At 44.9% G+C, this 142,564-nt stretch overlaps 3 protein-coding genes across 19 annotated transcripts; all 3 read left to right on the top strand.

The window, feature by feature from the left end:
* Window positions 1-5,223: 5,223 nt before the first annotated feature.
* Window positions 5,224-84,469, top strand: STIL (STIL centriolar assembly protein). 5 transcript variants are annotated; one of them, XM_064589185.1, is made up of 17 exons: window positions 5,224-5,580; window positions 7,403-7,488; window positions 11,085-11,192; window positions 13,188-13,300; window positions 13,614-13,801; window positions 14,775-15,022; window positions 18,607-18,690; window positions 20,363-20,449; window positions 27,112-27,262; window positions 29,744-29,853; window positions 36,632-36,734; window positions 38,088-39,026; window positions 45,828-45,993; window positions 49,063-49,291; window positions 65,856-66,069; window positions 67,511-67,761; window positions 81,182-84,469. In XM_064589185.1, exons 2-17 carry the CDS (start codon window positions 7,445-7,447, stop codon window positions 81,966-81,968), a joined length of 3,822 nt encoding a protein of 1,273 aa, XP_064445255.1. In that variant the 5' UTR covers window positions 5,224-5,580; window positions 7,403-7,444; the 3' UTR covers window positions 81,969-84,469. The 5 variants fall into 5 exon arrangements, with proteins under 5 accessions (XP_064445255.1, XP_064445252.1, XP_064445251.1 ...); XM_064589182.1 differs by having other exon boundaries at window positions 5,224-5,563; window positions 36,632-36,746; XM_064589181.1 differs by having other exon boundaries at window positions 5,225-5,580; window positions 36,632-36,746.
* Window positions 84,470-97,456: 12,987 nt separating this feature from the next.
* On the top strand, window positions 97,457-112,914 carry TAL1 (TAL bHLH transcription factor 1, erythroid differentiation factor). 12 transcript variants are annotated; one of them, XM_054512877.2, is made up of 7 exons: window positions 97,866-98,700; window positions 99,255-99,368; window positions 99,856-99,993; window positions 100,268-100,423; window positions 103,841-104,275; window positions 105,749-105,843; window positions 109,664-112,914. In XM_054512877.2, the coding sequence occupies exons 5-7, from the start codon at window positions 103,842-103,844 to the stop codon at window positions 110,116-110,118; spliced, it is 984 nt and encodes a 327-aa protein (XP_054368852.1). In that variant the 5' UTR covers window positions 97,866-98,700; window positions 99,255-99,368; window positions 99,856-99,993; window positions 100,268-100,423; window position 103,841; the 3' UTR covers window positions 110,119-112,914. The 12 variants fall into 12 exon arrangements, with proteins under 12 accessions (XP_045753702.1, XP_064445259.1, XP_064445261.1 ...); XM_054512879.2 differs by lacking the exon at window positions 99,856-99,993; XM_054512878.2 differs by lacking the exon at window positions 99,255-99,368.
* A 17,304-nt stretch (window positions 112,915-130,218) lies between these two features.
* PDZK1IP1 (PDZK1 interacting protein 1) lies at window positions 130,219-136,552 on the top strand. 2 transcript variants are annotated; one of them, XM_064589192.1, is made up of 5 exons: window positions 130,318-130,408; window positions 130,622-130,798; window positions 133,615-133,723; window positions 135,404-135,499; window positions 136,127-136,552. In XM_064589192.1, exons 2-5 carry the CDS (start codon window positions 130,732-130,734, stop codon window positions 136,197-136,199), a joined length of 345 nt encoding a protein of 114 aa, XP_064445262.1. In that variant the 5' UTR covers window positions 130,318-130,408; window positions 130,622-130,731; the 3' UTR covers window positions 136,200-136,552. The 2 variants fall into 2 exon arrangements, with proteins under 2 accessions (XP_045753707.1, XP_064445262.1); XM_045897751.3 differs by having other exon boundaries at window positions 130,219-130,798.
* Window positions 136,553-142,564: the final 6,012 nt, after the last annotated feature.

Below are 142,564 nucleotides of genomic sequence, written 5' to 3' on the forward strand. Positions count from 1 at the left end.
CACATCAGGGTTTATGACACTAAACATTTACCCAGGGTAATCAAAGACTATGTCATGTGGACAGGGACTGAAAGGCAATAAGGAAAAATGAGAACAACCAATGTGTTAAGATGTAGAATTTTGGGTGAACTTTTCCCTTTACAATTTTTTTCTTGTTATAGCATTGTTTGTGCAACAAACTCGTGCATTTTTTAAAAGTGTACCCTAGAAATGATTCTCTGTGAAGCAAATTAAAGCACTTGCAAATTTGAAAAGTAGGGCTGGTAGCTTTTCTCTGTAGGGACCCATAACCAGAGCAATTCCATAGTGTCCTGAAATGACACAAATTTTATAAAATGGAGATCAAAGACGAGATCAATAGAATAGTATATATGCAGTCTATTTAAATTGCCTGCAATCTAAAAATAATTCATATTTGCTTTGGATAATTACCTCTTGTTACTCCAACTTTAAAATTGTGCCTTCCCTCCATCAACAGATGAATGGATAAAGAAGATGTGGTATATATATACAATGGAATATTATACAGCCATCAAAAGGAATGAGATCTTGCCATTTGCAACGACGTGGTTGGAACTGGAGGGTATTATGTTGAGTGAAATAAGTCAAACAGAGAAAGATATGTATCATATGATCTCACTGATATGAGGAATTCTTAATTGTAGGAAACAAACTGAGGGTTGCTGGAGTGGGGGGTGGGGTGGGAGGGATGGGGTGACTGGGTGATAGACACTGGGGAGGGTATGTGCTCTGGTAAGCGCTGTGAATTGTGCAAGACTGTTGAATCTCAGATCTGTACCTCTGAAACAAATAATGCAATATATGTTAAGGAAAAAAAAGAAGAAGGTAGCGGGAGGGGAAGAATGAAGCGGGGGAAATCGGAGGGGTAGACGAACCATGAGAGACGATGGACTCTGAAAAACAAACAGGGTTCTGGAGGGAAGGGGGGTGGGAGGATGGGTTAGCCTGGTGGTCGGTATTGAGGAGGGCACATTCTGCATGGAGCACTGGGTGTTATGCACAAACAATGAATCATGGAACACTTCATCTAAAACTAATGATGTAATGTATGGGGATTAACATAAGAATAAAAAATAAAAAAAAAAATTGTGCCTTCCTTGTTCTGTTTGTCATATCCTTCCAGTTCCCTATGCCATCAAGCACAAAGCTTAGTGTATAGTAGGTCCTTGGTATAGTATTTGTAGATTTTATTTCACTAAGCTTATTCTCTAATTTAACAAATCACTTCCCGTAATCTCTATGAATGTGTTGTTCATTTATTAACACGTCAATTGTCAATACGCCTGGACAAATAATAATATATGGGTACTCTTTTAATTAACTTTAATTAACTTTCACACTCATTAACTCTTTTCTATAATAATGTACAATATGCAAATGTGGAAAATCAATCTTAGAGAGATTAAATGGCAGAATTGAGGCCAGATCCCCAAAGCCAGTGCTTGTTATATTATAACATAATTCAAAAAATGTTCTCAGTATCTAGGGAATTAGGCCCTTTAGGCACCTCTCAGCTGTTCTAAATATGAGGCTGAGTCATTCCAATCCTAAAATGAAGTCAATAATTACCTTTCTGTTCATTTAATTTGAAAAGTATCTATATTATGCATATTATTAAATGTATATCCTGCTTAGGAATCCAGTGGTAATAAAATGTTTAATTGAAGTCTTACTGGTATTTGAGTTCTTATTAAGCAAAAAGAAGACATTTTATTTTATTGTTCTTGCCCAAAAAGTTAGCGTATGTTTCAACTCTCCACTTCCCCCTTCCTTTTTTCTTTTTAGTAGACTTTATTCTTATAGAACAGTTTTGGATTTACAGAAAAATTAAGAACCTAGTACAGATTTCTCATATACCCCCCACAGAGTTTCCCTCTATTATTAACATCTTATATTTAGTATGGTACATTTGTTACAATTAATTAACCAATATTGGTACATTATTATTAATTAAGGTCCATTGTTTAGATTTTCTTAGTTTGTTTTTTGTCTTTGTTTCTGTTTGAGAGAGAGAGAGAGCACACGTGCATGGGGTTGAGGAGGAGGGGAAGAGGGAGAGGGTGAGAGATAATCTTAAGCAAGGTCCACTGACATGGGGCTTGATCTCATGACTTGAGCTGAAATCAAGAGTTGGACCCTTAACTGACCCTTAACCCACCAAGGCGCCCCTAGATTTTATTTTTTAACCTAGTGTCATTTTTCTATTCCATGATTTCATCCATTATGCTACATTATACCTAGTTGTCATCTCTCTTTAAGCTCCTCTTGGCTAGTTTCTCAGACTTTCCTTGTTTTTGATAACCTTGACAGTTTTTTTTTAATACAGGCCAGGTATTATAGGATTCCCCACTATTAGAATTTGTCCAGTGTTTTTCTCAAGATAAGACTGGGTCTATAGTTTACTGAAAAGAAGACCACAAAGGTAAAGTGCCATTTTCAACGCGGCATATCCAGTGTACATACTATCAACATGACTTATGACTGTTAATGTTGGTCTTGATCACCTGGCTGAAGTAGCTTTGGTCAAGTTTCTCCAGTGTAAAATTACTCTTTCCTCCCCTCCTTTCCATACTGTACACTATGCCTAGCCCATACTTAAGGAGTAGGGAGTTATGTGTTATGCTCATCCTTTCCTTTTGTCTAATATCTTACATTTCTCTTTCGGATATCTTAAAGTAGTTCTAAAGAAAACCACAGATCATGAGGGTCTCAAAGTCCCTTTCTTTTACATCCTAAATTCAATCTCTAATCAAATCCTGTTGATTTTACCTTCAAAATATATCTAGAATCCAACCACCTCTCACCACCTCCTTTGCTACTGCTCTTGTTCAAGCTACCGTCAGTGTCTTCCCTAGGTCATTGCAGTAGCTTGCAGTAGCTTTCTAACTGGTCTCCTTGCTTCCCCTGCCCCCTATAGTTTATTCTCAAAGTAGCAACCACAGTAGTCCTAAAACCTAAAGTCAGATCATGTCAGCCCCCTGTTTAAAATATTCCAGTGGTTGGGGCACCTGTCTTGCTCCTTTGATAGAGCATGTGACTCTTAATCTCAGGGATTTCAGTTCAAGCCCCACATTGGGCATGGAGCCTACTTTGAAAAAATAATAATACAATAATAAAAAATATATATTCTGGTGGCTTCCTATCTAACTCAAAAGTGCAGGCAAATTCTTATCATGGCCTCTAAAGCCCTGTGTGGTCTACTAATACCTCCTGCCCCTTCAACCCTTAATATTCTTCTCCTCACTCACTGTGCTAAGGACATACTGGTATCCTTGGTCTTCCTTGAAGACGCCAGGGAGCTCCCTCCCCAGGTCCTTTGCACTTAATGCAACTCATGACAGCCATCCAGGTGTGTCACTTGGATCTTTCTCCAGAAAGATCATGCCAATCAGATGCAAAGCATACACTTGGCTAGCAGCCTCTTGCTGTGGCCTTCTGGATCTGCTTTAGCTTGGTGCTTTCTTTTTCTTAGAAGCCCCAGGCAATGCCTAAGCACAGCAAGGATTCTAGCCATTTCTGTCTAATGTGGGACTCTTCTAATGGGCAATTGTTGTTCCAGAGCTCCCTACTGGGTTGGCCAACACTTTGTCAGACATGCATCACTGTCTGAGGCTCTTCCTACTCTCACACCAGAGCTGAGGAACCCACCATCATTTCCTTTAAAATGTGTGCCCTAGGGGCGCCTGGGTGGCTCAGTCATTAAGCGTCTGCCTTCAGCTCGGGTCATGATCCCAGATTCCTGGGATTGAGCCCCGCATCGGGCTCCCTGCTCGGCGGGATGCCTGCTTCTCCCTCTCCCACTCCTCCTGCTTCTCCCTCTCCCACTCCTCCTGCTTGTGTTCCCTCTCTCGCTGTCTCTCTCTGTCAAATAAATAAAATCTTTAAAAAAAAAATGTGTGCCCTAGAGTCTAAGAATTTTTTCAGGAAAGCAGAGAAGCAAATGACAGTCTATAGAGCATATATCTCTTGGCTAGTTCTTTTCTTTATTATTATTATTATTATTTATTTATTTATTTATTTATTTATTTATTTATTTATTTGAGAGAGAGAGAGAAAAAGCACTTGTACACCACCAAAGCAGGGGAAGAGGCAGAGGGAGAAGAGAATCTCAAGCAGACTCCCTGCTGAGGGCAGAGCCCCATCCTGGGATGATCTCAGGACCCCAGATCATGACCTGAGCAGAAATCTGGAGTCAGTTGCTCAACCGACTGAGCCACCCAGCACCCCTCTCTTGGCTAGTTAGATACATTTTTCACGATAGTGTTTTAGGGATGCCTGGCTGGCTAAGTCGGTTAAGCGTCTGCCTTCAGCTCAGGTCATGATCCCAGGATGCTGGGATCCAGTCCCCCCATCTGGCTCCTTGCTCAGGCAGGGAGCCTGCTTCTCCCTCTGCCTGCCACTCCCCCTGCTTGTGCTTGCGCTAACAAATAAAGAAATAAAATCTTAAAAAAAAAATAGTGTTTTAACTCCTTCAAAAGAGTGGATGCTTATTCAGAACAATACAACCTACAGATGCATCGCACACTTTGACACTCCCATATTGCTCAGGAAACTAACGTTAAGTGAAATGCAGAGGAAAGTTAAGTGGTATTTTAAATCCTCACTCCGCACTGTGATGTTTTTTACATTTCTTCCCTTGTTGAATAGGGATAATAATACCCACTCTGTTGCAGGACAATCATATAAAATAATGATGGAGAAGGCTCAATTACCAACATTAGCTGTAGAGACTAAGAATACATGGTTTGTAAATTTAAATCACGTTCTTTTCTACTCAACGGTTTTGTTGTTACTGAGAGGAGAGAAGTCTTCTTAGTTAAGAAACTAGAAGAAATCTAACTTCCCTCTCTTTTGTTCATTTAAGTAAAACTTTTCGTCCGCTTCTTATCGCCTGTAGACAATCAGGACAGTAGGCACTTCCGGCTTCCTCTGCCACCCCGCAACCTGCGGCTTGGGCTTTTCATTGCGCATGCGCAAGGTCCGCCCCACCCCGGAACTTAACCGTTGACCAAAATGTAGTGTTTAAATCCTCCGCAATCTGATCCTGGAGAGCCTGTGGCGCACTCATTTCTCCAATGAGGCTTGGGATTGGTCAAGCGCCGGATTGGTGCGGAGAGCTGATTGGCTGGTGTGGCGGCCCGTCGCGGCGACCGGTGCGTGTTGCCTCTAGCACCGCCCCTGCCCCTGACGGGTCGATTTTCTGACCAGTCAGTAGGCGCGGCGCGGACTTCGGTTTAGCGAGCCTGTGTTTGCCGCCTCGGTTCCCGCGACCCCAACGTCCCGGAGGCGGGGCAGAAGCGGCGGAGGCGCTCCTTGGAGCCGACCGCTGTTCCGGCTCAACAAACAGACCCCGCTGGGCGGAGGTTGCGGTGAGTGGGGCTTTGTGTCCTGGATTCTCCCGAAGGGCAGCAGCGAAGCTCGGAGGAGGACGGTGGGCAACATTCAGGCCCCTGTGTTGGGTTCAGCCCTCTTGGAGCCTGGGACCGATGACGTGAATGGGAACTAGTGGGAGAAATAAATCAAGCGGACCACGAATTCCTAGGTATCGTTTGTCGTTAGGTATGTGAAAGAGATTTGCCGTCGATAACGTGCCATTTAAAGGTGTTTTTACTGTGGAAGTTTGACGGATGAAGTGTGCTCGTTCCTGCATTCCTCACGTTCAGCTCATATGGCTACGTAGTTAAGGGGTCAGTTAATGTTTGAAGTCTGTGGTCTACTGGGAATAGTGTGTAAACAATACAGTGTGAAAATGCTGTGTGTGAACGCAGGCGGTGGTCACATCGCTATGGTGTCCAGGAGGTGGTTTTACAGAGCAGGTGACATTCGATTTGGACTGTGAAGGATGATGGAGATTTACCATGGCATTCCAGGTTAAGGGAACAGGCTGTGCAAAGATGCTCAAACTCGGGGAACTGTAAATAGTTCAGTTTGGTTGGAATGTAGGATAAAGGATGAGGTTGGAATAATAAGGTGGGGCCAGACTGTGAAGGTGCTTTATTCTGTATATAAAGAAGAGGCATCACCTTTTTAAGCAGGGGGAATAATTTGGTCAGATAAGCACAAATACCCTTCTAGGAGCACTCTGGGGACTTTTCAGTAAATCTGGTGGGAATTAATGAAGTCCGGAACTAAGGTCGTAGAGATGTTAAGACAGAATTTATATGGGGAAACGGGGAGGAAGGGGTGGTAAGGATAACTTCAGGGTTTCCATTTTGATAAAGGATGATGCCATTATCTGAGGAGAATATGTTTTGCTAGGTATAGGTGGTGTGTGGTTTCAGTTTCACTGGCTTTAATTGCTTGCGTGATGCTGTCAGAATAAACTCATGTATTTTAAAATGAGAAATAGATCAACATTATCTCTTTACCCTAATACATAAAGGAAGAAGAGACAAATATGGAGCTTTAAGACTCTTGTTTAATGAAGAAAAATGGCATTTAATGTACTTCCTAGAGTTACAATTATCGATCTGAATACTGTTATCGTGATGTAAAAGGGCTTTCAAGTTTAAAGACTTCATTCCATAAATGATGCATGAAGTCCAGATATCTCCAAGAGGGACTTTTTAGTCAACCTTATAAGAGCACCTTAAACAAGATTTTCTTCTAGTAAATAATTTCAGCCTCTGGCTTTCTCTGAAAAATCTCTTCTGCACCTGCATTAATAATTCTTTCCTCTCTTATCTTGCTTCAGACAATTCCTTCTTACTAGAATTGAGGTAGAATGTACAGGGCCTAAAGAACTCTAAGACCTAATAAGAGTATAGGAAATACTGAACTGTAAAGAAAGGACTATGAGCTCTGTATTTTGCTTTGATAATATTTAGATGGAGATATCCAGTGGGCAATTAGAAATACAGGTTTGAAACTCAGAAGAGAGGTGGAAGCTGAGATTTTGCTATGTACAGATGGGTGTGGAAACAATGGGAGTGGCTGAGAAGTCCCCAAAGAGGGCATGTGCAGCCAAAAAAAGACCACTGATTCTGTAGGGAAACAAGTCCGTTTGTGGGGATGCAGTATTTGTCTTCCATCTCCAGAAGATTTAAGGTTTGATAACCTTGTTACAGAACCAATAAATATCTAGTTCATTGTTCCTATGTACTATTTTGTGGTTTTCTGAATATTATGAGGCTTTTGGTCAAATTTTCATATATTAAATACTTCCTGCTGCCTAGATTAATATTAACATTAATTTATAGGCAGAATGATTATAAAGTATGAAAATGATCAGAATCCACAAGCATTTTATCTTACTAATCTATAGATGAAGGTACTTCATATAAGTAACCTAATTTTGTCTGCACTGTTAATATGTGGTTAAATCATGTTTCTCATTTTTTGTTTTTATCATTCATTAGTAACCTTCACTTTACTTTTTTAGGAACTGAGCATTTGAAACTGAATACATAATTCACCAACTATCATGGAGCCTACATATTCTCTTACAGGGCCCCAGATGAATACCAGGTATAGAAACATTTTTACAAAATGTTTTTTTCACTGCTTTTCATAACTTGGGAAGATAGGTTGGAATAGAAAAAAACAAAACACAAAACTTTCAAATCAGGAACATCTGGGTCCACATCCCAGCTCTACCACTTGGTAGGTGGGTGACCTTGATCAAGTTAATTAACTTCTCTAAGCCCCAGTTTCCTCATCTGTAAATGGGGGATAGTAATCTCTATGTAACAGAAGATTATTGTGAAGGATTAAATAAGATTACCAAGGTAAAGGGTCTGGCACATAGTAGGCACTTGGTAAATATTAGTTTCATTCCCACCTTCGCTTTTTTGGTTTCACAGAGCATCTTTGTTGATGGGAAATAGAACCTGAGCTCTCTTTTTTTTTTTTTTTTTAAGATTTTATTTATTTATTTGACAGAGAGACACAGCGAGAGGGGGAACACAAGCAGGGGGAGTGGGAGAGGGAGAAGCAGGGTTCCCATGGAGCAGGGAGCCCGATGCGGGGCTGGATCCCAGGACCCTGGGATCATGACCTGAGCCGAAGGCAGATGCTTAATGACTGAGCCACCCATGCGCCCCAGAACCTGAGCTTTTGAGGCTAAAAATCATACATATTTATTTACATCCTAGACAAGTGAGGGAAAGTGGCTGGGTTCCTTCCCTTGTCTAAACCCTAATCCTTGATGGGAAAAATTTCACATTGAATATACCAAGTTTCTTTAAATGTCCCTAAGCCTTTTCCCACTCATGTGGAATAGGAAGGAGGAGCTTGCCACCTGTCCCCTAATTTTCTGTCTGTCAATACTGTGGGGATAAGGCAGGTTGGCTTGTGTTGGCTGTTTGGATCATTTATCGTTCTTTTTTTTCCCTCTAGGGAGGGACAATTAATGCTGATATGTGATTTTTCTTTTCTTTTTATATCCATGAGTTACCTTCGTTCTCTGTACTTTTCTTTTGTGCCAGATGTTTTTGATGAAGACAATGGGAAACATGACCCAAAGAGGCTATCATATTCCTTTTGCTTAATTTTGGCCCTTCTGTTTTATCCTACTGCCACCTCTTATTCTTTGAAAATTTGTCAACTTCTGTTCTTTGAAAGAACTTAGTGCAACAAGTCAATACACTCTCTTTTCTATTTTATTTTTAGGCCAAAATCATTCCTTACATTCTAGGTAAGATAATATACTCATGTAATTTAAATAGATTATTCCTGATATATTCAACTTAGTTTTTTTACTTATTTAATGACCTCTGGTTTTCTTTCTTTTCTTTTTTAAGATTTTATTTATTTATTTGAGAGAGAGAGTACAAGCAGGAGAGAGGCAGAGGGAGAGGGAAAAACAGACTCCCAACTGAGCAGGGAGCCCGACATGGGGCTCTATCCCAGCACCCTGGGATCATGACCTGAGCTGAAGGCAGACACTTAACCAACTGAGCCACCCAGGTGCCCCGACCTCTGGTTTTCAGTAATCTCTGGGCTAGAAGAGTAACAGTTCTGAATTATTTAGGGGTTGCAGACCCCTTTGAATATCTGATAGCATGAATCCCCTATATAAGATAAAACACTTATATACATACATGTAAAATTTTGTGCCACATTTCAGGATGTTTGTGTTTACCCTGCCTCTAAAGTCTACTGTATACCTTAGACTAAGAAAAGGACTAATAGCAGCATTTATTGAAATCTTGTTATGTGCCAGGTGCTGTGCTAAGCACCTTACATGCATTATTCTTCTTTAATCCTTATAACAAACCTATGAGGTGTAGGTACTATTATTATCATCCCCACCTTTTTTTTTTTTTTAAATGAGGAAACGGTAGTGTAGAGAGATTAACCAATCCAGAGTTATATAGTTGGTAAGTGGTGTAGGCAGGATTGAAACCTGCCACCACTGTCACCTGATGTGACTTCTGCTTTAAACCTTTTACGTATATGGACTCATTTAATATTCAGTGTAACTACCAGGAGATATAGGTATTATCCTGTTTAACAGATGAGGAAACTGAGGCACAGAGACATTAAATAACATGAGTGAGGTCATACAGCTAACAAATTTTGAAGCGAGTTTTCAGACCTAAACAATTGATTTCAAGATATTTTGCTTTACCCACCACATTATACTGCCTCTCACCAACTGATAAATAATAAATATATTAAATATAGAAGCATAGATTAAACTGATAATTTGTTACTTACTAGCTTTGTGACCTTGAACAGATTTCTCAATCTCACACTATATCCTCATTTCAAAAATGGGAGATTAAAGATCCTTCTTATAGATATTATGAGCTCAAATTAAACGTGGATTTGAAAGCACACAGCTAGGAATAGTGGTGGAGCCAGGATTGGAACCCAGGTTCTAAAGCACTAAACCATTCAGCTTCTGGAAGTATAAGCTTTGAAATCAGTCACACTTAGGTTCAGATCCCACCTTTGCTACTTAATTGTTGTATAAAGTTAGGAAAGTTACAGTTTGTTATCTATAAAATGGATAATAAAATGTTTCTGGAACAATTTTAGTGAGAAATATTATGTATGTAAAGTGCCTACTGGGATTCCTGGTACATAGTAGGTGATCAGTAAACTGGGGCTAGTCTTGTAGTTGAGAAGCTTCATTAGATGATACGTGAAAGTAAGACCTAGAACGAGGTATTCTTAATACATGATATACATATTCTTTCAGTGCAACTATTTAATAGTTTACTACCATGCAAATGCATTGGTGTAGTTAGCTCACTGTCAGAGCTTTCTTGCTTTAATTACATGGGACTTTGGCTGATATCTTTTCCCCAGTCCTTTCTCTCTGTTGTTTTTTTTCTTGCCATGGTTTTCTCATGTTCCTCACATAAAATAAAAACTTTATGATGGTGTTCTGTATGACTTAGCATTGAAACCTTGTTTTACACTGTCTCTAGGATCTTTGCTTAAGGAATTACTTATAATGCTGTCCTTTTGATGCTTCAATAACAATTAAACTGAAGTGATAGGACCCAAGATACTAAGTTTAGAAACACTGAAAAATAAAGACTATATTAAGTTTTTGTGCTTTTCATAATTTTATTGGGTATTATCTAGAAATTAGCTCAGAGGGACAGAATTTTAAATTTAAATATAATTTCATGGTTTATACTTATTTCTCTGTTACTTAAAATGAGGATATTATAGGATTGATACTCCCGATTCTTATTTATTTATTTATTTATTTATTTTCTTTTTTCTTTTTATATTAAGTAGGCTCCATGCCCAGTGTGGGGCTTGAACTCACAACCATGCGATCAGGGGTCACGTGCTCTACCAACTGAGCCAGCCAGGTGCCCCTTCCCCTTCTTTTTAAGAGACATGTGTGTATATGAATTTATGTATGCATAGGAAAAAAAGGATAGGAAAAAACAATACCTAAATTTTGAGTGCTTATTTTCTTGATAGTAAAGTTACAAGGATTTTTCTTTTTTTTTTTTACTTTTTAAAAATATTTTTAAGCTCTCTTAAAATTAACATTAGTTTGCAAAGCCCCATCATTTAATGTTAAACTGCTTCTTATAAAATTTCTGCTAAGTTTGCTTTTCATTGTGCTTTGATTTAAAAAAATTTTTTTAAAGGTTTCCTTCAAGCAGGATGGTACCTTTCTACTTTCCTCCATCAAAATGTGCACTTTGGAACCCAATCGCAATTGGAGATTTCATCTACTTACATCTCAATTACTACAGGTATAAGATGTTTCTCTTTTCAAATCAAACCAGTATAAACAGGAGTCAAAAGGATGTATGAGGCAAAGTTGATTACTATTGACTAATTCCTTTTTTTTTTTAACTTTTCCATTCAGAAACTCCCCTCAAACTATCCGTTTTGCTGCTTCTTAAATCTATTTCTTGTGCTTTTGAGAAGTAATCTTAATTTTGCACTTAAAATGTTCTGCAAATCTAAAGTTCTAAGTATTATAGGAGTTCAAGAGACAAGATATAATAAAAACTGAAACGGTTTTTCATCATGCTTTAGCATGCTGTCTTTGTAAAACATTGAGAAGATTGAACTTATTTTGAGTGGATAGATCATGTTAGAAGGAATATAAAATATGGTTATGGGCAGGATCTTGAAAGACATAAATACTTAGGCTTAAAGAAATAGAAAATAGAGATTCACTGTGATTTGTGTATAAGGGAGTTATTTGTTGAAAGGAGAATTCTAAGAAGGGTGGGTCATAGTGGGGAGAACCTGGAGTTATCTTAGCTGTGAGGTGGTTTTCTGTAATCTAAGTAACATCAATTTATGCCCTAGTGGTTTGTTTAAGGTGCTATAACTGGAGTCAGACTGCCTGGAGGGTCAAATCCTGAACCTACCACTTCTTATTTATGCAGCCTCAGTAAAGTAGGCAAGGATCAGTTTCTTTATTTAGAAAATGGGAATAATGATACCTGTTTCATAGCACTAATGAGACCGGCTCTGTAAAGCAGCAGTTGGCATGGTGCCTGGAACATAGGAAGTAGTCAATAAATGGTTGCTCTTATAAGGGCTTAGAGCAATGTAGCTGTATTAAGATCAAAAGGAAAGAATGAAACAAGGTATTTTGAAAAAATAGCGTATAGCGTATAGCGTTTGATGATGGATTCAGTCGGACTAAAGGAGAGATAGAAGTCAAAAAGTATTTTAAGTTCTAAACCAGTTGGCAGAGAAGGATAGTATCATTGACAAAAAACAGCCTTGTGGGGGTGCCTGGGTGGCTCAGTTGGTTAAGCATCTGCCTTCAGCTCTGGTCATGATCTCAGGGTCCTGGGATGGAGCCACGCATTGGGCTTCTTCCTGCCCAGCAGGGAGTCTCCTTCTTCCTCTCTCTGCTCATACTCTCTGTCTCTCTCAAATAAATAAAATCTTAAAAAAGAAAAAAACAGTCTTGTGGAAGTTCAATTAAATATTTCTTAGACTTGTCCATTCTTTTCTCGATGGCTCTTGACCTTTTATATTTTCTGTTGTTATCTTTCTGTGCTACAGTGTGAGTAATTTTTTCTTCAACTCTACTAATTTTCTCTTTAGGTGTACTTAGTTGCCATCTAACCTGGATGTTTAGGTTTTTTAAATGTGGAAGTATTCCATATATATGAAAGATTGTTTATAATATATATGCAGAGTTTATAGGATAATAAAAATTCATGTACCTGTCCCTGGTTCATTATATTGAGTTTTGAATTGATTATATTTTTATTTCTGCAAGTTCTTTGCGGTTCTTTTTCAAATCTGCCTCATCTTTTTTTTGATAGTATCTACTTCCTTTCTCATATTTTGGAGTCCCTTTTGTGTATCTTTACACATTTTAATCATAGTTTTATATATTCTACATTCAATAATACTAGTATCTGAAGTCCATAGACCATCTGTAAACAAAGAGATGTGGTATTTCAATCAATTCTTATTTATAGAAACAGGAGGCTGGCCTCATAGTTTCTTGAACCTTGCTCTGGTTCGTAAAGTTAAGCAAATGCTCAGAGAACAACTATAAAGTCAGTGTCTACTTACTGCAATTCTGGTTTCCAGGAAGCTCTCCCTACCCACCACCACCGCCTGCCCATCTTTGACCCTAGGATTTCTCAACAATGATTTTTCTGTACATGTTAAAAGATGTGTGTTATATTTTAGGCAGCATTTCATGGCAGGAGGGTTTTTTAGGATATCAGACCCACCATATTCATAAAAGACTTGTTATTTTTCAGAAATCCAAAGCTTGTGGTAACTGAAAGGACCATCCGACTTGCCTGTCGTCATGCTAAGCAGAATAAAAAAAACCTGCCATGCTTTTTACTTGGGTCTCTTGTAGTAGATGAAGGTAATATACTTTAAAAAAATATTTTTATAACTATAATAGAATTTGTGTTTCGAATTCAGCCAATTATTGTAATGTTCTTTGTGCTAACGTTCTTTGCAATATACCAAGGTTATAAAGGTAAGTAAAACTTGACACTACTGATCACAGACTTCACAGGTCAGGTGGAAGAATATATATGCAAGCCATTTTTTAAAATAAGAGCTTAGTGTACTATTAATATGAACAAAATACTTTGTTATAATTGTAGGCTTGCTTGGTTGATTTCAAATTTTTATTGTCATGCTATATAATAACTGCTATTTTTGTTCTTCAGATGAAGAAAGTATGACATTGACAATAGATCGTTTTGATCCTGGTAGAGGAGTACCTGAATGCTTAGAAAGAACCCCTACTGCTTTTCTTCCTGGGGACTTTGTGATTCCATGCAAAATTCATACTCATGGACTTTGTTCAAAAGAAATAATAGTTCATGATGCAGATGACTTCAGTTCAGCTTTTAAGGTGAGATTTATTGATAACTTGGTTATTCTTAATTGAACACATGTATCAAATTATGTGTACTGTGTTGTATTTCAATAAACCCATGTTTAACAAGTATTCATAATAATTTCTGATTGAATGATTGTTGCTAAAATACAATTAAATGTGGTTTCTGAAGGCAGAAATTCTAGAGAGGTAATATGGGTAGCATTCCAGAAGGGGAGGCAGTATGACCAAGATACCCAAGTAAAAGATGTGCTCAGGGTGATATTAAGGGTGTAGATTTTTGCTGCATTTGTGAGCAATCAGATTGGACTATTAGTTTGGCCAATTGTAGAGAGCCTTGTCTGCCAGGCTAAGGAATTTGAACTTTGTCATACGGGCTATGTAGAGTCACTGAAAGTTTCTGAAAAGAGGAAACACTATTAAATCAAGGATAGTTAATCTGATAGGGCAGCCTGACTGAAGTCAGAGAGAGTAGGTAGGCCAAGTCTGTAGTCAGGTGTGTATTAGAGAAGGTGTATTAGCCTGGAGTAGAGTGGTGGCGGAATGTCTAGGAAGGGCGCAGTGGGCCTGAGCAACTACGCAGGAAGAACCAATTTGACAATTTGTGGCAATAGGAAAATAATTAAAGAAGAATGGACTTTAGATTTTCTTAGTTGAGTTGGAGTTTAGATCTGTTTTTTTCATGTGATAAATGTTTATAGAAGTGACATTCTCTAGTAAGAATTTGAAATGCTGCTGGGACATCTAAGTTGGCAATATATAGTGGAGCTTGGTACAATAAATCTCACTTGCTTTGACATAATTATTCATGTAACTTTTTGGTCACATGGAAAAAAATGAGAGAATTGAAATGTTACAAATCAGAAATTGTTTAATTTTGTTAGATCAAGGTATATATATGTATATGTATACATGTACCAGTATGAAGTAAAACGTTTAGAGATACAGATTTCAAAGTTACAATAGTTGTATAATTTTGATTCCGCAGGCTCTGCAGCATCATGTGTGTAGCAAAGATTTCTTGGACTGTGGTAAACTGCTTTCCCTAAGAGCTCATATCACTTCCAGGGAAAGTTTGGACATTGTGGATTTGGATTTGCATTGGGCAGCAGTAACTCTGGCAAATACCTTTAAGTGCAGACCTGTGAAGCCCATCCCCATTATTCCAACAGCTCTGGCAAGAAACTTGAGTAGTAATCTGAGTATTTCTCAAGTTCAAGGTACCTATAAATATGGGTAAGTAAGAGATAAATTAATTTTAAATATTGGTCACATTAGTATATTTTCATGGTATCCACATCATATGAAATATTTGTGCATTCAGCTTATATGCCAGAGGTCTGTGGTGGCTAGATAAATAACCAAGGAAGGTAAAAAATGAAGTTGTTAAATTTTACTGAATATGGTTCAGAGTTGTGCCTATCACCCCAAGAAAAATTAATGGTAAAATTTATATTAAAAATTGGTTGTATTTTGTGATTTGAAATTAGGAGACATTATCCTCTATGTCATTTTGCACTTTGTATCTTGCCTAGGTTTGGGTCATTGTCTTTTTGTCTCTTTTTTTTTTTTCAGACTGTAATCTGACTCTGAGCCTAACAGAGGCTGAAAATTTTTTTTATTACTTGCAGTTTTAACTGAATAATGAGCATTGCAGAGAGAGAAAGGAGAGAGCTAAATAAAAATTTGTAGTACTCTTGCTTATCAAATTGTCAACCACTTGAGGGTGGAGTTTCCCCACATAGCTGGAGCAGCATCCTCTCCAGCTTTCTATCACCACTCTTAGTTTCTTAGGAAATGTAAACCAAATTGCATGCTTTCTGACCCTCAGCAGGGCTACTTCCCTGATTCCTCAACCACTTTCTTTATCTATTGTCTACTGAGCTAGGTTAGACTATGTAAGCACCCTCTGCTTTAAAGTCTAAGCAATTCACTTCTGGCTTCCTTTCCCACTGACTCCACCCTGGTTCCTGTTAGGTCTCTAGAGCTGAAAATGTTTGCCAAGATACACTGAACTGCAAGTCCAGTCCTCTAAAAATGCCTCTTCAAAAGAGGAAAAGAAAAAGAGACGGTTTTCCTTTCAGAGGGTCCCTGGAATAGCGAGAAAAGTCCTATTTTTGAGTCCCACATGCTGACCAGAGCAACTTTCTGTTTGGAGTGGTACAAAGGAAAAAGTGTGTATGTTCCAGTATCATGGTATGGTCTACAGTGATCAAGTGTTTGGATTAAGTGAAACATTTAATTCTCTAGGAGTAATAAGTGCTTCTCAATTGGTACATGGGAACTTTGTTAAGATTAACCAAAAAATTAGGTTTTCTTAGCGCCCATGCCCATCTACTGGTGAAGCGTGAATTTATCTTTCTTTGAATTTTCCTTTTATGACCCCTTTTCATGCTAGTAGTAACCTAGGATGTTCAGTATTCTAATTACCTATCTTCCTTGCCCCTTCTTACCTAGAATTATTTAATTTGTGACATTTGTCCTTTTCCTTGACCACATTCATTTATTTACCCTGATACTTGTTAGGATCCATTTTAGAATAGGTATTGTGTTAGACATTGGAATTAAATAGATAAAAACCATATTTATTGTCCATTAAATATATTAATGTGTAAACATGATGCAGATAAATATAATGGGAGTTTTTATACAGTGCAGGGAAAGCAGGAAGGTGTGTCCATATTGCCTGGGAAAATCATGGAAAGCCTGTTAGTTCTTTTAAAGAATAGGAATTTATCAGATGGTCAAGGCAGAAGAGCTTTCAGAGCAGGTGTTAAGTGTCATTTTTTTTTAAGTTGTTTTCTTTTTTTTTTCCTTAATCTTAAGTAATCTCCACACCCAACGTGGGACTCTAACTCAACCTTAAGATCAAGAGTCGAGTGCTCTTCTGACTGAGCCAGGCAGGTGCCCCAAATGTCATTTTTTTTTTTAAGATTTTTTTAAAAAAGATTTTATTTATTTATTTGAGATAGAGAGTGAGTGAGAGCGAGACCATGAGCCGGGAGACAGAGGGAGAGGGAGAAGCAGGCTCCCCACCGAGCAGGGAGCCCGACACGGGGCTTGATTCCAGGACCCTGGGATCATGACCCGAGCTGAAAGCAGACGCTTAACCAACTGAGCCACTCACGCGCCCAACTATTATTTATATTATTTATAAGTAATCTCTATACCCAACATGGGCTTGAACCCACAACCCTGAGATCAAGAGTTGCACGCTCTATCAACTGAGCCAGCCAGGCGGCCCTAGGTATTATTGATCCATAAATCTCCCTGCCAACTCAGGCTTAATCATCTTGTCACATGGCCTGATAAATTCATTATCTCTGTGTTTTAGGGTTATCATAGCAATAAAATATATCCTCATTGGTACTGTTAAAACTTTATATCACTAATAGCATCATTTTTATTTTTGTGTTTTAAAGCCATAATGATGAAATTAACTTTTTTTTTTAATTTGAGAGAGTGAGTGAGAGTGCAGGGGTTGGGGGAGGTGGGAGTGTGAGGAGCAGAGGGAGAGGGAGGGAGAGAATCTTAAACAGGCTCCACGCCCAGTGCAGAGCCTGATGTGGGGCTTAGTCTCACAGCCCTGAGATCATGACCTGAGCTGATATCAAGAGTCCAACACTTAACTGACTGAGCCATCCAGGCACCCCAACTCTTGACAATTCTATAATTATTTATATTCTTAAAACTTACCGTCAATGATAGGGGCATCTGGCTGGCTCAGTCAATGGAGCATGTGACTCTTGATCTTGGGGTCTTGAGTTGAAGCCCCACACTAGATGTAGAGATTACTTAAAAAAAATAAGCTTAAAAAAAAACTTACTGTCAATAATACATGTAATAACAAAGTTTAAATGTGGTATAATGTCCTTTTAGGAAAAGGTGAATTTTGGGGTCTATCATAATGGTTCCAACGTTCTTTGATAGTGGTTGGAAGAATATAGTGCATGGAAGATTGAATATACCTCACATAATTCAGCTTTGTTAGTGAGAAGTCACATCTGTTGCAGTCTTGTCAAGTCACCTGGATGCTTGAACACTTCTTTTTTTTTTTTTTTTTTAAGATTTTATTTATTTATTTGACAGGGAGAGACACAGCGAGAGAGGGAACACAAGCAGGGGGAGTGGGAGAGGGAGAAGCAGGCTCCACGCAGAGCAGGGAGCCCGATGCGGGACTCGATCCCAGGACCCTGGGATCATGACCTGAGTCGAAGGCAGTCGCTTAACCGACTGAGCCACCCAGGCGCCCGGATGCTTGAACACTTCTAGTAACAGGAAGTTCACTTCTCCGTGGGAAACCTTTTTGAATCTGAAATAGCCTTGATTTTAATATTCCTGATTAAAATAAGTGGACACTTTTAGAGCAAAACTTTTTAAAAAGGTTTGTGATCTTCAATGACCATTTTAATAGAAATTTTAAGATATTAAATCTCTTCAGTCTCTTCTTCTTACTGGATTTTTTTTTTTTTTAAAGATTTTATTTATTTATTTGAGAGGGAGAGAATGAGAGACAGAGAGCACGAGAGGGAAGAGGGCAGAGGGAGAAGCAGACCCCCTGCTTCCCGATGCGGGTTTGATCCCGGGACTCCAGGATCATGACCTGAGCCGAAGGCAGTCGCTTAACCAACTGAGCCACCCAGGCGCCCTGGATTTTTGTTTTTACATTTTGAACTATTTCCTTTCTTTGTGTGTATGAGAGAAAACATTCATTTGAATCATCTTCCCTGCCTAAAATATGCTTCTTCAAGCATTCAGATTATCTCTTTTAGGTAAAAAGTACATACTCTATGTTTTTTACATGAAGGTCTTCTGTTTAGATATCTTACCATGGATGAAACACGCAAATTGTTACTTTTGCTGGAATCGGATCCCAAGGTTTGTTCTCTACCATTAGTGGGAATGTAAGTATTATATTATATATGAAAACCTTTTCAGCCACATAAGTATTCAAATGTATGTAATAAGCATGTTAATTAGTTGTACTATGAATATATACTTAATACTTAAATCACCTTATAAAGCCACAAACGCCAGTGATTCTTTTTTTTTATTCTTATGTTAATCCCCATACATTACATCATTAGTTTTAGATGTAGTGTTCCATGATTCATTGTTTGTGCATAACACCCAGTGCTCCATGCAGAATGTGCCCTCCTCAATACCCATTACCAGGCTAACCCATCCTCCCACCCCCCTCCCCTCTAGAACCCTCAGTTTGTTTTTCAGAGTCCATCGTCTCTCATGGTTCATCTAAGGCCAGTGATTCTTAAGCTTTCTTCTTTTCTTTTTTTTTTTTTTTAAGATTTTATTTATTTATTTGACAGAGAGAGACACAGCGAGAGAGGGAACATAAGCAGGGGGAGTGGGAGAGGGAGAAGCAGGCTTCCCGCCTTGCAGGGAGCCCAATGCATGGCTCGATCCCAGGACCCTGGGACCATGACCTGAGCCGAAGGCAGATGCTTAACGACTGAGCCACCCAGGCGCCCCTTAAGCTTTCTTATTTTCATAGTAGAATCAGTTAAAACCAGATTTTGCCCAATCTTAGGAAGAACTCCAATAAATAAAACATACAAAGTTGAATTCTTCTGGTTAAAGTTGAATCCTTAGAGCCCTGTTTCTTTAACCTTCATCACTACCCCCTGTCCTTAAAGCATCTTGTAGAACACAGGGCTTAGAATAACACTTTAAAATACACTGCCAGGCAGTTTTGCAGAAATTCCCTTTGGTGTTAAGGGCTTTGTCTTTAGAGTTCGTGGTTAATGACATTTAGACAGATTATTCAGTCAGAAATTTATGTTTTTTGAGTATTTATTGAGTGCTTACCCTATGTATAGTACTGTATTTGGTACTGTTAGGATCTAAAGCTCTCCAAGGAATTTATAATCAAGGTGAGGCAATAAATTATATGTATATTCACAAATAGAAAAATAATAAGGAAGTATGTGATTTATTATGAAATGAGCAATATAGACAGTGAGCGTTATTAGTATTCATTAGAGGGATAATAGGGGACATTTCCTTAAAGAAGGCAAACTTAAGCTGGACCTTGAAGAGTTTGGATAATAGAAGGGAGGGGACTGGTGGTATGTGCAGTTAAACAATGCACAAATGTTCTGCAGACCACAAAATCTTACAGTCTGTTTCCTATGGTCCTAGTATTGGCTATCGGTCATACCAAGTGAATTCCTATTAAGAGCCTTGGATGTTTTGGGCTACTGTCTCAATAACTATAGTTTTAGGCTACGTTAGCATTCTCCCCTAATTTAGCCCATTCTTCCTAGTCCAGGCTAGTTGATTCTAATTGATTCCTGCTTTCATCTCTATTGTTAACCATTTTGTCTCCCACCATTTTCTTGTCCTCTCAAGTGGAAGAGGACAAAAAATATATCTATATTGCTTTTAATTATTAGCATGGTCTAGTGTTCATAGATTTCTTATTTACGAGCTGTTCAATGTATTGCTGGTGAACACCAAGAATCTCTGGTATATTCCCTTGAGAAGAATGTAATCTGAACCACATTAAGTATTAATTTGTAAGTGACTATAGCTTTTAATTTGTATTTTTTCTTTTAGTTGGCTATCTGGAATTATACATATCTATAGTCCTCAGGTATGGGCTTGCTGCTTACGATACATGTTCAGTTCTTCTATTCAAGAAAGGCAAGTGATATTTTGTATTTTATTTTGATCTTCTCCCTGTTCATGTTTTATTGGTCTTGTTTAAAATTCATGCAATGCCTTAAGCTTTTATAGTTTACAGACCAGAAGAATAAGCACACTAAGAAAAACAAATCTTACATTAACTAGGAATAAAACCAGATAAAAAAGGTGAAGTTGCAGTATACTTGGAAATGTGAAGGAATTCACTTGTCTAACCATAGTACTATAACACAGAAGATACACTTTTTAGGTGTGGTGGAAAAAACCTGGAGATCATCTACTGTAGCATCCTATTTTATAAATAAAGGGATTAATTTTCAGTGCAGTGATCGAAAATGAGTTTGAATTTGTTGCCTTATGTGTGTTTTATTAAGTTACACAGTTACCTGTACTGTAAGGAATATTTGAGATGAGATATTTAATTTTCTTTCTGGAACTGAAGCACAAGCATTGGAACTAGCAAAGAAACTTTATAACCTCAACTCATTTAATTTTGTTATTTTGTATGTGATACCACCATTTGCCTCTTAGCTTTTTCATCTATTAAAATTTCCAGGTCTGTTTGTGTCAACCTTGGGTAGCTATAATATACTTTTTTTTAAAAAGATTTTATTTATTTATTTGACACAGAAAGAGAGCGCATGCACACCAGCTGGGGGAGAGGCAGACAGAGGGAGAGGGAGAAGCAGACTCCCTGCCGAGCAGGGAGCCTGATGCGGGGCTCAGTCCCAGGACTGTGGGATCATGACCTAAGCCAAAGGCAGTCGCCCAACTGACTGAGCCACCCAGGTGCCCCTGTAATACACTTTTTAAAAAAACTTTGTTGAAAGGGCAGTACAAGTCCATGGCAATAAATCAAACATATGTAAAGATACACAATAAAGGAATAAGTTTATCTTTTATCCCATATCCCTAGACCCTATCCCCAGAGACAATCACTACTTTTTTTTTTTAAGATTTTATTTATTCATTTGAGACACAGAGATACAGAGAGAGAGAGCGAGAAAGCATGAGCAGGGAGAGAGGCAGAGGGAGAGGAAGAAGCAGGCTCCTCGCTGAGCCAGGAGCCTGATGTGGGGCTCGATCCCAGGACCCTGGGATCATGACCTGAGCTGAAGGCAGACGCTTAACCATCTGAGCCACCCAGGTGCCCCGAGACAATCACTATTAAATGTTAAATAGTATCTGTGCTTCTTTCCTAAAATACCACTGCATAGACATCCTCTAAATCCTGTGTATCATCCTCTCCTATCACAAATAGGAGCATGCTGTTCTTTTCTGCATGTTGCTTTTTTTCTCTGTATCATTTTACCTTAGAGGTCATTACATCTTGGCACATACAAATTTAGTCACATATTTGACAGTTGAATAGAAAGTAGTAGGTATTGGGACGCCTGGGTGGCTCCGTTGGTTAAGCATCTGCCTTGGGCTCAGGTCATGATCCCAGGGTCCTGGGGATCGAGTCCTGCATAGAGCTCCCTTCTCAGCGGAGAGCCTGCTTCTCCCTCTACCTGCCACTCCCCCAGCTTGTGCTTTCTTTCTCTGTCTCTCTGAAAAATAAATAAATAAAATCTTAAAAAAAAAAAAAAGAAAAGAAAAGAAAATAATATGTATTATATTTTAAAAACTAGTCCTTTTGCCTTTGCAGACAGTTTTGTGTATGCATCTTTGTATACACACACATATGTACATATACTAGTATATTTGTAGAATAAATTCCTAAAAGTGGCTTTTCTAGGTCAAAGAGTATGTAATTAAATATTTTTTTCTTTTGTAATTTTACATTTTTGTAGATACTGCCCTTCAAAGACTGCCAGTTTATAATCATTCCAACATTGTTTGAGAATGCCTATTTCCTCCATCCCCTCACTAACACTATGGACCAAAATATTTATTGAGCACCTACTGTGTACCAAGCACTGTGCATGATATTGAGGATAAGCAGTAAACAAAGACCCTGCAGAGATAGGCACTAAACAGAATAAGTAAAATAAGTAGTATTTTATAAGGTGATGAGTGCTGTGGAGAAAAATAAGCAAGGGAGGTAGATATTGTGTGTCTGGATGGTAGTGATAGGTAAAGAGATGAAATTTTATATTTTTTTAAGATTTTTATTTATTTTTATTTTTTAAGACTTTATTTATTTGACAGAGAGAGACACAGAGAGAGAGGGAACACAAAAAGGAGGAGTGGGAGAGGGAGAAGCAGGCTTCCCACCGAGCAGGGAGCCTGATGCGGGGCTCGATCCCAGGACGCTGGGATCATGACCTGAGCCAAAGGCAGATGCTTAACGACTGAGCCACCCAGGCGCCCCTTTTTTAAGATTTTTAAAAAATTTTAAAGTAATCTCTACACCCAATGTGGGGCTAAAACTCACAACCCCGAGATCAAGAGTCTCATGCTCTACTGAAAAGAGTTGAAATTTTAAATAGGGTGGTCAGGGAGGCAAAGTCTTGAGGTGAGAAAGTAAGCCATGTGGTCGCCTGGGGCAGCGTGCCAGACAGAGGATACATTAAGTGCAAAGACTGTGGTTGAAAGATCACTTTGCATCTTCAAGAGAAAGAAAGGAGGCCAGTATGCCTGAGAGGAAGGAGGGAAGGGGAAAGTAGCAAACTTCAGAGAGGTAACTTTTGATCTTTACAAATCTGATGGATGAAAAATGGTCTTTTGTGATGTTTTATAACCTCTTCTGGGATCTTCGCATTCATGTCTCTGGCCCTTCTCTTGGATTATGCATCTTTTTCACATTGCTTTTATAAGATCTCTATTTCTCTTTCTCACTCACTCCCTCTATATATATGATATGTAAAACACAGAAATGTACATTTATAAAAATGTGTGTGTGTGTATGGCAAAGGTTATATAAATATAAAAATGTATGTGTATGTGTATATGGCAAAGATTTTTTTCCCCCAGATTGCGATTTCATTTAACTTTGGTTAATGATATTTTTCTCAGGCTTAACTTTTAGGTCTAATTTGTCAATCTTCTTTTTCAATCTTAGAAAGGAATTGCCCACTCTAGGAGTATTTATTGAAATAAAAAATCTCTTGTGTTTTTTTCAGGTGCTTTTTGCAGTTCTACTTTTTACATTTTGTTTCAACTTCTCAATCTAATTAGTTTTATTTGCAATAAAACAAATACTCATTTTAGTATATTAGTACAACTAAGTTTTATTATCAGTGACTGGTCTTTTAACTACTTATTGACAGTAAATGCTAGGTAAAATTAGTTTCGAAGCTCTCTCTGTTAGTCTGTGTTTAGTCTGAAGCATTAGGCAATTTCTTTGATACCTGAACTCTTTAATTACAGCCCTATGAACCAGAGAGAATTAGCACTGCTTAGCATAGCTTAGGTTGATACTTTACAACATTCTGAACAGTGGTCTTGTCTGACCCAAGAGAGAGGAATTGAGCAGAATAGACAGACATTCTGCCTCCACAGGACTTTGTTTTATTAATGTTGTTATTAATGTTGTAAGGTAGCCCCAAATTATTTTTCGTTCAGTGTTTTACAAAGGAGAGACAATTACTAAAAATATTTTTATTTATTTAAAGATTTTACTTGTTTATTAGAGAGTATGTGCACGTGCATGTGTTGGGGGAGGAGCAGAGGGAGAGGGAGAAAAGAGAGCCTCAAGAAGGCTCTGTGCTGGGCCCTGAGCCCAAGACAGGGCTCCATCTCACAACCCCAAGATCACGACCTGAACCAAAATCAAGAGTTGGATGCTCAACCGACTGAGCCCCCCAGGTGCTCCTTTATTTAAAAAAAATTTGTTTTTCTTTTTTTTTTTTTTTTTTTTAAGATTTTATTTATTTGACAGAGAAAGACACAGCGAGAGAGGGAACACAAACGGGGAGTGGGAGAGGGAGAAGCAGACTCCCTGCCGAGCAGGGAGCCCGATGCGGGACTCGATCCAGGGACTCCAGGATCATGACCTGAGCCGAAGGCAGTCGCTTAACCAACTGAGCCACCCAGGCGCCCAAAAATTTGTTTTTCTTAAAGTATTTTTAAATACAGGTTCCCTGCCACCACCCCCCCACCCCATCTGAAAGAGCAGAGCGCTCCTATGAAACTTTTCAGAAGCTGAAATGACATAAAGCACAGAAGCAACTACCATTAATTTATATGGAAAATTTTTTGAGTGTTCCCAAACTGAGAAAATGACCTCTCTTAGGCTTTTCTGATACCTTAGAACATGTCTTGCTAATGGATGCACAAAATAAATTGAGATAAAACACAATACTCACAGACACAGTTCAAAGCTATGGCTGCTTGATGCTGAGATGCTGAGTGTAGTTCCCGAGGAAGGAGCCTGGCAGGGCTACTCTCGCTTTTGGTGCATGCTACCCCGATAATGGCTCCTGCAACACAAATGCTGAACATTATTTTCAGTTTTGCCTTTTTTTGTAAAAGCAAAAATCTTCTTTGGATTTCTTTCAGTTAGTGAAAACAGGTTCTAACATAGGTCTTCTGTAAAAGTGAAGTGGCCTAATGTGAACTTTTGAAAAGGGGATATCTGTTGTTGGTTTTAGTATGTGTTTTAAGGATTCTTGATGACTTTACAAATATTTGTGGAGCCACTCACTGAATAATAAAATGAATGTTTTTATCCATGCTTATGATATTGAAATATTGTAAATAATTAAATTACCCACTTTTAGAAGTCTAGGTGAATAATGGCACATCTGTAAATTGTAATACTGGGTAGTCACTAAAAAAGAATAAAGAGGTCTGAGGTATAATATAGAATAGTGACATGGGAAGAAATCCAAGACAGTCAAATCAAAAATAGCAATTACTAATACAGTTGACCTTTGAACAATGTAGATGGTGAGGTGCTCAGTCAGAAATATAGGGGCGCCTGACTGGCTCAGTCGGGAGAGCATGTGACTCTTGATCTCTGGGTCATAAGTTCAAGCCCCACGTTGGGCGTAGCATTTACTTAAAAAAACCATGAGAGGCTGCCTGGGTGGCTCAGTCGTTAAGCGTCTGCCTTCAGCTCAGGTCATGATCCCAGTGTCCTGGGATCAAGCCCCGCATCGGGCTCCCTGCTCTGCGGGAAGCCTGCTTCTCCCTCTCCCACTCCCCCTGCTTGTGTTCCCTCTCTCGCTGTGTCTCTCTCTGTCAAATAAATTAAAAAAAAAAACAAAACAAAAACATGAGAGACTATGGACTCTGAGAAACAAACTGAGGGTTTTTGAGGGGAGGGGGTGGGGGGATGGGTTAGCCTGGTGATGGGTATTAAGGAGGGCACGTATTGCATGGAGCACTGGGTGTTATACGCAAACATTGAACCATGGAACACTACATCAAAAACTAGTGATATACTGTATGGTGACTAACGTAACATAATAAAATAAAATTAAAACAAAAACAAAAAAAACCTACTGCATATAACTTGATTCCCCAAAAACTTACACTAATGGTGTACTGTTGACCAGAAACCTTATAGATAACCTGGTTAGTTAACACGTATTTTGTATGTTATATGTATTATATACTTTAAATATTCTCACAATATTACGAGTATTCTTCAATAAAGCAAGCTGGAGAAAAAAATGTTATTAAAATCATAAAGAAGAGGGGCTCCTGAGTGGCTCAGTTGTTAAGCGTCTGCCTTTGGCTCAGGTCATGGTCCCAGGGTCCTGGGATGGAGCCCCGTATCAGGCTTCCTGCTTGGCGGGAGGCCTGCTTCTCCCTCTCCCCCTGATTGTGTTCCCTCTCTAGCTGTCTCTCTCTCTGTTAAATAAAACCTTAAAAAAAAAAACTAAAAAAAATTAAGTAATATCATAAAGAAGAATAAATATAGTACTGTGCTGTATTTATTGACAAAAATTCATGTGTAAGTGGACCTGCACACTTCAAACCCATGTTGTTCAAGGGTCAACTGTACTATGTATGGTATGGCCTCATTTTTGTTAGATTGTATAAAATGTTTTTGTATGCCGAGGAGAAAATTATGGAGTTACATATACTAAACCAGAGAGTGGGGTGGTTTTCATTTTGTTTTCTATATCCCTGTTTTTTTGTTTTTTTGTTTTTTTAAGATTTTATTTATTTATTTGAGAGAGCATGAGAGGGGAGAAGCTCAGAGGGAGAAGCAGACTCCCCACTGAGCGGGGAGCCCGATGTGGGACTCGATCCTGGGACTCCAGGATCACAACCTGAGCTGAAGGCAGTTGCTTAACCAACTGAGCCACCCAGGCACCCTATATATCCCTGTTTTGCTTGAAGTTTTTATAAGGAATATGTATTTCATAATAAAATGTATTTTAAAAATTAAAAATCAGTAACACTGAAAAGTAAGCACATTTGCTCCCTAGTTTTTTCTTTTTTTAAGACTTTATATTTTTTTGAGAGAGAGAGAGACAGAGTGCATTGGGTGGGGGAGCAGAGGGAGAAGGAGAGGGACAAGCAACCCCCCACCAAGCACAGAGCTTGATGCAGGCAGGCCTGATCCCAAGACCCTGAGATCACGACCTGAGCCAAAGTCAGATGCTCAACCGACTGAGCCACCCAGGCACCTGCTCCCCAATTTGATTCCCCAAATTAGACTGCTTAGGTAGTTTATTAACTAGATTGAGAGATTTATGTAGAGTTGTTAGAATATGCTCTTACTATCCTCAGTAAATTTTAATTAAATGGCATTTTTTGTTCAGGGTTTTTTCAGAATCTGGAAATTTCATTATAGTTCTCTATTCTGTGACACATAAGGATCCTGAATTTTATGAATGCCTCCCCTGTGATGGCAGGTCATCTGACCTTCAGTTCCAGCTACTAACCAGCAAGGAAACATTACATCTTTTCAAAGTAAGTGATTTGATTACCTAGCACATTAATGACTGTTTAGGGTTGCATGTTGGCAGTTTAAACCCAATGGTCTTTACCCCTTAAAGCAATAACTCAAACTATTAGGTTTTGTTTTTAATTATTATTGAATATTAACTTTATTCATTTGTGGTTAATGTTGTTTTGTAAATTTTAGATCATGTCTCCAGAACAAATAAAACAGGATCAGAGCTTTTCCACAGAATAACTTACCCATGTTGTTCTAAAGCCTTTGAAGAATATTAAGAATTTATATGTTTATATCATTTTATGATATTGAGAGTTAATTTGTGAACTTAGCATTCTGTTTGCCGTTATTATTTATTTATTTTAAGATTTTATTTATTTATTTGACAGAGAGACACAGCGAGAGAGGGAACACAAGCAGCGGGAGTGGGAGAGGGAGAAGCAGGCTTCCCGCAGAGCAGGGAGCCCGATGCGGGGCTCGATGCGGGGCTCGATGCGGGGCTCGATGCGGGGCTCGATGCGGGGCTCGATGCGGCGCTCGATGCGGGCCTCGATGCGGGCTCGATCCCAGGACCCTGGGATCATGACCCCAGCCCAAGGCAGAGGCTTAACGACTGAGCCATCCAAGTGCCCCTTATCTTGTGTTTTGATGGAGATTTCCTTGATCACCAGGAGCTAAACAAACAAACAAACAAACATACCTCCTAGAGGGTCTTTGCAGATGGACTTTGTGCTTAGCCAGAGTAGAGCCAGACTAGCGCCCCTGCCCTGTTATTTTTTAAATGTGTAGATATATGGGCGCCTGGGTGGCTCAGTTGGTTAAGCGACTGCCTTCGGCTCAGGTCATGATCCTGGAGTCCCGGGATCGAGTCCCGCATCGGGCTCCCTGCTCGGCAGGGGGTCTGCTTCTCCCTCTGACCCTCTTCCCGCTCGTGCTCTCTGTCTCTCATTCTCTCTCTCTCAAATAAATAAATAAAATCTTTAAAAAAAAATAAAATAAAAAAAAATAAAAAAAAATAAAAAATAAAAAATAAAAAAAAAAAAATAAAAATAAAAATAAATGTGTAGATATAAAAGTGATTTCTCACATTTGAAAGTCAGTGTTTATGTATAATCTTAGGAATCAGAATAGATTATTGCTGTATCTCTTAAAACACATAAAAATACATAGGTAATGGTCACAGAAAAAGTAAATATTTGAAACCCTAAGTGTCATTATGTAAAAACATTCAGAGACTACTTTTCAGTAACATGATTGATTGTCCTATGTCTCAGACTAATAATAAAAAATTCTCAAGGTGCCTGGATGGCTCATTTGGAAGAGTATGAGATTCTTGATCTCGGGGTTGTGAGCTCAAGTCCCATGTTGGTTGTAGAGCTTACTTAAAGAAATAAAACTTTAAAAAGAAATTCTGTATTTTAATTATAAATATAATTATCTTAATTAAGGTCTAATAATTTATTTCCATTTTAGAGACATATATCACTCTTTAGATCACATCCTCAGTTCACAGTTATTATTTTCACTGAATCCCTGGTTATTGAGTGAGTTATATAATACAGGTAATTAAGTTTTCACTTTCGTTTATATGGCAGGGAAATGGACAGTTTAAAAAAGGTTACATAAAAATAGAACTAACATATGTTTAAGCAATTCCACTTCTGGATATTTATCCAAAGGAAACGAAAACACAGACGTGAAAAGATATTTGTATCCCCATGTTGACTGCAGCACTGTTTACGATAGCCAAGACATGGAAGCAACCCAAGTATCCATTGATGGGTGAATGGATAAAGAAAGTGTGGTGTATGTGTGTATATATAATATATATATATGTGTGTGTATATATATACACAGTGGAATGTTACTCAGTTATAAAAAAGAAGAAATCCTGTCATTTGTGACAGCATGGATGGACCTTGAGGGCCTTATGCTAAGCAAAAGCAGTCAGAGAAGGCCAAATATCATCTGATTTTACTTATGGGTGAAATCTAAAAAAAAACCAATCAAACTGAACTCATAGATACAGAAAATAGATTGGTGGATACAGAAAACAGATTGATGGAGGGTTGTGGGTGGGCAGGATGGGTGAAGGGAGTCAAAAGGTACAAACTGTCAGTTATAAAATAAATAAGACATGAGGATGTAATGTATAGCACGGTGACTATAATTAATAATATCTTTGAGAGTTGCTAAGACAGTAGATCTTAAAAGTTCTCAACATGAGGAAAAATATAACTCTGTATGGTGATGGATGTTAACTAGACTTACTGTGGTGAGCATTTTGCAGTATATACAAATATTGAATCATTATGCTGCACACCTGAAACTAATATAATGTTATATCTCAATTTTAAAAATGATTTTTTAAAAAAGGTTACAGTAATAGAAATGTCTCCCTTCTCCCAGTGTTTCAGAGCCACTTTTCATCTAAATAGAATTCTCTTGTGTTTTTATTTAAGTCAGCTCTCAAAGTACAACCTACTTTATTTCAGAACGTTGAACCTTCTGATAAGAATTCAATCCATTTTGAACTGACTGCTGAAAGCCAAAATGCAGAAACAGAGTTTTTCAACAAGGTTTCCAAGAATCTTTCAATTAAAAGGTAAAAGATATTTTTGTTATCATGTATACTTTTTAAATTATATTCACTAGTTTTTGATGAGTAATAAAGTAACTCCCCAATCTGATGAAACGGATTATATATCTTAGCTACCATAAGATGTCCTTGCTTTATTGATTTTTTTTTTTTTTTAAAGATTTTATTTATTTATTTGACAGAGAGAGACACAGTGAGAGAGGGAACACAAGCAGGGGGAGTGGGGGAGGGAGAAGCAGGCTTCCCGCCGAGCAGGGAGCCTGATGTGGGACTCGATCCCAGGACCCTGGGATCATGACCTGAGCCAAAGGCAGACACTTAACGACTGAGCCACCCAGGCGCCCGATGTCCTTGCTTTAAATGCATTACTTCGGGCGCCTGGGTGGCTCAGTTGGTTAAGCGACTGCCTTCAGCTCAGGTCATGATCCCAGGGTCCTGGGATCGAGTCCCGCATCGGGCTCCCTGCTCTGCGGGGAGCCTGCTTCTTCCTCTCCCACTCCCCCTGCTTGTGTTCCCTCTCTCGCTGTGTCTCTCTCTGTCAAATAAATAAATAAAATCTTTAAAAAAAAAAATGCATTACTTCATACTCAGATGTTGGATGATATATATATATTTTTTAAGATCTTATTTGTCAAGAGGGGCGCCTGGGTGGCTCAGTCGTTAAGCGGCTGCCTTTGGCTCAGGTCATGATCCCAGGGTCCTGGGATCGAGCCCCGCATTGGGCTCTCTGCTCTGCAGGAAGCCTACTTCTCCCTCTCCCATTCCCCCTGCTTGTGTTCCCTCTCTCACTGTGTCTCTCTGTCAAATAAATAAATAAAATCTTTAAAAAAAAAAAAAAAAGATCTTATTTGTCAGAGAGAGAGAGTGCACAAGCAGGGGGAGCAGCAGGCAAAGGGAGAAGCAGACTCCCCGTTGAGCAGGGAGCCTGATATGGGACTCTATCCCAGGACCCTGGGATCATATCCTGAGCTGAAGGCAGACTCTTAACTGACTGAGCCATCCAGGCGTCCAGTTGGATGATAATTTTAATGAAGTGACAACTTTAATATGGTTGTCATTTGAGTTGCTTTATTACATAGGAGGGAAAAGTGTCAAGAAATTATCTTGTTTAGGAAGAAGCATCTTGTTTTTTAGTTTGCCTTCAATTTGTTCTTCTCATCCTTGTAGTTTTGAACCTGGGCCTATCAGAGAAACTATTGTAAAATATAACTTCTCTACCTAAAAAAGAAAATGCACTTGGGGAATATTAATTGAATAGTGGCTGTGGCTTTTTGGGTCTGTATATACCTTTTTTGGTAAAAAAGATATTCCTTTATAGTAGGGTTCTCCAGAGAAACAGAAACAGCAAGATGGAGAGAGAGAGAGGGAGAGAAAGATTTGTTTTATGGAATTGGTTCATGCAATTGTAGAGGCTGAGAAGAGTTGCAGTTAGAGTCCAAAGGTGATTTGCAAGCAGAATTCCCTCTTCTTGGAGGTGGTAATGCTTTGTTCTATTAAGGCCTTCAGCTGATTGGATAAGGCCCATCCACATTGTGGAGGATAATTTGCTTTACTCACAGTCTACTGATTTTGATGTTAATCTCATCTAAAAATACCTTCACAGAGAGGCGCCTGGGTGGCTCAGTCAGTTAAGCGTCTGACTCTTGATTTTGGCTCAGGTCCTGGGCTCAGGATTGTGAGATTGAGCACAGCATCAGGCTCCACACTGAGCATGGAGCCTGCTTAAGATTCTGTCTCTCACTCTGCCCCATTCCCCACCCTCTCCCCCCGACCCCCAAAAAATATCTTAACCAAAACCTCTAGAATAATGATTGACCAAATATCTGGTTACCATGGCCTAGCCAAGTTGATACATAAAATTAGCCCTTCAGATCCCTATTCCAGCTTTCTCATTTATTCTACTATATGCCAGATAGTATGTTAAAAGCTGGGGATATGATGGTATTAAAAACAGTTGCAAAAAAAAAAAAAAAACAAAAAACAGTTGCAGACATGATTTCTTCCCTCATAGAATTTATAGTCCAGTGATGAAGTGTTGAATGTTCTCCATATTATTGGGGAGGTCCACTAATTTAAGTTAGTAATTTGCCAAATATTTAATAACCTCATTTAAAAGTTACTTTGGGGTGCTGGTGTATTCTTTGATGCTGTAGGTCTGAAACTATTGTTTTTATAGTAAACTCTGCACCCTACATGGGGCTCAAATTCAGGACTCTGAGATCAAGAGTTGTATGCTCTACTGACTGAGCCAGCCAGGTGCCCCTAAAACTATTTTGATTTTAACTTGCTCTAGCAGTTAATTTGTCATTTTCTCAACTTTTTTTTTTTTAAGATTTTATTTATTTATTTGCCAGAGAGAGACACACAGAGAGAGGGAACACAAGCAGGGGGAGTGGGAGAGGGAGAAGCAGACTTCCTGCGGAGCAGGGAGCCCAATGCGGGGCTTGATCCCGGGACGCTGGGATCATGACCTGAGCCGAAGGCAGACACTTAATGACTGAGCCACCCAGGCGCCCCCTCAACTTTTTGTCTATAACCTTAACCTGTCTATGGGCCCCTTTAATACTATCTGTTTAGTATGTTGCATGAGAAACAGGAGGTATAAGGTTCATTGTAGATTATTGCAATTATTAAGAAAATGGCTTGACTTTTTTTATAGCATTCATTCATCTGTCCTTAACACTTGATTCTATAGGTGGAAATTAACTATGATACAATTTTAAAATAAATCTCAACTATACCAACTGTTTATAGTCTAGGGCATAACATAATAGTTGAGAGCTCAGTTTATGGTATAAGACATCTGCATTCAAGTCCTGGTTCTAAACGTCATTATTCCATCTGTAAAATGGGAACTATGACTGAATCTGTATTAGTTTCTTTTTTTTTTTTTCCTCTAAAGATTTTATTTATTTTTTCATGAGAGACAGAGAGAGAGAGAGAGGCAGAGGGAGAAGCAGGCTCCCAAGGAGCAGGGAGCCCCATGCGGGACTCGATCCCAGGACCCTGAGACCATGACCTGAGCCGAAGGCAGACGCTTAACCATCGGAGCCACCCAGGCGCCCTGTATTAGTTTCTTATTGTTGCTCTGACAAATTACCACAAACTTGTTGACTTAGAAACAATACAAATATATTGTCTTCCAGTTTTGGACATCAGAAGTCTGAAATGGTCTTTGAGGCTAAAATCAAAGTGATGATAGGGCTGCATTCCTTCTGGAAGCTTTAGTGTGGAATCCATTTTATTCCCTTTTCCAGGGTCTAGAGGCCATGTTCATTCCTTTTCTGGTGGCCTCTCCCTCTATCTTCAAAGCTAGCTTCTGACTTCTGCTTCTATCCTCAAGCAGACCTCTCTGACTCTGACCTTTTTTTTTCTTTTTAAGATTTTATTTATTTATTTGACAGAGAGAGACACAGCGAGAGAGGGAACACAAGCAGGGGGAGTGGGAGAGGGAGAAGCAGGCTTCCCGTGGAGCAGGGAACCCGATGCGGGGCTCGATCCCAGGACGCTGGGATCATGACCTGAGCTGAAGGCAGACACTTAACAACTGAGCCACCCAGGCGCCCCTTGCCTACATCTTATAAAGGCCCTTGTGATTACATTGAGCCTACCTGGATAATCTAGGATAATCTCCACATCTCAAGATCCTTAACTTAATCACATCTGCACACTCCCTTTTACCAAATGCAGTAAACATAGTCACAGGTTCTGAGGATTAGAAAGATACTAGAGGTATACTGTCTCCATCTTTGGAAATTTTAAGTTATCCTTGATATAGGTTAGATCACTGGAAAACTATATTCTTACAGCTTTTCAGGAACACCTTCACTGTTTTTTTAAGTCTTTATTCAAGATTTTATTGAATATTTATGGAAGAAAAAGCCAGATTAAGGAGACATTGTAACTTCTTTTTTTTTTTTTTTAAGATTTTTTTTATTTATTTGAGACAGAGAGAATGAGAGACAGAGAGCATGAGAGGGAGGAGGGTCAGAGGGAGAAGCAGACTCCCTGCCGAGCAGGGAGCCCGATGCGGGACTCGATCCCGGGACTCCAGGATCATGACCTGAGCCGAAGGTAGTTGCTTAACCAACTGAGCCACCCAGGTGCCCTCTTTTTTTTTTTTTTTTTTAAGATTTTATTTATTTTTGATTGAGAGAGAGTGTGTACAAGCAGGGGAAGCAGCAGGCGGAGGGAGAGGGAGAAGCAGGCTCCCCGCTGAACCGAGAGCCTGATGTGGAGCTTGATCTGAGGACCCTGGGATCATGACCCAAACTGAAGGCAGATGTCCAACCATCTGAGCCACCCAGGCACCCCAATTTCTTTAACATTATTTTTGAAAACTTTGCCAATTTTCAACTCTGATCAAAGATTTAGTAACAGTCACTTTTATTTTAGTAAAATGTTTGTCTCACTTAAAGAACTGATGTTATAATTATACAACATAAAGTTTTTTTCTTTTTGCTTTGGCTACTACAAAAACTCAGGAATGAATTCTATTGCTCAATGTCAGAAATTTTATGTGTGTTTATATATGTTTGTGTTATCATAAGTAAGCATGTAGCAAATATTAATTCCTGGGCCTCCTGTGTGGCTCAGTTGGTTAAGCGTCTGCCTTTGGCTTAGGTCATGATCCTGGGGTCCTGGGATCAGGTCCCACATTGCGCTCCTTGCTCACTGGGGAGTCTGCTTCTCCCTCACCCTCTGCTTCTCCCCCTGCTTATGCGCTCTTCCTCTCTCTCTGTCTCTCAAATAAATAAAATCGTTAAAAAGAAAAATTCTTTGCCACAAACTTGGGTTCAAAAAATGGAACTTTTTTTCTTTTTAAAAGTAATTGAACTTAGGGGCGCCTGGGTGGCTCAGTTGGTTAGGCAACTGCCTTCGGCTCAGGTCATGATCCTGGAGTCCCGGGATCGAGTCCCGCGTCGGGCTCCCTGCTCGGCGGGCTCCCTGCTCAGCGGGGAGTCTGCTTCTCCCTCTGACCCTCCTCCCTCTCATGCTCTCATGCTCTCATGCTCTCTGTCTCTCATTCTCTCTGTCTCAAGTAAATAAATAAAATCTTAAAAAAAAAAAAAGTAATTGAACTTAATTTCTAATTTGACTGCCCAGTTGTTATAGAAACCAAATTTCAGTCAATTCAAGATCTGTTTATCTTCTTTTCTGTGAAGTTACATGCAGTTTGGAGGAATTAATGCTGTGCTAGTAGTAGCGATGTGGGATGACATGATTATGATCCAGCCAAGCTGCTATCTGCTCAGGTGTTTTCATTTGCATCTGGTCTTTGGCAGTAGATTTGTGTGGGCCTCTGCTCTGACCTCCTTCCTCTAGTCAGGTCACTGGTTCTCTGTCATGTCCATGCTGCACTGAGGCACAGGGGGTATCATAATGTTTTCCATGTCACTCTTGGGTGCTGGGGCTGAGTGCAGACTCTGATGCTTAAACACACCATGCAGACGTTCTGATTGTTTCCTTGCAGCACCGTAGCTCGGAAAGAACTCTGTGAGTGTTTGCTCCTCAGACCCATCAGGGTTTAGGATAAAGGTCTCTCAGACCTTCCAAATCTACCTGGGGGTTTCTTTTGTGCTCCCTGCCAGGGAGACAGGATGTCGGACCCTTTCTTAGGGATTCCGTCAGTGTCTACACTCTTTTAGCTTCCTTCTGGCTTTTCTTTTCTCTTCCCTGAAGTCATCCTATTGAGACTTTATCTAGGATGCAAAAAAACCTGATACATACAGTCTTCCAAATTTTAGTCTTAAACTCTCAGCTTTTGAAACTCCGTACCAGCACTCAAAATTTTTCTCTGTTCTATTGGGGCAGGCCCCTGTGATACAATGACTACAACTGATTCAGTAGGAGGAGGTACCTCAGTTAATGTCTCAGTTTCCCATCACAGATATAAGTGTATCAGAAAATGTAGTAGTTCCTTATCAAGTTCCCTTTTTAACACGGTGAGTGAGTGTATAATGCAGTGAGTGTACAGCATTATCACCAGTTTATAATTTTTTTATGGCAAGTACTATGCCTTATTTATAACTATGTTCCTCAAAGTGGTTAATCAGAAGATGCTCAGTAACTGTTGATATTTTGTGACTTTAAAAATAACTGGGTCGAGGGGCACCTGGGTGGCTCAGATGGTTAAGCGTCTGCCTTTGGCTCAGGTCATGATCCCAGGGTCCTGGGATCGAGCCCCACATTGGGCTCCTGGCTCAGCGGGGAGTCTGCTTCTTCCTCTTCCTCTGCTTCTCCCACTGCTCATGCTCTTTCTCTCTATATATCTCTGTGTCTCAAATGAATAAATAAAATCTTTAAAAAAAAAAAAAAAACTGGGTCGGGGCGCCTGGGTGACTCAGTCGTTAAGCGTCTGCCTTCGGCTCAGGTCATGATCCCAGAGTCCTGGGATCGAGCTCCACATTGGGCTCCCTGCACTGCGGGAAGCCTGCTTCTCCCTCTCCCACATCTCCTGCTTGTGTTCCTTCTCTCACTGTGTCTTTCTCTGTCAAATAAATAAATAAAATCTTTAAAAAATAAATAAATAAAAATAACTGGGTTAAACTTCCCATGATCAGGCAAAGGGAGGTAGTTTATTAAGCATGAATCTGACTGGACCAGCTTTTCTAGGCAGCTAACACTGGCCTGAAAAACAAAATAATCTGTGGTTGTCAGATACTAAATTAAATGATCCAGATACTGCTGAAGCTTATTAAAGGACTTTATTCAGTTTCAAAAAGAAAGAACAAATAAACAAATAGATTACTGAAGTCTTTTCTTTACTCCCTCTCTTCTTTAGGTCTTCCCAAAAGTTATCTCCAGGAAAAATGCCAATAAATGATCATGACTCTGGTGTTGAAGATGAAGATTTTTCTCCAAGACCAATTCCTAGTCCTCATCCTGTGAGTCAGAAGGTATCACTAACATTATAAAGAACCCACCTATGTGTTTAGAAACCTAAAATCTCTTCATGTTAAAGCATTCAATAATATTACCTGAAACTTATTTAAGTTTTATTCAAAGATATATCTAGGTATATATCTATATGGATATATCTGTATATACAGGTATAGATATTTTTCACAGGTACATGTAACTATTATGTGTTATATATATAATAATACATATGCATATATGTGTACATGTTGTAATAAGTACATATAATTATTGCTTCCAGAGAAAACTGAGGCACAGATTGGTTAAGTTGCCTGCCCAGTATTACACAACTAGTAAATAGTAAAGCTGGAATTCAGGATGTTTGGAATTCAGTAAAGCTAGTAATTCAGAAGGTATGGTTTCAGAACTTGGTGTTTTTAACCCATATAGTCGCAACATTCTATACCATTGATTGCTATCACCAAATCTGAGGAAAATGATACTTGCTTTTGGAGATTGCTTATAACCCCTGTTATAATTTTTTGATTTCAGGCAACCTGTGGCTTATTGTGGAATTGTCATGCCTTAAATGGACCTATTAGTTGTTAGAAGAAAAAGGAATAGGAAAGATTTTTAAAAATTAATATCAAATCATAACCAAATTCACCATACGAATATTTAGTTTACTTTTTTCTCCTCTCTTCTTTTAGTTGGTATTGGTAAAAAGAATAACAGTGGAATAATTTCACTTAGTAGAAAAATATTCTGAAATACTTATCAGAAGATCGTTGGTTACTTAAGATGCAGAAACATTATTTGCTACAAGATCTATTGAAGCATTCTGCCAGTGATACATTCCTTGCAGAGAGAGAGTAAAAAAGTCTATTATAAGACAGTTTCCCATATTGTGTTATGTGATTTAAGCAACATTAATCGGTGTTCCAATAAAAGGAGTTCCATTGTTCAGTGAGTTTGTGAAAGCAAAGACCTTGTTTATTTTACTCACAATTGTATTCCTAGTGCTAGCACATAGAAGATGCCCAGAAAATATGTGTCAACTGTCTAAAGAATAAACACTTTTTTTTTTAAAGATTTATTTATTTATTTGAGAGAGCGAGAATGAGAGAGAGTACATGAGAGGGGGGAGGGTCAGAGGGAGAAGCAGGCTCCTCGCTGAGCAGGGAGCCCGATGCGGGACTCGATCCCGGGACTCCAGGATCATGACCTGAGCCGAAGGCAGTTGCTTAACCAACTGAGCCACCCAGGCGCCCCAAGAATAAACACTTTTTAATAAGTAATTTGATACAATTTGGAAAATAATAGATTAGTTCAACATCCTAAAAAATACTTTTCCTCTTTCATTTCTTTCTCATTTATAGGTTTCTAAGATCCAACCATCAGTTCCTGAACTTTCCCTTGTGTTGGATGGCAATTTCATAGAATCAAATCCTCTGCCTAAGCCATTGGAAATGGTGAATAATGAAAATCCTTCTTTGTTGATTAAAAACTCTGAACACTTGGAGCCATTGCAACCCCAGCTTTACGATGACAAACACAGTCTAGAAGCTGAAGCTGGAGAGCTTTCCTTGAAAGGGCAACCAAGTCAATTAACCCAGAGCACTGTTCCTTTGAGACACAGCAAAGGAAGACAGCCATCTAGCTGTAAGAACAGGAACCTGCATATCAGGAACAGTGTTAAACCATCTTCTCTTAATAGGCCATCTTCTAATACAAATGTATACAAAGAAGAATATCCTGTAAGATCCTCCACATTTAATTCCAAGCAGTCTTCTCTTGCCTCACAGTCTCACCCACACAGTTTTGTTTTTTCATCCCATAATTCAGGAAGACCAGTGGAACTTCAGATACACACTCCACCACCACCGTCTTACTGTCCTACAAATGTTTGTAGTTGTTGTCAGCATCATGGCCACGTGCAGTATAGTTCAATAAATTCTTGGCAAGGAGTGAATACAGTAGGGTCTGTTCAAGACCTCCAGTCTGAAGCCCTTCACAAGCATTCATTATTTCACCCAGGTGGATGTCCAGCTCTGTACCCTAATGCATTCTGTTCTTCAAGTAGTCCTGTAGCCTTGAGACCTCAGGGAAACACGGATGGTTGCTCTCCCCACAGCATTGTAGAACCATCGCCTGTGGCAAGACTACCCTCACATGTGGACTCATGTAACCCACCACCTTGTGCAGTATGCATGCACACACCCAAGACTGAGTCAGATAATGGAATGATGGGACTATCTCCAGATGCATATAGATTCCTCACAGAACAAGACAGACAGCTGAGACTGCTTCAGGCACAGGTTTGCGATCTTTCTTAGTTCTTTTAATTCATGGTATTAATATGGTTTCTTAAAAATAACTGGTAACTCTTCAGTAATTACAGTTTATGGGGTAAAATTGTAGAATATCAAAACTAGAAAAAACCTTGGAAACATTGTTTTACAGATAAGTAAAAAGGATTAGATGGGGCACCTGGGTGGCTCAGTTGTTAAGCGTCTGCCTTCGGCTCAGGTCATGATCCCAGGGTCCTGGGATGGAGCCCTACATCGGGCTCCCTGCTCTGCAGGAAGCCTGCTTCTCCCTCTCCCACTCCCCCTGCTTGTATTCCCTCTCTCGCTGTCTCTCTGTCAAATAAATAAATAAAATCTTTAAAAAAAAAAGAAAAGGATTAGAGAGAGAAAATAATTTACCCAATGACACATTGCTAATTAGGAGTAGAACGGGGACTAGAAAGTAAGCCTTCTCTTCTCTGCCTTGTGCATATCCTAATCCACAACATAACTACATTTTTCTTTCATTTGTTACCTCTAACAAGAAGTCTGTGTAGTTTAGTAAACCTTGGTATACAACTAAATGTAAAACCTGCACAATGGATTCTGATGCAGCTCTAATTTGTCAACCCTGTAGTATGTTTAGTACTTTTAGCCAGTGTACCTTTAGAGAATAGATCTAGAACCTCTTCTGTGTATCTATATTAGACATGTTTCACTGATTTTATTATGAAATGCTTCCTTTCTTCAGGCCTTTGTGGCAGTTTTTAGTCTTTTAGTTATATCATTACACCATTCAGTCTTGTACATTTTTTTTTTTCCTTTTCTTACTGGTCCCCTTCTTCTACATACCACAAATCCCCTACCTCCGTCCTTCCCCCTGTCCCCCAGTATGAATGAAAACAACCTGAAATGTATTCTTCCATATTTTGTCCATGATCCTATAACTATGCAAATATATGTATAATGGATATTATATACATGTATAATTTTTAAAAAATCTTTATTTTGTAAAACTGGAGTCATAGTGTTTGCATTTTGGAAAAACAAAAAAAGACAAAACTTCTGCTTAGCATCTGGGTGGCTTGGTCAGTTAAGCTGCATCTGCCTTTAGCTCAGGTCATAATCCCAGGGTCCCGAGTTCAAGCCCCATGGTGGACTCCCCGATCAGCAGGGAATCTGCTTCTCCCTCTCCTTCTCCCGTCACTTATGCGCTCGTGCTCTCTCCCAAATAAGTAAAATCTTTAAAAAAAAAAATTTTAAAAGACAACTTCTGCTTAAAAATGCTGTAGATAGGACACCTGAGAAAAATGTAGTTACACTGTTTTTTAGAATTCTTTGAAATTGTAAAATATAAGTTTGATTTTTACAAACCCTTACAAATATTTGGCACACATTTTAATGTAGCTAAAGATTTCACATTGAAAAGAAATAGTTCTCATTTATTGTTTTGGTTTTTTTTTTAAGATTTTATTTATTTATTTGATAGAGAGAGTGAGGGAGCACAAGCAGGGGGAACAGAAGAGGGAGAGGGAGAAGCAGGCTCCCCGCCAAGTAGGGAGCCCGATGCGGGGCTCGATCCCAGGACCCTGGGATCATGACCTGAGCCGAAGGCAGACGCTTAACCATCAGAGCCACCCAGGCACCCCTACTGTTTTGTTTTTTAAAAAAGACAGACTAAAAAGATCTTTTAAATAGAAATCTTAGTTACTTGGGATTAAAATGTAAGTATAGACTAATGAGTACATTATCTGAATCATACTTGGAGAATATAAAAAATGATGTAGAAAATGCTTTAATGATAAATACACATACTATTTTGCTCATGCGAAAATTTTTAACTTTATTTTAGGTACCACCTTATTTACATGTAAAAATATCTTAACACATTTTCTATTTCTAAGTATATATAGAACTATCTTATTCTGTATAGGATTTTGTTAAATGATATACAGCAAAATTTTTAATTAGTCTCCTATTCCACAGTTTGAAGTTTCTGCTATTGCGAACAGTGCAGCAGTCAACATCCTTGTACTTGGCATTTCCCTGCATGTGTGCATATATCTCTGTAGCATAGATCCCTAGAAGCAAATTTGTGTAGTCGAAGAGAACACACATTATTTATTTATTTATTTATTTATTTGAGAGAGAATGAGATAGAGCATGAGAGGGAGGAGGGTCAGAGGGAGAAGCAGACTCCCCGCCGAGCAGGGAGCCCGATGCGGGACTCGATCCCGGGACTCCAGGATCATGACCTGAGCCGAAGGCAATCGCTTAACCAACTGAGCCACCCAGGCGCCCGAGAACACACATTTTAAATGTTCAAAGATAGCCAAACTTGTTCCTGTCCTAATGGAGACTTGTTCGAAGTCTCATTTTGGTGTAGTGGTGAAGGGATTGGGCTCTGGCACCAGCCTCCTGGGGTTCTTAGTCCAGTTTCATTGTAACAAATTAATGCAATCTTGGGCAAATTACTTCACCTCTCAGACTTCTGTTTTCTCATTCACAAAATAAGAATGTACATAAGTGTATGGAGTTCTAAGGATTGAATGAGTTACTAGGGAAAGGTGGCTTACAATAGTGCCTGGCATATAGTTAGTGCTCAGTACATGTTAACTATTACTATTTTCATTATCATTATTATTTCAGTTAATGACATCACTTCTCATCCTGTTGCTCAGGCAAAAATCCTGGGTGTCAGAAACCCAGGTTTCACCTTGTAGGTGTATCTTGAACTAAACTGTTCCTTAACCATCTTTCCTGTGCCTCCCTAATTGAAACCATCTTCTTCTCTTATCCAACCATGCTACTTCCAGTACTGTCCCTATGTTTCCTGCAGTTGGAAACATGACAGCCATCTTCTTAACACTCAAGTCAGATCATAGGGCTTCTGCTTAACACTCTCAGTGGGTTTTCTTTGCAATTAGAAAATCCAAATTTCTTACGCTGGCCCTTGAAACCTTGTCATTCGGCTCTGTGTGCCTCTTCTAGCTCTTCTCTTGCTACTGTCTTCCATATTCACTACACTTCAGTTGCAGGGTGTGCTTTTTGTTCTTCAGAAACATGAACTTGTTTGTTTCCACTTTAGGTTCTTGAGCTTGCCCTCTGCCCAAACCTTTTTTTTTTTTTTTTAAAGATTTTATTTATTTGGCAGAGAGAGACACAGTGAGAGAGAGGGAACACAAGCAGGGGGAGTGGGAGAGGGAGAAGCAGGCTTCCCGCCAAGCAGGAGCCAGATGCAGGGCTCCATCCCAGGACCCTGGGATCATGACCTGAGCTGAAGGCAGACGCTTAACGACTGAGCCACCCAGGTGCCCCTGCCCAAACCTTCTAATGGCTCACTCCTTCTCAGCAGTCAGGCCTTAATTATGAGTTTTTGGTTTTTGTATCTAGGGAGCTCTAGGGAGGCAACTTACAAGATTCATCACTGTATTTTTTTTAGCACCTTGAATAGTACTTCATTTATAATAATTACTTAATACATATTTTGTAACTTGAATGAGTGAGAATGGCTACCCAGAAAGGTTGTACTGATTTAATACTCCAAAGTTGTTTTTCCACATCTCCAACATGTGCATATCAAGCTATTAAAATTAGTATCAGTCTTATAAAAAGACACTTTTAAAATTTGCATTGTATTATATAATCAAGATTGATCATTTTATTATTTATTGGCCATTTATTTTTTCTTTGTGTAAAGTCTGTCATTTACTCATTTTAGGTCCTTTTCTAATTAATTTGTAAGAGCTCATTGTATATAAGGAAATTGTTTTTTTATCATGTATATGTGGTAAACGTTTCTTACAGTTTGACTTAAATGTTTTTTGTTTTACCCATTTGTTTTGTGCAGAATATTCCAATTTATATATAATTAGATTTATCAGTCATTTTCTTTCTGGGTGTTAATTATGTTTAGAAAAGCCTTCTTCAAGATTATAAAAAATTTATTTTTCACCTTTCCTCTTCCTTCAGGATTATATTTGTTGCTTTATTTTGATATATGAGATAAGAGGTTTTTCCTTTTTAATCCTCAGATAACTGGCCTCATATATTTATTGAATAATATATCTTTTTGTTATTGACTTGGAAATATTTTTTTTATGGTGTAATGGAAGTATATGTTTGTATCTATTTCTGTACTATATTCTCCATTGACTTGCCTATCTGTTCTAGCACCAGTACCGTTCAATTAATCACTATAGCTTTATTGAATGTTTCCTGTGTGATCTCTCTAAACCTTACTCTTCTTATCTGTAAATTGGGAGCAGTGATTGGTATTATATGTAGATTTGATGGTTAAATGAGTTTCTGTATATGTGTGTGTGTCTATATGTATATGTGTATATATAAAGTGGTTAGTGTAGGTCCTGGCTATAGTAAACACTCAAAAAGTTACAATTACTTTGTTTCTTAATCCTTACAGCTACTTTAGTTTTAAGTGATATTGAGGCTCATAGTGGTTAAATAGCTCATCCTAAAAGTTAGCAGAGTAACGTTTATTTTTTTTTTTAAGATTATTTATTTATTTATTTATATGAGAGAGAAAGCATGAGAGGGGGGAGGGTCAGAGGGAGAAGCAGACTCCCTCCCTGCCCGATGTGGGACTCGATCCTGGGAGTCCAGGATCCTGACCACTGAAGGCAGTCGCTTAACCAACTGAGCCACCCAGGCGCCCTAGCAGAGTAGCATTTAAACTTACATCTTCATGATGCCAAAATCCACACTATAAACCACTATAAATACATAAGCCATTTTGTATTATTAATGCAGGTTATATTTCTGATCTTAATAATTTATTGGTAATTTATATTTTCCTATATTAGTAAAGTTAATTTGCTGAAATGAATGAGATGAATTGAACACAATAGGATAATTTTTTTTTTTAAGATTTTATTTGTCAGAGAGCGGGAATGCAGCACAAGTAGGGGGTTGGCAGGCAGAGGCAGAGGGAGAAGCAGGCTCCCTGCTGAGCAATGAGCTGGATGAGGGACTTGATCCCAGGACACTGGGATCATGACCTGAGCCAAAGGCAAACGCTTAACTGACTGAGCCACCCAGGCATCCCCACAATAGTATAATTTATAGGGAATTAGAAAATCACAGTGTTTAAAAAGGGAGGCTCTTCTACTCCTAAGTATATACCCAAGAGAAATGAAAAAAATATGCTCACATAAAAACTTGTACACAAATGTTCATAGCAACATTATCTCTAATAGCCAAAAGTAAAAACAGTCCAATATCCATGAACTGAGGAATGGGTAAACACAATGTGACATATCCTACAACAGCACAGATGAACTTTGAAAATGTTACGCTGAGTGAAAGAAGCAAGATACAGAGCCCCATATTGTGTGGTTTCATTTAGGTAAAGTGTCCAGAATAGGCAAATCTGTAGAGACAGAAAGTAGATTAGTGGTTGCCAGAGGGCTGGGTGTGGGCAATGGAGAGTGACCACTAGTGGTACAGGTTTTTTCAGGGGATTAATGAAAATGTTCTAGAATTAGATGGTGGTGATGGTTGCAAACTTTGTGATGAATTTAATAAAAACCACTGACTTGTACACTTTAAAGGGATGAATTTTATGATATCTGAGTTACATTTCAGTTTCAAAAGGAGCAGGGGAAACTTTTGGTGTTTGAACCTCAGCTTTGCTGCTTGTTAGTTACATGACCTGGGGAAGTAACTTTAATTTCTCAAGTTTTCTTATCTGTAAAGTGTGTTTAATAGTAGTAGATTCTTTATGGGGTAGATTGTAATAAGCATGCATAAAAGCTCTTACTGTAGTGTCTTATAAAACAGGAAGCATTCTTGGGGCGCCTGGGTGGCTCAGTGGTTAAGCATCTGCCTTCGGCTCAGGTCATGATCTCAGGGTCCTGGGATCAAGCCCCGCATCAGGCTCCCTGCTCAGCGGGAAGCCTGCTTCTCCCTCTCCCACTCCCCCTGCTTGTGTGCCCTCTCTCGCTGTGTCTCTATCAAATAAATAAATAAAACCTTTAAAAAAAAAACAGGAAGCATTCAGTATGTGTTTGCTACTGTTATTAATAATTCCCAGTTTTAGCATGGCCAAACATGGGCTATTCTGATTAACCTTTATAAGAAGAACCTTGTGTAAAAATGTTCACTATTTGGTAAAGAGTTAGAATATAGCTCCTAATTTTGATTTGTAAGTGGAATAGGAATAAAACACTGATAAGAAGTGTTAACATTCAGGCTTTTTTACACAAGTGTCCATTTATAAACAAATTTTTTTTTTTTTAAGATTTTATTTATTTGAGAGAGAGAATGAGATAGAGCATGAGAGGGAGGAGGGTCAGAGGGAGAAGCAGACTCCCCGCTGAGCAGGGAGCCCGATGCGGGACTCAATCCCAGGACTCCAGGATCATGACCTGAGCCGAAGGCAGTTGCTTAACCAACTGAGCCACCCAGGCGCCCCCACAAATGTCCATTTATGAATGCCAGTTTAAATACTTTTATGTTTTCACTTTTAAATTTACACTTCCGCCATGGGGCACCTGGCTGGCTCAGTCAGTAGAACGTGCAACTCTTGATCTCAGGGTTCTAAGTTAGAGGCCCTTTTCGGGCATAGAGTTTACTTTAAAAAAATAAATAAATAAATAAAATTTACACTTAGCCTACTTAAATACTTCTTAATAATGAAGGATAGTGATTTCTGCATTGAATAAGTTTTATGGTATGATCTAACTGAATTGTGAGAAAATAGGGTTAAAAGTTATTTATAATTGCGGCACTTTGTAATTCATTTTTAAACTCCGCTGCCAATTTGGTTGATTATTTCACTGCCAGTTTAAAATATGTTTTTAATTGATACAGATTCAGCGTTTATTGGAAGCACAGTCTCTGCAGCCCTGTTCCCCTAAGACAACCTCTGCTGAAGACATGGTGCAAGCTGCAAGACAAATGGAGCTGGTTTCCATGGAAGCACAGTCTTCCCCTGGCTTGCACATGAGAAAAAGTGTAAGCATTGCTGTGAGTACAGGTAATTTCATTTTTTTTTTAATTTGTAAGGAATTTTTAAAAAATGCTTTTCAAATCACTTAAAATTTTTACATTGAAATTGGTGCATGGTACAAACAGAACCAAAACCAAGGTGAAGAGAGTATCACTTACTTAAATCTTTGTAATTTTACTTTTTATGAAAGAGAAGTATATCTGAAAACAAATGGGAGGCCACATGACATAATACATTGTTTTTGCTTCTTTCCTGGACTGGACCCAATTCTTGTAAGAAAAGTCATCTGTGGTTTGAGGGATCAGGGAAGGTTTGTTTCATCTATGCAGTGGTATTGATTCTGGGCCTTAAAGGGTATGTAGGGTTTTAGTAGGTGGAGTGGAGAGATGGCAGAACAGGATGGGTAGAGAAAATAGTGGGGGCACAGTGAGGAAACACAGGGCTCTGAATTGTCTAGTACTGTCCTATTTTATGGAGAACCTTTATTACATCTTTCAAAAAGGAATGTCTCCTTTATTCAGTAAGCACTCTTGAAGGCCTTTTTGAAAAATCAGTTAATAATGTAAATGACATATATTTTTTTACACGTTTGCTCACCACCAGACCCTGAGATCTTCAAGAATGTCCCCAAGATTTAGCAAGATGCCTAGTACATAAGGTGATGGTGGTAAAAATGAAGAGAAAGAGTTGTGTAGGGTGTTAAGATTTGGTAACTAATTGGATATGGCAGTTGGAAGAGGTAGGGTTCTAAAGTTACTGGTTTGGATCCCGGAACAGAAATAGGATATTAGTGGAAAAATCAGTGAAATCCAAATAAAGTCTGGAGATTTAGTTAATTGTAATGCACTAATAATGGTTTCTTGATTTTGAAAAATGTGCCACGGTAATGTAAGATGTTAACATCAGGTCAAACTGGTGAGTATACAATATACTCTGTATTATCTTCTCTATAAATGTAGAATTATTCTAATATTAAAAGTTTATTAAAAATGAAAATAAAAGTTACTCCAGGATTTTCAGCTTAGATGACCTAGGAGGACAAGTTAGAAAAGCAAAAGAGAGAGGATGAGTTCGGTCTAAATATCTACTGCATTTGAGTTACTTTGGGAAATGAAGATGGTGATACCCAAACATTTGAGGAGTGGAGATGGGTTGATGACCTAAGATTTGTAGAAGTAACAGATGAAGATTTGAGCCTGGAGAATAAAGATTTGAGAGGGAGAAAAAGAAGGAAGGCAGATTTCTATATTCTATCTCTGAACCCATTTGTTAACTGGTCCATGTAGAGGGCAGCAAGGAGGGAGGGGAGGAAGAACCTCTTGTACATTTATAAGTCAGATATTACTGAGTATTAGTCAAGATTCTTTGGCTGCAAGTAATGTGAACCACTTTGAAATAATTTAAGTAAGGAAGGGGAATTTACTGGAAGGATATGAGGTTGTTTCATGAAAACCAAGGCCAAGAGTGGGGCTCACTTCAAGAAAAAACTGGAACTAGAAACTGGAATACCGTTAGGACTGTCCAACCATCTGGCTGTTTTAGTCAGTTTTTCTACTCAGTTTTTTCTAGCTCACCCAAAGCTCCAAAGTGTATGTGTTACACAGTTTTAGCCATGTACACAAACCAGGTTACTCTCCTTTAGTCTTGTTTCAAATTCAGAGAACCTGAATGGCCTAGTTTGGATTAGGGTTTAATCCCTGGTTCAATGGTAAGGGGGTTGAGAAGCATGTAATAGGGACATATCTGCTGGAGTCTCACCTTTGTTAATTGCAGGGGTGACAGTTCCCAGAGAAAGTTTGTATGTGTTGTAAAGGGGTAGTGGACAAGGAGCTGTGCGTATTGTGAGCTAACCAAACATACATACCAAACATACCAAAAAAGTGCAGTTTCCTCCTATAAACTCTGTACTTTTACTGTATTATACTTGGTTCTCTCTGTATCTGTTCCTAGACTATAAGCCTTTGGGACTCGAACGCTGCCTTATTCCACGATTATATCTCATTAGCTAACATGATGCCTGAATCATAATGTGTGTGAATAAAAGATAATTGAATGAAGTCATTTACATGTTTAAACTGATATTCTGAAATTATTTTGAAACCTCATAGATTCATATTCAGTTATTCAACTTGGATGACCTGGGGTGGTTATTACTTATATGCAGAAAAAAGCATTATTAATAATTGTTAGAACTAAATGGCTTTTAAAAGCATGTTTATTCTATAGTAATACTTAATTTCCTAAAGGTATGTATTGGCAAATATTCCAGAAGAGTAGCAGCACTTACATAACTTTTTCATAATGGTCCTTTTTTTTTTTTTTAAGATTTATTTATTTATTTGAGAGAGAGAGTATGTGCATGTGAGCTTTGGGGGGGGCACAGAGGAGAGGGAGAGAGTCTCAAGCAGACTTCTCACTACTCTGAGTAGATCATGACCTGAGCCAAAACCAAGAGTTGAATGCTTAATTGACTGAGCCACCCTGGGGCCCCAAACATTTGATTTTTAAATACTTGCCTGATACTACGTATGTCTGATAGGTCCCTGAATATTCTCATAAATATTGCATTTAAAGATAGAAATCAGAGAGCCTAGGGACTCGTTATATGTTTTCCCTTGTTTTTCAGAACAGCAGTTTTCTATACACACACATACACCCTAAATTGTATTCAGAACCTTTATATGTGAAACACGTCATTTGAGAGCTACACCTCTTGAAGAGACAAGGCCCAGAATGTCCCCTGTTCCTTTTGTCCCAGGTTGTTTATTGTTGTTTTTTCTTTTTTAAGTAGGCTCCACGCCCAGTGTGGAGTGCAGTGTGCTTGAACTCACGACCCTGAGATTAAGATCTGAGCCGAAACCAAGGGTCAGACACAACTGACTGAGCCACCCAGGCACCCCCCTCCCCCACTTTGTAGACCAGTTTTCTGTCTTTTCACCTTACCTCTTTATGGCATTTCTGAGAAGATATAATCTGAAAACATTTCTAGGTAATTGTGTTAACACAATACGCTTAGTCTTACTTAGAGGTTTGTCAGAGGATTATTTTTATAGTAGAGTATTTGTTTCAGTATCTGGTTAATCATTTAACCTCCAGGTGCCAGCTTGTTTTGGAATGCAGCAGGCGATGATCAAGAGCCTGCATCTCAGCAGAGGCAAGATGATACCAGGATTTCCAGTGAGGACATGAATTTTTCTGTTGATATTAATAATGAAGTCACAAGTCCTCCAGGTAGCGCATCTTCATTAAAAGCAGTTGATATTCCCAGCTTTGAAGAAAGCAACATTGCTGTGGAAGAATTTAATCAACCACTTTCTGTATCCAAGTAAGGTGTCTTTGATTCAACACTCATCCTCCTTTTTTTCTTTTTAAATTCTAATATTCTTTTGGTGTTTTAACTCAGAAACTGTTTGTTTTGTAAATGGTATTTTCAGTAGTGTCTCTCCTGATACGGTTCTTATGTAACTGACAATTCTGACCCTTCTAGAACTGTTCCCAGATGTCAGTCATTGGATGTGTTACATTCTAGCTGAATCAGAACATATGAAGAAAATTTCAGACATACATATGCTTAAGCCTTACTGTAGAGATTCTGATAACTAGCCCCCAGATGGAGATGGGGCCCTAAATTTTGTAAATTTTTAAAGATTGTGCATATTGCAATTATATGTATATAAGAATTTATTTCTGAGATTTACTTCAAAGTAACCTGGTGAGAAAAAAATAGCTGTGGGAGATGAAATGGCTAGGGGTGTAATTGGAGTAAGATTGATTGTAAGTACATAATTTTTTTAAAAAATTTATTCATTTATTTTAGAGAGAGAGTTGTGTGTGAGCGGGGCAGGAGATGGGGGGAGGCTTGGGGTAGAGAGAGAGAGAGAGAGAGAGAGAGGGAATCTCAAGCAGACTCCGTGGTGAATGTGGAGTCCTACATGGGGCTCTATTCTAGGACCCTGAGATCATGACCTGAGCTGAGATCAAGAGTTGGCTGCTCAACTGACTGAGCCACCCAGGTGCCCCCTGGGAGTAGGTAATTTTTAAAACTGTGTATAATGATTTGTTATACTATTCTCTCCTGTGTTTGAAAATTTTCATTAATTTTTTTTTTTGTATTAAACAAGGATTTCAAAGTAATTTAGATCTTCAGGAAATTAGGAAAGAAATTCAAATATCTTTGAGCTTCTGATAAGTACTGCCACAGAACTAGGCCTTAGAGATTAAGCAGTAGGTTAGGAAAAGCTGCTAACTTCATGGAGTTTCCATGACTTGCAGAGACAAACAATGACCATAAAAGTAACAAGTAAGGGACTCCTGGGTGGCTCAATTGGTTAAGCAGCTGCCTTCGGCTCAGGTCATGATCCCAGGGTCCTGGGATCAAGTCCTGCATCGGGCTCCTTGCTCAGCAGGGAGCCTGCTTCTCCCTCTGCCTGCAGCTCCCCCTGCTTGTACTCTTGTTCACTCTCTCGTGCCCACGCTCTCTCTCTCTCTCTAACAAATAAATAAATAAAATCTTAAAAAAAAAAAGTAACAAGTAATTTAATTTCATATAATCACAACTCCTGTGAAGAAAATAAACCGGGGTGATCAAGTAACTAGGATGGTGGCATGGGAGTGAGGGATATATTAAGTAGGGGAATGGTAAAGGAAGCCTTCCCTGAGCTGGTAACATTTGAGCAGTGACTAGAATGATAAAGAGCCAGCTCTGAGAATATCTGAAGAGTGTTCCTGGTAGAAGAAATGGCAAGTATAGACCCTGAGGGGTGCAGGAACTTGACAGTTCAGGAAACAATTAGGAAAATCATTGTGGCTAGACACAGTGACAGGGAGGGATGGAAGGAGGGAGAGGGAAGAGGGGGAGGGGGTAGGGGGGTGAGAGAGAGAGAGAAAGTGCTCAAGAGAGCATGCTTATAGGAAATGGGGTCAGGGATATAGGCAGGAGACAAATTATGTGGGGGCTTTGTAGGATGTGGAAAGGAGCTTTGAATTTATTCTATGCTCATTAAATCCAGGGAGGATTTTAGACAAAAGAGTGGTATCTGATTTTTCATTTTTTAAATAGCTGTTCTGTGGCAAATGAACTGAAGGAGTTTAGAGTGGAAGTAGGGAAACTGGTTAGTATAGTAAAAGCCACCCCAAGTGAGATGAAGGAGTTTGGACTTGTGGAAGTGCTAGAAGGAATCAGGTGCAGAATAAATACTATAAATTTGAAGATAGAGGAATGATGTAGGTGTAAAACACCATATGTAACAGTTAAAAGAGGTGAATTTGGTGGTGGGGTGGCATGGGGCAGACAGCTGATTATTTTTTTTAAGTTATAAACCTTGTGATAATATTTGACTTTTTTTTTTTTTTTTGCTTGATACTTTCTAGGTACATTTTATTTTTATTTATTTTTAAATTTAAATTTTAGGTAGTTTTTTTTTTTAATTTATTTATTAGAGAGAGAGAGAAAAAGCACAAGCAGGAGGAGCAGCAGGCAGAGGGGGAAGCAGGCTCCCCACTGAGCAAGGAGCCCGATGTGGGATTTGATCCCAGGACCCTGGGATCATGACCTGAGCTGAAGGCAGACGCTTAACCAACTGAGCCACCCAGGCGTCCCTAAATTTAGGCAGTTAACATACAATCAGTATTGGTTTCTGGAGTAGAATTCAGTGATTCATCACTTACACACAACACCCAGTGCTCATCACAACAAGTGCCCTCCTTAATACCCATTACCCATCTAGCCCATCCCTCACCCACATCCCTCCATCAACCCTCACTTTGTTCTCTGTTGTTAAGAGTCTCTTACAGCTTATTTCCCTCTCTCTTTTTTTTTCTTTTCCCCCTTCCCATATATTCTTCTGTTTTCTTTCTTAAATTCCACATATGAGTGGTATTTGTCTTTCTCTAACTTATTTCACTTAACATAATACACTCTAGCTCCATCTATGTCGTTGCAAATGGCAAGATTTCATTCTTTTTGATGGCTGAGTAATATTCCTCTGTGTGTGTGTGTGTGTGTGTGTGTGTGTGTGTGTACCACATCTTTGTCCATTCATCAGTCAATATCCATAGTTTGGCTATTGTTGATAATGGTGCTGTAAACACTGGGGTGCATGTACCCCTTCAAATCTGTATTTTTATATCCTTTGGGTGAATACCTAGTATTGTAATTGCTCAATCATAGGGTAGTTCTATTTTTAACATTTTGAAGACCCTCCATACTGTTTTCCAGAGTGGGTGCACCAGTTTGCATTCCCACCAACAGTGCGAGAGGGTTCCTCTTTCTCCACATCCAACACCTGTTGTTTCCTGTGTTGTTAATTTTAGCCATTCTGACAGTTGTGAGGTGGTATCTCATCCTGGTTTTGATTTGTATTTCCCTGATGATGAGTATTATTGTTGAGCATCTTTTCATGTGTCTTTAGTCATCTGGATATCTTTTTTTTTTTTTTTAAGATTTTATTTATTTATTTGACAGAGACACAGCGAGAGAGGGAACACAAGCAGGGGGAGCAGGAGAGGGAGAAGCAGGCTTCCCGTGGAGCAGGGAGTCCAATGTGGGGCTCCATCCCAGGACTCTGGGATCATGATCTGAGCCGAAGGCAGACGCCTAACAACTGAGCCACCCAGGTGCCCCATCTGGATGTCTGTTTTGGAACAGTGTCTGTTCATGTCTTCTGCCCATTTCTTAACTGGGTTATTTGTTTTTTGGGTGTTGAGTTTGATAAGTTCTTTGTAGATTTTGGATGTTAACCCTTTATTAGATATGTCATCTGCAAATATCTTCTCCCATTCCATAGGCTGCCTTTTAGTTTTATTGATTGTTTCCTTCACTGTGCAGAAACTTTTTATCTTGATGAAGTCCCAATAGTTTATTTTTGCTTTTGTTTCTCTTGCCTGTGGTGACATGTCTAGTAAGGAGTTGCTATGGCTGAGGTCAAAGAGGTTTCTGCCTGTGTTCTCCTCTAAGATTTTAATGGTTTCCTGTCCCACATTTAGGTCTTTCATCCATCTTGAATTTGTTTTTTTGTGTATGGTGTAAGGAAGTGGTCCAGTTTCATTCTTCTGCATGTTGCAATCCAGTTTTCCCAATACCATTTGTTGAAGAGACTGTCTTTTCCATCGGATAGTTTTTACTACTTTTTCAAAGATTAGTTGACCATATAGTTCTGGGTCCATTTCTGGGTTCTCTGTTCTGTTCCACTGATCTATGTGTCTCTTTTTGTGCCAGTACCATACTGTCCTGGTGACTATAGCTTTGTAATAGAGCTTGAAATCCGGAATCGTGATGCCTCCAGTTCTGTTTTTCTTTTTCAGAATTGCTTTGGCTGTTCGAGGTCTGTTGTGCTTCCATACAGATTTTAGGATTATTTGGTCTAGCTCTGTGAAAAATATTGGTGGTATTTTGATGGGGATTGCATTAAATGTGTAGATTGCTCTGGGTAGTATAGACATTTTAACAATGTTTGTTCTTCCAATCCATGAGCATGGAATGCTTTTCTATTTCTTTGTGTCCTCTAATATATGTCATTTTAAATTATTTTGATTACCATAATGATAAAAACAATAAACATGTTCCTCCAGAAAACTAGAAACATTTATCTCCTTCGCTCAGTATAGTTTATGTTTTAATCATATAATTAAATTCTCATAGTATGTACCACAGTGTATTAAAAAAGGTATGTAAATATGTCTCCCCCATTAAATTGAATTCCTATAGGACAGGGATCATACTCATTTCTGTATTTTTTTTTTTTTAAGATTTTATTTATTTGAGAGAGAGAAAGTGAGAGACAGAGCACTAGCAGAGGGGGAGGAGCAGAGGGAGAAGCAGACTCCCTGCTGAGCAGGGAGCCCGATACGGGGTTCGATCCCAGGACTCCCGAGATCATGACCTGAACTAAAGGCAGACACTTAACCGACTGAGCCATCCAGGCACCTCGATTTCTGTATCTTTAGAACTTGACCCAGTGTATGGGTGTTACCTATTTCGTATGAGTTCAATGATAGGAAGAGCAATTTAAGGTGAGCCCCAGAATAAGTCCACATTTTATTTGGAATAATTAGAAACTGAGATAAAGGGTGCCTGGCTGGCTCAGTCGGAAGAGCATGTTACTCTTGATCTTGGGGTTGTGAATTTGAGCCCCATGTTGAGTGTAGAGATTACTTAAATAAAATTAAATTAAATTAAATAAATAACTTTAAAAATAACTGAGAACAAAGAGGAACTAACTATGGTTATCCTTATTTATCCTCCTTGACTTCTGTAAACTGTAGACTTCTTTCTAGAATTATGGGGGTTTCCCCCTGAAATAGTTTCTAAGTCAGAGCTTAAACATCTCCAATCCATTGTGGTTTTTAACTTGAGAAACCTATCTGAGTTAATTGGTAGAAGGTAGTTAATTGCTTTTTCAGGGTAGCTAATCAGCTCTGTTGATTCCAACACATAACTAGATGTAAATCTGATCTTCAGCATAATGTATTGATGTGGATTAAATACTGTCTTCATTGTTGTCTGTAGTGATTTTGGTGCTTCTTATAAGATTCTTCCCAGATATGTGGTCAGATTCATGCTGTGCTTCCCACTGCTAAGTGTTCATACATGGCACCTAGCCACCTGGGTTCCCTGTCCCCCTTGGATAGTCCTCCTGAATCTTTTTTCTGATGTTAAAGCAGTCTGTGAGGGATAAATTTATTTACCTCAAAGCATAATTGGTAACTGAAAACTTTTTCCCAGTGAAGAGCAGTGGTATGTGGTATTTATAGAGACTTTCATTTGAAAAAATCCTATTTTTCTTTAGAAGTCATACTTTGGACATACCTACTAATACTTGTCATATTAGAATCATCTTTTAAAATTTTGTTTTGGAGTGCCTGGCCGGCTCAGTCGGTAGAGCATGTGACTCTTGATCTCATGGCTGTAAGTTCAAGCTCCACATTGGGTGTAGAGATAACTTAATAATAAGATCTTTAAAAATATATATAAATAAAATTTTGTTTTAATCTTAAATCTTTTGAGGTTAGAATCTTTAATGTTTTGGTTCTTTTATTTTTCTTTTGTTTTTGCTTACTAGGTTAAACACCAAAACTGACATTTTAAAATTCTTGAAAATGCAGTATAGCTAAGTGATTATGATTAAGATGATGGGCTCTGATGCCAGACTGCCTGGGTTTGTTTTGTTTTTGTTTTTATTTTTATTTTTTTTAAAGGTTTTATTTATTTATTTGACAGAGAGATAGTGAGAGCAGGAACACAGCAGGGGGAGTGGGAGAGGGAGAAGCAGGCTCCCTGCTCAGCTGGGATCCCCTGGCTGGGATCATGACCCGAGCTGAAGGCAGATGCTTAACAACTGAGCCACCCAGGCGCCCTGACTGCCTGGGTTTAATCAAGCACTGTGACCATAGGCAGATTTCATAATTTATGGATGACTTGGTTTTCTCATCTGTAAATGGAGACAATAAAAGCACCTATCTCAGGATTGTTGTAAGGGTTAATTAAATAAGTTAATATATGTAAAGCACTTAGTACCTAATTACTGTTATCATTTAGCTAAAGATGGAGTAAGGCAAACTCAGTAACTGACACAGATTCTCCCTTTTTTTCTTTTTTTTTTCAGACTTTCCTTAAAAACAAAGTGCTTTGCAAATGGTTGGATGATAAAAATCCTTCTCAGTACAAGTAATTTCCCAAAAAGCCATAACATCTCTATAAAGACTAGATTTCTACTTCTCCATTTGAGAGTTTTGGTGTTTTCATTAAAGTGAAATTAGTTAACATGGTTGAAGATAAAGGTTCAATTTGATGTTTGGGGAACAAGGGGAAAGCAACAAGAGATGAAGAGAACTAAGAATTATGATCCACCCACTATGTGTGTCTGGTACTATGCTAAGCACTTTGTATCTCCGTTAATCCTGTCACAGTTTTTTCAACCCAGAGAAGTGGATATCATTTTTCCCTTTTCATGGATGAGGAAATCAAGGCCCAAGGAGATTAAAAAATTTGCCCAAAACATGATGAACACACAAATAACTCTATTATAAATGAGAATATATGTGATGTAAGAGATAAAGGGAAGTGCTAGTGGGGGTTAAAAGAAGTAAGAGAACATATCCAGTTAGGGTTTTAGAGGAAGCAGACTTTAAAAAAAAATTTTTTTTTAAGATTTTATTTATTTGTCAGAGAGAGAGAGAGAGTGCACAAGCAGGGGGAGCAGCAGGCAGAGGGAGAAGCAGATTCCCCACTAAGCAGGGAGCCCGATGGCAGGACTCGATCCCAGGACCCTGGGATCATGACTTGATCCAAAGGCAGATGCTCAACTGACTGAGCCACCCAGGAGTCCCAGGAAGCAGATTTTTAAAATGACCCTTGGAGGGGCACCTGGGTGGCTCAGTCGGTTGAGTGTCTGCCTTCAGCTCAGGTCATAATCTCAAGGTCCTGGGATCGAGCCCTGTGTGGAGCTCCCTGCTCAGCGGGGAGTCTGCTTCTCCCTCTCCCTCTCCTTCTGCCCCTCCCCTCACTGCTTGTGATTGCTCTCTCTCTCTCTCTCTCAGATAAATAAATCTTTAGAAATAAAATAAAATGACCCTTCGAGGGTGGATAGTTTGACAGGACTGTGCCCGTTTAGATGCATTAGAGCAGTAATCCTCAAGTCCATGGCATTTGAAAATACAGACAGATATCTGTGCCCTTTACAAGTTCAGCATCTCTGAAGGGTGAGGTCCAAACAGTTGTATTTTTTTTTTTAAAGATTTTATTTATTTATTTGAGAGAGAGAGAATGAGAGACAGAGAGCACGAGAGGGAAGAGGGCAGAGGGAGAAGCAGACCCCCCGCTGAGCAGGGAGCCCGATGCGGGACTCGATCCCAGGACTCCAGGATCATGACCTGAGCCAAAGGCAGTCGCTTAACCAACTGAGCCACTCAGGCGCCCCAAACAGTTGTATTTTTTAAAAAAAACTTTACAAGTGATATTGCTGTGCTGCCAAGTTTGAGAATTACTACATTGTATACTGAAAATATATGGGCTGAATTCAGAATATTATTAGTAATCTAGTTTGTTCAGAATATAAAGTAAAACAGGGGGCATTGTAAGAAATTGGCTGAAAAGCCAAATTGGCCACCAAATTTTGGAGAGCTTTGGTTGGCAGAATAAGGAATTGTGTTTGTTTTAATAAATCATTTACGGTTTTTGTTTGTTTTGTTGTTTTGGTAAAAAATACATAACATAAAATTTACCATCTTAATGATGTTTAAAGGTACAGTTTGGTAGTGTTACATATATTTACATTGTTGTAAAACAGATCTTCAGACCTTTTTAATCTTGTAAATCTGAAACTCTGTACCCATTAAAGAATAACTCCCTTTTCTCCTCCCCCCTCAGCCCCTGGTAATCATCATTCTACTTTCTGTTTCTCTGAATTTGACTACTTTAGATACTTCATATAAGTGGAATCATACAGTTGTAGGATGTGACAGGATTTCCTTACTTTCTAAAACTGAATATTATTCCATTGTATGTATATACCACATTTTGTTTATCCATTCATCCATCAATGAACATTTGGGTTACTTCTACCTGTTGGCTATTGTGAATAATGGTGCTGTGAATATGGATGTGTGAGAATCTCCTTGAGACCCTGCTTTCGGTCCTCTTGGATATATACCCAGAAGTGGGATTGCTGGATCACAGGGTAGTTGTACTTTTAACTTTTTGAGTAACCTCCATACTATTTTCCGTAGTAGATTCAGTCATTTTATAGTCCCACCAACAGTAAAAGGGTTTTGTTTGCCAACACTTATTATTTTCTGGGGTTTTTTAAAGTAGCAGTTTTAATGGGTGTGAGGTGATGTAGCTCATTGTTTTTGATTTGCATTTTTCTCTCGTGTTACTGATGTTGAGCATTTGTTCATATACCTGTTGGCCATTTTATATCATCTTTGGAAAGAAATGTCCTTTGCCTATTTTAATTAGGTATTTCAATTTTTTGTTGTTGAGTTGGAGTTCTTTATATATTTTAGATATTAACCCCTCATCAGATGCATAATTTGCAAATATTTCTTCCATTTAAGGTTTTTGTTTACTTTTTTAAATTAACATATAATGTATTATTTGTTTCGGGGTACAGGTCTGTGATTCATCAGTCTTACACAATTCATAGTGCTCACCATAGTACCTACCCTCCCCAATGTCCATCACCCAGCCACCCCATCCCTCCCACCCCCCTCCACTCCAGCAACCCTCAGTTTGTTTCCTGAGATTAAGAGTCTCTTATGGTTTGTCTCCCTCTCTGGTTTCGTCTTGTTTCATTTTTCCCTCCCTTCCTCTATGATCCTCCGTCTTGTTTCTTAAATTCCTCACATCAGTGAGATCATATGATACTTGTCTTTCTCTGACTGACTTATTTCACTTAGCATAATACCCTCTAGTTCCATCCATGTCCTTGCAAATGGCAAGATTTCATTTTTTTGATGGCTGCATAATATCCATTGTATATATATACCACATCTTTTTTTTTTTTTTAAGATTTTATTTATTTGACAGAGAGAGACACAGTGAGAGAGGGAACACAAGCAGGGGGAATGGGAGAGGGAAAAGCAGGCTTCCCACGGAGCAGGGAGCCCGATGCGGGTCTCGATCCCAGGACCCTGGGATCATGACCGGAGCCAAAGGCAGCCGCTTAACGACTGAGCCACCCAGGCACCCCAGTATACCACATCTTCTTTATCCATTCATCTGTTGATGGACATCTAGGCTCTTTCCATAGTTTGGCTATTGTGGACATTGCTGCTATAAACATTGGGGTGCACGTGCCCCTTCGGATCACTACATTTGTATCTTTGGGGTAAATACCCACCAGTGCAATTGCTGGGTCATAGGGTAGCTCTATTTTCAACTTTTTGGGGAACCTCCATACTGTTTTCCAGAGTGGCTGCACCAGCTTGCATTCCCACCAACAATGTAGGAGGGTTCCCCTCTCTCCTCATCCTTGCAACATCTGTCATTTCCTGACTTGTTAATTTTAGCCATTCTGACTGGCGTGAAGTGGTATCTCATTGAGGTTTTGATTTATATTTCCCTGATGCCGAGTGATGTTGAGCACATTTTCATGTGTCTGTTGGCCATTTGGATGTCTGCAGAAATATCTGTTCATGTCTTCTGGCCATTTCTTGATTGGATTATAAGTTCTTTATAGATTATCTGATATGTCGTTTGCAAATATCTTCTCCCATTCTGTCGGTTGTCTTTTGGTTTTGCTGACTGTTTCCTTTGCTGTGCAAAAGCTTTTTATCTTGATGAAGTCCCAATAGTTCATTTTTGCCCTTGCTTCCCTTGCCTTTGGCGATGTTTCTAGGAAGAAGCTGCTGTGGCTGGGGTCGAAGAGGTTGCTGCCTGTGTTCTCCTCAAGGATTTTGATGGATTCCTGTCTCACATTTAGGTCTTTCATCCATTTTGAGTCTATTTTTGTGTGTGGTGTAAGGAAATGGTCCAGTTTCATTCTTCTGCATGTGGCTGTCCAATTTTCTCAACACCATTTGTTGAAGAGACTGTCTTTTTTCCATTGGACATTCTTTCCTGCTTTGTCTCCACTTAAGGTTTTTAAACAGGTACTTTTTCTCTGTGTATAAGACACCTGGGTGGCTCAGTTGGTTAAGCGTCTGCCTTCAGCTCAGGTCATCGTCCCAGGGTCCTGGGATCGAGTGCCGCTTCGGGCTCACTGCTCAGCGGGGAGCCTGCTTCTCCCTCTGCCTGCTGCTCTCCACTGCCCTGTTTGTGTTCCCGCTCTCTCTGTCAAATAAATAAATAAAATCTTTAAAAAAAAAAAAAAAGATTTAATGTAACATTGTATGTCAGTTATACTCAAAAAATTTTTTTTCTTCAGATTTAATTCTTGGTATTTAATTAAGTATACCAAATTTGGATACTAAAGGAAATTATACAACATAATTTCACTGAAGTTCTTTTGAGTTTAGGATAAATTCACTGGGGTCTTTACTGGTTTAAGTGCAGTTTCCTCTTAAGGAGGGGATGGACTGGGTGACTTGGAGAGCTCCTTCCTGATTTTAAGAACAGTGTGTTTTTGTGTCTGAGGTACTAAATGGTGATTATAATAATCTCTATTTGTAAATGTTATTATTTGTTAAAATATTTGTGCATTATATTTTTGTTATTCCTTCTTCAGGGTCTCAGACTTTTTTTAACTTTTTTTTTTTTTTAAGATTTTATGTATTTACCTGAGAGAGAAAGAGAGCGGGAGAGAGAGCACGAGCAGGGGGGAGAGGGAGAAGCAGGCTCCCCACCGAGCAGGGACCCCGATGCAGGGCTCGATCCCAGGATCCTGGGATCACAACCTGAGCCAAAGGCAGATGCCTAACCAACTGAGCCACCCAGGCACCCTGATCTCAGACTTCTTAATCAAATTTTATGAGAAAAAGAAACTAAATATAGAATTATATCTTGCTTTAAACATTTTTATTTTGAAATTTTAGATTTACAGAAAAGTTAGAAAAATAGTAGAGTTCACCTAGGTTTCCCTATTCTTAACAGCTTCTATAACCATAGTAAAATGATCAAAACCGGGAAATTAACATTGGTACAATACTATACTAAACTGCAAGTTCTAATTGTACCAGTTTTTCCAGTAATGTACTTTTCTGTTCCAGGAACCAATATAGGATTTCACATTGGTTTATTAGTTATGTCTCATTAGTCCAATCTGTGACAGATCCTCAGTCTTTTCTTGTCTTTCATGACTTTGACACTTTTTTTTTTTTTTTAAAGATTTTATTTATTTTGACAGAGAGAGATACAGCGAGAGAGGGAACACAGCAGTGGGAGTGGGAGAGGGAGAAGCAGGCCTCCCGCGGAGCGGGGAGCCCGATGCGGGGCTCGATCCCAGGACCTGGAATCATGACCTGAGCCGAAGGCAGACGCTTAACGACTGAGCCACCCAGGCGCCCCTTTGACTTTGACACTTTTGATGAGTCAGTTATTTTGTAGAATGTTCTTAATTGGGTTTGTTTGATACTTTCTCATGATTAAACTGAAGTTTTGCATTTTTGGCAAGATTACTGCAAAGAGGTGTTTTGGCCCTGCCTTCTCAATGTGTCCTATCAGTGGATTACATGATGTCACATATGTTATTAACTTTGAACACTCAGTTAAGGTGACATCTGTTAGTTTTTATCACTATAAAGTTAAAATTTTTCCCTTTGTAGTTAATAAATACCTTGAGGCAGATACTTTGAGACTGTAAATATTCTCTTCTTGAGCTTTCTCCCTCTGATTTTATCATCCATCTATAGATAAACCTATCGTGATGATTACCATAGTATTTGAGTATTGATGATTTTGTATTTTCCTCATTCCTTCTGTATTTGTAAATTAGATTTCTTCTGTAAGGAAAAGCTGTTTTCCTTCTTCTCTGCTTATGTATTCATTTATTTATGTCAGTGTAGACTCCTGAACATTTCTTTTATTCTATGAGTTATAGTTCAAACTATTACTTATTTTATTTGCTTAAATTGTTCCAGCTTTGGTCTTTGGGAGGTCATTTAGATTGGCTTCTGTTTCCTTTGGAAAAGCCCTCATCCTTTTTCAAGCATGTTCTTATTTTTTGGCACCACAAGATGTTCCAGGCTCATCTTGTATTTTCCCTGCCCCAACTCTGGAATCATCTACAGAAACCAGGAGCAGTTGTATCAGAACATATTTAGAAGCCAAGATCTGAGCAGTATGTATATCATTGCTACTTTGTATCTGTGCTTCTAGGCCCTCTTAGCTAGGACACACACACACTCTTATTTATTTCTACATACACACACACACCCTTATTTATTTCTACATGTATCTATCTATATTTGAAAATCCTTGACCTCATTCCATTCCTCTGACTACCATTCAACACATCCCTTTTTCTTATTTATACCTTCTTTCCCCAATAGTGAGAAACCTGGCTTTCATGTACACTATAGTTACTTATTTGTTCAATTCTAGTGTACACATAAAGTAATTTCAGAATTGCTTAGAATTCTGAAATGGATTTACTAGAGTATGTATATTTGTTTATAATTCTTTTACCTTTAGCCTTACAGCATCCAATGAAAATACCTTTTTCCATAGTTATTTAGGTAGGCTATTTTCTTTTGTGTTTCCTTATGTGGTTATGTTATTTGTTTGTAATACCATTAGGTGGATTTGTTACTGCTTGTATTCCACTTGAGGGTCGCTCCGTATTCTGGTTGATTTTATTTGTTCTTTAGGTATCTGAAACATTACTGTGGTTTTAACAGACCAAATCAGATAAAAAGGGTATATACTCAAAGAAAAGTTGCTCCATTCTCATTTCTGCCACCATATTCCCAAATCCCCCTTTTTCCTATCCCTTTTCCCACCCGTCTCCTTCAGATAACCAATCTCTTCAGTTACTTTATTACCTTTCTTGTATTTCCTTTGCACAAATGAGCAAATGTGTCTGTATTTTCTTATGATACTCGTTTCTTTCTTTCTTTTTTTTTTTTTTTTAAAGATTTTATTTATTTATTTGACAGAGACACAGTGAGAGAGGGAACACAGGCGGCGGGGGTGGGGGGGAGTAGTGGGAGAGGGAGAAGCAGGCTCCCCATTTAGCAGGGAGCCCGATGTGAGGCTCAATCCCAGGACCCTGGGATCATGACCTGAGCCGAAGGCAGACGCTTAACAACTGAACCACCCAGGTGCCCTGATTATTGGTTTTATATGAAGTGTAGAAAGGTAGCATGCCATAGGTATTTTCTTGAACTTTTCTCTTTTCCCTTAACAGTATGTACTGGAAATTACTCCAAATCAGTCCTAGAGATCTTTCTTTATATGGCTATATAATACTACACTATGCAGATGTGCCGTATTTTAATAAACACTCTCCTACTTACGAGTATTTAGACTATTTCCAGGGGCGCCTGGGTAGCTCAGTCGGTTAAGCATCTGCCTTCGGCTCAGGTCATGATCCCAGGGTCCCGGATCCTGGGATCGAGCCCCACTTCTCCCTCTCCCTCTGCGTCTCCCCATTGTTTGTGCTTTCTCTCTCTCTCAAATAAATAAATAAAATCTTAAATTAAAAAAAAAATAGACTGTTCCCAGTATTTTTCAATTACAAGCATTGCTACAGTGATTACCTGGTGGCATGTATATTTTTTAATTGTTTTAGAAGTGGGATTTTTGCATCCAAAGTTAAGTGCATATGTAATTTTGTTAAGTATTACCAAGTTTCCCTGCAGAAGGTTATACCAGTTTGCCGTCTCAGCAGCAATGAATGAGATTACCTGTTTTCCCACAGCTGTGCCAACAAAATATGTTGCCATATTTAAAAAATTTTTTACCAGTCTAATAGGTGATAAATGGTATTGGTGGTGTTTTAATTCTCATTTTAAAAATTATGCATGGGTTGGATCACTTCATGTTGAGAGTTATTTCCATATTTTTGTGAATTGTCAGTTTATGTCTCTCACCATTTTTCTGCTAGAGTTTTAGGTCCTTTGTCCTCCAATTTTTAAGTGTTCTTATATACTAGAGATGTTAGCTCTTTGTAGTATATGTTGTGAATATTTTCCAGTTTGTCAGTTGTTTTTTGACTTTGATGTTTTTTGCCATGTAAAAATTTTTATGTGGTCAAATTTATTGATTTTTTTCTTAGAATTATATCCTAGGGTGCCTGGGTGGCTCAGTTGGTTAAGCGACTGCCTTCGGCTCAGGTCATGATCCTGGAGTCCTGGGATTGAGTCCCGCATTGGGCTCCCTGCTCAGCGGGGAGTCTGCTTCTCCCTCTGACCCTCCTCCCTCTCATGCTCTCTGTCTCTCATTCTCTCTCTCGCAAATAAATAAAATCTTAAAAAAAAAAAAAAAAGAATTATATCCTAACTGGTATTTTACAAATATTCATTTCAGCTAATATTTACTGAGCTTATCATATACCCAGTGAGTACTGGGTACTTCATATCAAGTTAAAATTAAGCATTTTGGGGGGCACATGGGTGGCTCAAGTTGGTTAAGCATCTGACTCTTGATTTCAGCTCAGGTCTTGATCTCAGGGTTGTGAGATCGAGCACCACATCAGTTTCCACACTGGGCATGGAGCCTACTTAAGATTCTGTCTCTGTCCCTGCCCCCCCTCTAAAAAAATATTAAGCAATATGGGAAAAATTGGAAATAAGCTGAGTTTTAAAGAAGAGATGTATGGTTAGAAAAATTATACCTATAAAATGAAATACGGCATGCCTGGGTAGCTCAGTTGGTTAAGCGCCTGCCTTCGGCTCAGGTCACGATCCCAGGGTTCTAGGATCGAGCCCCGTGTGGGGGTCCCTGCTCTGCAGGAAGCCTGCTTCTCCCTCTCCCGCTCCCCCTGCTTGTGTTCCTTCTCTGGCTGTCTCTCTCTCTGTCAAATAAATAAAAATCTTTTTTAAAAAATGAAATACTATGTGACAATTAAAACTTGTTTTTAAGCATATTTAGTGAAATGAAAAGATACTCATGATATATAATGTTAGGTTTTAAAAAGCAGTCTCCAAAACTACCTTTGGTATGGTATAGTTTTTCAGAGAAAATACTACCTGTAAAGAAAAGTATAGATGAAAGTACTCTAAAATGTTAATAGTGGTTTTCTGTAGGTATTAAACTATGTACGAGGGGCGCCTGGATGGCTCAGTTGGGTAAGCGTCTGCCTTCAGCTCAGGTCATGATCTCAAGGTCCTGGGATTGAGCCCCATGTTGGGCTCCCTGCTTAGGGGGGAGTCTGCTTCTCTCTCTCCCTCTCTCCTAACCCCATTCTTGCCATCTCTCTCAAATAAATAAAATCTTAAAAAAACAACAACTGAGTTTTATTTTTTTCATATTTGGTATAATTTTGAGCAGTTAGCTAACCTCTCTGTGCCTCAATTTCCTCATCTGTCCAATAGGCATAATATGTAGTATCTGTCTTACAAGTCTTTTTGGTAAGGATTTTTTAAGAGGATACACTTAAATAATGCCTGCCCTGTAATAAGCTTTCTGCTAGCTAATATTTATTATTACCTTTCTCTATAATAGCCACATTATTGTTCTTGTAAGAAATGTTTTTTACTATTGCTTTCCATAGTAAATTTAAAAATATGTATTTATATGCTAAGTTTTGAAAGTAATAAATGCTCATTGTATAGAATTTGGAAAATATGTAAGAGCATAAAGAAGGAAAGAAATACTACCAAATATGTAATGTGATTATAAATGGCACCTTATGAACTCTTACTTGCCAGGGATCTTTTTTTTTCTTTTTTAAGATTTTATTTATTTGACAGAGAGAGCAAGCGTGAGAGTACAAGCAAGGGGAGCCACAGGCAGAGGGAGAGGGAGAAGCAGGCTCCCCACTGAGCAGAGAGCCTAATGCGGGGCTCGGTCCCAGGACCCGGGGATCATGACTGGAGCCGAAGGCAGACGTTTAACCAGCTGAGTTACCCAGGCACCCCTTGCCAGGGATCTTAACTATATTTCAAAACTTAAAGTAAACAAATAATATATTTAAAATTTTTAGATACTTGCATCAAGTTCGGGAGAAATCAACAGGTTGTTTGCCAGCTTTCAAAAAAAAAGTTGTCTGGGGCACCTGGGTGGCTCCCTGCTGAGCACTCTCTCCTCCCAGCTTGTGCTCTCTGTCCGTATCTCTGTCTCTCTCTCAAATAAATAAATAAAAATATTTAAAAAAAAAAAAAGTCTGACTATAAATAACATGACTTAAAAAGGTGTTATGATCTGGTTTATGTACAGCCTATCAGGATGAGAGCTGAAAATACAAACCAGAATGCTGTTTGAGTCTTATCCCTTTATTTCCAAGTTACGGCACTTTAAATATATGTTAAAGGTATATTGATAACTGACACATTATTTATATCCTTTCAAGCAGCTCTTCTCCAATGGTGAGAGAAAAACCTGATGTGCCTGTGTTCTTTCCGAAATCCGAGCTGGCAGAAAATGTAAGCATGTGCTTACAGAGTGGACCAACAGAGGGTGCCAGTAACAACTCTGTAACATCAGGGGAACCAAAAATTGAGCAAGTAATGCAACCCTTGCCTAATCAACCATCAGATAATCAGAAAATATACCAGGATTTATTGGTAAGAAAATGTAATACATTTCATCTTTTCTGAGATGATTATTTAGGGTAGACTAGTTAAGGCTCTCCTATCTTTAAACTGATTGGGACCTTGATATAAAAAGATTTTCCCCAAATTAATGACACATAATTTATTTCTTTTAGCTTTTCATGATTATGATAACCTAAATTCAGTAATTTTGTATAAACATGCCAGTCATCAGATACTTAGATAGCCAGGGGAAAATCTTAAAAACCAAACAAAACAAAAAGTAAAGTAAGTACCAGAAAAAATAAGGAACAGTTTGCAGAAGTTTGAAAATTGTAAAGTAGGAGAATATCTATGGTAATATTGCATTCAGGTAAGCAGATTTTTACTGAATACTTAGTTTAGTCTAAGAAAGTGAACTAAGTAAAGGGGCACCTGGGTGGCTCAGTCCATTAAGCATCCAACTCTTGATTTCAGCTCAGATCTTGATCTCATGGGTCATGAGATCGAGCCTTGCAGGGGGCTCTGCACTCAGCCGGGAGTCTGCTTGAGGATTCTCTCCCTCTGCCTTCCCCTTAACCCCCTCCGCCCATCTCACTCTGTCTCTCAAAAAAAAAAATCTTAAAAAACACAGTGAACTAAGTGAATAATGTAAAGATAAATATGATAGTCTCTGCTCTCGAGAACCTAGGGGAAATAGCACATGGATACCAGTAGCAAACAATTATAGGATAGGCTGAGAAGTGCTGTAAGCAAAGGCAGCATGGAATAAAAAGGGATAATTCTGGTTGGAGGAAATAGTCATCTAGTCATCTTGGAAAAATTAGAATGTAAACTAAGACTTGAAGTTGAATGACCCTGTCACTTCCATCCAAACTGTAGACTTTGGAACATCTGAATTCTCCATACTTCATAGCGCCCTAAGTATTCATCAGTGAACACATAATTGATATTTGCCTGCTGGGTCCTATACTTGTGCTAATAGCTATGTGCTCAGGGAATGAAATAGGCTCTAATGTTAGGAAGGCAGAGGTAGTATCACGGGTCGTTCTCATTCAGAGGGAGAAAAGAGAGGAGTCAAATTCTGAAAGTAACAAAGATCTAATTTATAACTCTGAAACATTACCATTTTTCAAATGAAAGCATGATTTAAAACTTTTGTTTATAGTTACTATAAACCCTTGAAAACAAATTGAAATATTACTCAAATGATTTTAAATCTGTTAGTTTTAAAATGAACAAGTTCTGAACACTCTAAATTTCCTCTAGGGTCTGATGAAATCATTCGTTGAGATGAGCTTCCTTTATAAAAGCCCCATAATATAAAAAACTTCCAAATATACCTGATTCTTTGTAGAATTTGGCTAGATATTATTTTGCTTTTCCCCGGCCTTACTTAAGCTGCTATTTACATTTTTGTTTCCTAAGATTGTTAATAGTGGTTTTTCAAATATATCTTTTTTCTTTTCATCAGAGTCAAGTGAACCACCTACTGAATAACTCCTCCAAAGAAAATGAGCAGCCATCTACCAAAGCAGTAATTATCAGCCACGAATGCACCAGAACACAAAATGTTTACCATAGAAAGAAAAAAAAAAGTGATTCAGGTCTGGTAGACAAAGATTGTGTACTTAATGCAACTCTTAAACAACTCAGAAGCCTTGGAGTAAAAATTGACTCTCCCACTAAAGTGAATAAAAATGCACATAAAGTGGATCACGCCAGGTAACTTGCAAATTTGTTTCATTTATTTACTGATTTCCAAATGTTTATTTAAATTCTAGTTAATTAACATACAGTGCAATATTGGTTTCTGGACTAGAATTCAGTGATTATCACTTACAAACAATACCTAGTGCTCATCATAACAAATGCCCTCCTTAATACCCATCACTCATTTAGTCCATTTCCCACCCACCTCCCTCCATCAACCCTGTTTCTTCTCTATCTTTAAGAGTCTCTTATGGTTTGTTTCCCTTTTTTCTTTTTCCCCCTATGTTTGTTTATTTCTTAAATTCCACATGTGAGTGAAATCATACGATATTTGTCTTTCTCTATCTGACTTATTTCACTTAGGATAATACATTCTAGCTCCATCCACATCGTTGCAAATGGCAAGATTTCATTCTTTTTGATGGCTGAGTAATGTTCCACTTTATATATATACCACATCATTTTTTAAATTCATCGGTCAGTGAACCTTTGGGCTCCATCGTTTGGCTATTGTTGATAATGCTGCTATAAACATCAGGGTGCACGTACCCCTTTGAATCTGTATTTTTGTATCTGTTAGGTAGATAACTAGTAGTGCAGTTACTGGATCGTAGAGTAGTTCTATTTTTAACATTTTGAGGAACCTCCATACTGTTCTCCAGAGGGGCTGCACCAGTGCTACACCAGTTTGCATTCCCACCAACACTATACCTGTTGTTTCTTGTGTTGTTAATTTTAGCCATTCTGACAGGTGTGAGGTGGTATCTCATCCTGGTTTTGATTTGTATTTCCCTGATGAGTATTATTGTTGAGCATCTTTTCATGTGTCTTTAGCCATCTAGATGTCTTTTTTGGAACAGTGTCTGTTCATGTCTTCTGCCCATTTCTTAACTGGGTTATTTGTTTTTTGGGTGTTGAGTTTGATAAGTTCTTTGTAGATTTTGGATGCTAACCCTTTATCAGATATGTCATCTGCAAATATCTTCTCCCATTCCGTAGGCTGCCTTTTAGTTTTGTTAATTGTTTCCTTCACTGTGCAGAAGCTTTTTATCTTGATGAAGTCCCAATAGTTCATTTTTGCTTTTGTTTCCCTTGCCTGTGGTGACATGTCTAGTAAGAAGTTGCTATGGCTGAGGTCAAAGAGGTTTCTGACTGTATTCTCCTCTAGAATTTCAATGGTTTCCTGTCCCACATTTAGGTCTTTCATCCATCTTGAATTTATTTTTTTGTGTATGGTGTAAGAAGGTGGTCCAATTTCATTCTTCTACATGTTGCTATCCAGTTTTCCTAACACCTTTTGTTGAAGAGACTATCTTTTCCATCAGATAGTCTTTCCTGTTTTGTCAAGGATTTGATGCATCATATAGTTTTGTAAAACTTGTTTTAAAAGATGAAAAAATTTTAGGGGACACCTGGGTGGCTCAGTCTGTTAAGCATCTCTTTTTGGCTCAGGTCATGATCTCAGGGTAAGATTGAGTCCCGCATCAGGCTCCTTGCTTAGGGAGCCTGCTTCTCCCCCTGCTTGTGCATGCTCTCTCTCTTTCTCACTCTGACAAATAAATACATTTTTTAAAAAAGATGAAAAAAATTTAGATGTATTGCAGCAATCTTATGAGAAAAAGGTATAAGCTTGCCACTCAATTCAGTTGATTCATCATTTATTCAGGGCCTACTATGTGTGTGATAACAAAGAAACCATCTCTACCCTACAGTAGAAGAGTGGGTTTTACATACATAAGAGAGAGATACTGTGGGGTGTCTCCTGGGTGAAGATGCCAACAAAATGCTCTGGGAGTCTTGGAGAAAGAAATGGACTCTTACTCATTTCTGGTGGTTGGAAGGTCTTCCTGGAGGTGGCAGGGTCTGTGTCAGCTACTGGATATTCAGTTACGCAGTTGTGCCATCTAAAAGGCAAAAACATTCCTTTCCTTAGGAATGTGTTTTGAACAGTATAGTCCTACAAAGCTGACTTATTGCTTAAATTACAATTGGCCATTTTCTTCTGTTCAGATTCCTCTTCATCAAAGATGATTTAGCACATACTTGTTTTTAAAATCTGCGAATTATATTATTAAGTTAGTATGTTTTCTGTTAATTATTTTTATTGTTTTCTAGTTGTAAAAGTAATACGGTCTCATGATTTAAGAAAGTATTAAATAGCGCACAAGAATATCAGGTAAAATGTAAAAGCTCCAACTCCCCAAATTCCTCAATCTGACCTCCCCCAAGGTTACTTCTCTTAACTGTTTCTTTTGTATTCTGTGGAAATGTTCCATGCGTGTTCAAGTGTATGTGGGTTTGAAGAGTATTGCAGTTTATTTCTGTTTTCTTTTGTTTGCTTAAAATTATGTATTTTCTTTATAGGTATATGCAGTTCTTTTGCATGCATTTAAACAGCTGCATAATATTCTGTTGTACCCATATACTATAAGATCGTGAACCTGTCCTCTGTTAATGGACTTTTAGGCTGAATCTCTTACTTCTTATTTCAAACAATGCTAAGTAAACATAATTCTATAGGAATTTGTACAAGTATATTTGTTGAATAAACTCTTAGAAGTAGGCAGGATCAAAGGATATGTGCATTTCAAGTTTTGGTAGTTGCTGCCATTGCCCACCAAAATAGTTGCATCAATTCACATTTCCTACCAACAGTGTAAGAGAGTAAGGCTAGCATTTTTTAAGGTTTTATCTCAATACTGTAAGATGGCGGCTACATAATGTATGTTGGAATATACAAATCACCCTGCTATCTGTGTGGAACAATGTATTTTGGTGTGGTGCCTTTGGCGGGGGCAGGGGGGGGATTTTAAGTAATTGTTTCTTCAGAGTGGTTACCCAGTTTTAATGTCTTTATAATGACACATTGGAAATAATAAATTTCCAGTATGTAATGAACTGATTGGTATTTTAGATGCTTTAGAAAAATGAAATGGGAAGTAGAGTTTTTTTGATTTATCAGTGTGGGGTAGTCATTGTTTTAATCAGGATTATTCTGTTCTTTATTTAAATAATAATTTACATTATAAATTTATACTATGAAAAGTATACATGCTCAAGGTTGGTGTTTTAGAAAATGAAGAAGATGTCATTGAACTTATAACATCTGAAGAAAATAAGCTTTTTAAGAAACAGTTGCAGTTTTACTATATATACAATTTAAAAAATGTTTTTTTTAAGCATTTTAATATTGTGGTCTTTATCCATTTTTAAAATTTGATTATGTGAGTTGAAAAACTCATGGATATACATTCAGAGAAAGGATTTTCACTTCATAAAGATCATTTTCTCAAGGAAGTGAAAGCCAATATGAAAAAAATTGTTTTCAGTTCAAAGCAATATGTTAAATTAAGTATTTCCGTAGAGGCTGGCAAAAACCTAACAGTAACATAGCTATATCTTCATATGAAAAAAAAATTTTTTTAAGTCATATTATACGGTATAAGTTGTTGTATAAAATATTGTAGAGCTTTGGAAATAGAGTTTGCTATTTGTTTTGTTTTCATTCTCAAGGTAATATAAACTTTGTAAAATATAGGAAAAAACTGTATCCATACCAAACTCATTTATTATTAAAGCTTTACTTTTGTTTTTCCTCTTATTCTTTTTCTAAAATTATTTTATTTTTAGATTTTATTTATTTATTTTAAAGATTTTATTTATTCATAAGAGACAGAGACAGAGAGAGGCAGAGGGAGAAGCAGGCTCCCTGCTGAGCAGGGAGCCCGATGTGGGACTCAATCCCAGGACCCTGGGATCATGACCTGAGCCGAAGGCAGACGCTTAACCATCTGAGCCACCCAGGCGCCCTAAATTTTATTTTTATTTATTAGAGAGAGAGAGAGCATGAGCAGGGGGAGGGGCAGAGGGAGAAGTAGACTCCCCCCTGAGCAGGGAGCCCGATGCAGGGCTCGATCCCAGGACTCTGGGATCATGACCTGAGCCAGAGTCAGATGCTTAACATTTTTCTTTGCTGTGCAAAAGCTTTTTATCTTGATGAGGTCCCAGTAGTTCATTTTTGCCTTTGTTTCCCTTGCCTTTGGAGATGTGTCTAGCAAGAAATTGCTGTGGCCAAGGTCAAAGAGGTTGCTGCCTGTGTTCTCCTCTAGGATTTTGATGGATTCCTGTCTCACACGTAGGTCTTTCATCCATTTTGAATTTCTTTTTGTGTATGGTGTAAGAAAGTGGTCCAGTTTCATTCTTCTGCATGTTGCAGTACAGTTTTCCCAACACCATTTGTTGAAGAGACTGTCTTTTCCATCGGATAGTCTTTACTACTTTTTCAAGGATTAGTTGACCATATAGTTGTGGGTCCATTTCTGGGTTCTCTATTCTGTTCCATTGATCTCTGTGTCTCTTTTTTGTGCCAGTACCATACTGTCTTGATGATGACAGCTTTGTAATAGAGCTTGAAGTCCGGAATTGTGATGCCACCAGCTTTGCTTTTCTTTTTCAGAATTGCTTTGGCTCTTCTGGGTCTGTTGTGATTCCATACAGATTTTAGGATTATTTGTTCCAGCTCTCTGAAAAACGTTGATGGTATTTTGATAGGGATTGCATTGAATATGTAGATTGCTCTAGGTAGCCTAGACATTTTAATGATATTTGTTCTTCCAATCCATGAGCATGGAACGTTTTCCCATTTCATTTTGTCTTCCTCAGTTTCTTTCCTGAGTGTTCTAGTACAGATCCTTCGCCTCTTTGGTTAGGTTTATTCCTAGGTATCTTATGGTTTTGGGCAATTGTAAATGGGATCAATTCCTTAATTTCTCTTTCTTCTGTCTCACTGTTGGTGTATAGAAATGCAACTGATTTCTGTGCATTGATTTTATATCCTGCCACTTTGCCGAATTCCTGTATGAGTTCTAGGAATTTTGGGGTGGAGTTTTGGGTTTTCCACATAGAGTATCATGTCATCTGCAAAGAGTGAGAGTTTGACTTCTTTGCTGATTCGGATGTCTTTTGTTTCTTTTTGTTGTCTGATTGCTGACGCTAGGACTTCTAGTACTATGTTGAACAGCAGTGGTGATAGTGGGCATCCCTGCAATGTTCCTGATCTTAGGGGGAAAACTCTGTTTTGCCCCATTGAGAATGATATTCACTGTGGACTTTTCATAGATGGCTTTTATGATACTGAGGTATGTTCCCTCTATCCCTACACTGTGAAGAGTTTTAATCAAGAAAGGATGCTGTACTTAGTCAAATGCTTTTTCTGCATCTGTTGGAAGGATCATAGGGTTCTTGTCCTTTTATTTATGTGTATTGTATCACATTGATTGATTTGCAGATGTTGAACCACCCTTGCAACCCAGGAATAAATCCCACTTGGTTGTGAATAATCCTTTTAATGTACTGTTGGATCCTATTGGCTAGTATTTTGGTGAGAATTTTTGCATCCATGTTCATCAGGGATATTGGTCTGTCATACTCCTTTTTGGTAAGCTCTTTGTCTGGTTTTGGGATCAAGGTAATGCTGGCCTCATAGAAAGAGTTTGAAAGTTTTCCTTTCATTTCTATTTTTTGAAAGAGCTTCAGAAGAATAAGTATTAATTCTTTTTTAAATGTTTGATAGAATTCCCCTTGGAAGCCATCCAGCCCTGGGCTCTTATTTGTTGGGAGATTTTTGATTACTGCTTCAGTTTCCTTGCTGATTATGGGTCTGTTCAGGTTTTCTGTTTCTTCCTGTTTCAGTTTTGGGAGTTTATACATCTCTAGGAATGCATCCATTTCTTCCAGATTGCTTAATTTGTTGGCATATAGCTGCTCATCATATGTTCTTATAATTGTATTTCTTTGGTGTTGGTTGTGATCTTGCCCCTTTCATTCATGATTTTATTTATTTGGGTCATTTCTCTTTTCTTTTTAATTAAGTCTGGCCAGGGGTTTGTCGATCTTATTAATTCTTTGAAAGAACCAGCTCCTAGTTTCCTTGATCTGTTCTACTGTTCTTTTGGTTTCTGTTTCATTGATTTCTGCTCTAATCTTTATTAATTCTCTTCTCCGACGGGGTTTAGGCTTTATTTGCTGTTCTTTCTCCAGCTCTTTTAGGTGGAAGGTTAGGTTGTGTGTTTGAGACCTTTCTTGTTTCTTGAGAAAAGTTTTTATTGTTACATACTTCCCTCCTAGGACCACCTTTGCTGCATCCCAAAGGTTTTGAACAGTTGTATTTTCATTTTCATTTGTTTCCATGACTTTAAAAAAAAAAATTCTTCTTTAATTTCCTGGTTGACCCATTCTTTAGTAGGATGCTCTTTAGCCTCCATGTATTTGAGTTCTTTCCAAATTTCCTCTTGTGATTGAGTTCCAGTTTCAAGGCACTGTGGTCTGAAAATATGCAGGGAATGATCCCAATCTTTTGGTACCGGTTGAGACCTGATGTGACCCAGTATATCATCTGTTCTGGAGAATGGTCCATGTGCACTCGAGAAGAATGTGTATTCTGTTGCTTTAGGATGGAATATACTCTGAGCATATCTGTGAAGCCCATCTGGTCCAGTGTGTCATTCAAAGCCCTTGTTTCCATGTTGATATTCTGCTTAGATGATCTGTCCATTGCTGTGAGTGAGGTGTTAAAGTCCCCTACTATTTCTTATTGTATTATTATCAATGTGTTTCTTTAATTTTGTTAATTGGTTTATATAATCAGCTGCTCCCATGTTAGGGGCATAAATTTTTACAATTGTTAGATCTTCCTGTTGGATAGACCCTTTAATTATGATATAGTGTCCTTCCTCATCTCTTACTACAGTCTTTGGTTTAAGATCTAATTTGTCTGATATAAGGATTGCTACCCCAGCTTTCTTTTGATAAATTAGCATGATAAATGCATGATAATTAGCATGATAAATGGTTTTCCACCCCCTCACTTTCAATCTGGAGGTGTCTTTGGGTCTAAAATGAGTCTCTTGCTGACAGACAGCATATCGATGGGTCTTGCTCTTTTATCCAATCCAATACCCTGTGTCTTTTGATTGGGGCAATTAGCCCATTTATATTCAGAATAACTATCAAAGGATAGGAATTTAGTGCCATTGTATTACCTGTAAAGTCACTGTTTCTATATATTGTCTCTGTTCCTTTCTGGTCTGTGTTACTTTTGGGCTGTCTCTTCGCTTAAAGGATCCCCTTTAATATTTCTTGCAAGGCTGGTTTAGTGATCACAAATTCTTTTAGTTTCTGTTTGTCCTGGAGGCTTTTTATCTCTCCTCCTATTTTGAATGACATCCTTCCTGGATAAAGTATTCTTGGCTGCATATTTTCTCATTTAGCACCCTGAATATATCATGTCAATCCTTTCTGGCCTGGCAGGTCTCCGTGGATAGGCCTACTGCCAGTCTAATGTTTCTACCTTTGTAGGTTAGAGACCTCTTGTCCTGAGCTGCTTTCAGGATTTTCTCTTTGTCTCTGAGATTTGCAAGTTTCACTATTATATGTCAAGGTGTTGACTCTTTTTATTGATTTGAGGGTGTTCTCTGTGCCTCCTGAACTTGAATGCCTGTTTCCTTCCCCAGATTAGGGAAGTTCTCGGCTATAATTTGCTCCAATATACCTTCTGCCCCTCTCTCTCTTTCCTCTTCTTTTGGCATTCCAATTGTTATAATATTGTTTTGCTTTATGGTATCACTTATCTCTTGAATTCTCCCCTCATGATCCAGTAGTTGTTTCTCTCTCTTTTTCTCAGCTTCTTTATTCTCCATCATTTTGTCTTCTGTATCACTAATTCTCTCTTCTTCCTCATTTATCCTAGCAGTTAGAGCCTCCATTTTTTATTGCATCTCATTAATAGCCTTTTTAATTTCGACTTGATTAGATTTTTAGTTCTTTTATTTTTCCAGAAAGGGATTCTGTAGTGTCTTCTATGCTTTTTTTGAGCCCAACTAGTGTCATCCTGAGACCATGCTGTCCCACCTAGGATTCCGCCCCGTTTACCCACCTGAGCACTTTTCAGGCCCCAATGTCCATCACCGGAGCAGACTTCTGAAAGTTCTGATTTTGTGCTCTCACTTGCTGGTAGCCGGCTGACAGAGGCCCCCTCCCCTCTGCGGTTTATCCTCCCATATATCACCTCGGATTCACTTCTCTGCACCTCCTACCTTGCAGAAAGTGGTCACTTTTCTATTTGTAGAAAATAGAGTTGCAGTTATTCTTTTCTTCAATCTCCAGTTGAATTGCAGGTGATTTGATGGCTATCTAGCTAAATTCCTGGGAGCAGATGAAACTAAGTTCTCCTACTCCTCCACCATCTTGGACTATCGCCTATGCAGTATTTTTCATTTAATCCTTAACAGTAATCTGTGTGGTAGACACTATTACTCCTGTTTTATAGATAAGGAAATTAAGTATCAATTTGCTTAAGGCCCCATACCTATGATTTTAAACCTACTCTTCTCTAACTCCAAACTCCAAAGTTGTTTTGTTTTGTTACTGTTTTGCTCTATTGCTTACTGCTTATTTAATTTTTTTGGTGGGGTCTCATGGTGGTACATGGTTTGCTGCTTTGTGTTTTGACCATGCTGTGTCTACCAAAAAAAACCCAAAATTTTTTTTGGCTTTACATTAGGAAATAATGTTTCCAAATTGTTGTAACCCTTTCTAAGCATCATATTTAATAGGGATATAATAATCCATTAAATGAGACATAGCATTTGTTTACCTTACCCTTCTCTTCTTGTCAGAACTGAAAAGAACTTGTGAAGTTAGTTTCAATTTCTTAAATTACTTTTTTATTTTTATTTTTTAAAGATTTTCATTTTTAAATAATCTCAGCACCTAACATGGAGCTTGAACTTACAACCCTGAGATCAAGAGTCACATGCTCTACTGTCTGAGCCAACCAGGCACCCCAGTTTCTTACTTTTTTTTTTTAAGTGGGCTCCATGCCTAGCTTGAACTACACCTGCACTGATATCAAGAGTCGGATGCTTAACTGACTGAGCCAGTCAGGTGCCCCATTTTCTTACTATTTTAAATGTTGCTATGATGAACATCTTTTTGCAAAGATTGCATTTTTTTAGTTTTAGGATTATTTTGTTAGAGACTCAGAAATGGGAAGGCTAAGTCAAAAAGGTAGGAAAATGTTAAAGCTGTTGCTACATTGCTTTTTGAAAGAGTAAGTTTTTGCAGTCTTTTTTTTTTTTTTTTTAAAGATTTTATTTATTTATTTGAGAGACAGCATGAGAGGGAGGAGGGTCAGAGGGAGAAGCAGACTCCCCGCTGAGCAGGGAGCCCGATGCAGGACTCGATTCCCGAACTCCAGGATCATGACCTGAGCCGAAGGCAGTCGCTTAACCAACTGAGCCACCCAGCGCCCCAAGGTTTTGCAGTCTTACCAGCTATATGTCTTACTATTTCACCAGTACTTTCACTCATTTTACTTTAATAAATACGTTTTGAACCTCTGTTTTGAGCCAGCTCTGAGAGACATCATGGCATACAAGATAACCTGTTGAAGACATCTTTGCCCTCACAGAGCTCATAGTGTAGTGGAGAAGACACACAGATAGTCAACTATAATATATTCTGTTGCCTCCTTTGAAAAGGACAGATACAGTTTGTTGTAGAAGCACATAGGAGAGGTAGCTAACATTAGCAGTATTTTCGTACTGTATTATAATTACCCCATATTAAAATTGCCCTTTTTAAGATTTTGGGGGGGGGGGCGAAGGGGAGGGAAAAGAACAAGCAGACTGTGCTGAGTGTGGAGCCTGATGCAGGGCTTGATCTCATGACCCTGAGATCATGACCTGAACCAAAACCAAGAGCCAGATGCCCAACTGCACCACCCAAGTGCCTAAAATTGCCCTTTTAAAAGGTGTGTGCTAATTTAGTCCAAAAATATCTTAAGCTATTCTTAATTTATATTTTATCAATTATTAATGGGTTCCACATATTATTATTATTATTATTATTATTATTATTATTATTATTATTAAAAATGAAACTGGGGCCCCTGGGTGGCACAGTTGGGTAAGCGTCTGATTCTTGGTTTCAGCTCAGGTTGTGATCTTGAGGTCATGAGATCAGGCTCTCCATTGGGCACCATTTCAGTGTGGAGTCTGCTTGAGACTCTCTCCCTCTCCCTCTGTCCCCCCCCATCAATCAATCAATCAATAAGCAAACTTAAAAAGGAAAGGTACAAATGAAACTACACTGAAACTCTTTCTAACACATAGAAGTCAGATTTTGTCTGTCATTAATCTTAGGCTGAGAGAATACTCCAGACATAAGACCATCTAAATATCTAATTAATTCACATTGTTTCACAGTTTGTCTTAAACTTATTTTTTTAGTATAATCTATCACTCTCTACCAACTTCCAGCTTACCCAGCATTGGTATTTGCAAGGTTCTTTGCTGTTACTTTTACCTGGAATACTCTTTTTGACCTTTCTGCCTGCCAGATCCTCTTATCTATCCTTCAAAACTGAACTCACATGATACCTCCTTTGTCAAGGTTTCCTGGACCCCTCCCCAGAATATTGATGTTTTTAGTCAGAAGACCTTGTTCCTCGTAGATTATAGCATGTTCCTGTGATAGTCTATCCAGCAAGATCATGAGCTTTATATATCTCTGAATCCTCTTTTCTTCTACCACATTTGTTGGGCCTCCCATGAGTCATTTGCTAAATTAGTGAAATCCCACCTATTTGGGTCATCACTGAAGCTTACAGTGAATGCTTTATTTCTTAGCACCTCTGTAGTATTTATTGTCACTAATTATGGTCTTGTATTGTTATCTTTTAACACATATGAGTATAATATATAACTGGTATGCTTAAAGTTCATAAGGCAGTTGTTTAGAATTTAAGGTACATTGTCCTATAGAAATAGTGTTAGAAATTAGTTTAGTATTCCAAGAAAGTACTGTATAATTCTTACAATCCACACTGTTCCCCCTAGTTCTCTATACCACCTATTCTTTGTCATTGTACCTATTTGAAAACTTATTTCATGTTTCAGTTCTGGACTTCAGGAGTAGGTCCTCCCTCAAGATGAGTAGCTGAGACAAGTGAAGGAAGATTTCCTTTCTTTTTTTTTTTTTTTTTATTTAAGATTTTATTTATTTGAGAGAGCGAGTGTATATGAGCAGTGGGGGGGTGGGGAGCAGAGGGAGAAGCAGACTCCCCGCTGAGCAGGGAGCCCAGTGCAGGGCTTGATCCAGGAACCCTGGTATCATGACCTGAACTGAAGGCACACACACTTAACCTGAGCCACCCAGGTGCCCCAAAGATTTCCTTTCTGCTTTCCTGTTCCAGAACACTGCAGAGATTGGGCAGCAGAGCAATGAAAGAAGGTCCTAGACAACCCTAGAAATTGTAGGGAAGATGGAGATTGTGGTTTTAGTGTCTGGCAACAGCCTCTATAGGCATATTTTCAATTCCTTTCAAATTCAAAACAGATCTTAAGTAGTCTCTTTAGTTGCTTTCTTCCTTTCTACTTATTAGTTGAAAACCCTATGTAGGATAAGTAAGAGGTAACTAATTGAGATTCAAACAGGACAGTAAAGTCAAGGTTGGTTTTCATTTTTAAGTAAGTTGGAATGATTTTTGAGCTTCCCTTAATTGTCAGCCTGTGACTCTCATATACAAACATAAATGGATTCTCATCATCCTTTTGTGACTGCCCATATAATGAGATTCTACCATAGTATATTTGTGCTCAAGGCTGTTAGGATTTGATTAGTGGAATGGCCTCCTTATGCTTCTCATCTTTAATTACCCCGGTGTTTATATGCATTGGTTCTGAGTATTATTGATTTGTTTTGTTTTCAAAGTCATGTTGTTTCCCCTAACCCCATATTGAAACTAGCGAGCTATGTTACACAATGAAACTTGAAGAAACTTCTAAACTGATATTGACTGGTTTATGGATTTATATAGATTCTTTAGCTATTCTATAAAAGAAAATCTAATTCAGGGCGCCTGGGTGGCTCAGTTGGTTAAGCGACTGCCTTCGGCTCAGGTCATGATCCTGGAGTCCCGGGATCGAGTCCCGCATCAGGCTCCCTGCTCGGCAGGGAGTCTGCTTCTCCCTCTGACCCTCCTCCCTCTCATGCTCTCTGTCTCTCATTCTCTCTCTCTCAAATAAATAAATAAAATCTTAAAAAAAAAAAAAATTTCAGGTGCTTCTCAGAATGAAAATACCTGGTCGTTATTTGGGTTTTATGGGGATAGGGATACAGGAGTGGCTGGCATATATAGAACAGCTCCACTGGGTGATATGGAAGATCATATCAATGTTTTTGACCAGAATATAATGTTTACCACAACAAATGGTACACAAAGGATTCTAATTTTTAGGGAACAGAAAAGCTGATAGCGAAATACAAGTTGTTGCATACAGTATAGTGAAACAGTGGTTGTAGAGCCCCAGGGAATAAGGCAGACCTGGTCTCAGCTTTTCAGTTCCTAGCTGTTCGGGTTAGGGAAAGCAGTTAAAAATCTCTATTCCTTAGTTTTTTCAACAGTAAAATCAAGATAATAGTACTTATTTCTTTTATTCGTTTAGTAAATATTTAATGAGTGCCTACTATGGACCAGGACTGTTTCCAGCCACCAAGGATATTGACCGGGGGTGGGGGTTTGGGGGGGGAATATGTTAAAAATCCCTGCCCTCATGGGGTTTCATGAAGGAGTTAGATGATAAATAAAAAAATGTGAGTTAAATATATGAACTGCAGTAAATGACACAAATGTGAAGTGTTGGAGAGGGGAGAATGAGGTCAGAATATTGGAAAGGGAAGAAATCTCCAAGAAAGGTTTCTGTGAGGATTAAATGAGATACTGAATATTTAGCAGAGTGCCTGGCATATAATAAGGCATCAATAAAAATTAGCAGCTATTATTGTATTTATGGTATTAAGGAAGAACACAAGTCAATTAGTTAATGAGATAACACCAATCAAAAGTGGGCTGAAGATTATATCTAATGAAAGAAAATTAGTGTATACAGAGATACACACATTAGTCCATATCCAGAGACTGGTTGATGTTTTTCACTCATTACAAATGGAATCTCTTCAACTGTGAACAATTTAATATTCTGAGCTACTCACCAAAGCTTGTAAATGTTATATCATCAGATGTTTTTTCTGTTTGATTTTATTTTTGTTTTATTTTACCAAAATTGAATGGCTCTTATATTTTGGGGTGCTGTATTTGTCCTTAAAACCATGACTGATGTATAAATTTAGGAAAACTAGTTTGTGTTCCACTTTCAGTCTTTGAATCATGGATTACCTTCTAGTTTATCATATTTATCTCTTGAATGTATCTGAATCATTAAGACTTAGATGTTTGAGCACTCAGCTAAAAAAGCACCATGAAGTAAAGTGAAGACCTTTTGTTACTTTCATGGAGTGGAATACATTTGAATAACATGATTTTGGTGCTCAAAATAAGATAAATGATGGCCTACTCTTTTGTGTCTTTCAGTGTGTTAGCATGCATCAGCCCTGAAGCAGTGATTTCTGGATTAAACTACATGTCATTTGCTAATGTTGGCATGAGTGGCTTAAGCCCCAGCGGTGTGGATTTGAGCATGGAGGCAAATGCTATAGCTCTGAAATATTTAAATGAAAGTCAGCTGTCACAACTATCTCTCACTCGATCAAACCAAAATAACTGTGACTCATCTTTTAGCCTTCTACATATTAATACAGACAGAAGCACAGTGGGGCTTAGTCTAATTTCACCAAACAACATGTCATTTGCAACCAAAAAATATATGAAGAGATACGGACTCATACAAAGCAGCGATAACAGTGAAGATGAAGAGGAGCCTCCAAACAATACAGATAGCAAGAGTGAACATTTATTGAATCAAAACCTTATATCCATACCTGAACAATTTGACTGTCAGAAAGAGCCTTCTAGGAATGCCTGTGAGATCATTAATCGTTATAACTGTGAATCCGTGAGCACCCACACAGATACACCAGTATTGAGAAATATTACAAATGAAGTTGTTCAGCCAAAAGCAACTCAGCAATTGAATGAAAACCCAGCTTTCTTATTAAAAAACCTTAAACCAAGTCCTGCAATGAACCTCCGAACTGGAAAAGCAGAGTTTACCCAACATCCTGAGAAAGAAAATGAAAGGGACACTCCAATTCTTCCCGAAAGTTTGAAACCTGAAACTTTAAAGCAAATGAGTAGTATGAATTCAGTAGGCACCTTCTTAGATGTAAAGCGGCTCAGACAGTTGCCAAAATTATTTTAAACCTTAAACTCACACCCTCCTGTTAGGAGGATGGGGTGTCTCTTGAAGAGACTTAGGGAAGCCAGAGCCTTTGGTAGTTGGGGGATGCCTAAGCATCCTAGGGGCCAGTCTGTTTTTGGTAGCAGCTGATTGTGAAGAGCTGAGCAGGTGACCTGATGATGGTCTGTGAGTTGGTGCACTTGTAGAGGAGGGTGAAGTGCTCTGTTCAAGTAGAGCTTGTTCAGCATCCCTGCAGTCTTTTTTAAACAAATCCTGAGATCAGTTATTTTGACAAATTTAGGTAAACCGGTACTATCCAACTCTGCATCTGAACTGCCCTTTTATGCTGGAAATTGTGAAAAGTAACTCCATTTTCCTAGCATGTTGCATCTCTGCATCTACCCAGGATCACCTGAAATAATGTAAAATAAACTTATCATGACCCTGACTAAATCAGCTAAATCAACCCTTATTGAATTTAAGGGGAAAGTTTTATTTTTAAAAATAACTTTAAGATCTTTTATACAATGAGTATAGATGTTCTCTTAATTAAGATGCACATTTGTTAAATTCTGTGGAAGTAAAGCTTTTGCAGTCTGGTGGGTTGATGTTAATGTAACATTTTTAGCTTATAGCACTAGCTATCACAAAATAAGAAAATGATTGAGTATGAGTGTGTTTTATAAACTTTGAATATTTCAAATGTTTTCATATTTTTTAATAGAACTTAATAAAAATGTCTAGATTTACTGTTTTCCTCTATAGCATATCCTTCTCCCCTTGTTTTGAAAAAACTTTTTTGACTCCCAAAAAGTTACAAAAATAATAACACAGTTCAGGTATACCCTTTACCCAGCAATCCCCAATTATAGTATTTTACATAACCATAGCAAATGATCAAAACCAAGAAATTGATATTGGGTACAATATTAGTAACTAAACCACAGACCTTTCAGGTTTCACAAGTTTCTACATGCACTCATTTATTTACTTTTTGGTGTATAACTCTATGAAATTTTGTCACTTACAGATTTGTATAACTTCCACCACAGTTAGCATACAGAACTGTTCACCACCACAAAGAACCTCCCTAGTGCTGTCCTTTTAAAATACAATCCGCGCCCACCCCCCAACCCTAATCCCTGACAACCAGTGGTCTGTTCTCCATCACTAGAATGTTGTCATTTTGAGGTTGTTAATATAAATGGCATCACAGTGTGTAACTTTTTGAAGTTGGTTTTCACTAAGTATAATGTCCTTGAGATCCACCCAAGATGTTAGTGTTGCTTCCCTTTTTTCCCCCACCTTCTTAAAATTAAGTTTTAAATTTTTATTTCTAAATATAATGGAAAAAGTCCTCACTCACTTGAGAGATAAAGCTCTTCTGCTGAAGTTAAGCTGTCATTGCCTTATATCCAAGTTTGATATGTAAGCTGGAAAGAAGAGGACTTTGGATCTCTAAATACCTTCCAACTCATCTGGGCCATCTGAGGGAATAATCTGATAGAACAGTTCCCAGTCTGTAAGCCAGAGGATAGTGACCTGGCGGCCCTCTGCTGGTCCCCCCTGGAGCCGGGACAGTTGCTGCCTGTTGCCCTGCAGCATTGCTCTTTCCGGTGAAAAGTAAGACATGGAGATGGCAATGACCATGAGTCTGTGTCTCCTTCTGTCTCCTTAGACATCATTTGGCACTCCAGTTTAATAAATAGCATAAAAACCCACTTAAAGGCTTCACTAGAGTCAACTTTTAAGAAACGGAATTGTCAACGCCACTTCAAGTGTGCTGTATTTAACCTTAGCCCTCAATACCTCACCCAAGAAGCCAACGTGGGCACAATTTCTATTGCACGTGTTTGAAAAACCTGAGAGAATGCTAGTGAATTAACTGACAGCCTCATTAACTATAACTATACCATTATCACTGGGAACCCTGTCATTTTCACACCAAACAAGAAGCTCTCTGTCTGAACAATAAAAACAACCTGAAGCTTTTTAGGCAAAATCTAATCTATCCCTTCTGTTACCACATCTAATTTAAGGCCAATGATAAGACACTTAAGCAGTTTTGGAGACTGAATTTAGACTGCAGAGTAATTCAACAAAATGTCTCTTTCTACTAAATGCTTGTCTAGAGAAGAGGGACCATCACTGAAGCCTCCTCTGGAAAGTTTTCTAAGAATGTTTTACTGTGGGGGCACCAGGGTGGCTCAGTTGGTTGAGCATCCGACTCTCAATTTCAGCTCAAGTCGTGATCTTAGGGTGGTGAAATCGAGCCCGCTGTCGGGCTTCGCACTGTGCATGGAGTCTGCTTGAGGTTCTCTCTCCTCCCTCTGCCTCCCCGCCCCACCCCCCCCACCCCCGCCGCTGTCCGCATCCTCTCACGCTCACACTTTGTCTCTCAAAAAAAAAAAAATGTTTTACTGTGGGAAGTTATTTGGTAAATTCATGGCTATGGTAGGTTGCAGGCATCTTCAGGCAAAGCATGAGTACTGAAAAAATTGGATTAAAAGACTTTGGATGATCGCCTCTCAAGTGATAACTGTCTGAATTCTTTTCTTTCATTCAGGCCCGCAGCATACCATTTATAGATACGTGGGTACTACTTCAAATGGAATAAAGAAATGATGGAGCTTCCAGTCCTCAGCTTCTGGAAAACAAACCCATTCATCTAGGTCTGGCCAATTGGCACTTCTGCTTTCACCAAACGTCCCCTCTCTCAACCTCTGAACACTATGCTGCCTCATCACTCTATGCTCACTTGTCCTCTGCCTTACCTTTACTGTGCTGAGCTGCACAGAAGTAGATGCAGACTTATTAGACATAAACCTTGCCTTTTGCCCGCTGTAAAGACTCTAGGGAAAACAGATACACCCTGGAAACAGTCATACCACAGTATGAGACAGATGAAAAGTTGAAAGGAGTGATCTAGACTGTAAGGAGCCACAGAAGCATAATCAGGACAGCTTCCATCTTTTTAGGACTTCCCATGTGTTCACGGGGTGCTATGCAGAGTACTCCATGTGCATTGATTGGTTCATTTAAGTGTCCTGGCTGACCCGAGCTGGTGATTGTCATTCTCATAGATGAGGGAACAGCCTGAGGGAGATAATTTACCCAAGTAAGTTGCTAGCAGAGATGTAAACTCAAGTATAATTCCAGAGCCCAAACTCTTACTAAGCCACTGAGAAATACAACTTCTCCGAGGCCTGAGGAATTCCGGAAGAGCTTCCTACAAGAAACATCTTGAGCTGAATGAATGATTCCAAATACTGCAGTCAATGCTGTTTTGAGTATGTGCTGTCCTCCAAGCTGTAATGCCTTATTTGGCCCCAGGAAGGAGTCCCCTGGCCCTTGAGCCAAGACCAGAAATTACTATTTTTTACTCAACAGTCCTGAAGTAGGCAACCCCAGCTCTGTTAATGTTAAAGAGTTCACCTCAATGATTTTACATCATGGTAGTCAACTGAGTCTACTGCATGGGCTCCAGAAAATTAGAGGAAGAAAAGAATTTTCTGTGCCTTTATTTTCTAGATGTTATGAGGGCAGAACCTTTCCTAGCCTCCTAGATTAACTGAGAGGGCTTTGTGCCTGCAAAAGAAATTTAATGGTAGGGCTTAGGTTTGCAGACTGCTTCACACTTTCCAAGTGCTTTCTGACCTACTTCCCCATATAATCCTCACATCCCAAACCAGACTGAAATATGTACGGCTCCTTTTACTCATGATGAGAAAGACACAGATAAGGTACAACTGGGTCAAGGTAATACATTTACAGTTAACAACCAGGACATCAGCCTTGTGTTCTTCCATAGTATCCAGCCCAGCAACAGCTTCTTCCTCCATTCTTCCTCTCCCCACCAGCACCTGTTTCACTCCTAATCATTCAGCAGGTATCCAGTGTTGATTCTGCTGGGCACTCAAACTAGAGGCTGAGCATAAGGTGATTAACAGGACAAACTTGCCTGTGTAGGATCTCAATCTAACCAGAGACAGACATGCAAACATTAGCACTACGGTAGGTCAGCACTGATAATAAAACTCTATAACGTGTGAAGCTATATTAAGAGGAGCTGGGAGGTGGGGTACTTCTGAGGATGTTCTAGATTTTTCCAGAATCTTGCAGGAAGAATAGGGACGAGAAGGGGAAGAAATGGTATTTCTGATAGAGGGAACAGCTTGTTGGGAAGCAAGGAGATAGGAAGAGGCGCAGCATTGGAGGAGGGAGTTGGAGTCAGGAAACCAAAGGGAGAAAATATGCAAGTAGAAAGAACACTGAGTCAGCAACAGTTGGGTTCCTCTTGTTGCTCTGCCCCAAATTCTATGACTTTGGGCAAGTCACCTCTTATCACTAGGCTTTTATTTCCCAATTTTTGAGGTGAAGGGTTAGCCTATCTGGCATTCTGTGATTATGAAACAATGATGCAGAAATACAGGGTGTGAGGAGTGGTTTGCAAGTCCAGAGGAGGGAGAGGCTTCTGCAAGAGACAGCATTGGAGTTAGGACTTGAAGGATTTTGAAGGATTTCCACAGTCACAGGTGAGGAAAAGGAGATTTCCCTACTTTTTATGATGCTTAGTATATTTCACAATTTAAAAAGGAAAAGAGTTCCGTTTTCTCCACCAAAATGTGGAGTGATATCTGTTCTAAGGGGTACCAACATGTCTTTCTCCAGCTCTGAATTATATAGTCTCTGTTTTTAAGGAGTTCAAAGTTCAGCGTGGAAGGAAACCTCAAACCCACGAAAAGGGGCTTTAGGGTTTGGAAGCACAGGTGATGTTCCCTATCTCCTCCTCTCCATTCCCCAAACCGGAAATGTCTGGGTCGCAGAGAACATCCTCAGAGGAAATCCTGTTTTCCACTTCCTGGTCAGAGGCTGAACTCCAGGAAAGGGATGAATTTGGGGAGAGCTCTGTGTCCTGCCTCTTCATGGGTGGTCTGAGGCCAGGAGGATGAGAGGGACTAATAAAAAACACAATGGAAAAGATGATGTCAGGTATTCAAGGGTGTCGGAGCTTCAGGGCCCTCAGAAATCACTTGGTCCTCATGGTACAAATGAGGACACTGGGACCCTGAGAAGGGACTTGCTCAAGTTCACACAGCTTAGTAAGCACAGAGCTGGGACCGGAATTCAGGACTCTAGACCATACTGTCATATGCCATGGTATCTGAGTCAGTAAGTTAGGTATCAAGCAATAACCTAGGCCCTTCCTATTTTCCTTTATACCATAAAGGAAAAAAACCAAAACGGGAGTGTCTGCGCACACACACACACACACACACATTTCCCAGCCTTCTTGCTTTGCTCACGTGGCTTCCTTTGCCTCCAAACCCTCCATGGGTTCAAAGCCCTGCGTGTATCCTTCAAAACACAGCTTAAAACCTTCCCTGCCCCACATCCCCTCCCCATCCTGCAGCAAACCTTCCCAGAATCCCGTTGTGAAAGTGACATTTTTCTCTTTCGACTTTACATAATCCTCTCTCTGGTCCTTTTCGTCCTCTTGTATGTTGGTTATGTGTACCCATGGCTGGGAGCTCCTCAAGGTCAGGGACCAGGTATGATCCCCTTGTCCAATGAAGGGTCACAGGGACAAGGTCTACTGACCGTCCCTGCTATATCTGGGGCTTTCTGCTAGACCCCAGGGAGTACAACAAAGGAAGCAAAGGCACTGTCAGAGCCTACTGTGGTAAAAATGCATTTATGCATGCCCAGACACACATGTGCAAAATCCTGTTCATCCGCATCCATCTAAGTCCTACTCAGAACGTCATTTAGACCTCACAATAACCCTGTGAAGGGACAGTCAAGCAAACATGCCGTTTCACCTGCAAACACGCATAGTCCTCAGCGAAGTAACAACAGTTTAGTGAATACACCTGCTCTGTTCTAAGCCCTTTCCATTTGTTAACTTAGTCCCCACAACAAATGTTAAGAGGCAGATACGTTTATTATTCCTCATGTTTTGGGCTAGAACTTTGGAACAGAGAGGTTAAGTAACTTTCCCCGGGGTCACACAGCCAATAGGAAACAGGGATTCAAATCTGGGCAGTAACCTGAGCACTATGTCAGGATTCTCCCTGAAAGGAAGTGGAGACTCAGTGGTAAAGCGATGTGCCCAAGGTCACAAAGGTGAAGTCAGGATTTGAACTCAGGCGTGTCTAGCTTCAGAGCCCATATTCTCCTTTCCTTCCCCTTTTTCTCCTCCTCTTCCTCCCTTGGTGCCAGCAGGGACTTGGAAGCATGTCTTTCAGTTCCCTAAAGCCCATGTTCCTACCATGATAAGATGATACAAGGTCATAGATGCTGGTTGGAAGGGGAGCAGGTACATGGACCATAGCTGAGTCACTCCCGGTGAGTGGCTGGCTCCAAACCCCCAGATTCACCCTAGAGAGGCCTGCGCTGTGACTCTCGAAGCCCCCTCCCCACCTGCTCTCTCCTCCCCACGGAGCGCAGAGTACCTGCGGAGCCCAGGTGTCCAGGAGCCCCATCCCCATGAATGCCTGCATTTCCTGGGCTGCCTCAGGAAGGGGCTGCGACTCACAGCTAGCGTATTTGTGGAACCATTTCTCTCTCCTTGTAAGGGCCATATGGGATGCACTTGCACATTCTCCGCGGCTGGTTTCTAGGGCCAGGAGGGCTGGCCAGTCGGGCTTCCTCTAAGTTCATGGGCCAGGTTCCTGCTGGGTGATGTCCCTCTCCCTCGATTTCTTTCTCCAGTTCTGTTACTCTTCTTCCTTCAACATACAATTGCAGGGCTGCTACTCTGTCTCTATGATATGCTGGGGCATAAACAAATCAGACCCGGTCCCTGTCTCCAAGGGGCTCGTTGGGGTACAGAATCCCCCTGATATATGTGGTCGGCACCATGTTGGAGGGATGTTTAAGGGACACAGGAGAAAAAGCTGGAGGCAGGTACTTCTGCTCTCCTGGAAGTCCCAGGGCAGCCAAAGTCCTTGGCTCCCTTGGTCTGCCTAAGGAGATCTACTTGGTGTTCACCCGGCCCCCCACACCCTGCCACCCAGTGCAGCAGGACCCCCCAGTGTACAGTCCTGGGGAAACAAGACTATGGTGGGACTGACCTGGGAGAAGCAAAGTACCCAGCCTCGTGCTGCCAAAGATCAGAGATCGTGGATATGATTCCAGTTGGCTCCTTTCCATTCTCCTGAGCCTCATAGGCACCAGCCTCAGCTCCTGGCAGGCAGCCCAGATGGGCTCTGAGTCCTCTTACATCCCTGGCAGCCCCCACAGGGCTCACAATTACTGTTCAAAAGCATTTGTTTAAAATGAACAAACAAGCAGGAGCCATGCACACTATACAGATGAGGAAACTGAGTTCCAGAGAGGGTGGATGACTGCTCTCCCACCACAGCTTTTAGTAATCGAATGAGAAGGAAGCCAGATTTCTTAACCTAGTGCGGAGCATGCTATCTAAGAAAGGGGATAGATGTCCAGGCACCTACAATGTTGTCTGGCATAAACTAGACACTTAGTAAATGTGGAATCAAAGAATGAATGAAGCTGGGTGGGCATGCATTTTGGATAGCCCTGGCCCACCGTTCTTGCCTTATCCACCACAAAGCCCCTTCATATAACTTGAGTGACAGTCACACTGAGCTTCTCGCCATCCCCATAGGTACCCTTTCTCTTCCCACCGCTGGGCCTTTGCACCTGCTATTGTACTTCCCCACATGTGCCCGGGCTACCACAGTCCAAGATAGATGACACCAGTTTTGTAAAGTCTAGTCTGACCCTTCTCAGTGAGAATACTCACCCCTCCCCCCACACACAGTCTCTCCTGGGTCTTAGAACCCTGAGATCATGATCTGAGCCGAAGGGAGATGCTTAACCGACTGAGCCTCCCAGGCGCACCTTTACCCCCATTTTAGAGATGAGGAAACAGAGACAGGGAAAAGTGCAGTAGCTTGCGTAGGGCCACCAGCTACCAAGTAGTTGAGGAGGAATTCAAGGCCCATGGGGTCGACAATCAATCATGTATTCTTATCCAAGCCATTAGGCTCAGTCCTGTGAGTGGGTTCCGGGCTGGACACACAGAACCCAGGCTGCACAGAGCCATGCAGGCAAGAGGGCCTCCTGACATGGCTTTTCCTGGTGACTCAGAGTTGTGTGACAGGGCCCGGTAGGCCTGTGTGTCTCCTTCATGGTGTCTTTAAAAAATGCTCCCCTTCCCCTTCACTTTCCCTGCTCCCCTTTCATCGCTCCCATGCTGCCGCCCCAGAGAGCCGGCGGACCGGCTACCACTCCATCAGTCCGACTCGCTAGGACGGGGCAGGGAAGCAGACTCCTTGCTTCTACGGGTACCTGTGGGGGAACTGGAGTTGTCACTGAGAGCCTGAGTGGAGACCCAGAAAGAGGAAGGAGGCAGAGATGAGAGCCAGATGAAAGACAGAGACAGAAAGAAGAGCAGACCCAAAGCGCGAGAGCTTGAGATAGAGACAGCAGGGTGAAAGAGATGATAAGAGATAAAAGGAAGACAGATCCTGTGGTCCCCTTGCCCCATCCCTATTAGAGAGGGGGAAACTGAGGGTCAGAGGAAGTGACCCTACTTCCTGGCAGATGTGTCTGTCACTTTTGCAAGCACCATCAATTCGGTTCCTCTCCGGTCCTCAGATATCTACCGCTGCTTGTCCGCCTGGCCCTAAGCAGCGAGCGTCAGGCTGTCAGACTGTCCCGGAGGGCCCTGGGGCATGCTAACGAGGACAGCAAGGGCAGGGGGGTCAGCGCAGGATGGATCAGCGACGGCGTCCTGGACAGGGTAAGACCGAAGCCAGGCCACACAAAATGTGATCAACTTCACTGAGGCATGATTTATACACAATAAGATGCACCCATTTGAAGTGTACAGATTTTTGACACACATAGGCTCGGATAAGCAGCACCATGAATCAAGATATAGAATATTTTCATTCCGCAGAGAGTCCCCTGTGCCTCTCTTGCTGTCATCTCTCCTCTACCACCACCCCTGTTCTGAACTCTGTCCTTATAGCTTAGCTTCGCCTTTCCTAGAGTTCTCTATAAATGCAATCACACACAAATATTCTCTTTTGTGCCTGTCCTCCTTCACTGACCATAATGTTTTTGAGATTATTTCATACTCTTGCATGTATCAGTGGTTTGGTTCTTTTTTATTGCTGAGTAGTATTCTATTGCATGAACGTACCACAATTTGTTTATCCATTCATCTGTTGATGGGCATTTAGATTGTTTCTGGTTTTTAGCTGTTATGAATAAAGCTTCTATGAATATTGTATTCTAGAGTTATTGGGGATATATATTTTTCAATTCTCCCCCAAGTAAGAGTATGTCTGTAAACTGTATATTTATAAGGAACTGCCAAAGAGTTCTTCAAAGTGGGTGAGTCATTTTTGCATTTCCCTTCAATGTATGAGAATTCCAGTTGTTCCACATCCTCACCATTAGAGAGACCAGTGGGGAGGGGCAGAGAGTGGGAGAGAATCACAAGCAGACTCCATGCTCAGTGTGGAGCCCGTCATAGGGCTCGATCTCATGACCCTGAGATCATGACCTGAGCCGAAATCAAAAGTCAGACACTTAACCGACTGAGCCTCCCAGCCCTATTGTCAGTCTTTTAAATTTTAGCAATTCTAGTTGGTGTGTCATGGGTATCTCATTGCAGTTTTACTTTACATTTCCCTAATGTAAATTTGAGCATCTTTTCATGAGATTTTTATCTATTTGTTTTTAACTTTTAGGGTGACAGGAGATTTATTTTTTATTTTTTTTTAAAGATTTTATTTATTTATTTGACAAAGAGAGACACAGCGAGAGAGGGAACATAAGCAGGGGGAGTGGGAGAGGGAGAAGCAGGCTTCCCGCGGAGCAGGGAGCCCGATACGGGGCTCGATCCCAGGACCCTGGGATCATGACCTGAGCCGAAGGCAGATGTTTAATGCCTGAGTCACCCAGGCGTCCCACAGGATTAATTTTAATGGTTAAAAACTCCGACTTGAGGAGGTGTCAGGGCTTCCCCCTTCCACTTCCATGTGGTCTCTAGTCCTTGCTCTGAAAGAAGCCTTACGCTGCCAACAAGGAGGCCTGAGACGGAATTCCAGCTGAAATGTGGGGAGAGTCATCCTGTGCTGCCAAACCCCAGCACTGCTGTCACAACTCCCGGGGAGAGAAAGGGCGTCACTCTAATTCCACGCTTCTCGAAGTGGACCATCAGCATCACCTGGGAACTTGTTAGAAAAGCAAATTCCCAGGCCCCGCCCCAGGCCCGATGCATGGGAGACTTTGAGAGTGAGGCCCAGAGGGGTCTGCATCTCAACAGGACGTCCAGGTGATTCTGATGCTCACCCAACTCTGAGACCCACTGCTCTGGTTTGCCACTGTCGTCTGCAGAAAAGGCCACCAGAAGATCATTGAACGTGTTAAGAAAGCACTGTGCTTCCTAATGCGTTGAAGCCAGGGCCCTTTCCCTGACCCACACCTCTCCCAGGAGCATTCGGAAGACCAGGGATGCTCCCCAGACAGATGGAATGGTTAGTGACTTAACTCTGTCCTCGCAAGCAGAGTTGCCCAGATAGCTCTGCCATCAATGGTTTTGCTTCTAGAGCTGTCAGAGAAGGACAGAGCATGTGTACCGCCCCCAACCCTCTGGCTAGCAAATAGTTGCCAGTGGTCACTCACACAGGCCCCGGGCCCTTGGGTACACGCAAATACCTGTGGGCGGGACCCTTGGGCCGCTGGGGGGCGGGGGGCTCCATGTCCTGAGCGCCTGCTGTGTTTGCCTGTACCGCTCCCTGCTTCTGCCTCTCCTCTGCCATGTCCTCTATGGTAACCCTGCCGGGCTGCTGGCATGACCTCAACTTTAGAGATGAGGCAACAGGCTCAGCTCACCCATTGTCCCTCAGCTGGTCGGCACCCACGTTGGCTTGGACCAGATGACCTCTTCATTCCTGCTAGCTATAATGGTGTATTTACTACACCAAGAAAACTACTTCAAAATCATGGACACTTTGGATAACACCGGGATTATGTCCCAGTTTAAATCCCCTGTGACCCTGGGGCGCCTGGGTGGCTCAGTCGTTAAACATCTGTCTTCGGCTTGGGTCATGATCCCAGGGTCTTGGGATCAAGCCCCGCATCAGGCTCCCTGCTCCGCGGGAAGCCTGCCTCTCCCTCTCCCACTCCCCCTGCTTGTGTTCCCTCTCTCGCTGTGTCTCTGTCAAATAAATACATAAAACCTTTAAAAAAAATTAATCCTGTGATGAGAACACTCTGATGTATAGACAATGATGACCTCCCTTCTACAGACAGGAAAGTGAAACACAGAGATGGAGTCACTCAACCAGCAAGTGGGAGAGCAGGGATGCGCAATCCGGACTGCCCCTGGAAGCAACAGAGCCTCAAGCCCGACTGCCCGGGGCCTGAATCCCGGCTCCACCACTCACCAGCTGGGTGTTCTCCGCAAAGTTGCTCAAACTTTCTGTGCCTTAGTTGGCTACCTACAAAATGGAGGTAATGGCAGCCACTACACTGAGTTGTTGTAAGGATTAATTGAATTAATAATACTTTTGAAGTGCTTAGGACAGTCCCCAGTACATTGTACCACCTCATAGATGTCTTGAAAGGAAACCTGGCTGCCCACCAGCGTGCAAACTCCCTGCCTCCCCTCCAGAGAACAAGCTCCAGGGAGAAAGCTCAGAGCAGCTAGAACCCGGGACTGGGTAGGCGGAAACACTTGAAAAAAATTAAAGCCTCAAATTTGGGGGTTAGGAAGAACCCAGCCTTTGGTAGGGGTAGGGACGGAGGTGGGGGACAGGTCGGAGGCCCCAAACCTGGCAAGGCTGTTCCCTCCAGGCGGCTCCCCTCCAGGACCAGACTCCAGACTGACCCGTCTAGGTCCCAACCTCCCCTCCTCCCTACAGCCCCCCCCCCCCCCAGCCCCAGCTCTGGCGCTCTGGGTTTCCTGCCCGCCCAAGGCCCCTGCTTGGGGCGGGCGGAGGAGGGGTGGCATTTCCTGGCGGGCCGTGGGCCACGTCACTCCCTCCTGGACGCTCGGACAGCGCGCTGACCGACAGGCACCAGATGCTATTTCGGGCGGCGCCCCGCTCAGTGCGCAGTTTCCGTTTTTCCACCGACCGTCGGAAACAGGGCTTGGGGGGAGGGTGTAGACGTCACGAACCCCCAGCTCCAGGCACAGGGGGGTGGGGGACAGGTCCGGGATGGCTGCCAGACTGTCACAATCTGGAGCTTTGCGAGCAGAGGGGGATGGTGAGTGTCACCTCCCCAACCTGCCACCGACGTCTGGGCACACTCTGCCATGGGGCTGGCTCACAAAAACCTTGCCACCTGTCCCTTGTTCCTTCCCTACAGCCTGGTAGGGTCATTTAATGCCCAGTAAGAGGTAGATGCCTCAGACACCTAAAGTCAAGGAATTCAAAACCCCTTGGCCTCCAGACCCCCATCTCCAGGACTAACACCAGCGGTCTAGGCAAAGGAAAGCCAGAAACCCAGAGCGTTCCTGGATTTCTCCTTCCCCCTCATCCCCCAAACCATATTCTTACAAACCCAATTTTGTATCCTAAATACATGCCTCAGTCCAACACCCTCCAATTGGATCACTGTATGGTGTCAGAACTAGTCTTCCCATTTCCCACCCACCCACACCCCTTCTCCACCTTGCAGCCAAAGAGTTTCCGGAAATGCAAATCTGATCCTATATAGGACACAGTGCCCACCCTCAAACCAAATAAACAAAATGGTTCCCCCCTAAATCCTTTAAATTGACCTCAGGCTTGCTCCAGCCACGGTAGACTCTTTTCTGTTCCTTGTATGAAATTAGGGCCCTTCTGCTTCAGCCCTTGTCCCACGTGGAAGGCTCTAGATGTTCACTCTTTTACTCTCCCTCAGATCCCACTCTTATTTTTTATTTTTTTATAATAAGGATTTTTTTTTAAGGATTTTATTTATTTAATTGACAGAGAGAGCACAGGCAGGGGGAGTGGGAGAAGGAGAAACAGGCTCTCCGCTGAGCAGGGAGCCCGATGCCAATGCGAGGCTCGATCCCAGGACCCTGGGATCAGGCCCTGAGTTGGAGGCAGACGCTTAACCAACTGAGCCACCCAGGCGCCCCTGGATCCCACTCTTAGATCTCAGTTCAGGCATCATTTTCTCAGGGAAGCGCTCCCTGGCTGGGCTTTCTGATGGGGATGGCCAGCACCTATTTGGAGGGGCTCAGAGGTGAACTGACTTGCTCACAGATGACAGCACTGGGCTTGGAACTCAGAATTACATGACTCCTGCGCTTTCAGGTAAGTGATGCTGCCAGCAAAGGCAGCAGGGACCAGAAGGGGGAGAGAAGAAAGCCAACCCCATGGAAGGGAGGCTTCAGGGAGGAGGTGGCCAAAAGGTTGGGTCTTGGGAGATGGATGTGAGAAGAGGAGGCCAGTGAGGCAGAAGGAGCAGCAGTAACTAGGGCATGAGGGAGGGTTCGATTTGATAATAATGGGTGAGGCAGGGCTGGAGCCATGGGGAGACAGCAAGAGATGGGGCTTAATAGACCCCAGAGACCCCTTCTCAGGGTCCCTGCCAAAGGCTGGTGTGGCTGGGCCAGGGGACACCTTGTGGCAAGTCCAGGAATTAAACTTCTTTTCGCAGAACATGGATGGCCCTTCTCGAGAACCATGAGATTCTGTAGGCATTATCTGTACCCACAGTGCATCCTGACTCCCACCAGAGAGCACAAGAGGAACAGAAGGGAACAGCCTGCACTGAATTAACCGTCTCTTCACAGAGAGTCATCCTGATGGCAAGGGGGGGCCAGTACTCCGACTGTGACCACACTCTGGGCTCTATCCTTGACTGGAACTCAAGGGCTTTTCCCTAGTTCTCAGGCTCCAAACCAGAGCTGCTGGAAGGACCAAACATCCTGGCATGATGGGTAGACTTGTGGACTGGAAACTGGATACTTGGAGTTTGGGTCTCATCTTTTCCTGGGGTCACTGTGAGCTTTGGCCAAGTCGCATCTCTCTGTGCCTTAATTTTCTTCTCTGTAACAATAACCGGAATTCCCATGCATGTGCATATGAAGTCGTCCAGGGCTCTGGGCTGGGTGAGGTTCCATAGATTATTGTTCTCACCACTGCCTTTTTAAAAAGATTTCTTTATTTATTTGAGAGAGAGATAGCACATGAGTGAGAGGGGCAGAGGCAGAGGGAGAGGGAATCTCAAGCAGACTCCACACTGAGCGCACAGCCTGACGTGGGGCTTGATCTTACGACCCTGACATCACAACCTGTGCTGAAATCAAGAGTCCCTCATTCAACAGACTGCACCACCCAGGCCCCTCACCACTGACTTCTTTTTATTTTTTTTTTTAATGATTATAGTATCAGGTAGGTATTATCTCCCGATTTTACAGACAAGGAAATGGAGGTTCAGAGCCAGGTGACTTGCAAGATTTGAGCCTTTGCTGCTTCCACTCCACCGTCAAAGAAGGAAAGCAGATACCCTCCCTGGGCTGAGTCCCAGTTGCCCACTCCTCACTGAACCCAGATTTCTACTCCACAGTAAGATCTTGGTCCCTGCAATGAGTTGAGCCCAGATCTGTCCTCCCAGCCTAGGCTCCAGCTGCCCTTCTTCATCACCTGAGCTCCAGAGAGGACTCTGATGCCAAATGTGCTTCCCAGGCTCCACCACTTACTAGATCTGTCACTTCGGTAAAGTTTCTTTGACTTTCTGTGCCACAGTTTCTTCATCTCTAAATGGAGGATAATAATAGCACCAGCGTCTTAGGATTGTTTATGAAAACGAAAAGATTTTGTATTTGTAGAGTGCTTAGAACGGTGCGTTAGTAGCAAGATTAAAATGTTTAAAATACAAGGAGGGTTGGGGACGTTCCCAGGCTCGGGGCTCAGCCTGGAACTCAGCAGAAGGGACATTTAAATCGCTCCGTTGACACCAGGTGTCCCTCCACAGAGCCCTGGATGTGAGCTCAGTCGATGACACTGGAGGCAAGCATGCTCCGTTTTAGAGCAGAAAAGAGCCAGGGCTGAAGGGGGTGGGGGTGTGCAGAGGGGGAGCTGGGGAGCTTTCTGGGATGAGGAACTGCCCACTGAAATGCGGGTGTCTAGGACACTGGAGAAAGAATGAATGCCGGGGACGGGCTGGGGAGTGATGTTTTGGGCGTCAGAGGCAGGGACGGAGTTCTGGGATGAGAGTCGCTGAAGAAAGGTGTCTGGAAGGCCGAGGGACTGAGGTTGCGGGGTGCCCGGGTTCCCGAGAGGCTTCGGGATCAGAAATGGGGCTGGGCTCGCGTAGTCCTAGACTGCGCGCCCTACTCTCTCCGTGGCGCATTCCGGAGCCGGGCCCCGCGCCGCACAACCAGTCCCCACTCCCTGCGGTGAAATTGCCAAATTAAAATGAATCATTTGGCCCATAATGGCCGAGGCGCTTATCGGGGGCGAGCGGACCCGCGGCAGGGCCTTATCTCGGCGGCGCACACGGCCCCGGCGCGCCTCGGCCCATGCTAACGAGGCCCAGAACGTGAGAGGGATTAGCGCGCGTCGCTGGAGGAGCCTGGGCGCGCGGGCGGGGAACGGGGACGGGGACAGGCGCGGGGGCGGGCCTCCGCACGAAGGACCAGGCCTCAAAATGGCCACACGCATCCCCCCGTAGCGGCAAAACGTGAGCATTCTGGCCTTTTTCTAGGGGGAAGCACCCTGCGGCCTCCCGCGGATTTCCCCATCAGTTCCTCTCTCCTTTTCCCCGCTCGAAGAAGAGGTCTCCGCTCCTTTTCCCCGGGTTTCTTTCGATGGGGGGCATTTTCCACGGACACCCTCCGCTCGCCGCCGCCGCCCCTCCCGCCTCGGAGACTCTCTTCCTTCCTTCCCCTTTTTCCTTACGCAATATACAGAAATGCGCGAGGCGGTGGTTGGTTTTCATTTCTTCTTGGTGGTTGTGTGCATGCGGTGGGATTGTGAGTGCGTGTGTGAGCCGTCGGCGATGCTTCTTCCGAGTGTGGTCTTCCAGGCGAAGGGTTGTGTGTCCGAGTGTGATGGTGTCCGCGCTCTTTGGGTTGTTGATTTGGCTTCTTCGAGCCCTTCTGCGTTTTCATCGTTGTATACGATTATGTTCGTTTTTCCTTCTCGACATGGGTCTGGCTCTGTGTGTTGGGTTGTGTGGCCTTTGCGATTGTATTTGGGTGGTTTCGTTGTTGTGTCGGGCGTGTGTGATCCTGACTACGTTGGATGTGTGTCCATGAGCGATTGCGTTGGACTGATTTCGTTGAATCGTGTTGGACAGTGTGCGGGCCTGACCGTGTCGGCTTGTGGGGCAGTGTTGGGTTGTATTTACTTTGCTTCCCCTCTATGGGGTGGACCGTGCGTGGTCCTGTCCATACTGGGTTGTGTGCCTGTGTGCTTGTGTCCTTTAGAAGTGCATTTGCAAATCGCTGGGGGGTGGAGGGGAGGGCGAGCAGGAGGAGATGGAGCCGCAAGTTGAGGAGGCGGCAAGGGGGCGGGGAGAGGGATTTCACATTTTATTCCAAATTATGATGTATTCGGAAGCCAGTGTTGGCTTGGATGGGCAGACGGAGCCCGATCGGCGGCTGCTCTGTCCAGAGGCCAGTCTGTGCCTCGGTGTTTGAGGGGTTTGTTAGTGAGGGGGAGGTTCTTCCAGGCTCGAAGCTGAGCAGCGCTCGCCAAGGCCCGCGCCTTCAAGCCGGTAGCCGCCGGCTCGGGTTTCCGCCGCACCCAGGCTTCATCCATTTCTGGTCAGTTTCGCGGGTACCTCCGCGGGGTCTACGGGAGAGGCCTGGAAAAGACAATGGGCGCATTCTCCAGGTTTTGCGCCTGGGGTGGGGACCCTCGGGATAATCTCCAAAGAACACTTTTCTATCCCTTCCCCGGGTGAGCGACATTGCGGCGTGGGTCAGGTATCCGTCGCATCGGTGACCAGGGCCAGCCTTTGTGGAGGGATGGGGTCAGTGCTGCCCTCTCTGCGAAAAAAAGGATTTTATTTTGCCAGTTATTGTGGTTACTAATGCATCGTCATCATCATCACCATCATCATCATTCTATTTAATTAAAGTAATCGTTCGGTAGCAAAACGGCTTGTCCCTTTTAGCTTCTTTGGAGCGAAAACAAAGCTGCGCGGTTCCCCGCGACCAGCTCTATTTTTTTAAGTTGCTGGGTTTGAGGTAGGGAGAGAAAATGGAGAGAGGAACGGGCACAGAGACCCTGTCATAAAGCAAAAATTAACACGGACCTAAAAAATAGGAATGAGTGGATTTTCCTTTCTTCCCACCCCTCCCCCCATCTGGATTAGAAGAGGAGAAAGAAAATCTCCCGCATTGGACTGAAACCGCAGGGAAGAATTATTCCTATATTTCCACCAAAGCCAGGGCAAAAAGGAGTCCTTTGGAATTAATCCAGGATTTCGGTGTGTAATCATAAACTGGACAATTTAGGCAAAACAAATTAAACAAAACCCATCGGAAAAGAAAAAAAAGCAACCCAAATCTCCCTACGCTACACACTGGGAAGCAGTATTGGATTTTACCCTCCCTGCCTTTGCCTTGTTTATCGCTGCAAGGAATTATTAGAATTCTCCCCTACTCTGCTAGTCTGAACACTGAAAAATTGAAAATCATCGTGTGGGGATGGTTGAAAGGGAGGCGGGGGCTTTCTTTCTTTATCAGTGGAAGAAAAGAGGGGACCTAGATAGATCTGCGCCCCCCCCCCCCATCCCCTTGGATCTGTGCTGTTCTGACTCCATTCCTGTGGGAAAGTAGCCTTTAGAATTGAGTTCTGGTTTCGCTTTTGGCTAAAGGTGGGCATGGAGAGAATGGGGGCCTTGGAGGTTCTGCCCCACAGATCAGGGTCTGAAAACCGGATCCCCCCTTTCCAACACACATTTCTCCACCCAGCTGTGCTAGGCTTGTGGCCGCTGCTCCGGCCTGACTGGGGTTCCCAAGCCAATCGCATAGACATGTCAGTGCTTAGAAAACAAACTCGGCTGCACTGAACCAGACATCCCGGTCGGAGGGCCCGAAATTGTTCCAGAGGTCTGTGCAGAGCTTGAGCTCGTTGTTGTTGTTATAGTTATTATAGTTATTCCTGATTGGTCAGGTGTAGGGTTCTTTTTAAAGGGGGATTGGGGAGAGGCTTTGAACACCTGCAGGGTGGGGGCAGAAAGCCGTTTGCAATTCCCTGGGCTGGTTGGCGAGGACAGGAGGTAATTCCCAGCCATTGACCCCCATTTCTCTCTCTCCCTCCCTCTCGCCCTCCCTCTTTCTCTCCACCCCCATCTTTCCTGGAAACTCGCTTTGGGCGCGGCAGACTGCCCAGGACCACACCGTGGCCTAACTGCTGGTCTCTCAGCGAGAGAGGGGGAAAGCAAAGACCCCCGTCTGCAACTTGGACCTTGGCTCCCGCCCCTCTCCGGCAGAGTGGAGATCCTATTCAGAGGGGCCGGTTTCTCTAAATATGCCCCAGGTGAGTTTTGGGGGAACAGTATCGGTGAAAACAGTGTCCAGGAAGACCTTGGGTTCCGGCCTGGGGTGGGGGAGGCTTAGGACAGAGGACAGTCCAGTCTACGACTGGGTGAGGGGAGGACGAACCCAGAGCTGGGAATCTGGGATCTGTGCCTCTGTGGCTTCTGGAGCCCTTTCCATTTCCATCGTGGGTAAAAACACCTAGCTGGACCTTGTCCCCCAGGCTGCTCCCATCAGTCCTGGCTCTGTGGGTGTTTCACAAGGCTCCTAAATTTGGGGCGGCTATATCCGGATGGTGCAGGCTGCGTGTGCCTGGGCTGCCGGCAGGAAGAAGGCCCAGCCATCCCGCCTAGCACAGTCCCAACTCCGGTGGGCCCTGACCAGGGCCTAAGGCCTAGGGTGGGGCTGGGTTGGAACACCCCTCCGCTCTCTCGTAGTGGCAGGGAAGGTGGTTCTGTTCACTGGTGCTTTTGGTTCTGGAGCAGGCCTGGGGCTCCCCCAGGGGGTTGTTGGGGTGTGGGTGCATTATGAAGGACAGGAAGCCAGCTAGCTCTTACCCCGCTTACCAGCAGGAGGCTGTTTTCATAGGAGAAATTTTCCCTGCCGGGAATTGGCAGCTGCGGGAGACCCTGTTGCCTGCCCGCTCAGGAGCTCCTGGGATCCCTGTCGTGCTCAGACACAAACGGAAACGTTGCGGCCATCTGGCAACAGGAGATGAGGATCCGGTGTTGGGGGCTTCGAGCTGGTTCTGGGCGGCACAAAGACAGAGGAGTTGTAATGGTCAAATAGTCTAGCGTGAGTCTGTTCAAAAGCTTCTCCCCACTCTTTCATCTTCCCCAAATAAAAACAAATGAACAAACAAAAAATCACTCGGGCTTTCCTTCCAGTAATCTTAACCGAAGCCAAGTGATGGGGTGTAGTCCCCTACAACCAAAGGTGCTTATGAGTCCTCTGTTGGCTTTTTCTGGAGCATGGACCCCCTCGCCTGGGTGATCCTGGTTGCTGAACAGCCTGCCGGGTTTTCCTAAGGTCCGGGGATGGGCGGGGAGAGGTCGGCCACAGACCCTGGGGACCAATCATAGGTTTCTTACAGGGAGCCTTGGAGATATAGATATTTATAGGCGACTGGGGAGGGCATTTGGGGCCAGGGTCAACTCATCTGGAATATGTGATCCTCTTGCCCCTCCGGGATCCGCGCCTACACGAAGCCTTGGAATTAATCAGAGGGTATAAATGTGTCATAAGGAGAGCTTGAATTCAGTCTGGTGATTGCAGTGTGCACCGTTTGTTACTCGGTTAGAAGCTGGGGCTGAAGCACGTGTCACTGGGCACACAACGGTGTGTGGGGACAGTAAGGTAGGGAATCAGCAACTTGGGCTTGTATATTTTGCCACAGGATGGTATATTACTGGTGCATTTCACTGCTGCAGGGGAGCGTGGAAGACTGGACTAGTATACCTCTGGTGCATTTCTAGTGGCCACAGTGTCTTGGCAGTCCTGCTCTGTGCATACGGATCTATTGTTTCCGCCATAATCATAAACTCACTTCCAATGAAGCCTTGCGGACCCACTGCCTTTGCGGCTCTTGTACACCGGGGTCTTGGGGAATTCTGTTTCCTGGTGAGCCCTGGAGCTGGCAGACCCAGGGCAGAAGTGCAATCCAAATGACAATTCTCCATCAGCTTGTGTGCCTGGTGGCAATTTTGCTGAGCCCTGGAGGAGGTTTCAGAAGGTCAGGTCTCTCTTCTGGGCTGGGAGGACGTTTCTCAGGCCAGCTCGGGTCCAGAGTGGTGCAGTGGCAGAACGGCTGCCGTGAGTGATTAGATGGACTCTGCTTGGGGCTGAATTGGATTTTTTTGTATTTTCTGCTATAAAATATCCCAATCATCTAATTCTGAGAGGAGAAGCCTTATTTTGAACATCTTATGAAGGCTGTCAAGTTGATTTTATATATATATATATAAATATATAATGTATACATGTATATATATGTAATGTATATATGTATATACATATATATACACATATATATGTGTGTGTGTATTTTATTAAAACAACTCACAAGCACCCCCAAACTCCAGACCCAGAGTCTCATGGTTTTTTGGTTCTCATTCTTTTGGGGCCCTACTTCCATTGGCATCAAAGCGGGGTGATGGAAGCCAGCCCCCCCCCCAACCAGCAAGTGTTAGTGGGAAATAGAGCCTCTTTGGTCATCCTGGAATATGGTTGTGGAGAAAAGAAGGAGTGTCCTCAGCGCCAGGGATATACATGGGAGGGTTGTATACAGGAAGATAGTGCAGAGTGAGATCGCAGTTCTGATCCTGTTCTGTGGCTCCGTGGCAAATAGGTTCATGTGACCTTGGGCAAGGCAGTCCCCTCACTGGCCTGGTCTCCTTGCCAGGAGTAATGTTTACTTGAGCATTTGCACAGTGCTTGTAAATGCATAAATGAGGTATTGCTCCCATTTCCCAGAAGACAACAGAGGCAGGAGAGGGGGATGGAAGAGTTCGACCTTCATGATACCTCTTTCCACTCAAGGATGGGAGTCTAGACCCCAGTGGCCTCAGGGGCACTCTGAATGCCTGGGCTCCGTACCCTCTCAGCCAAGCCTCCCTTCCAGAGCCACCTCACTTCTGAGTACAGCTGAGCAGAAGGAGGTGGAGTGGGGAGGGGGAGCGTGGGGGGGACGCAGGGCTAGGATCATCTGCTTCTCTTCCTGGATGTCTCATCTCTGGTCTCAGTGGGAGTAAAGGGCCACTGGGGTTTTCAGCGGCACAGAATACACGATGCCTTTGCTTAGTACAGATGGACACTCCCTGCAGGGGGGTGAATATACGTTGAGAAGGAGAGCAGGAGTCTCTGCCAGCGGTGTGCGCAGGGGTCCCGAGGGCCTGTAACCTCCATTCCCTGAGCTCTCTACTTGTTCAGAGGCAAGGGAGGTTCGAAAAGCACCCCACCTCGGCGCCAGTTTCCCCGCCAAAACCAAAAGAGGGGCGGGAAGAACATGGTCAGGGGATTTGTTCCCTCCTCTTCCCTTGCGGCCTGAGCAGGGGGACAAGATGATATTTCTTTCTAACCTCTTTCTACATTTCCTTCCTCCTTTTTTCCCTTCTGTTTTCTTTCGCGGGCTGTATTCCTTTTCTTCCAATGTCTGTCGTCTTTTTCCATCTCCTCAGTCTCTGTGTCTCCGAGACACCCTCCCTCTTCTCCCAAACCTTAGGCCCTCTTTCCCTCCCGCCCCAGCCCGGCCGCGGCGCCTTCAGGCCCCGGGGGAGGGCGTGTGTCCACGTGGCGCTAAGTCAGTCCGCCTCTTCCCACGTCTCGGTGCGCGAATTTCTCCCTGCCCTTCACCCACCCCTCGGTGGGCTGGGGGCGGCTGTCAGAGCGGGCGTCCGCTTGTCTGTCTGTCTGCCCGCAGGATGACGGAGCGGCCGCCGAGCGAGGCGGCCCGCAGTGACCCCCCGCTAGAGGGACGGGACGCGGCCGAGGCCCGCATGGCCCCCCCGCACCTGGTCCTGCTGAACGGCGTCGCCAAGGAGACGAGCCGCGCGGCCCCCGCGGAGCCCCCGGTCATCGAGCTGGGCGCGCGCTGCGGCCCGGGGGGCGGCCCCGCAGGTGGGGGCGGCGCCGCGCGGGACTTAAAGGGCCGCGACGCGGCGGCGGCCGAAGCGCGCCATCGGGTGCCCACCACCGAGCTGTGCAGACCTCCGGGGCCCGCGCCCGCCTCGGCCCCCGCGGAGCTGCCCGGCGACGGCCGCATGGTGCAGCTGAGCCCGCCCGCGCTGGCGGCCCCCGCCGCCCCCGGCCGCGCGCTGCTCTACAGCCTCGGCCAGCCGCTGGCCTCGCTCGGCAGGTCAGCGCCGCGGCGGGAGGGCCGGGGGGGGGGGGCGGGCGGCCACGGGGCGGCTCTCGGGCCGGGCGCCCCTTCTGCCCCTCGGAGCGACCGCCTTCCTCCCGACGGCGCGGAGCGGCTGGAGCGCAGGAAGAGAGGGGGTGTTGGAGACCCGAGGGCGGAAAAGCCTGCACGCCCGCGCCCGTGCGCCAGCGACCAGGGGGTCCCCTGTGGGCGCGTGCGTGTGCGCGGGGCTGGCTGTGGGGGGCTCCGTGCGTGGGTGTGCGTAAGCCCGGGGCGGGGGGTCCACGCCTTTGGCAGTGCGGGCTGTGGCTGCCAGTGAGCGGGAGCGCGCTGGCCGGGCTGGATTTTGGGGGGGCGGGGTGTGTGTGTGTGTGTGTCTGTGTGTGTGTGTGTTAGGGTTAGGGTTGGGTGTTTGGTGTGGACCGAAGGGTGTGTGTGTGTGTGAGGGTTGGGTGTGTGGTGGGGACTGAAGGGGGTGTGTGTGTGTGTGTTAGGGTTGGATCTGTGGTGTGACCGAAGGGAGTGGCTTGAGTGTGAGTACCAGGCAAGAATGTGTCTGAATGCGCTCGCTGTGAAATTCTTCTGGAAGCTGCAGCCCTCAGTGGACAGGTAAGTGATACGATCCCAGGGTAGTTGCAAGAGGGCTCCCTCCCCAGGAACTGCTCCAGGCCGGTGTGGGGAGTGGATCCCTCCCTCCCCTCCTGAGCCCCTCTGCCCCTAGCTGTGGTCTCAGGCTGGGGCCCGTACCCCCACTGTGTTAAGGTGTCCATTCCCCTGCTGGGGCCACCGAGACAGTGGGGAGATAGAGGTAGGTTTGGGGTGGACACAGGAGGATGAGGCAGGGGTTGACAGTGTGGGGCAGTTAGTGAGTCTGTGGGAGACCTTGAGGAAGAAGCTATTGAGAGCCCAGAATGGGGGGGGGGCATGTAAGCAGTGGTCCCTCGAGGGAGGTTTCCTTTCTGTTGTCTGTCCTCAGGCCCCCGGGGCCTGTGTGAAGGTGGGGTGATTTGTGGGGAAAGGGACCGTGTGTCCTGTGAGGTGCTAGAGTTGCACACTATCAGGTGTGAAGGCCACCCCTGCTTGTGTGAGTACCTGATTGGGAGGGGAGGTGTGTGTGGGTTGTGTGCTCGCCTCCGGGAAGGGGGTATGTCTGCTTGTGGGGTGTGTGTGTTCATTTTTGCGTTTGCTCCATGTGTTCACTTCTGATTGTGTGGCGGGGGAGGGGTGTGTGGGGGTGTGGCCGCTTCTCCCCTTGCTTGTCTCACCGAGGAGAGTGGGAGCATTCTGTGAGTGTGTTTGGGTGTCTGTGTGTGACGGACCTTCTGTCCCAAACTCAGGTATGAAGGGAGCAGGGTTGCCCCTGTTTTCCCCGGGGGGCGGGTGCTCAAGAACATGTGGGGAGGATCGCTAAGGAGCCTTTCTCCCCTCCACCTACGTGTGATCCTGTGATCTGCCTGCTCCCTCCCACAGTGGGTTCTTTGGGGAGCCAGATGCCTTCCCTATGTTTGCCACCAACAACCGAGTGAAGAGGAGACCGTCCCCTTATGAGATGGAGATTACTGATGGTGAGTGTACCTGCCTCTTCTTTTGTCCTCACTCCTCATGCTGGCTAGAGCCCCCTGAAGGGGGGATCACCAGGGACTCCTCCATAGGTGTCTCACGTAGATGGGCTGGCTACCTTGGAACTCAAGTCTGCCAGAGTCCTTGCCCTGCAGCTGACTTAGGTCGAGGGGAGGTTGTGGGTGGGGCTGGGGGGGCCATCCTCTCGGTCCTGGGAAGAGGGCACATGGCAGTGAGGACACATTGTGGCGTTTAGGCCAAACCTCTGGGGTCAGTTGTAGTCCCCACTGTTGCTCCGTTCCTACACTTGGCAAGAATCCCCTGGGGGAAGACAGAACACACGGTGCTCCCTGCCTCTAAGCACTGACCCTCAGGGATTTCTTGCACCTCCTCCCAGGTCCTTTTTGGAGTCTGGAGTTTGCTCCCTGCCTGGAATTACACCGTTAAGGCCCTTGTCCCAGGTCCCTATACTGTGGGGCCCCCTTCGTCCCCTGTTCCATACCCAGGACTGAGACCTGGAGTTCCCTTCCTGACATCATAGATTCTACCCTGACCCGTCCGCATCCCCCTGAAGGTCCTCAGCACTACTATTGTGAACTACCCGAGTAGTCTGGCGCTGAACCTGGGAAAGGGGTTGGATGAATGGGAAATTTGGAGTATCCTGTCCCTCTTCCCATGTAGTAGAGGGGACCCAACACCAGGGGGCAGGAGAGCAGGCCCTTCAGAGCCCAGGACTTGGAGCAAATCCCTGGAGCTGCCAGTGTCAGCCTGGCTGGGGCCTGGGACTCCTGTAGGAAGGACACCTGAGGTCTTGAAGCCAGACTGGGATTTATTCAAGGAGCCAGTAGGAGGGTTATGTATTGAGCTGGAGCTTCTGGAGAGGAGTCCTCTGGGGTGTTCTGGAGGGGAGGGGGCCTAGAGTCTAGATAAGAACAGACCTTGTAAGACCTAACCAGCCCAGGACATGAGGTGTAGGTCCAGGAGGGAAGGGTGATGGGGTGTCAGTGCTGCTGGGTTAGAGAGGGGAGGGGGGTACACCAAACGGGAAGTGGGCAAGACCAGCCACGAAGTTCCCTAGGGAAGAGGCATTTTCTACAGAGGGCAGAAGCAATGAGAATCAGAGAAGAGGAAGGAGGAGAAGGGGACAAGGGGGTGAGGGTTTGGGGGGAGTGCAGAAGTATAGGGAAGCCGTTACTCATAAATGTCACCAGTATTTACTGAGCACCTACTCAGTGCGTGGCCACAGAGAGGCAGAGGATGCAGAGGGATGGACAGACTCCAGGAAGAGGAAGGTGCGGAGAGGTGGGGAGTTCTCTGGGAAGGTGCCAGAGAGGAATAGACAGAAATGGAGGTGAAGAGGAGGGTATGTGTGGGGGGAGTGCAGAGTATGTCCGTGAGACTTTGGAATCAGAGATTTCACCAAAAAGAGTCCATAGAGGTGGAACTGATGCAGGGGCTAAAGTCGGGACTTGGTGTGGATTCCTGCTGCTGACCTTTTCTGGTTCTCGGTGTCCTCATTTGGAAAGTGGGGAGAATAATAGCTTCGTCACAGCTTGCTGAGAGAGTACAGTGGGGTAAAGTGTTTTTAGGGCCTGGCTGGGGGTGGGTGCTCCTTCTGGAGTTCGGTCTCACTGCAGCTGTGAGAGCTAGCTGCTCCCTCAAGGTCAGCCAGCATTAGCCAGGGAGCAGGGATGGTCCTCCTCGTGTCGTAGCTGAAGGATGCCCCTCTGTCTGGCCTGGAGGCCAGAGAACAGCGAGCCAGGGGAGGACGGCCAGCAGGTGTGCTGTTTTTCCCAGCCTGGGGCTGGCCTTTGGCAAAGAGTCAGCTGCCCGTTGGGGTTTGGAAAGACAGCTTTTAGAGGCACGGTGGGCAGGGGGTGCGGAATCCTCCCTGAGAGATGGTGTGTGTGTATGTGTGTGTGCATCCGTGCATGTGTGTATCAGTGTGTAGGTGTGTCCGTGCAAGTAGGAGAGAGAAAGATGATCAAGCAAGGAGCGCTGGCACGGATGAGCCATCCCGGTCTGTCCTTAGCTGGGAGGCAAGCAATAGGTCCAAGGGGAGGCCTCAAGTCCTCCTCCTCTCCTCTTCTCCCCTACCCTAGTTTCCCCTTTCTGAGGTCTGGTGCTAGGGGTTATCGAAGAGGGTGAACAGATATCCCCAGCCTTGGAGTTCCTTCAGTGCACAGAGACTGGTGACTGCCGGGAGCCCAGCTCTGTGCCTCAGTATTGGGGACAGAAGAGACCACCTCAGCCCAGGTGCTCAGGAGCACTAGCAGGACCCTCTTCTGTTTTCTCTGGCTTTGGGAATCCCAGGTCAGGCTGGGACATTTAGTGCAGTGCTTTGAACGCCATAGGTGCTCAGTACGTGCACGCTGATGTCTGCCACTGCCCCACAAGTCTTAGTACATGAATATAGTCTGAATACTGGTCTCGTCTGTAATCAGTGGACATGGAGAGACTGAGGCAGCCTCCGACACCTGCTTAGAGCCTCAGGCCATGCATGGCCCTCCACTTCTCTTCTGGGGGAGAGAGCCCACAGGGTAGGTCCTTTTCCCTCCATTCCCCCCACCTGCCAGCATGATCAGCCTATTCTGTGTTTTCCATCACCCTTAGAATAAGGTCCCCACACTGACCGTGGAGACCTGTGGGGTCTGGAGCCAGCCTACTCTGATCACGCCCATACTAATGATCCAGGTTGGCTTTGGCCGTTTTCTAGCTCAGGGCCTTTGCACATAGTGTTATGTCTTACCTTCCTGGGCCTGGCTGGCTCTTACTCAGCCTTACCTTATAGATGTCACCTTCTCCAGTTTGCCATCCCCAACCACCTCAGCTAAATGTAGCAGCTCCTTTCCATCTGTTATTACAGATGTTCATTTGTTTGCTACTTGTTCATCATCTGTCATCGCCATTAAAGTGTACGCTCCATGAGGGCAGGGACACTGTCTGTTGCCCTTAGTGCCTGGCACGGTGCCTGGTTCTTAGTACATAACTGATGGATGGGTGGTAATAGTTGACATTTATTGAATGTTTAAGCTGAGGCAGGTATTGTCTTAAGGACTTTACCTGTGTTAGTTGTTAGATCCAAGTGACAATCTTTGATTTCAGTTACTAGTATTATCTCCATTTTAGGGATGAGGAAGCTAAAGCACAGATAGTTTAAGTAACCTGCCCAGAGTCACTATCTAGTGAGTAATAGTCAGGAATTCAATTCTCCAGAGTTTGTCTTTCTCACTGGTGCTGTACGGCCTCTTGGCACAATGAATGAATGACATATGGTCCCTGTCCTCAAATGTCTCACAGCCCCAAGAGGGAGACAAGCATAGACACATCCAGTAATGATCAAAAGTGATGAAGGCGTGCCTGGGTGGTCCAGTCGGTTAAGCCTCCGACTCTTGATTTCAGCTCAGGTTGTGATCTCAGGGGCATGGGATTGAGCCCCTCATCAGGCTCCATGCTCAGCGCAGTCTGCTTAAAAGACTCCCTCCTTCTCCCTCTGCCTCCCCCCCATTCCCCGGTTGGATGCTCTGTGTCTCTTTCTTAAATCAATCAATCAATCTTAAAAAAAAAAGGGGGGGGTAGATCAGGGGTTTGGAGGGCCATGGTGGTTGGTGAGGTCTGTCCGGAGGGGTTGAGGGAAATCCCCCGAGTGGAGGAAACAGATGAATGGGGGTTTGAAGGCTGAGTAGGCGTTTTCTAAGTAAAAGGCAAGAAGGCGTTCTAGGTTTCCCAAGTTTTCCAGTGGATGGTTTCTCTTCTTCCCCACAGGAGAAGATGCCTTGGGGGACCTCCATCTCATTTTTTTAACTCTTGTCCTCCTACCTCCAGGTCCCCACACCAAAGTAGTGCGACGCATCTTCACCAACAGCCGAGAACGATGGCGGCAGCAGAATGTGAATGGGGCTTTTGCTGAGCTCCGCAAGCTGATCCCCACACATCCCCCGGACAAGAAGCTCAGCAAGAACGAGATCCTCCGCTTGGCCATGAAGTACATCAACTTCTTGGCCAAGCTGCTCAATGACCAGGAGGAGGAGGGTACCCAGCGGGCCAAGCCTGGCAAGGACCCTGTGGTGGGGGCTGGTGGAGGAGGCGGTGGGGGAGGGGGAAGTGCGCCTCCCGACGACCTCCTGCAGGACGTGCTCTCCCCCAACTCCAGCTGTGGCAGCTCGCTGGATGGGGCCGCCAGTCCGGACAGCTACACAGAAGAGCCGGCCCCCAAGCACACCGCCCGCAGCCTCCATCCCGCCATACTGCCAGCTGCTGATGGAGCAGGTCCTCGGTGATGGGGCTGGGGCCGCTCAGGACCAGCCAGGAGGGCACTCTCAGGCCGCTGGGACCATGGGCTTCAGGGCAGGTGGGGTGAGGATCGGGCAGCTCTGAAGCAGGGTGATGGACTCGACGAGCTTTCCTTGATGTCTGAACTTTGCGGAGCCCTAACTGCCCCAGGGGCGGCTTTCCTGTTTCCTGCCTCAGTGGGAGAACAGAAAAATGGAGCAAAGTGGTAGGTACTTTTTATGAAGACGGCACGGTCTTCCCCCTCCCCCCCTCCAATCCCTAAGACTTCTCCAGTAAGAAGCTCGACTGGCACTGCTTTTGGCCTGGAGCTTGGGGGCCCCGTCTTTGCTGAGACCTGGGGTTGTCAGCTCTCCCCGTGGGCATCCAGCAGCCTCTGCCTTGCCTTTAGCCCCTCCCAAGCTGGCTGGTGTGGCTTGTGTGGCCACTCTGTCCAAATACGTAGGTAGCCAGTAGCCGCCCATTTCCGGGTGAGCCTCATCTTCACCCTGGCCCATGTCAGTCCGCCCAGCTTGCTAGCTGCTGCAGAAAGTCCCAGGCCTCGAGGTGCCTTCTACAGGGCCTGGTTGAAGAAGATGGCCAGTGGGCAGCCTGCTCTCGACTAGCTGGGCCAGAGGGTCAGAAAACCCATTAGCCCTTACTGCTTGCCCTGGGGAGCAAAGCTCTGCTTTCTCCCCACTGAGACTTGCCTTCCTAATTCTTGTGGGAACTGAATCTGTGGCTGGCAGCCTGCCCGGTCAGGCCTCATGTGAAGGCAGAGAGAGGGAAAATGAGGAGAGTGAAATTGAGCCAGCGCTCTTTGGGGCTGTGGGTTCAAATCCTGACGGTGTCCAGAGCCACTTGCCTGTATTCTCTGCTCCCCGTCACTGTTCACGAGGTGAGCCGATGGCCATGTGCCTCTGCTGAGCGTGGATGTGCAGCCCCATCTGTGTGTCCTCCCCGATGCTCAGAGGGACCTTCCTTCTCCAAGGTGTCTGTTTGCTGACGGTCTGGTCGGAAGCCAGCTGAGCACAAACCCTGTCCTACGAATTCCTGGCATTTGGGATTTTTGTTTGACTTCAGTCATTGGTGGGATCTTTAGGTCTTGATATGACCCAGGCTCCAGCCGCACTTCGAGGGCAGGGGAAAACCAATCGGAGACCAGGCACTGGCTGAGACCCAGACAAATGCACATTCACTTAACAGAATCTTCAACACCCCTCGATTATACAGCTTTCAGTCATCTAGGGTGTGTATGGAAGGCTGGCTTACTGCAATAAGAGCGCTCCCCTCCAATCGTTGTACATGAAATTTTTGTAAATCAAACCCTTATCCTTCATCTTTTAAAGAAATACTACCGCAAGTCCTTTTGTAAAGTGAAGAATTTTTTTGTAGAGTGGACCACTGTCCCTTGTTGATCTCTCGTGTCAGTCCACATGGTGGGACATGGTTTTCCTCAGGCCAGGCCTGCCTGTGACATGCGTTCCAAGCCCATGGAACAAACTCCACACGAGTCCTATATACACGTCATTGTACCCTCAAGTCCCCGCAGCCTCCTCCCACAGGCTCCGCCTTTGAGGTTAGAGGGAAAACCGTCCTGCCCAGTGAAGGGCTTTGAGCACGGCCCTGTGCACATAGGGCATGAGCCTGGTTCCCTCCCCTCCTTCCTAAGTTGTGGGTTCCCGTTTGTGAGTAGGGGAGCAACATGGTAATCTTTTAGCCCTCAGACTTGTAGAATGACGTGGATAAGTTACCTCTCTCAATGTCAGTTTCTCATAAATACCCTGGCTTGGCCTGTCTGCTAGGGCTGTGGTGTAGACGAAGTGGAATCATGAAAGTAGATGCATTTTGAGACCAGAAAGAACACTTTTGCCCTCAGTATCATTCCCGCAATGGGGTTCCCATCCTGAGTCCAGGGCCTCGGCAGTAGGCCAGTCTGCCTGACTGCACAGCATTTGGGAAATTTAGGTTCCAAACCACTTTCGCCGGAGTTATCCTGATTGTCCTCATTTCTCCAGGTTGACCTCATTTGTGTCTCCTTCCAGGGGGAGGCACAGGAGTGAGAATGGAAAAAGATATGGGCAGAATACGTAAGACATAATACAGCTTCCCCCAACGGGCCTGGGTAGGGATGGGCAAGGCTTCATGTCTTTGTAAGGCCGACAGAAGATCCAAAATTTTAATTTTCATTTGCATCCCCTTCACCCCGCCCACCGTACCCTCCTCCTTCCTCTGCCTCATCACCTATGAAGAAATGGCAACGTTTCAAGAATAATACCTGTGCAAAGGGAAAAGATGTAAAGGGGAAAAAAAGCGAGGAGAACAGACATGATTGTAAGGACTGGAGGGATTCGCATCTTTTTGGGAAAATTCATATGCTTTTATTGGTGGCGGCAAACGATCAGATGGTACAACCTTTCTCCTTTTCCGAAAACAGAACAAAGGGCACAGCATCTGTAGTCAGCCGACAGCTATCTTGGCCTTGGGGTGGTCTGGTCGTACTTGGGATTTCGATGGTACGTGGCCCCCCACCGAAGGCTTGCCCCTGCCCGTGTACATAGAGCGCATTGTTCCTGTGGGCGGGCCCAGCACTTTCCGTCAATGTTGTACTGTACGTGGTGAGTTGCGTTGGTCTCTGCATTTTTCTGCAGAAGAGGAGTAACCGCTCCAGGTACCTTGACCTTTGTACAGCCCGGAGGCCAACACTGTGGGCGTGACTCTTTAGCGACACAACCCTTGTGGTGATGATGTGTGTATATATATGAGGATATATTGGGAAAATTTCTAAATAAAAGTTTTACAGAGGGGCCTGGACTGTGTCCTTGCAGCTTGCACCCCCGCGCCTGGGAGTTGGGACATTAAAAGGAAGGGCCTGGCAAGAGTCTGTCTCTCCCGAAATGGAGGGAACTCCAGGACTCAGCTGTCCTCTTGGGTGGGATCCCGCCCCTACCCTGAGGCTCTCCCACTTAGGGTTCTATTCTTTTCCTTCTGCCAGGCCTCACAGTCGGGGATTCTTCTTAGCTTCGTGCACCCACGCTTTTGGCTCAGGGCCGCCCCACAGATGGTTCCCTGTGTGTGTCGGGTTCAGCTCCCATGGCTAGGGCAGTTGCTTTTATCATTGGTTCAGGAGAGATTAAGTTCTCAGCAGAGCAGGATCCCAGGGGCCCTGATGACTCAAAGGGAGGCTGCCGCTCTTATGCCTGGCTCTTCAGAGTTGGGGGTGGTGGGTGCAGGGTTCACGTGGGGCTCGGGGACAGGCTGAAGCTTTGGGAGTAGTGATCAGTGAATGGAGGCTCAGGAATGGGAAGGCCGGTACAGGCAGGAACTCTGGGTTCTGGGGGTGGGGGGGGCTCTGCATATGGACTGCTGGAACTTCAGGGAGCATGGTAGGTCAGCATTTCCAGTGGAGCGCCAGTCCTTTCATTCATTTAGCAATATTTTTTGAGCCCCTCCAATGGGCCAGGTGTTATTCTAGGTACTGGAGATCCAGCAGTGAAGAAAACCAACATCCCTGTTCTTGTGTTGCTTGAATTCTAGCAGGGAGACCGTAAACACACAGACACACATGAACATATGAAATATGTTGATTATGGGGTTGATATAGTAAAGACATAGCACATTAGAAGGTGATTAGTATTAGGGAAAAAAGATGTGCCCAGAAGGGAACTCAAGGGGCCCATGAACAACCCTGGCTGCTTTGGGGTCAGCCTTGCTCATCTTGTGCCAGGCTTGGATCTTGGCTGCCCCTGTCCTAGGAAGCTTCCAACCATAGCTAGGACGGCCAGGGCTTGGCAGAGCTTGGGGATCATGTTCTGGCCTGTAGGGAAGCTCTTGGGCTTTTGGAAGACTCCCAAGTGTGCTTCTCCCTGGCCCGGGGGCAAGGAGGCCCTTGGGCGGACAGGATGATGAGACTTAGTCATGGGGGGAGGGTAAGAGGGTGGGGAAGAGAGAGAATGTGCACAGGGGAGTAACATTTCAGAGGCTACAGTAAAAGGGGGTTTGGGGTTGAGGAAGTGGTTAGCCGAGCCCAAGGCAGCGGTCACTGATGTTCTGGCCAGAACGGTCAGGGGAGGAGAAGAATGAGAAGGGAGGAGCACCCATTTCCGGAAGGACCTTTCCCATGGTGGGGGGCAAGGCAGTCCGCCTCCAGAGAGGTCAGGAGGACCTGACTCTGTGGCCACCAGGCAGAGGCTGCAAGCCTATTGACTGACCAGGTGGGCCAGGCCCTTGGGGATCGTTTGGGCTATTGTCCCCATCTCCAGGTGGGAAGACTGAGGCCCAAAGAGGAAAGCAGTCTTCCCAGGGCCACACATCCCAGGAATGGTGACGACAGTGGCAGGGAGGGCAGGACTAGGCTTCCTGCCTCCCAGGACATCCTGTGCACACCTCGGGGAAGGGACCGCATTCTTTCCCTTCTGCCCTTTGTTTTCTCTGTTCCTATTGGACCCTCCTTTCTGTCCCGCTGCCTTTTTGTTTTTGTTTTTTTTTTAACCATCCAGTTTTGTACTTTTTGTTTTATCATCTGCGTCCATCTTCCTTTCATCCTTCCTTGTCCCCAGCATCCAGAAGACTGCCCTGACACTATGGGGCCTTCCTTCCCTCTGTGCTGGCTAACGTTTGCCCCCTTTTCCGCTTCCCCACTCAAACACGAGCCCCTCAAAGGCCAGACCACGCCTCATTTGTCCCTAGGCCTCCAGCGCCCCATGGCAGACTTGGCATGGGACCCTTTCAATATTTACTGAATGCAGAAGTTCTATGTTTGGAACGTCCTAGCTCAGTGTTGAAGACAATAGGGAAGAGAGGGGGGATGGGATGGATGGGTGGGAGGCTGGGTCATCCCTACAAAGATGCCTCCTGCAATGCTCCCCCTACCCCGGCCTAAAACCGCAGTCCTGGGCTGGTTAGGGGCAGATGGACAGCTCTGCTCCTTTGGCTGCTTTTGCTAGTGGGGAGGTGGGGTGTGAGCTTTCTTGGGCTGGGCCCCAGCAGCCTGGTTATCATACTGGACCTGGGTGGGGCGAGGTGGGGCTGATGAAGATCAGGAGGCTGTTTATCCACGTACTCATGGCAACCTTGCCCCCTTATGCTGCCCACTCCCCCTTCTCTACTTGCAAAACAACGGAAGGTGCCCTCTCTGGCCCCATGGCCCGTGCAAGCCAGGCAAGCGCCTCTGAGCAGCGTAGTGAGGACACGCCATGGTGCTGCGCACGGTGTCCAACAGTGTCTAGCAGTGGCCATCATGAGTCAGAGTAAGGAACCGAGTAAGTCAGGATCCCCCAGGGAGTCCTTTCTGTTGTCCAGAGAAGGAAATGAGGCCTAGAGACAGGCTGGGGTTTCACCTAGGTTATGCAGGATTTGAATTCCGGTCTGAGTCCAGAGCCAGTACTCACTGCCCTTTAAGAGGGGAAGAAGAAATAGCCAGTAAGTAGTTGGTGTTCTTTGAACAGACAGGCCTGTGCTGTGCTGTGGGGAAACCAGTAGCTCGGCTTGTCCAGCAGTCTGCCCAGAACCACGGGCGACGAGTGTGGGCACTGGCGAGCTTGCCTAGAGCAACGGGCTCGGCTGGAGGCCAGGCAGTAAGGGCGGTCGATGTGGTGTCGTTGGTTCAGGGAGGGAGAGGCCAGGACATGGGTGGGATAAAGCACGAGACGCAGTTGGGCCGCAGAAAGAGCCTGGCCTTTGGGGTCAGACATACCTGGGTTTACGTTCCAAGACTACCACGGATCATACTACTGTGTGACTTTGGGTAAATCACTCACCCTTTCTGAGCTTCAGTTTTGTCACCTGCCAAGCGAAGACACTAACTCTCACCTTCCTGGGCTGGCATGGGACTTCAAAAGAATCTACGTAAAGTGCTTGTGTTTTATAAAAAGAGCCATTGTTATTGCTAGAAATGGGGTTGGGATAGGGCTATACCTGGGGATGGCAGAAGAGAGAAAGAAGGCAGAGTGGGCAGTGGGAACATTAATCATTCCTAGCAGCAGGAATTCCTCTGGACCTGCGGCATGGACGAGGGATGTTCCCTGTCCCTGTCTGCCCGGGGCTCGGGGGCTCGGGGGCTCGCAGGCTGGGCGGAGTTGGGGTGGAGGGGAACGGGTACAGAGCACTACAAAGCCAGAGGAAAGCGTTGCGAGAGAGAGGCCCAGGGGCTAGGGGAGACCCAACTCGGGCCCTGGAGGCCCGGAGTAAATGTTTGCTGAATTGAAAAGAGCCTGAGGTGGAGGCTGGGGAAAGCTTCCTGAAGAATGCCATTTCCTGTAATCCAGGTGCCTTTGCAGGGAGGCACAGCCTGTGTCGAGCCCCGGGCATCTTCTCTCAATGGCAGATGCCAGTTGCTGCATCGAGGCTGGTCCTCCCTCCCAGGGACCCTTCTCCTGCCCAGGCCACCAGGAATCGGACAGGGCTGGGCTACTAGAGCTCCCTGATGCCCACTGTGACATTCCCTCTGGCTCCTCCTTTCCCGTCCCACTCACTTAGTCTGAACCCTGCCTCCCTCCCCAGCTCCTGGCCTTCTCTGTCCACACAATAACAGGATGTGATCCGTTCGAGAGAGGAAGTGGGGAGGACGGGCCTGCTGATAGCGCATTTCTGACTCTCCACTCTGCGCCCCCCTCCCCTCTGGGCTGCCTTCCATGAGGCTGCCTCTTCCCCAAGGCCCTGCCTGCTTCGGGAGGGATGAGTTTGGGGTCTTGGGACTTCTCAGGCCTTTGTAAGCCAATGGAAAGATACCCACTGGCCCTCTGTGAGGCCTGGCCCCCTGGCTCGGGCTTTGCTGATCTGGAGACAATGGTCCGAGATGCTGACACTCAGGGAGGCTTGCCTGACAAACTCTGGACTCCAGAGTATTTTCTGGAGCTCCTGGAGCCTGGGGGTGGGCAGGTGGGTCCCTCAGCCTCCACATCAGCAGGGCTCCCCCCACACACCTGTTGCCACACGGGCCTGATCCAAGGCAGTGGGGTGGTAGAATCAATCAAAAGGTCCTCGTCAAGCACTGACTGGGACAGAGCGTGGGCCAGGCGGCCCAGATGCAAAAGCGGAGGCCTTGAGAGGCAAAGGGACTTGTTTAAACAGCCTAAACTAGAGCTAAGCTGGGGCTAGAACCCAGATCTCCTAACTCCCCAGCTCGGGGCAGGAGGCCAGCGCTGTCCGGCCGAGCTTTCTGGGAGGGTGGGCGCACTCTATGTCTGCCCCGTCCAATGCTGTAGCCACGAAGCGCACGTAGCTCTCGAGCACTTCAGTGGCTAGTACAGTAGGGTAACTGAATTTTTGTTTGTTTAACTTGAATTAACCTAAATTTAGACCTGTTAAGATGCCAAAGTCCCAGGGAAGAGCAGATTGTCATAGAGAGAGGCCGGTGGACCCGAGCCCCAGACCCAGGAAGCTCAGGAAGAGGACGTGGGTCACTGAAGGTTAGCCTCAACCTGTGCTCAGTGTCTAGTTTATACCAAAGGGCTGGGATTTTGACTCTGCTGGCTCACTGACTCCTCCCTACAATCCCGAGCAAGGGGACAGTCACTCCCATTTTATAGATGAGGTCAGACAGGTTAAATGATTTGCCCAAGGTCAAGCGGCTGAGAGAGAAGCCCAGCTGGGATTCTGACCCCGGCTGTTCAGGGGGCCAGTTCGCTGGCTTCCCCACTGCTGGCGAAGCCCTTCATACTGTCGGAATCACTGCAGAGAGGCACCAGCTAGTCCCGGGCCGTTAGGATGGGACTTCCCTGAGGGAAAATCAGGGGGCTCCTCCATACACTGTGGGAGGAGAGGGTGGGTCATATGCTATTCTGAGTTCCCTGATACGGGCGGGAGACACGATCTCTCCTGACTCAGTCTCACTGATGCAGATGGTGGTTTGAAGATAACAGTCCCCTCTCCCTAGGCAACCCCCACCTCCTCATCATCCCATAACTAGGCCTTTCTGAGACCCCGTGGACCTACGGGACCAGGGTGGAAAACTCTTTCCCACCCATGCCTGGTGACAGCTCAGCCAGCTGAGACCTACGAGCCCAGGGTCCTCTGCCCTTTGCAGCTCACCGTCTGCAGCCTGGGACCTGTGGTGCTCCTGGGTCCCAGGCTCTGCAGGATCCCGGGAGGCTGGGCCTTCTGCCCTCTGGCCGTTCCCACACAAGCGGGCCACGGTGCCTTCTCTTGGGCTCCACCCCTCTCTGCAGCGGTCCCCTGGGAGCTGCATGTTCAATGGGCTATCAGGCCTCCCCATCACTCTCACGCCCCTCTCCATTACCCCTGAATAGGTGGGATCCAGACAGACACAGGCACTCCCAGCCCCAAGCCCCCAGGCAATCTCGCCCAGGCCCGCCAGGGACCTCAGAACTCTGCTGCCGGCTAGATGCCCGGCCCGGCTGGACACTCAAGTCCTGGGAAGCGGTGACTCTGTTGTCTGGCGGTGGCACATTCTAAAGCAGCTCTTTAAACTAGGGACCAGCAGGCTGTGACTGCCCTGGTCTACGGTGCTAGGATTCAAGCCTGTGTCTCATGACAGGTACAAGTTGAGGTCGCTAAGACCCTAGGAGTCAGCACGCAGGGCTTGTCTGCTTCCCCGCCTCCAAGTGGGTTTCTGGCAGCCTCCGCAGATTCCTCGGGGCCATGCAATGGGGCGGGCAGGACAGGGCGGTGGTTGCCTGGCGTGCTTATTTTTTGAGGAGGGGGGCAGGGTGGCCCAGAGGGCCCTTCAGGGTCCACATCTGCTTGGTTGGGGCCCAGCCAAAGCGGGGCTGGCCTGTCCAGTTGCTGGGAGCCGGCTGGCAGGCTTTCTGTATGATGCTAATGAGGGGGGTGGCAGGCGAGGAGGGGGAGGCTTTGCTTTTGTCCTGCACTTGTCCTTGCTGGAGGGTCCTCAGAGAGAGACAGGGGGCCTCCTCAGACCCAAGTAGCCGTGATTAGCCTGCCGTCACTCACTTTGATGGCTCCGAGTGCTCTGGGGGTGTGGCCAGAGTTTCAGGGAGGGAAGGGGGGTAACATGCCTGGTCCAGGGAGCATCCTAAAAAATCATGCTAGTTCTAGACTGGAGTGAGAAATGCTCTGCCATTCTCTGCTTTCTATCCTCCCTTAAGGGCCTGTTGAGCTCCCCAAGTGTCCCACGTGCATTGTCTCTCACTTCCCCCCTCTGAGCCTTTACGTGGCTGAGATGCCCTCCCCGAATGCCCCATGACAGGTGTACTCCTGTGTGTTCTCTACCTCAGAGGCTCAGATGCTGCATCTGCTGAATCCCCCACCCCCCCGGGGACCGGGGCCTCCCCTACTTCTGAGCTCAGACCCCCTGAACCATATCTGGGTGCTGTTTGCCATCGGCCCGTATTTGAGTCCTGGCCTCATCTCCCTGTTTGTGAGTTGGTCAGTGCTGGGACAGGGTGTCACTGGTCCCTGGTGGTTCCATCATGCCCAGAGTGTGGGCTCACATAGGTGCTCAGTAAATATTTACTGAATTATTTCATCAGATCCTCATGGTGAGTGGGCACAAATGGATTATTACCTTTTTTTTTTTATTAAGGGCATTTCCAAATCTATATGAAAAAAGAGAGCATAATATAATAAATGGCATGAATCCATCACCAACTTCAACAATCATCCACATGGGTAATCTTGTTTTGTCTGTATCTCCAGCCCTCCCCACACTCCCTGTCTACAAAATGGGTTATTATGAAGCAAATCCCAAACATCATGTTACTTCATCTCTAAATTCAGATAAAAACTTTATTAATGTTCTTATAATTAAAAATAGCCACTGAATATCACTCTGTCAGATTGTATGTTATGCTCTGATAAATTCCTACCCATCCTTCAAAGTTCAACTCAAATGATACCTCTTCCTGGAAGTCTTCCCTGATCTTTTCTTTCCCCCTGGGGAGTTTAATGGCTCCTTCTCTGAGGTTCCAGTTGTATACCTCCTTCACAGCACTCATTGCTTTTTAGTAATTAATTTTTTTTTTTTTTAACGTGAGGAGGAAGTATAGTGCTTGAGAGCACCAAATAACTGTGGATTCAAATTCTGGATCCACTTACTTTCTGAGTTTAATTTCTCTGAACCTCTGTATTCTTGATGTTAAATGGGGATACAGCACTCACCTCATACGGTAAGGATTAAATAAACTGCATCCACAGCACCTAGCCCAGTGCCTGGCACATAGTAAGCGTTCCTTCAAGAAGTGGTAGCATTGCTGATGTCACATGTCTTTCTGGACTGAGCTGGAGGGCAGGCCCCAGATGCTTCCTATGTGTGTCCTGGCACCTGGGAGTCCTCTGTAGAAGAGCATGAGGGGGCAGGCTCCTATTAGCCAGAAAACAGGCAGACTGGGCTCCACCACAGAGTCCTAGTGCCCCTGCCTGGCCAGAGACAGATTCTTTGGCAGAGAGAGGCTCTGGGTTAACTTCGGGCTATTTAAGAGCACTAGTTAAAAATTGGAAAAGTGATTTGATTTTGCCTTTTAATGCAGATTTATTTTGTTTGTTTTTAAACTGTAGGTTGTTTTTTTTTTTCTCTTCCAACAAACATTTTTTTTGTTATAGGAACTCTGGAAAGAACAGAAAGAGAAGCAAACAAAATAAAACAAAACAAAAACCACAAACTCAGCCCAGGTCACCAATGAATACTTTGTTGTATTTCCTCCCTTTAAAAAACAAAATCTATTTTGGGGGGCGCCTGGCTGGCTCAATGAGAAGAGCATGTGACTCTTGATCTCGGGGTTGTGAGTTTGAGCCCCATGTTGGGTGTAGAGATTACTGAAAAATAAAATCTTAAAAAATATCTGTTTTTTTTTCCAATTATGAAATTATGATTGCTTTTGTTTAACTTTTACATGCATGGAGCTCCAGACTTTTTTTTTTTAAGATTTTATTCATTTATTTGACAGAGAGAGAGAGACAGCGAGAGAGGGAACACAAGCAGGGGGAGTGGGAGAGGGAGAAGCAGGCTCCCCGCCAAGCAGGGAGCCCAATGCAGGGCTTGATCCCAGGACCCTGGGATCTTGACCTGAGCCGAAGGCAGACGCTTAACAACTGAGCCACCCAGGCGCCCCAGCTCCAGACTTTTAAAGTCATTTTCATGTTGAAGGTCAAAGCCTGACTTTCAGACAAAAGCTTCAAACGTGAGATGTTCAGATGGTTTGGGTGTGGCTGCTTCTACACGGAGTTAGAGGTGGTGAACGTGTGGCCAACCGAATGTGCCCACAATGTCTCGCACTGCCCTGCTGGGGTTTCTGTTCTGAAAAGGGGTTGGTTTGGGACAGGGCAGTACAGCTCAACACCGGATTCTGTGTTTAGATCTGGGCGCCCCTAACATTTAACAAGTATCTACTGCTACCAGCTGTTCAGATGAGTTACCCTCCAACCAATCCTGTGCAGCATTGCCGAGACACGGAGGCTCAGGGAAGGAGTCTTGCTCAGGTCACACAACCAGTGGTGTGTGAGGGTCTTGACCCCCAGCTCATTTCTCTTGGGCCCCTGAGACTTCAGCTTTGAGTCCATTCACCCCCTCCTTGCCTCATTCCTGTGCTCTACCTCTCTCTGCAAGCTCACAGCTCCAACTCGCACACCTCTAGTGATGGGGAGCTCACCACCTTTCAGGCTCTTCTTTGCTATCACTAGATACTCTTCAAGATAGGCTTTCTCTCAGTAAACAAAATGCCATCTCTCTGTGGCTCTTCTCATCCCCAGCTCTGTGCTTAGAGGGTACAGAGCACAATTTGTTTCTGGTCTAAGGCAGCCCTGTAGATATTTGGAGACAGAGACTCCTGAGAATGCTCCTTTTTAGGCTGAAAATCTTAGCTTCTCCAAATATTTAATAGACTAATGGCAAAATTAGTATCAAGGGAATAAAACAGTTTTAGTCAGGGTGAGATAAAATCAGTTATATGACTCCAAAGGCCCTGAAATATGGGGCATGCCTGATGCTAGTACTTTGATCATACGTGGTATGAAGGGGATATGTGTTCCTCCTTTATTTTCCTTTTGGGATGGAGATCCACTCCCCATACATTTACATAGGCATTTCTTAAGGCTGGGTCCTAACCTTCCTGCTCATCCTTCCCTATCCCAGCCCCTCAGCCCCTCTAAGCCACTATTTCCAGCTCAGATCTCTCTCACACCCCAAGCTGCGTGCTGAGATGTCCCCTGGGATCTGGGAACTCAGCCCCCCATCCCTCACTAGGGCCCAGCATTCAGCTCATTGCTCTTTGCTTGTTTCATCCACTAAGCCTTGAGTTCCCCTAGGGCAGGGCTGTGCTTGGCACAGAACAGACACTCGGGAGAGTTTCGTTAAATGAATGAATACAGTCTCTTTCCTCGCCCCCAACCTGCCACTCTTCTAGCACAGCATCCACACGTTATCTAAGAGGGAGGACTAGGTGCCACTTGGACTCCGCTCTTCCGAATCCCTCCCTCCTCACATCCAGGGAGGCAACTTAGCCTGCCAGTTGTACCCCTTAAATTGCTCTTCTGTCCTCCTACTTCTCTCCACATGCTGCTCTAACCCCAGCCGTGCCTCCTGCCTCTGGACGCCCCCCCAGCCCCCAGCCCGCTCCCTGTCCCCTGCTTTGTTTAACCCCCCCTTCAAGCGGTGGTTGGAGAGACCTTGTTGAAACACAAGATGGCCCATGCCATGTCCTTGCCTAAAGCACTATAATGGTGTGTAAGGGAAAGACCAAACCTCTTAACAGGTCCCACAAGGCCATCAAGACCCCTTTCCTGACCACCCTCAGCTCTCCAGACAGGCTGATCCCTCAGCAGCTACTCCTGTCTGCACACTTTCCCATCAGCTCTCTCCCGGATGACAGGCACTTCCGATCTTCTCTCCCCTGTCCTGGGGAGCCCCCCGTCACTGCCCGACAGCTCCCAGATATACATCTCCAGCCTGGACCACGCCTCTGAACTCCTGACTCACATGCTCATCTCTGGACAAAACACATGAATCCTGCCCCTGCCGGACCTTCCCCATCTGTCCTCGGATCTGTAGCTGAGCAGACTCAAAACCTTGAAACCATTCTTGGCTTCTCTTTTTCCCTCTTGTTCCAAATCATGTTGGCTGTCCCTTCAGAACGTATCTAGATTCAGATCCTTCATCCCTAGTTCCACGGCTGCTACCTTGACCCAAGCCACTGGTGGCCCTCGCCTGTCGTCTCGCGGTGGCCTCCGGACCTGTCTCCCTGCTCCCGCTCTTCTTGCTTTCCATGGTCTTCTCTCGACACAGCGGCTGCATCGTGTCTTTTGTGCTCAGAGCCTCTACCAGCTTCTTGGCTCCGTCCGATTCGGAGCTGGAGTCCCTACAATCTGGAGTCCCTACAAGGCTCCAGATGGGTGACTCTCCAGTGGCCTTTCAGACCTCCTCTCCTGCAGTCACTTCTTGATTAGCCATGCTGACACCTTCCTCATGCCCCTTCCTCAGGACCTCTGCCCTTGCTGTTTGCTCCCCGTGCCTGCCATCGGCTCCCCTCTGACAGCCGGACGTCTTGCTTCCTCACCTCCGCTCTCTGCTCAAATGTTACTTCTTAGAGGAGCCTTCCCCGACGAGGGTATGTGAACCAGCACAGCCCTCTCTGCCAGCACCCATTCTCCAGATCCTGTCGTCTTTCCCATCCTGCCCTATGACCTCTTTTGTCGATTTATTTGTTTCCTGGATAACGCCTTTAGAATGTATGCCCGGTGAGAAGTCAGCTCTTGATTTTGTTTTGTTCATTCCTGTATGCTGGGCATCTCGAAGAGGACTTGGTCCACAGGAAACATTCAGTAAATTTTGGTTGAATGAATCAACAAATGAATGAATGAACTTTAGACTTAATATTACCTTTTCTTGATTTCCTACAGGGGAGGGCATCCCCATTTATATCCTATTGGCACTCTTCCAACTCCTTTAACATATTTGGTACAAGTAGATTACAGTTGACCCTTGAACAACATGGGGATTAGGGACACTGACCCCCCTACCCACCCCCGCACAGCCAAAAATCCACATATAACTTTTGACTCCCCCCAAACTTAACTACTAATAGCCTACTGACCAGAAGCCTTACCGATAACATGAACAGTTGATACACAGCTTTTGTATATGCGTTATATACTGTATTCATATAATAACATAAGCTAGAGAAAAGAAAATATTAAGAAAATCATAAATCATAAAGAAAATACATTTACAGTGCTCTACTGTATTTACTGAAAAAAAGTCCATGTATAAGAGGACCCAAGCCGATCAAGCCCATGTTGCTCAAGGGTCAACTGTAATTAGATACTTAATTAGATAATTGTATAATGTAAGCCCTATCTTAGTCTCTACTGTATTTCCAGCCCCATGGTAGACACTGCATATGTTGAGTGAATGAATGAAAGCAAGCCAGAATGCTATTTGGGAAAGTGACCAACACATAGAGCCCTGGGCTACACATAGGGATGCCTAGGGGTTAGCCCTAACTCTCCTACTAACTTACTGTGTGGCCTTCAGTTAATGACTGTCCCTTTCTGAGTCACAGCTGCCCCAGATGAAAAATGAGGAACAAGATCACACCATTCAAGATGAGCGTTTAGGCCAGGGGAGACTGTGATACTAGATACTAGCACCCCCAGTGTGGTTCCACCTCTGGGGCCTGCAGCCGTGGGCTGGGGAGCTGGGCTGCGCTGGAACCACCGGGCAAGGTTTGGGCCTTGGGACCTCTGCTGGCAGGCTGGGCTCTTGGCACAGGGTCAGCCCTTTAGTTTCTTGGCTGAGTGAGGAGGCAGCAGGAGGAGGTGACTGATCTTCCCCAACTGGGGGGTCCTGGTCATAAATCTCATTGGCCCAGTGGGGTCTCCTAGGACCCAGGAGTCACAGACAGTACATTCCTTGGCTTGGCTGCCTCAGGGCTGGTGCTTTTGGCCCCTTTCAGCTCCCAGGCATGGGGCCCTCTAGGGGGGCGAGCACCCATTCAATCTGACCGTGGCCCCCAGCTCTGAGCCCTAGGAAGCCGCTGTCCAGAGAGTGCCTGTCTTTCTCCAGATCTGACCTTGAGATCATGTGGCCTTGCTTTGAGCAGACCTCCTCCCGGGCTCCTGGTGAGTCAGGGCTTCTTCACCTGCTTTGTGCTGTGGAACCCGTGGGTGGACACCCCTCTCAGAGTAATGTTTTTAAATGTGTAAAATCAAAGGAAACCAATTATATTGAAATGTAGTTATTAAAATATTAAAAATGTAAGTTTCCAATATGGTAACTTATGTATATTTTTATAATGTATTAAATGCTAAGATCTAGGGGAAGTGGAGTCCCAGGAACTGCTGTACTTCCACAGTGATGAGCATAAGGGATGTTTCCAGATGTCTGCACCAATGGTGTATGATGATGTGGAAATAACGCAAAGGGACTGTGGTTTGTTGTCGTCGTTCTTTTTTTTTTTTTTAATTTTTTTTCATTTTTAAGTAAGCTCTACACCCAACATAGGGCTCAAACTCACAACCCCGAGATCAAGAGTCACACCAACTGAGCCAGCCAGGTGACTCTGTTGCCTTTATTCTTAATGAAAGAAAATGGTCAATTTCAGGGCACCTGGGTGGCTTAGTTGGTTAAGTGTCTGCCTTCAGCTCAGGTTGTGATCCCAGGGTCCTGGGATGAAGCCCGGCATCAGGCTCCCTGCTTAGGGGGGAGTCTGCTTCTCCCTCCCCCGCCCCCCTCCACCTTGTGCTGTCTTTTTCTGTGTCAAATAAATAAAATCTTAAAGAAAGACAAAAAGAAAGAAAGAAAACAGTCAATTTCAGCTTGAGGTTAGTGAAATGCAGATGTACTGTTTTCCCTGTGCAAGTTCATGAACGCCTGAGTTCTGCCCATGGGCCCTTGTGAAGGGAGTGCTAAGTGAAGGGGAGCCAGGTAAGAGAAGTACTGAGTCTGAGAGGAGAGAGTCTTACCATAGTCAACCAGCCCACCTCCTCAGAACCTGATTAAAATGTAAATATCCATCATAGTGTGTTAACAGAGTCACAGAATCACAGGCTTCCAGAAGTGGAAGGGCCAGAACCCCTTTTGCAGATGCTCCCATTGGGTGACTTGGCTCTTGGCCTCTGCTTGCACATCTCTAGGGATGGAGAGCTCGCTCTCATTCCAGGCTGGATAGCTCCAACTTCTCTGAGCAACGTGACACAGGGATGAATCAGACCCAGGCTCTGCCCTCACAGCCTGAAAGTAGAGAAAGACAGGGACGCAACTACAGCTAAAATGCTTTATTCAATAATCATTCCCTGAACTCCAGGGAATGGCTCTGCCGGGCCAGAGGTAGGCACTGGATCTACTGAGACTTACTTTCATAAAGTATTTGTTGGGTGTGTGCTCAGGTACTGGGCCCAGTACTAGAGTACTGGGGGTGACATGGACATGATGCCTTCTCTCTGGGGAGACAGACATTAAACGAGTAAGCACACAAGTCAATATGTAATTGCATTTGTGATCATGGCTGTGAAGAAATGAGCAGGGGAGACTCAGAAGAGCGACTTCAGATGGGGGAGAAAGGAGGTCAAGGAAAGCCCCTTGGAGAAAAGTGACATTTAGGATAAGACGTGGAGGATGGGTTGAAGTCTGCCAGGCAAATAGGAGGGGAAGATTAGTGGCCCTGATGTGGGAAGGAGCTTGGCTGCTCTTAGGAAGAGAGAGGGGGCACTGGGGCCAGATGAGGCTGGAGAGGGCCGTAAGGGCAGCTTGTGGGGTCTTCAAGCCCATGCTAAGAAGTTTGCATATTATCTTAAGAGCTGTTGGAAGCCCTTAAAGGGTTTCAGCAGGATCTGCTTGAATAAATAAAACAAGGTATCCCGGAGCTCTCAGGCTTGCCACAAAGACATTCATGAGATTGAAATACTATGAGAATGAGTGAAAAAAAGCTTTTGTTTCTGTGCTCTAAACACCCTTCTCCAATGTTGTCTCCCTGCTTGTCCTCTCTCTGCCTGGATGTCCTTCTGGAGCTGTCTTTTCTGCTTGGTCCAGCGATTCAGCTAACTTTTTTCCCGTGCATCGCCTCCTCTAGGACGCCTTCCTTAACAATTTAGTCGTCTGGGCTTCTCTACAGCACGGCCCTGAGCATGCCATGGGCACTGTTCCCAGCATGGCTGACTGTTTACATGTCAGTGTCCACCCTCTCTTCCTCCAAACCACCCATGGAAGGGGGCGGAAGTGGGGGGCTGGAGGGAGGGGAAGTTGCAGAATCTTCAGCGCCAAACCGGCCCCCTCCCGTCCCTCCCCAACCTGGCTGGGATCGGGGCTGGACTCTGCCACCTGCTGGCAACAGCTGTAATGGCAGGCAGGTGGGGGTTGGGAGAAAGGCCCCTCCTGGAAAGTCTAGGCCCACTTTGGCTTTTCTGAAAGGTCATCAATCACGCAAGGTCTAGCTAGATGGAGGACCTGTCCAAGGGGACCTGATGATTTGGGGTGGCAGAGCTGGGCTGGGACCAGGAGGGAGGAACTGAGTGTTGGTGGAGCAGCAGCTCAGAGATGAGGACACAGAGTCCAGCCCTGTGGAGCTCCTGAGGCTTGAGTCTAGATCTTGGCCCACACCAGAGCAGCAGGGGGCCTAATTTGTTACCATGGGGACCCAGGGCCATGTCCATACAGCTGGGGAGGTGACCGCCCCCCTCAGCTGGATGAGGACGCCCAGAGAGCAGAGACCAGCTTCAAAGCCAAGTGTCCACCCACACCCCCCTTTTCCGGAACAATTTGTTTTGCTCTAAAGCTTGGGACTTTGACCTGGGAGGTGTGTTTTCCTCCTGTTGATCACCTGATGTCCTTCCTGCTCATCCCCCTCCCCTACTACCCCAAAACATGGCCCCCGGTGTCCTTGTCCTTCCCTGTATTCTTTAGGGAAGGGGGGATGCTTGGGGAAGGGAGTCAGGACCTGATACCAGGGACTGATGGGAGAGGCTGGGCTACTTTGTGGGGGGTCACTGTTGTGACCCAGCTCAAATTGGATCTCTCCTTCCTGGGTTTCTGGGACATCTCACTCTTCTGAGGTTTCTTCCTCCTCCTCTAACTTGCTCCTCTTCCTTTTTAAAGACCCTTATCACTGGGGTTGTGTCCAGGTCCCTCACTTCTCTCCTTTCTCCTGCTCTCTTCTTGCCACACACACACACACACACACACCACCACACGCATGTACACACAACACACATCATAGACCCCCCCCAGGGAGACCATACATTCCTGTTGCCTCAGTTACCAATGCTGTGCCACGCAGGTCTCCCAGAGCTAGCTCTTTATTCCAGACCCAAGATCCTGCTGCCTTCCTAAGGTTTCCTTTTGGAGGGTCCACAGGCACCACAAGCATAATACATCTGAGCCGCCCGTAGCTCACCATCTCCCCCACCCCTTCTGGAAACTTGCTCCAATCCCTTCTTTTTTTTTTTTTTTTAAAGATTTTATTTATTGGGGCGCCTGGGTGGCTCAGTTGGTTAAGCGACTGCCTTCGGCTCAGGTCATGATCCTGGAGTCCCAGGATCAAGTCCCGCATCGGGCTCCCTGCTCGGCAGGGAGTCTGCTTCTCCCTCTGACCCTCCCCCCTCTCATGTGCTCTCTCTCATTCTCTCTCAAATGAATAAAATCTTAAAAAAAAAAAAAAGATTTTATTTATTTATTTGAGAGAGAGAGAATGAGAGACAGAGAGCACAAGAGGGAGGAAGGCCAGAGGGAGAAGCAGACTCCCCGCTGAGCAGGGAGCCCGATGCGGGACTCAATCCCGGGACTCCAGGATCATGACCTGAGCCGAAGGCAGTCGCTTAACCAACTGAGCCACCCAGGCGCCCGCTCCAGTCCCTTCTGAGGCACCAGACCTCACCCTCAGCAACTCCCTGTCCGTCCAGCCACTCCCCGCCAGTCACTGCATCCAGAAGCTGTGTCCTGGCCACTCCATCCCCTAACTAGGGCTCAGATGCACAGCCACAGCCCTGTGCCACCAAGGCGCTGGGTGTGGGGTTGCTGCGGCAGGCCCCCTTGATCTCCCTTTCCAGCCCTTGCCCTCCCCTCTCACACTCCACCCTAGGGCCAGAGGTGTTTTCTCAAATGCAGATATGCCCACGTGACTGCCCTGCTTAAAACTCTCCAAGAAGGCATCTTGATGTTTATTAAATTCAACTCCATTCCTTGCATTCTGATCGGTGATTCCCTGGCTGTTCATTAACACGAATGGTGCCTACTCTAGCCAAACTTTGTGCCAGAAAATTCTGAGGACACCAAGTTGGGGATTAGGGAGGAAGAATAGGACATACATATATGTATCATTCAAGTCTGAGCCAAGTTCCCCTAGATCACCAGAGGCACCCCATCTTTGGACGACAGCAGGCACGCTGCCCTCGAATGGGCACACACAGGAAGCAGGGATGAGGCGTGACACCTGACCGCTGCCACTGGCCGGACCATCCTGCAATAGAAAGGGTGGCCCACAAGGTCCTTTGAACAGCAGCTTGGTGGCTTCTGGGCAGGGTGGCTGTGGAGGGACTTCCAGCGTATGCCCTGACGTCTGGGGACCCTCCATCTTGGAGACTTTGCCCCAGGATGCTGGGTCCTTCTTTCTTGGTGTCTGCAGAATCAGACTCTCAACATCTCTGGCTTCCTGTACTCCTGGAGAGGGGTGAGGCAAGGAGACCCAGCGTGACCCTTGGCCCCGGGGCCTCAACAGGTACTTGGGTCATTCTTAGTTCCTGAGCTGGAGGACCAGATGGACTCCATGTGATCCTGGGGTTTGAGGGCCCAAGGGTTCAGGGCCCCAGATTAGAACCTTCCACTTGGGGATGTTTTTGCCTCTACAGCAGGGCTGTGTTCACCCACTTGTCTCCCTGTGATGGTGGAGGTTGATCAGAAGGTATGTATAATGGCCTCTGACCAAGACTGGATCTTGTCCTGGGGAGCTTCCACCCAGCTTCCAGAAGCCCCATCTGGAGCCGAGAGGAAAGCTGAACAGGACCAGGGCAGCTGGGCGGGGTAGGGAAGGCTGTGGATGGAGCCCCTCAGGCCCTCTGTCATGATCCCCACGGGAGAGGGTAGATTATAGAGCTACCGAGCTAAGCCAGGGATGGAGGGACAGGAGCCCCATGGTCTGGCCTGGCTGAGGAGGGACAGGTGAGGGGAAGAACAGGAAATGGGCTGGGCCGTGGGGGAGGGTCAGCCTGGACCTTTCCCTAGCCTCTGGGGTTTTCCCCAAGCTCCCAGCAGACAGGGGATTTCTTAATCCCACAGTCAGCCTTCCGAGACACCCCGCCCACAGGAGCAATAATGTGTCACTCCTCTCCTGAGAGCCCAGCCCCGCTGCCGGGAAGGGGGAGAGCTGACACAAAAACTGGGGAGGCTGGGGCTTGGAGGTGAGGCACCAACTCTCCTCACATCTCCCCAGTCTGTAGACCTGCTTTCTTGTCCAGCCTTTGAAAGACGACCTCGAATGCCCGCTCGAGTGGGCAGGGCATCGACCTGGGAGGCCAGGCCTGGAAGCTCATTACCATGGGAGGGAGGGCAGTTTCTCTCCACCTCCCTTCCTTCCTCCCTCGCCTTTTTCCTTACTAGCTCCTCTCCTCCAGGGCCAGACTGAGCCCAGGCGGATCTCAGGCAGACACTGACAGACCCCATAGCAGCCCCAGGAGCCCAGATACCAGCAGCCAGGGAAAAGGCCTAGAAGCTGCCTGCAGCCATGTCGGCCCTCATCCTGCTCCTTGTGGTCCTGTTCACCGCAGTGCCACCTACCAGGTGTCAACAAGGTAGTCCAGGGCTGGGGGCTGTGGTGAGGGGGGCTGGGCTGGGTGCTGGTAACCCAGGGGTGGATGGGGTGGTCATCTGGCCTCCCTCACCACCCTGGACACCTACAGTTGGGAAGAAGCAGCAGGGACTGGGCTCGCTGGAGGAACCTCCAAGGGCAGAGACCTCTGAGCAAGGCTTCTGTCTGGGACTTGTTTTCTAGGAGTGAGGAATGTGGGCAGCAGGGGAAATGTAGAGACTTGGACTGGAGACCTAGAGTAGTGAGGCCCAAGCTCTAGGAGCAGGAATTGCCCGAGAGACGGTGGGGTCCCAAGGATAGGGGTTCAGGGGCTACAAGGAAGGAGGGAGCGGGCCCAAGGTGCCCCTCATATGGCCGGCTTGTCCCAGGGGAGGGGCTGCGCTATTGGGCTGTGCCCATGTCTCTGGCCTAAGTCCTCATTGTTTCAGCTTCCTGGGCTCCGGTAGGGGACAGTGCCCCAGGGTGGCCCCCTCCACAAATCTGAGCTCTTGTCCCACTCTGCCTCAGTCTTGCTGTGCGGCCAGGAGAAAATCACTGCCCCTTTGTGAGACTCAGTTTTCTCATCCATAAAATGAGGACAATAAAGCCGCCCTGCCAACCTCCCAGGGCTGCTGCCAGGTGAGGGCGTGGGAAAGCTGCACACCAGCGAGGCGCCACACCCCGAGATCCGCCGTCTGCCCTGCAGCCCAAGTCTGGGGGCTCTGCAGGTGGGATTTGGGTCCAGAGGGGACTGGCAGAGATGCTCCCAGGGTACCCCTCCTTTGCAGGGGCCCTGAGCTGGCACGCAGGTCTACTTCACCTCTGCCTCCCAGTCTCTGAAGCCCTCTTGGAAATCGCAGATCAGAGGGGTGGGGTAACTTGTGCGGATCACACAGCAGAGCAAGAAGGGGTATAGCTGGGTGCACGAGCCCCCGGCTCCGGGGGCCCCCCACAGACCATGTTCGGCCGGCCCCTGGCCCCTGACAAAATCCAAAGGCAGTGAAACAAGAAAAGGTTTATTTCAGGGAGGCCATCGCCGGGAAGACAGCGGACTAGCGTCTCCAGGACTGTCTCCAAAGTGCCGAAAATACTTCCAGGTTTATATAAGAAAACTGGGGAGCAAAAGTAGGCAGGTCCATGCAGGTGGGCAGTGAAGGTCAGGTCAATCTTTGTCTTGGGGTCTCGCTGGCTCAGGGCAATCCTTCTTGCCTGAAGGGGGAGTTTGGGTTTCCAGCAGCACAGGCTTTGCCCTCCAAGGCCTTTTGCCCGAGTTAAGAGATAAGCCGGAAAGAACTTCATCAATGTGAAAGTTTGAGATCACCATGGAGGGACTTGCAGTCTTTCAGGGACAGGGCTCAGGTCACCTGTCTCCTGCCCCCAGAGCCCTTGTGCTCTATGTTTACTTCACAGCCACATGGACCATGGACGGAGGAGCAGGGACCCAGTTTCCCTGGGTGCCTGGAAGGAGTTGGCTGCAGGGTCTGGAGGAGGCAGGGAGGGGCCTCCCAGGGTTTGAGCCCTAACTCCCCATCCTTGAGTAAACCACGGACCGAGGAAACAATGGGTCTGATCCATTGTTTCTTGGGGAAACAGTGAGTCCAAAGCACTGCTTGTTGGCAGGTAAGGAGCTCAGGGTAACCACACTGATCTGGCCCCAGGCCAGAGTTCCCAGATCCCTCCCCTCTTCCCTATACGTGGCAGGCTCAGAGAGAGCTCAGAGAAGGGGCAGGGCCTTCACTGCAGCAGGAGAGCTTTAGGGTAGACTCAAGGAAGGACTTTTGAGTGAGAATGAGGCAGAATGAGGTTTTTGATGCCCAGGCTGGGCCCCTCAAAATACAGGATGGCACTAGGGATGCGTGTGTTTTGGCTTGAAAACAAGACCCTCTGGGAGCCTCCTGTTGGCCTCTGTCCCCTCCTGAGACCCGCCTGCTACTGCGTGTCTATTCTCTGCAGGTTTAAGCTCTTTCAGGCTCATGGAGCACAGTGATGCCTGGGGGAGGGGAGAGCCCTTTGGGGCTGCCTGTGGCCGAGAGCGGAGATTTTTGGGAAACCTTGAGGGTTGAAGGTGGAGTCAAAGGTCAAGGGTCAAAAGGTAAAGAAGATGATGAATGGGGGGGGCCTCAAGCTGGTCTCTGGCCTAGTCCTGTAGGCACCCAGCTGGAGGAGATAAAAGGGGCTCAGGTTTTGAAGCTTTCTTCTGGTCCCACGACCTGGAGGAGAACTTGCCCTTCTGCCTTGCTTTTCCAAAGGTGTTCTGTCCCACCCCTCTCTCCGGGCACCCCTCTCTCCAGGCACCCCTAGCAAAAGCAGCCTTGCTTGTCCTATACTCCCACGCCCTACCAGTACCAGAGAAACCTCATTACAAAACAGGATCTTCCAGATGCCAGCCCACTCTTATCAGCTCTGGCTGCGCCTGCCTTCTGGGAGCTGGAGAGAAGGGGAGACAACCTCGGCTGGCAGGGCCCAGGCCAGCTGTCCAGAGAGCTGCCCTTTGGTCCCTGCGGCCCAGACACTCTGTAGGGGGCCCTGCATGTGACCCACGTGGAGGGTGGGCAGGGGCTCAGGGCTGTCTCTCCTTGGCACCTCATTCCTTTCTTGAATTCCCATTTTCCAACTGTCATCCCTCTCTAAGCTCAGTGAGGGGTTCAGGTGGGTCCTCCTTGCCACGTTGGCTGCCCCAGCATGTCTCCTCTGGTCCCGGCGGCCGGCTGATGGCCTCCGACACAGGCTCTAGCTCCGAGGTTCCTCCCTCCCCGGTTCTGTGCTTGCAGCCCCCACTGCGGCGGAGCCTGCTGCAGCACCCCGCTCCCCTCTTTCCAGACCTGGGGACACTGCAGCCCTGGATGCAGGGCCTAATCGCTGTGGCTGTGTTCCTGGTGCTGGTCGCAATCGCCTTTGCCGTCAACCGCTTCTGGTGCCAGGAAGAGCCGTGAGTGCCACCCGGGGGCGCGGGGTCTGGGCTGGTGCGGGCTGGGCAAGCCCCGGGCCCGAGCTACCGCTCCGGTCGTGGTGAGAAGGGCCCCGGAAGCCCAGCGTCCAGTGCTGTCACTGTGTGGAAGTGACATCGAGGCCGAAGATCTCCGCGACTGGAGCTGAGGCTCTGAGGCTGCCAGACGGGGCTCTGTTGGTCCCCACAGCTCCTGTGCTCGTTCCTGGCAAGCTTCCCTCCCTGAGGTCTCAGTGGCTCTCTCTGTAGCGTCAGGACACTGGCCCCGCCTGTGATGGGGGCTGGGAAAACCTCTGGGAAAGAAGATTCCATCTTTCTTCAGGGCCAGGCGCCGTGCCACATGCTGGGGCCCCAGGGGGTCCGCGGGACAGACACAGGCCCGGCGCCCCCAGGCTCCCAGGCCGGAAAGCAAGGGGCAGTCACCGTGCCAAGTACGGACTCGACGGTAAAAGGGAGTGCAGAGGGCAGTGCTGGGCCTGCTCCGTCTGGGGGCCCAGAGCCCGTAGTCTGAGAAGGCCTTTGAGTACACGTTTATTCTGGGGGCTGATGAGTGTGGAGGAGCTGGTCTCAGGAGAGAGCAGCATGGGCAAAGCATTGCGGCTGATGGGAGGGGGCAGTGAGGACACCGGGGGTCCTAGGTCGAGGGGACTGGGCTGAAATGCAGTCCACTCTGTGCCCCCCAACCCTGGGGCAGGCCGCACCTGCCGCTAGCTCTCACAAAGGGGGACTGGTGCCTGGGCGCCAGCCGAGGCCCCGCGCGGCCCAGTGAGGGAGCACAAGCATTCATGGGTAGAGAGAGGCATAGAGAGGACCTGAGAGAGACTGGCGAGGTAGGCAGGACCGGGGCCCAGCAGACCCCATACACCTGCGCCCCGAACTTCAGGCTTTATCCTTCTTGCAATAGGAATCCAGTGAAAGCTTGTATGCTGGTCTTGGGATGAGAGGAGGCCTGAGCAGAAGGACTCTGGTGGCCCCGGGCTGCGCGCGTGGGGTAGGGGCAGGCAAGAAGGGCAATGAGGGGCGCTGAGCATGAGGTCAGGAGAGAGTCTGGCCTCTGGAGGCAGCAGAGGGAATGGGGGGGGGGACACGTCTGAGAGCTGTCTAGGGCGCGGATCCCCAGAAGTTGGTGGAGGGGGTCAGCAGTGAGCAGGAGGAAGGAAGGACAGGGATGAGCGGCTTCCGGGTCGGCGGGGGCAGAGGCCACACTCACTGGGTTTAAACTTGAATAAGAGGCCAGGAGCTTTTTGTCAGAAATGCTTCCTTTTTCAACTGACCCAGGCTGTGCCTTGAGTGGATGTCTGCACCCGGTGCCGGGGAAAGCCGTGTAGACATCTGGGGCAGACACCAAATCCCGTTGGGTCTTGAGCTGAGGCCAGAGGAGAACCGCAGAGAGAGGCCGGGCCATGGTCGGGGAGAGGTCTTGGATAAATCTTTTGCAAATCTCAGGCCGGGACCTGAGGCCCCCACCTTGGAGCAGGAAGGGCCAGAATCAGACCACTGACAGGGGCCTGGCTGGAGAGAGGGGCTTCTGGCGAGGGCCAGCCTCTGCCCCTGGGCTTGTGAGAACCAGTGTCTAGAACAGAGCCTGACTGGACAAGGGGGAGGAGGCAGAACAAAGAGGGTAGGGACCTGAGGAGCCCTACTGATGAGCCTCGTCCACAGGGAGCCCATGAACATGGTCATGACCGCTGGAAACAAGGCAGACGGAATCCTGGTAGGAACAGACGGAAGGTACTCCTCGATGGCGGCTGGCTTCAGGTGAGGGGCCAGCACAGGGCCAACCACCCTGTGCTCCAGAAGGACCCGGTGCTTCTGAGAGGTGGGGGTGGAAGGTGGGGGGAGGGCAGGGAAAGAGGAGGACTCATGTTGGGAAGGGCTCAGTGAAGAGAGGAGCTGAGGGAGGATGCGGTGGGGGCTTTGTGAGGACGCAGGGCTCCTGGGGGACCACCAGCTCAGCTGGGGAGAGGGCCCAGTAAGGGGATGGGACTGGTGGGGGAGCAGCTCAGCCAGCCGACTGGGACTCATACGGAGGGGTGGAGAGGTGCAGTGGGGCAAAGGGACTCAAGGAGGGAAGGGGACTCAATGTGTGGAGAGGGATAAGTGGGGGAGGCAGCTCAGTGGGGAGATGGGCTCCATGAGGGGATTGTTCGGTGGGGCTCCAGTGGGGGAGGGGCTCAGCATAGGAGAGAGATGGGGCTCAGGGAGGGGAGGGGTGCTGAGAGGCCTCCAGTCACAGGTGCACCTGGAACCAGACATGGGTAGGGGAACTCCCTTCTGGCACTCAAGTATATTTATTCTGGAAGATCCTGCCCTCACAGGTGTAGCATAGAGCAGGGTGAAGGGGATGGCATGGAGGGGGTGATGACCCCTGTCATCCTCTTTCAGCTCCAGTGAGCACGAGAATGCCTATGAGAATGTCCCCGAGGAGGAGGGCAAGGTCCGGAGCACCCCCATGTGACCCCTACTTGCGTGTGGCCCCCAGCCCTGACCCCAGGTGCCTGTGATGGATACCCGACTCACCACCCAAGCCGCTCCTTCTCTGTGCAGGAACCTACAGTAAGGGGCCAACTCTTCCAACCCTACACTGCCCACCTTCCCTTGAACTGTCACCAGCCAAAGCCAGGGCTGTGTCCAGGTTGGGGCTCAGCTGTGGCCCTAGGGTTTCCTGTCAGGTCTCCCACCCAATTCAATTCAGAAGACCCTTCCGAAGAGGACAGTCAGCTCATCACCTCCCACCTTGCCTCACATCCTCTCCCTCTAACTGTGGAAATGGCTCTCATTTCTGTGAAATAAAGATGTTCTGTATTTCCAGGCCTGATGTTCCCAGGGCTCAGAAACAGCCCCTCAGGCTTACAGCCAGGCCCAGTCTTGCTTTCTGAATCATGACAATCACCTTCCAAAGCTACTGTCATGGTAGCTCTGGGGGATTACCCAGGACACCCTCTCTGGGAGCCCGATGGGGCCAGGGAGCTCACCCACCCTACCCCCTGTTCCAGGCAGAGGCCCTCCTGCCAGTGCCCCTCCCCTGACCTACCCTTAACAGCTGTGATTCTGGGCCCTTCCTTGTTCAGTCCTGATACCCCTCCCTATCCTCTATGCTGCCTGGCTTTGTAGGTGGTTCACGCAACCCTTACCCAGGCAGCTCTAGCCTGCCTCGGCTGGCCTTTGAGCATAAGAAGTTCTGAGACAGAGCTTGGGCTAGGACTCACGAAGCCCGCCTTTGAGTCCCTGTCCCCTGCAGACTTATTATGTGACTTTGGGAGAGTCACAGTCCTCTCTGAACTCAGCTTCCCCTCTGGGGAGGCTTTGGCCAGTTTCACTGCAAAGCTGGAGTAGAATCACCCTCACCAGTGCCCCTGATTCCTGGTCCTGGGGGTTGGGGGTGGGGGTGGAATCAGGGAACTGGGTCCCAGGGAGAATGAAGCGAGAGCGAGTGGGGAGGAGGCATACTCAGTGGGCGGGGGCTGACCCTGGAGGCCCCCATCCCTGTGACTGTCATTCTTCTGGGGACGGAATCTGGGGTGACAAGCTGAGAAAGACCCAGCCAGGGGCACTCCTAGGTGCAGAGGAGTGGGGCTAGAGGGAAGGAGGCAGTCCACCTTGTCCCAAAGATCTCCCTCGGTCAGCTGCCCCAACCAGTGACGGCCCCCTCACTTCCCCACTGTAGCCGTCGCTCTGCTGTTCGAGGGTTTCAGACAAACGCTCCAGGGGGGCCCCATCTGAGATCTGATTTAGCCTTTCTTACCACACTGAGGTCTAGTTTGTAGCCTGCGGCAGAGGGAAGAGCCCTGTGCAGAGGGAAGGCCGGGTCTTTGCCCCAGGCCTACCCTTGTCTGCTGTGTGACTCAGGACAAATTGCCTCCCCTCTCTGAGCTTCAGCTCAGTGAACTGTTGATGTGCTTATGTGGGCAGATGCCTTCTCACCCACTGCTGCCAGTTCCAATTCTGCATATTCCTTTTTCTTGGCTATGCCAAGGTTCCTCTTCCCCTAGGAAGTCTTCCTTGACTAGACCAGAGGGCAGAGCCAGGGGGCCAGCCAGCCCAGCCTCTAACTTACTGGAGGAGGGATGGAGGTTACTGGAGGGCCTCTGCTAAGGCACAAACACCCTCTTCTTCCTTTTCTGGTCTCCTGGTCTGAACCTTTTTGGCTGCCTGGATCTGATTCTCCTTGCACGAACCTCCATTTCCTCCCACTGCTGCCTCGAGTTGTCCCTGAGGGGCTGGGCGGGGGGTGGTGGTGGTTCAGGTCTGGCCCCACACGCCCTCCAGGGTAGAAAGCAGAGCCACCATCCCTTGGCCTCTCTCACCTGTGAGGCTGTCCAGCAGGGGCCGGTGGCAGTCGCTGTCCCGCCTGGTTCCCGGGGCAGGCCACCCTCTCCCCCGCCTCGGCCTCTCGGGGAGCCTCCTCAGCCCTCTCTCCACACTGGAGGAACCAGGATGGTGGGAACTCTGGGGTCCTTGCAGATGCTGGGCTGGCACTGACCTTCCCCCCACCCCATGTTCCTGCCCTGGCAGGGAGCAGGGGGCATGGAGCTGCTGGCCCCAGAGCCCCCAGTCCTTATCGCCTGTTCCCACCTGCCAGCCGGGCCAGAGGAGGGAGGGAAAGGAGGCTGGGCCCGGGCCAGGGCGGTGCTTAATGACCCTCCGGGGCCTAATCTCAGGCTGGCAGCCGCGGAGTGGCTCAGGCTCGCTCCTGGAGGAGGCTGATAACACACCAGCTGGGCCCCCCACCATCTATCGGGGCTGCACAGCCAGTCCCAAGGGGGCAGCGATCAGGGGGCCTGGGGAAGGGAGCCTCTGGGCTGGGGCGGGGGTGGTGGGGGAGGGGGGCATGGGGGGTGGGGAGGCGAGACCCTCCCCCGCCAGCCCTGGGGGGAGGGGATTCTCATCTCCTTGAGTGACAGACAGGGGGAGGGAACCGGCCGCGGGAGCCTGTGGGCTGGCCCAAAAGGACCCCCAAATGGCTGGTGGGCCTTCACGACTTCCTGCTCCCACCCCGCCCTTTTCTCCCACCCAGTCCCTGTCTCCTTCTTTGCTCTCCCAGCCTTTATGGATCACTGTCTCCCTGAGTGCACCTCTTGGTCTCTGTTTTTATCTCCATCTTCTAGTCTCCTCCTCCTCCTCCCTCCACCTGAGCTAGTGCTCACCATCTCCTCTCTCCCCTTGCATCTTTCTCTGTGTCCAGTGGGTTCCCCTGCGCGCCCCACCTGCCCAAGCGGCCTCGTGCCAGTCCCTTGGCTGGGGACAGTCCTTCGCTCTCCCTTCTTCGTGTGGCATCCTCTCCCACTGATCCCTCCACCCGCTCTCCGGGCAGAATGCTCAGGTTGCGCAGGCCCCGGCTATAGGGCCCGGAGATTCTCTTACTGCTAGAGGACATTCTTGCTCTTCCTGCTTCCTGGAACAGGGCTCGCACCTTTCTTTTTCCTTCTCTATCTAAAACGTGTGAATTTCACAGGGTTACATCATAGGTTACGTCCAAACACAGGCACTAAAGGCTCTGCCCAGGAACTGCAGAGTTGGAGGTAGAGTGCCGTGCTGCTTACTTCAGTTAGACTCCAAGAGGAACTTCCAACCTGGAGTTGGTTTCAAAAAAAGGGCTGTGGAATTCTATCTCGAGTGTCACCTGTTATAGGACAGAGTGCCAGGTGGCTGGAATGATTTTCAAGACGATTTCCCTTGGGGCGCCTGGGTGGCTCAGTCGTTAAGCGTCTGCCTTCGGCTCAGGTCATGATCCCGGGGTCCTGGGATCGAGCCCCGCATCGGGCTCCCTGCTCAGCGGGGAGCCTGCTTCTCCCTCTCCCACTCCCCCTGCTTGTGTTCCCTCTCTCACTGTGTCTCTCTGTCAAATAAATAAATAAAATCTTCAAAAGAAAAAAAAAGGTGATTTCCCTTATGCTCAGAGTAACCTGAGCGGAAATACTGCTTTAAGGAGCCATCAGATCAAGACTACAGCTTCACAGACATGGCTCCCCCAGCCTAGGGTACGGGGGGGGCGGTGGGAGTGCAGAGTGGCACTCCAGGGGTGATCCCAGCCACACGCCCTCTGCCTTGTCCCCTTGGACCAGAGTTCACAGGTGAGTCAGATAGTTGGAGCCAGCAGAACTTGCTCTGGGACCAGGGTGGGAGGCATCTGCCTCTCCTCCAGGTCTGGCTTGGGGCCTGGACCCTCCAGCTTGGCTCTCCTCCCCATTTCCAGTCTCCAGAAGTGCACGCAGTGGCCAAGAGCTTGAGCTTGAGAATCATGCAGAGTCTTCTTCAAATTCCAGCTCTGCTCCTCACCGCTTGTGGACCGCCCAGCCTATCAGCTGCCCCACTGGCTTGCCAGTAGGCTTGCTTCTGTTGGGTTGTCCCTGCAGGGCTGCTGGGGGGAGACAGAGATAATGTACACTGTTACCGCACCTGCCACGGCCAGAAAGCCCTCCAGGTGCAGGGAAAGCTCCTTGCCCACCCGGGGCTGGCCCTTCCTCTGGGCTATTCCAGCCATCTCTGTGCTCTGTTTACTTGCCAGGCCCGGGAGCTCCCGGAGGGCAGGAACGGGGTCACTTCCCTCTGCATCACCAGCACCCAAGACAGGGCTGGACTCAGGGGAAGGGAAGCCCCAGATGTGGTGAGGAAACCCAAAGAAAGGCACTAAGCCCAGTTGTTTGTCCAGGTGTATTCTGTCCATACCCTTCAGCACACATAGGTGCAGAAGAACACATGCAAACATGCACGCACACGTACTCGCTCTTTCCTGCTCTCTGAAGGTCGTGGGGTCAGTGATGAGCCTCCCTGAACATCCATGCTCCACCTGCCTTGTCTGTCTGCCTGGAGCCTTGGCTGCCATCTGGTGGCTGCACGCTCAATAGGAAGGGCGGATCAGCAGAGCGCTTTTAACTTGAGCTTCAGCAGGGCTCTTCCCCCTTAAGTGCTGTACCAAAGGCTTTCCCACGGCATGGTTCCAGGGACCCCGCCCCCCCGCTGCCCCCCAGGTTGTGCCCGCACCTTGCTCATCTTCCTGTAGGCTTCAAAGGCAGCTGGCCTCCAGTGCTTCCCCGCTGTGGCCCCAGAGGCCAAGTCCGTGAACACCTTAGGTTGCAAGCACGACTGATAGGGGCCAGGCTCTTGGGGGCTTCGTCATCCTGGTCCTGATGACACACCTCCCTTTCTCTCGGAAATGACCTGGGAGCCCAGTGGCTTCTGCCCTGGGGTGCTATTCCAGAAGACAAGGATGACAAAGTTTCTGGGACATGTTCCTTGGAGACCCCCTGGAAAAGCAAAATAGGGAGAGCTTGATGAGAGAGAGAGGAGGAAAGAGAGAGAAACAGAGAAGTCCAGGACGAGTTCCAGTATTGTTCTGAGCATGCTGGAAGGTGGTGGAGCCTGAGACCTTGCGCTGGGCTACGCAGGCCATGTGTCCACTAACCCGGCCCTGCAAGCCAGTTTGGGCCTGTGTCTGCACGAAGGGAAGAGGCGCCTTTTTCTGATTCTCAGGCCCCATACAGCCTAGTGAATGGCATTGAGAATGGCAGGTACCAGCGGACAAGCAGGAGTGTGTGGGGGGTAAGGGCGCATTTATGGGCATGTGGAATTGAGGAGCCTCTGGGCATCTACAGGGGGTGGGCTGGAGGGCAAAGTGGGTGTACAGTTTAGCTCTGGCCCAGGTGAGCGGTTAGTAGTCGAGCCAGAGATGTTGCCTTCAAGTTGGATGCCCACTGGGAGGTTAAGAGCCAGGTCCGGGTCAGGCAGGCTGGATATAGCCGTGCTTAGACACGTAATACCAAGTGACCTTGAATAAGTGAACTCAACTCACCAAGCTCTAGTTCATTCACCTGTAAACTGGGGGCAGTAAACGGTATCTACCTGATAAGAGACGGTGTAAAGATTAAAAGAAACAATGCACATAAAACACATCGAATAGTGCCTAGCACACGGTTTGTACACAATAAATGTTAGCTATTGTCTTTTATTTCTGTTTTTATTACAGGATGGGCTGAACTGCATGCAAGACCGCAGTGTGTCAGAGCTAGCAAAATCCTTAGAATCATTTAGCCCAGGTCACTAATATTGTACTGTGGAATCTGAAGCCCGAGGTCATGTACCAAGTTGGGGTGAGAGGCAGCTAGAGGCTCTGCATGGCTGGTGAGTACAGAACATGCTGGGCCCAGCTGCTCTTTTGCGCCTCTGGGGGTACCAGTGTAAGAGCTGGTTACGTGGGTTCGTTCTGCATCACCGAGGCCGGTACAATTCTGCATGCAGACTTTGCAAATGAATAACCAAGCTCTTGACCAGTTCTAGCTGTGAGCCCACATGTGGGATGGAGGTGGTGAGGACAGGTGCTGGTAAGGAGGGGAAAGGGTCAGGGAGGAGAGGGAGCTCCAGGAAGCAGAGGGGAGAGGGACAGAGAGGGTGGGGGAGAAGCTGATGGGAGCATCTTCCAGGCCCCAAGTGCTAACAAGCTGGAACGAGAGACTGGGAAGGACCTTCCCTCAAACCCATATAGAGCGATGGCAGGGTTGGCGGTGCTGGTTTTTACATAGAAGCTGAGGGCTACTATATGGGGGGGGAGGGTGCTTTGTGATTGGAGCCTCATTCTGATCCTACCAGCTGCATATAACTGGGCCCATTTCCTTTTTTTTTTTTTAAGATTTTATTTATTTATTTGACAGAGAGAGAGGCAGCGAGAGAGGGAACACAAGCAGGGGGAGTGGGAGAGGGAGAAGCAGGCATCCTGCTGAGCAGGCAGCCCGATGCGGGGCTTGATCCCAGGACCCTGGGATCATGACCTGAGCTGAAGGCAGACGCTTAACGACTGAGTTACCCAGGCGCCCCTTAAATGATTGA

Source organism: Mirounga angustirostris, unplaced genomic scaffold, assembly GCF_029215605.1.
Source record: "Mirounga angustirostris isolate CCGP_5_RB_7025 unplaced genomic scaffold, mMirAng1.0.hap1 SCAF_4, whole genome shotgun sequence".
Lineage (NCBI taxonomy): Eukaryota > Metazoa > Chordata > Mammalia > Carnivora > Phocidae > Mirounga > Mirounga angustirostris.

Excerpts from the sequence above, each read along its gene's own strand:
- PDZK1IP1 (XM_045897751.3), top strand. The coding sequence starts at position 130,732 with ATGTCGGCCCTCATCCTGCTCCTTGTGGTCCTGTTCACCGCAGTGCCA. Across the intron at positions 133,724-135,403 it reads TTCTGGTGCCAGGAAGAGCC|GGAGCCCATGAACATGGTCA; the intron begins GTGAGTGCCACC and ends CCTCGTCCACAG. Across the intron at positions 135,500-136,126 it reads TCGATGGCGGCTGGCTTCAG|CTCCAGTGAGCACGAGAATG; the intron begins GTGAGGGGCCAG and ends ATCCTCTTTCAG.
- TAL1 (XM_045897746.2), top strand. The coding sequence starts at position 103,842 with ATGACGGAGCGGCCGCCGAGCGAGGCGGCCCGCAGTGACCCCCCGCTA. Across the intron at positions 104,276-105,748 it reads CCGCTGGCCTCGCTCGGCAG|TGGGTTCTTTGGGGAGCCAG; the intron begins GTCAGCGCCGCG and ends TCCCTCCCACAG. Across the intron at positions 105,844-109,663 it reads TGAGATGGAGATTACTGATG|GTCCCCACACCAAAGTAGTG; the intron begins GTGAGTGTACCT and ends TCCTACCTCCAG.
- STIL (XM_064589182.1), top strand. The coding sequence starts at position 7,445 with ATGGAGCCTACATATTCTCTTACAGGGCCCCAGATGAATACCAG. Across the intron at positions 7,489-11,084 it reads GGGCCCCAGATGAATACCAG|GTTTCCTTCAAGCAGGATGG; the intron begins GTATAGAAACAT and ends ATTTTTTTAAAG. Across the intron at positions 66,070-67,510 it reads AAATATACCAGGATTTATTG|AGTCAAGTGAACCACCTACT; the intron begins GTAAGAAAATGT and ends TCTTTTCATCAG.